The sequence below is a fragment of the Phymastichus coffea genome, unplaced genomic scaffold (genome assembly GCF_024137745.1).
Source record: "Phymastichus coffea isolate CEN01 unplaced genomic scaffold, Cenicafe_Pcof_1.1 PCOF00141, whole genome shotgun sequence".
NCBI classification, from domain to species: Eukaryota; Metazoa; Arthropoda; class Insecta; order Hymenoptera; family Eulophidae; genus Phymastichus; species Phymastichus coffea.
The window spans coordinates 434,309-539,360 of record NW_026706952.1 but is presented as its reverse complement, the minus strand read 5'-3'; the positions used below and the strand labels follow the sequence as shown (position 1 = coordinate 539,360).

Genomic DNA, 105,052 nt, shown 5'->3' with positions numbered 1-105,052 from the left:
ACACGAGCGCTCGTAAAGCGTGAATCACGGCGCGCGCGCGCGAGAGCGAGCAAGGCTGTACGTAACAATGAGGTATGCGCGCGCGTGCGTAAAGCACGCGGGCAGGCCGATTTCCGCGTTCGTCCGAGCGCTCTCGCGGCCGCGCAAACGAACGCTATAAACTTGTCCGCTCGCCCCGGCCGATCGATCGCGCGACTCTAACTCTCTCTCTCTCTCTCTCTCTCTCTCTCTCTCTCTCTCTCTCTGTCTCGGGCGAGCGAGCACCTGCGCCTCCGCGAGTCAATGCCAGCGAAAATTCACGTGCCAGCGCGCTCGGCGATCTGCCGTTCGAGGCTCTGGGCACGAGGCTGTGGGCACGAAGCTGCGAGCGAGCGACGCAAGGGGCCGCGGGCTCGAAAACGGATCGGCGGCAGGTTCGTTATCGAGTGCGGGGCTGACGCAACCGGCTGCTTTAGCCGACGAAAATACACCGCGCGCGTTGCGCGACCAATCTGTTTGGCCGTTAATCACATTAAAAAAATATGCCGTTAAGGCGCGCACGCGCCCGCCTGTGTGCATATATATAAACACGGAGAGCCAATAATATTTACGCGGCTGGAGCTTTTTTTATACGTTGGAAACGAGGTCGGTGCGGATCGGGTTCCCCCTGCACACGCGCGCTCTCGAGTCGAGGCGCGGGTCCTCGAGAAACCGAAAAACTCCCATAAAAACGAAAACAAGAGAGCGGAGCGCGGGTCGTGGACTGCACCTCGAGACGAGTCGTAAAAATGCACTTCACGACGGTCGACGCGACAATGCGCTCTATCGAGAAAACTCATTAAAATGGGGGGGGGGGGGGGCTTATCAGCGCTCGACGCATTTATAGCTGGCGCGCGAGGTTACGGCGTCCCCGGAACACCCGAGATATCATCTGGCTTTGGCAGCGCTGCGCTTAATTAGGACAGCGGGAGGGCGACGGCATTACGTCATTATCGTATAATAAGCGCGGCACGCAGGCGCGCAGCTATATCTAATTTGCCGACGACGAAGCTGCAGCTCGTTAATCAGCTCTAAGCAGTCGCGTCTTGGCCGCGCGCGCTCTAATTGCCGAGGGCCGCGACCAATCATTATCAATACGCGGACGTCGGCGGCGATTATTGCGCGCGCGCTCGGGACAAATTATTCATCGCGAGGGCCCTGGCGGCTCGCTAATGAATATGCAGGCGCGACGGATCGAGCCGAGAGTGGCGGCGGACCGCGCGGGGGTAGGCAGCGCCGAGCTGCGCATCAATCTCTCTTTCTCTCTCTCTCACTGCGCGCGGCTATCGTCGCGGCCGTATCGTTGTCAATGGAGCGACGACGAGAGCTCGCGCAGTCGTTAGCCGGAGAGGGAGGAATTCCTATAGATTATCCGGCGCGAGCGGCCGGAGCGCGGCCGCAGCGCGCCTAGATTTATACGCGCGCGCGCGCGCGCGCGCGCGAGCCTCACGGAATTCGAGAGAAAAACCAGATTTTTCCAGCGCCATCGGGGCTTTCTCTCGGACGAGATCGGCTATCTGGACATTCTTCCAGGCGCGATCGTCCGAGATCGGCGGCCCGCACGGGATTCATATGCAAAATTTTGCCGAGGCTCGCGGATTCCCCGGTCGCGTCGTCCAAACCTCGCTTCTTCTCCGGGCGGCCCTGGCCAGTCCACTTTTATTCTTTATCGCGCCTCTCGAGTTTTCGATAAACGAGCCCGCCAAGGACGCCGCGCGCCGTCGCCGCCTGACACACGGTGGGAACGTTCGCGCGACAGGTGCTTATCCAGACACACAGCGAGCAACCGACACCAGCCGATCCCCGAACTATTCTAGTGTCGTTGGCGCAGGAAGTGAGAGAGCAAGAGAGAGAGAGAGAGAGAGAGAGAGAGAGGAGAGAGAGAGAGAGAGAGAGAGAGAGAGAGAGAGAGAGAGAGAGAGGAGAGAGAGAGAGGAGAGAGAGAGAGAGAGAGGAGAGAGAGAGAGAGAGAGAGAGAGAGAGAAAGAGAGGTTGGCGTCGAGGCCCTGCGGGATTCGGAGGAAAGGGGCTGTAGCTGAAAAAAGCGCTCCTGCTGGCGTCCCTTCCCTCGCCCCTAGCCCCGGCAAGTGGAGCCGCGGCGCCGCAGATGTGCTGCCCCGCAGGCAGCGATTTCCCGCGGCTGCTCCGCCGCGTTCAGTCGCCGCCCGTCTCTCGGCAGATGCGCGCTGCTGCCGCGCGCCCGAGCCCGTTCGCGCGTGTGCCCGCGCTCGTGCGTGCCAGTTCGGCTGAATGAACGCGAGGCGCTGCGACGATGCTGTGCCTACCCGGCGAGCCGGTGAAAATGTGCATCAAGAGCGTCGTCTGCGAGGTCGTTATTCCGGCGCTCTCGCGATTCCTATACAGACGCGCGCCAACTGGCCGAGCGCTCATTTCGCCTTGTTCTTTCTGTTGCAGGTAAGCGATGCCGCGGGCACGGAGTCAAAGACACCGGGCAGAGGCGAGGCCTTATCTGCGTCGCCTTATCTATCTCGGCGGAAAGCTCGAGCCCGAGGCGAGCAGCTCCGATTCCGCAAGCGCGAGGAAAAAGCCTTTCGCATCGAACCAGTTCCACCGCTGCCAGCCAGCGAGATCGCTTTTTCAATCATCTCGCGCTGCCGCTGCTGCTGCCGCTGCTCATCTGGTCGCGGTAGTCGTTCGCTACTCGTCGTCGCGCGCGCAAATAAAAGCGCACGACCGGCGTTGCGCGCCGCGAGCGGCGTTTTGCAATAACTTCCGCGCGCCGATTGATTGAGTCGCGCGCTTTATCATCGCGCCGACCCTTTCTATCGGCGCTGCACTCTTGAACTTTCTCTCCCTCTCTCTCCCTCCGCCTAGTCGACCGATTAAGCTGTAGAGGCTGGGTAAACGAACCATTGATTCCACTTGACGACGCTCGAGCGCATCGTCACCGTGGAATCTCGAGCACGCGACGTTGTAGCGCACAAAGGACACGCATAGACAGTCGGCGAGAGAGAGAGAGAGAGGGGGAGCAACGATAAATATCTTTGGCCACGGGCAGCAGCAGGAAATGCGATTATCGATGCCAGCGTTATTCACTTTTCGGTCCGATCCCGTTACGACGCCGACGCAACTAACCGATCGCGCCCGTTCCTCGACGCGCGCCATACTTTAATATCCGCGCGCGGCTCGATCGCCGTTAAAAGTGTAACGCCGTTGTTGCCTCTCCCTCGGCACCGCTCCTAACAATGGGAAGCTCGGATAACAATGAAGAGCCGCCGCTGCCGCCTTGACACCGATCCATGGCCTGTCTATTTTTCGCCGGTCGATCTCGATCGCAGATCTCGACCGATAGCATCCATCAAGATGTAGCGTGCCCTCGACCCACATTGATAGAAGCGCCTTTCTGGCAGCAAAGGTCGGAACGGAGAAAAGCCCGCTTTCCTCGATGGAATCCACGCACGCATATAGAAGCTCGCGTGCCGCGAGAGAGAAAGAGAGAGAGAGTGAGTGAGTGAGCGAGCGAGCGAGCGAGTGAGTGAGTGAGTGAGTGAGTCTATACTTGGCTGCAGCCGTAAGCATGCGCTCGCTCGAGGCGGGGGCTATCCGGGAAAATCGGCCTGAGCGCGCCGCCGCTGCGTCGTCGCCAGTTTCTTCCTCGGTTGCTCGCGCGGTTTAAGTGCAGTGATGGACGTGGTAGCCGGCAGCGTGGTCGTCTCCTCGTTGCCGCGGGTCAAAGCCCTGCGTCGTCGCCATCAGCAGGAGCTACGCCGACACTCGCTACTCGAGGACTTCCCCAGGTTCCGCTACCACTGCTACGACGTGCGCAAGCTCCAGAATGACTCGGTGAGCCGCCGCGTCACCCCCGCCAGCGCCGCGATTCGGAGCCGCGGACGACGCGTGGTCCGTGGGCTGTGGGTCAGCGGCGCGCATCGCGCATCCGCGACTTCGCGTACATTTCCGATCGTCCCGAGAGAGCGACAGCCACGACGCCCGATCTAAATTCGTCTCGTCTTTCCGCTTCTGCTTCTTCGTCTTCTTGTTTTGGTCCCTTTGCTCTGGTCGTCGTCGCCGCCACAGCCACCGCCACCGCCGTTCTGCAGCTTATCTTGTTTGTGCCTCGAGAATCCGAGCCAAGATAGCATTGTCGCGCGTCGTGTCACGGGGCACGTATAAAAGTGCACGCGGGGAGGAGCGCACGACGGCGATGAATCGGGTGGGGTTAAGGATTTTGTTTCTCGAATAAATCAAAATCACGTCATCATCCCGCGCGCTCGTGATTTACGGCGTCGCGCGCGATTTATGGCAGGGCAGTGCGCGCGCACAAAAAGCATCGATGATTCATGGGCGCAAGGAATAAAATATGAGCGGAGACGCGCCCTCGAGATTTCTCTTTCTTCGCGGCGGTGAATCGAGCGCGGAGCAACCCTTCTGTCGAGAGAGCGTCGAGAACGTGACTGCTGGCCGGCGTCCTGGCTCGCTCGGTACAGCCACGATTGAGACGCGCGATATTCGCGCGTGGCGACACTTCCACGCTTTACTCAGCGGCTTAAAGCGCCTCCGAGCTGTGCTCGTCGTCTCGATAAGCTTGACTCATCGAAACAATGACTGATGCTTTCGAAACGCATCGGCCGAGTGCTCAAGGCGAGAGACAACAACGCAACGCTTTTCCAGAAAGAGAAGAAGAAGAGGAAGAGGGGGAGGGAAAAAATGGCCGTTTAACGAGGTTTTAAGCGCGCTCGTGTCTGAGCGCTTCTTCTCTCTCTCTCTCTCTCATATCACAAATCGAAGGTCGGGTTTTTGAACGGTTTGGAAGCCCGCGTTGCAGCAAAGGGACGTTCACCTCCAATTATGTCATCTGGCGCGAGATCTAGGTGTATCCCGTAGCCGGCTAATCCCACGCTCTTGCCGCTTTCGTGGGCGTCGGTCGACACGGGTCTCTACTCGAAAACCGAGCGCCTGCTGGCTGTCGGCTCGCGAACCCGACCCGATTCGAGAGCCTAACCCGGTCAGATACAAGAGTTGGCGCTGGGCTGCACAAGCAAGCAAGCGCAGCGCCGACTGGTAGCCGAGGAATGAAGAGAGCTCATTAATTCGGAGGAGCGAAGGAATCGCTTTGGCCTTATCGAGAAGCACGGGAGAAAAAGCGCAGGGGCAAAGAGTGCCGCGCAGCGAGCGAAGCGCGAGGGTCGGCTGCGAGCCGTGGCTATCGCGATAAAAAGGTCAGTCGAGAAGTGGAGCCCGAGGTTTATCCGCACCGATAAGATGCCCAATCGGCCAGTCGCGAGCGAGGCCTTGCTCGCATCGAAAGCTTCGGGCGCGATGCCGCGGCCGCACTGGCGCAACAGTCTCGGCACGTTCCTCGCCACGCTGACCAAGAACAAGGCCGTCGGCAACAAGGCTGGCTCGCTCCAGAGAGGCCGCAGCTCGAGGAGGTCCGCGCGAAAGGTAGTAGCAGTGCGTCGAGTCGTCGTCGTCGTCGCCGTCGTCGTAGTTGCCGCGCTCGTCGCAGGTAGCGCGAAAATACATCCGAGACAGGCCGACGTGGACGCGTCTATTTCGAAAACTGGGCTGCGGTGCATTGACCGCTCGCGCGTGAATTTCGCAAGCTCGCACGCTGCACTGATGTAACGTCGACGCGCGTGTCCTTGGACTGTTCGCTGCCGCTGCACGCGCACGGGACAATTTGTCGTCGGAGAACCAGTCCGACCACTCGCGCGCAGGTGCAGCATAGAAGAACGCGTGTAATCTAATTTGCGATTTCGTCATTATCGAGAGCTGCTGTTGCTGCTGCTGCTGCTGCTGCTGCTGCTGCTGCGGCCGCGGCCGCGGCTGCGGCTGCCACTGCTCGACGCTTTCGACGCTGCTTTATTTTTCTCTGCACCCGTGCAACATTCCTGCGCCGCCGCTGTTACGTGGCTTCTTCTTCTTCTTCTTCTTCTTCTTGGCCGCTCTCGCTTCTAAAACGCGAGCTCGTTTCTTTGTCGAGCCCGCGGCGGCCAACCTGTTTTTTCGGCCACGCGCGCTACGTGTGTATCGTAATTGCCCCCGCCCCCTCCCCTCCCCGAATCTCGTGCGCAGCCCCTTTGAACCGCCATCCTCCTCCTCCTCCTCCCCCTCCTCCTCCTGTCCTTCCTTCCCGCTACCGGCTCGTCCTATTGTTGCCACAACGCGCCCGATTATTTCCGAGCCTCTCTCGCCCGACAGCGAAGAAAAAATGTACCGTCCGAGAGAGAGAAAGAGGAATTCTTCTTTCGGCCGAAGTGCATTTCGACGTAAAAACAACGCGGGCCTGCCTCCTGCCTGAAACGCTTATTATTCGTAGACATCGACGTCGCGCGAAGCGACGACAGCGCATCGTTGGCACCGGATCACTTGTTGCGCAACGCGCGCGATAACGAGCGGCGCGACAACGGCCGAACAACGAGGCCTGCGATGACTTTACGAAAAGTGGAATTTCGTCGGCGGAGAAAGAGGAACGAGAACGATGATTCGCGGCCCCAAAAGGAAGAAAGAAAGAGAGAAAAGAGAGCAAAAAGGAAAAGCTCGACTACAAAGGAACGTCGAGGCAGCGCGTGGTAGAGAGGAAGAGATTGCATGATAGGGTCGAATTTGTCTGCCGGGGAATTAACACGGCCGAATAACAAATGCAAATGCCGTCTCCCACTGCCTTGGGCGTTGCATTATGCATTTAGATTTTCGCGATTAGTTGGCAGCGCGCTGAGTGCCCCTCGAATGGATACGTCCGTCGAAGGCGAATTAAACGAAGCAGCAGCTTAAAAGCCTCGCTTGATGTATAATTCGGTGGCGAGCCGAGGGCCACCGGCCGCTACCTCGTCCCTCTCGCCGGAGCGAGGCTAACGAGTGTCGTGTGCGTGTGTTTTGGCGCCGTGTAAACAAGTCCGCAATCAAAGGCGCATCAGCGGCCGCCGTGCGCGATTATGATATAAAACGCATTCCGCGCGGCCTCCAACAATGCGAGCCGCGAAGGCGTGCGCGTACTGCTTCGCTCGCTCGCAGAGAGAGAGAGAGAGAGAGAGAGAGAGAGAGAGAGAGAGAGAGAGAGAGAGAGAGAGAGAGAGAGAGAGAGAGATAATCGTCGCTCCGTTAGCTCGCGGCTTGGCATTAAGTCCGTGATTTGCGAGCAGTCGTAAACGCGCGTTGCCGTTAAGAACGAGGCTCCTTGGTCGCGCGGGCTCGGTCCCTTGGTTCCTTCCGCGGTCCTGCTCGATTGCGCTTTCGGCCCGGCATCTCGCAGTCGCGACGTCGAATCGTCGGCTGGCCGCGGGTAAGCGCGTCGAAAGTCGCATCCCCTGGCGCTCCCGAGTGCCCTCTGGCGCGTCGTTCAACGGCGTCCCTAATGACGATCGAGCCGCTGCGAGATCGATGCTAATGCGGCGCGCAAGGCAATCACGTTCTAATGGCGGCGCTGCTCGCCGAGCAAAACGACCGCGGCGATGTCACTCGGCCAGGCATCGATTGTACATCAGCCCGGGCTATTACAGCTCGTATACAAGATAAGCCGTAAAAATCGCGCGCTGACGCTCTTCCTTTTGCTTGCGCTCGCTAGGCCTTTCATCCATATTCACACCAGCGGCAACCTGTCCCTCGCTCTCTCGCTCTCTCTCCCGCTCTCTCTCGCGCGCGCACTCGCGCGCGCACTCGCGCGCGCTCATGCATATGCTAAGGAGCCCTCAAGCCGCGGCAGCGCGCGCGCGCGCGCTCCGACGAATGTAAATAGCGTTGCTTCAATCATGCCTTCTCGGCGCGCGCGCAGGATCTGAGTCAAGGCGAGCGCGCATTGTCGTATCGAGCAAGCTGTCTCCGGCGAGCCGCTAAATCAGCGCCCGTTGCTTTATTAAAACTGACACACTCCTTCCCCTGTTTCTCTGCCGTCGGACGAGCGACGGCTTCGGCGGTCCAGTTCGCGCCTTCGTTGTCGTCGTCGTCGTCGTCGTTGTCGTCGTCGTCGTCGTCGTTTCGCCTCGACCATTGTGCCACTGATCAAAGAGCAGCGCGGCACCGTTAGCGCTTTCGATATCGCGGAATTCGACGATCCGTTACCGCATAGCGAGGGAGCGCGCGCGGGCACGTAACTCTCCGCGGCACTGCGAGCGTATCTCGATAGCGCGTGCAGCGGCGACGGCGGCGGCAGTAAGAGAGAGAGAGAGAGAGAGAGACAAATTGCAGTGACGCAAGAGTAGAAGCGAGAGGCACCTGTCGACTACTTACTACTCGTTACAAAACGCACGCGTATATCCAGGCGAGAGCGCGTACGTACGCGAGAAAGTTGTCCTTTCGGGGACGTATTATGCTAATGCCGCGCACCACGTCTGCGAGCAGCGCGCACACACACACACACACACACGACAGCGGGGTTTTGTTTGATCGCGAGGAATTGGAATTGCGAGCGACGTTGAGCAAGCACCGCGATCGCGCGCATTGTGTCGAAAACGCTCTATTAGCCGTTACGTGCCGCGAGAGATTCCCGAGCAGCAAGTGGAAAACGTACACGCGCACGCGCGAACGTGTGTGTGTGTGTGTGTGGAAAATGCCGGCGATGCTAGGAGCCGATAGTGCAGCTCCCTTTCACTGACGTAGATATTTTCCTTCGCCGAAGGTCTCGCGCTTCGCGCACAATCGCCGGTTAAGCACAGGATGCTCACCTTCGGTTTCATCTCGCGTGCGCTCCTCGGCTCGCGCGGATTCCGGCCTTTCATTAATATTTATCCAGCCGCCGAGCGAGCGAGCGATATAAATCGTACGTAGGCGCGCGTCGTCGCGGCCGCTTCTTGATCAATTACGTCGGCGCGGCACCTACGTTCGATCGGCTCCCTGCCCGCGGAGACGGATACCCATCTCCTGCGCAGCGGCTCCCTTCGTCCGTTAGTCGACGATTAATGCTGTTTACGCTCCGACGTTGCGGCTGGTGCTTCCCGAACATCGCCACTTCGATTCTCCTCCCTGGGCGCGCGCCTCGACTCGAACAGCCGGCCGCTCGCACGCGAAATAAGCCCCGGACGACACGGAGATCGGGCACTCTTGGCAGAGGTCCAGCGCTTCTTATATTCCTGTCGACGGACTGTTGGCGTGCGCTCGCGTCATCGATCGCATCACGCCGCGAGCGCCAGCCTCATCGGCGAGATTCTATCGAGTGAGTCAGAGCCGAAGAATGCATAAATTAAGCCGCCGCGAGTCGACAGTCGAGGCAGGAAGAAGCAACAGAGAAGTCAAAAAAGCGAACGCGCCGGTCGCGCGTCGCGGCTTTTCGACGGCGATAAGCGCCGAGATTGCGGCGAGCACGCAGGTGAAAGTGCGTGCGCGCGCGCGATAACCGGTAGCTGGCAGAAGACACGAGGTGATCGGCGGCAGTGGCGGCGGCGGCGCGGTAACGATAATGAGCGTGCCGAGAGCGGAGCCAATTACACGCGGCTCGCTCGCCGCTTCTTATCTATCGCAGGGAAAATCAGTCGTGGCGAGAGTCGCAGCGGCTCAGCCCTCGGCCAGCGGCCGATACGCGGGCAAATTAGCCGGCGGCTGACGCGCGCGACAGGTGCGGTTCACGGGAGCCGCCCGCTATTAGTCAGTCGCGACGCGCGAACCTCGACTCTCGAGCAAGGCGCGAGCTGGACTAACGGCGTTGCGTTGGCGTGCCCGCAGGTCCAGAGGCTCGCCGAGTACGAGAGGTACCTGGGCCAGGAGGCGCGCAGCCTCGCCCAGGAGAGCAGCGCGTCGAGTAGCGGCCAGGTCCTGCAGCGCGCGCAGCTCGAGGGCGACCTGCACCGCATCCAGGAGCTGTTCCCCAACGATAACCTCCGTCTGCACGAGCAGGACGTCCTTACCACGGTACGTACTTGGCAGCGCGAGCAGCCGCGCGATCCGGTTCACGAGCGGACGGTGCTCTTAATCGAGTCGTTGGTCCAGAAGCCAAAGAATGTGGCCCGCAAGAGGAACGGCGCGAACAACGCGGCCCGACTGCCCCGTGCCGCGTCGGCCAAGTCGCTCAACTGCGGCCCGTCGCAGCCGGCCGGCAAGCCGTCGCCCGCCAGGACCTTCCTGCTGGAGACCCCGGTGCAGTTCACGACGGTGAGTGAGGCTGGGGTTGTTGGGTTGGGGCGCGCGCCCCGTCTCCGAGACAGAGCCAGGCTGAGCGCGCCGTCTCGTGATTCGCAGGGAATGCAGTCCCAGGAGCGGCACCTCTTCCTCTTCTCCGACCTGCTGCTGATCGCCAAGGCGCGCAGCGGCGGCACCTTCAAGCTCAAGCAGTCCATCCGGATGAGCGAGCTCTGGCTGACGGCCAACCACATCGAGGACGTTGCCGAAAGCAACAAATCCCAGGAAACCAGCTTCGTCCTCGGTTGGCCCACCACCAACGTCGTGGCTACCTTCATGTAAGCCTTGCCACGTTCACTGCCCACTTGGCGAATTCTCCGGACTTTCCGTACGAGCCTCGGAGCCGTTTCTCTCTCTCTCTCTCTCTCGGCTGTAAATCAGAAGAGCCTGGATGCTCTCTCGTTAGGCGAAGCACTCGGCGGCGCGGCGGGCATAAATCGCGCTCAATTAACAAAAGCGCCACGGAAGAAACGGCGCTGACGATTGATTGGTTTGCAGGACTGCGGCGGCGCGAGATCTGTGGTGGGGCCGCCTGAGCGAGCTCGTACGCGAGGAGAGCCTGAAGGAGCCACCAGAGACCAACATCCAGGTCGTGTATCACGACAGCGAGACCAACACGGAATACGTAAGTGTTCTCCGCGCCTCCCTCCGTCTGCTCCTCGTCCCGCTTGCCCATTTCCCGGCACCGGCTGCCCGACCGGCTCTCGATGAGTCAATCTACCGCAAGAATCTCTGATCCTTCGCGTCCACCTCGAGTCCACCCGCCGGGACACTAACGGGCCGACCTGCGCCTCGGCAGTGCAAGAAGATCTTGGTGAGCTCGGAGATGACGGCGGCCGGCTGCGTCAACCTGGCCACTCGGCTGCTGGACCTGCAGGGGCCCTTTCAGCTGTGGGCACGAACCTGCTCCGAGGAGGCGCCCTACCCGCTCATCGGCCACGAGCGCCCCTTCGCCGTCAAGCTGTCCAATCTGCGGCACAAGCTCTCGCTGGAGGAGGGCTTCGACCTGGAGCACTGCAACAAGAGCGGCCACGACACCTGCCACTTCATCCTGCGGCCGATCCTCAAGTCGCCCGCCAAGAAGAACAAATCCAAGATCACGGGCCTGCTGCGCAGGTCGCTCTCGCTCAACCCCAGCGTCTTCGGCGTCAACCTGTCGCGGCTGGACGAGAACGGCCTACCCAAGCCGGTGCTCGTCATGCTGCAGCAGCTCTTCGCCAAAGGGCCCTTCACCCAGGGCATCTTCCGCAAGTCGGCCAACGTGCGCATCGTGCGCGAGCTCCGCGACCAAATCGAGTCGAGCGGCGAGTCCGGATGCCTCGAGGACGCCCCGATCATCGCCGTAGCCGCCCTGCTCAAGGACTTCCTGCGCTCGCTGCCGGACCCGCTGCTCACCTCCCACCTCTTCCCGCTGTGGATGGCTAGTCTCGAGTCGGCCGATCCGATCAAGACCATCAAAAGGTGCGAAAAGCGTTCGCGCGTCACGAACGGCCCGCTGCCGTGTCACCGTCGCGAACCAATCCAACGCCACCGTCTGATTGCAGCATCCTGGACCGGCTGCCGAAGGCCAACTACACGCTGCTGTCTCACCTGGTCTGCGTGCTGCACCACATAGCCCGGCGCTCCAAGCACAACCTCATGTGCGCCAGTAACCTCGGCGTGTGCTGCGGCCCGAGCCTGCTCTGGTCGCCCAGCCCCACCGTCAATCAGAGCCGCGCGATCCCGGCCCTCACCGAGATGCTCATTCGCCACTGCGAAGCGCTGTTCGGCGAGGCGGTCACCCAGTTGTTCGGCGAGGAGCGCAGCGACAGCGGCGCCGAGGAGAGCACCGACAGCCTGCACTGTGAGTAGCCAAGCGTCGCCGACGGTCGTCTGGCGCCCCCGCCCACCCAAGCGCTCATCGGTCGTTTTTCTCTCGTCGCTGTTGCAGCAGGTGGGCTTTCGCTGGACAGCCTCGACTTGACGGAGCCGCCGCGCAAGGACCACATGTCGCTGTCCCGCGACTCCGGGTTGACCTTATCCGACTGCCAGCTCTTCGTGCCGGAGTCGCCGGTGGGCTCGGAGGACTCGGCGGTCAACGCTTCGACCTCCAGCTTCGACAAGCCCATCGTCAAAGACGACAAGACGAGCAATGGCAAGTCGTACGTTCGCGCCTACAGCAATCAGCAGTGGGAGGTTAGATACAACTCGGCGACTCACCTGCAAAGCGGCCACGAGAACGGCTATCCGAATCCCAACTTCCAGAGGCAGGACTGGCTGCGGGCGCAACTGAAACGAACCCCGCGGACGAAGCTGGACGAGCACGACCAGCAGCAGCAGCAGCAGCAGCAGCAGCAGCAGCAGCTGCCACAGCAGTCACAGCAGCAGCGCAAGGAGCGCTTCGACGACAAGGACATTTACGCGCGCGAGTGCAGTCGTCAGCACACAATCAAGAAGAACGTCGTCGAGAATCGCAAGGATATCTACAGATCGCCGCAGATCACGCTGGCAACTTGCAACTTGCGCAACGATTACGCGCGCTCGTCGCAGCAGGACGTGAGGCTACACGAGGCCGAGCAGAAGTGCACCAGCGACTCGTCGCTGTCCAACGGCGACCACTACGAGTTCAAGAAGGAACGTTTCGGCGAGTTCAAAAAGGTCAAGTCGGAGCTGTACGTGAACCGCGAATCGCCGATCTCGCAGAACGGCAGCTACCACTCGACCGGCTCCGACTGCCACGAGTTCAAGAAGGTCCGAAGCGAGCTGTACATCAGCAAGGAGAATCGAGGCGAGCGTTACGACTTTGACAAATCCGAGGGCAACATCTACGGCAATCGCGACAGTCTGAACGACATCTACGGCTCGCGAGAGCGCAACGAAATCTATCAGTTCAAGCAGGCGCAAGCCGTCGACGAGTACGACGAGGAGGACGACGAATCGAGCGAGCGCACCTGGCCGGACACACCGCCGCCTCTACCGCCGCGGCTGCGACACTTGCCGCCCGTGCACATGAGCTCCGAGGAGAGACACAAGATCGCGTCTAGATCGAGATCGCTGCCGCCTCCACCGCCTTACAGACCGCCGCCGCAGCCTCGCGTACCTGCTGTTGCCAGCAGGCACTTGGGCTACGCGAGGTCGGTCGTCGACGACGAGAGCTACGTGTGAAGCTGCGCTCTCGTCGGCGCGGACCTCCCCGACACCGACAGTCTTTTGGTTTATCATCGTGAAGAATGCTCTTGAGCCGAGATAAACAAGAGACACGAGACTTGAAACACGATGCCGAGTATATCTGTGGAGTCTGCCGCTTATTTTTTAGATGACCCGTACCTAGTCGAAAATGAACGCTTGGACCGCTGCACCGCGAAAGAGAGAGAGAGTAAGAGAGAGATAGAGAAGGAAGGCATTGCACATAGATGATGCAAGAGATTGTGGTTGTATTTACATGTATTCTCTTCTCAGCACTGTAATCTCGTCGCTGGGAGTATTCAATCGAATGTGTTTTATTAAAAATCGAGAAACTGTCAAACGGCTTCTATTCAGCAACAGTCAACGTTTATTGTTGTATTCACACGCGTTTCGTAAACGAACAAAACAATTTAAGTATTCTTTACCTGTATAAATGAGACATAAATCAAACTGGAATTGAGATACATGATATTATTAATTTGTTGTAAACAGTGATTCATGGTGCTTCCATATCGTTGACACTGCGAACGATTTTACTTTTATATATTATTTAATATGTTGAAGAGCACCGGAAGAAAAATATAATGATCATGAGACAGACTGACAAAACTTGAAAAAAATGAAAAAGATACGATGCATATCGTAGTTATTTTATTACAATTTACAATTATCTTACGTAACGTTAGAGATATGTCTATGTAAAAAGTGTATATCTTTTTTTTTATCTGATAAGATTGAGAATTTCAAAGTATACAGGAAGAAAGTTTTTTTAACACTTTCAGATAGCATCAGCTTCCAGTAGCCAAATCAAATGTCACATAACAAATAATGCATCGACTTGTGCATTTCTATTCGTTTTGTTTTTGTAAAGTAAACATATGTGATCAGTTCTCTCGATCTTATATAGTTGATATATTTGTCTTTCTTTTCTAAGTTGATTAAAGCGCATATTACATTTATAAAATCCTATGAATGCGAGCAAAGCCAGATCAATTATCTTGTAGCGACTAAGATATGAAAAAAAAATATTATGTTTAATTAAAGAAAAAATTTGTATATATTATCTTTTATATCGTTGAAGTTTGTAAACTAAAATACACATCGTTATACAGCGCAAATAAATATCTATTACTTACTTAAATTATATGACATTGCTATCAAAAATATAAATATAAATATATTTCGTATTTTATATATGACTACTTCCGGCATTATTATTTGAACCTGTTTATTGATCATTAACATTTAATAGGCTCTTCATACGACCGTAAAACAAGATTCTGTTTGATATAGCCATTATCATAACCTAAGGACTTAACTGTTTATTCGGTATGAATATAGCAAAAACTGATGCGTTTGCGTGGACACGGAAATAATGAATTTGAGTAATAAACGTAAAAAGGTTATAAAATTTCAAATATTGTTAGGAAAATGATGTTTTATAAACAAGAGTTTGCTATTTTACAATTAGACAGGCCGTCCTATCGTCAACTGAAGGTAAATATTTGGACTGCGTTAAAGTAGTAATAAGAATAGACAAAGTTCGAATGAATGAAGATTGAGACATACAAAAGTTTTATTTAGACAGATGAAGAATTGAAAAGGCACACAATAGACCAGCACTTGGAGGGAAAGCCTATTGAAAGAGAGCTGCATATATTAGCGTAAGTGGAACCAAAACCTTTTTCACGCATGTTTGTGGGTGTGTGTGCATGTGTGCGGGCGTGTGCATGCGTGTGCAAAAAATCCAGAGTAAATAGATTCCACGAGCCAGCGTATAACTAAGAAAACAATAATTGACAAAATGAGTAGTTGCTTACGTGGCGTATAATGCCTTAGTCACGCAGGGCATTGAGTGCGGAACAATACCATAATTCGGATTGTCGATTCTCAAAAGTCATCTAAACATCGCTATAGCATCTGAAAAATGACGTAAGCCACTCGAGAGATAGAACACTCCGAGCGTCGTTGTTCGCCGTTCAACTCGCGCTACTGAAGCGCAACCAAGCGCGCCTCGAGCAGGCAAAGCCGCTAATTCAATGGGGAGAAGTTAATTATCGGCGCAGTCGATTAAAAATCCATTTCGTCGAAGAGCGCATGGTATATGGGAAGCTCGCGCGGGCTGTTGACACGCGCGCTCGTAAGCGGGGCTTAATCTCGTGGCGCTCTCGCTCGAGGCTTCTCTCGTTTACATAACAGAAAATTACCAGGCTATTGCCGCGGCAAGCTTGTTATCGGCCCATTGTCGCCGGCGCTTTTTTCTCCTTAGTCTATAGCCAATTCAAACGCGCCGACGGATACGAGAGCTTGCGCGACGTCGACAATGCTCGGCACTACTCGTTATGCCTCTTCTAATATGCGATTCACGGTGTGTGTGTGGGGGGGGGGGGGGCGCCGCAGCGATGTTGCCGGATCGCGATCGCACGTGCGTGGGCGTTAAGGCGCGCGAATCCGCTTGGTTCGAATTCGTTCGAAGATTTCATTTGTTCACGGTGGATCCTCCGCGCTACGATCGCAGATTCCATTTTCAAATCGGCCGTTGTCCGCGGTTCATTTCAAAGCTGCTTTCCTTTCGTTTCGAAACGAGGGGCAAAAATTGTCCATTAGTTTAACCGCGCTTACATTTGAAATTTCGCTCGACTCCTATCCTCGTAATCTCGCATCACACATCGTCAGCCCGTTAGTTCAGATCCTTTGAGAAATTCCAACGGTCCGTGCCCAAGGCCTCTCGAGAGTGCATTCTAAGATTCCGTATGAAGCGTCGCATAAGAAGCTCGGCTAACTAAGCAGCGAGACTCAAAGCATAACCCAAGCACGCCTGACCGATTCCGCCAAAAAGTAAGATGAAAAGAAAGCCGTGCGAGAGGGGGAGGGGGTGCGGGAGCGATCCGACAACCGGCTTATCTTTCGACGAAGACCAGGAGAGTACGTCGTTGAATTGAAAATATGGCTGGCAAAAATGCCGAAGCGAGTGGCCACGGGTGAGCGGGACAAGAGCGCCTGCGCACTGGCAACGTCGCTTGGAGCGCTGCTGCGCGGGCTGGCGGCGCTCGCGGGAGTCGACGCGGTGGCTCTGCCCGTGTGGCGGAGCGACATGCACACGCGACAAAGTAGCTCAGTCGTACGTGGTCGCGCATTAGGCAGGTACTGTGCGCCGCGCGCGTTTCCCGAAGGAGAGGGCCGCGCGGATCGATGAGCGATTGACTTAAGAGATGATGCAGCAGCAGCAGCAGCAGCAGCAAAGATGTGGCAGGCCCCGTCGACACTCGCCGAGCAGCAGCCCTTCGAGTCCGAGCTCAAGGCGTGAGTATGCCCGTGTGCCGTGCGCGCACGCTCTCGCGATCGATTCGTCACTCGACTCGCCACTCGCTCTCGCTATAAATAACGCAAGCGCGCATCTCCTTAGCTAATTCTGCGGCAGTGCAGAGTTCGGCTTCGACGGCTCGACCACCAGCCCGTCGCTTTGATCCTTCGGTGGCCAAGCGCGCCCAACCGACCTTCCTGCTTGCGATGCGCTACTGAACGAGGCCTGCTGATTCGTCGATAGGCACCGAGCTTTGCGTACGCGCATTCGTAGTATTCGCTAAGTGCTGCTGTAGCTGACTCACTTCTGGAAAAACGTCTCTCTCTCTCTCTCTCTCTCTCTCTCTCTCTCTCGCTCGCTCGCTCGCTCGCTCGTCGTGTTGTTTTGCTCTCGTGCGTCGGAGTAATAACGTAATGTACTGAAAGTGCGCGCGCGTTTAATCGAAATAATGAAACACTGAGCTTCCGTTCACTCAGCTTAATGGGATAGTAGAAGCAGCCTTCGGAAGAAGCGACGCGAATGTGGGAGAGAAAAAGTACAACCGCGCCTCCTGCCGACGCTTGCAAATTTAACGAGACAGCGCGCGTACCATCTCGCTACTAGGACAATGACATGCTGCCTCGGCTCGATGTTATCATCGAGCGATATTCGCTCCGAGAATAAAATCTGACCCCGATGAGTCAGAGTGGCTGCTGCTGCTGCTGCTGCTGCTGCTGGCCCGCTCGACGAAGCTCGCCTGGGTCGCGCGTCGGACGACTGCCTCCCGCCGTTCCGCGAGTCCCGACGAGGCGCGAGGCTCTCAATTAGTGACTTACATAAGCGCGAGCGGCGGCGGCGGCGGCGGCGGCGGCGACGCTAGTACAGCCCTTCGCGCGCCACAGCTCGGTCGGGCGGTGACGTAAGCGCGAGCTCGCGCGCGAAGCCGCGCTCAAGGTCAAGCGGCTCAATTAGCCAAAGCCCGCGTCTGCTCGTGGCGCCCGCATATGTAGCGCGCGTGTCTGCTCGCAGCAAGGGGGACGAGCTGCAGAAGTTGAACGTGATCGAGACGCTGCCGCAACTGCTGGCCGAGGATGCGCACGGCTGCATCACGCGGGTGCTGCCCAAGATCCAGCAGAGCCTGCCGACGGCCTCCACCGAGTTCCACATGGCCGCCGCCGTCATCTTCAAGCAGATCCTCGAGCAGCGGCTCGTCAGCGCCTTCACCTTCGCCGAGGTCTTTCTGCAGAGCATCCTCGGCTCGCTGGACAGCCGCGAGCCCGGTACCCTTCGAGTTCCGAAGCGCCGGCCGGCCGCCGTCGGCCCGACTCCGGTCCTGTCAACCAGGGCAGTAACGCGTCTTTCTTTGTTCTCGCAGTTGTCGCTCACGCGTGGCTGGAGACCGTGCTCGACGTAATCGAGTTACTGCCCGTGGACATCGTGAAGCGCGAGGTAGGCTATCGAGTTCGAGCTCCCCGCCTTCGCCCCGAGCACTCCGCGATCGATCTTGTCCGCTTGCAGATCTTGCCGATCGCCACGAGCGCGCGCCAACTGTCGCAGAGCGTCAACTCGAGGATCACTTGTTGCCGACTGCTGGGCAAGGTCGCCACTCGCCTCGACGCCGCTACGTAAGTCGCTTCTTTCCTTTTGCCGGGCGTCCGGCCGATAGCGATGTGCTCACGATCAAAGCTGTGCTTGCAAAAGCGCGAGCAAGGACGTCCTGCCGACGGCGCAGTCGCTCTGCCAGGACGTCAGCGATGACGTGCGCGCCTGCATTTGCCTGCAGCTGCGCTTCATCGGCGACAGCATGGCCGAGGACGTGGTCAAGCTGCTGCCTCTGCTCGTCCAGTTGGCCGGCGACGAGGAGAGCAACGTCAGGCAGGCGGCTATTCAGACGATAGGTCATCTATTGCCTCGGCTCAAATCAGGTAATTCGACTCTCCCGCGAGTCCACGGATACGAATCGATGCCAATTTCACCGTTCGCGCATATGCAGATTCGGTCAAAGACATCGTAGTGCCCCTCATCAAGGTAGCCGCGGAAAACGCGGTCAAAGCGGAAGAGGACGTCATATGCGTCATCTCACAGGAATTTGGCAAGATTGCACAAATTTCTAAAAGTCGGTAATCCACTGCGAATGATCGTCGTTCCGTTGATTAATCGACTGCCGTCGTGACAATTTCAGGTTACTTAACGGCGGCGGATAAGTCATGGTTTGTAGAGTATTTTATACAACTTGCGCAGATAGGCACTCCTTCCGCGGCAAACGCGGAGGAGAAGAAGCCAGACTTTACTTTCATCGTGAGTTTTTCTACCATTGGCGAATAACCCAAATTAATCGACTAATTGCATTTTTTCCCTTTTCCAGGGTAACAGCGTTCAAGTCAACGACAGATTTGTCGAATGCCGGCGAAGTTGCGCTTTCAACGCACCCGCCATGTTTCAATTTGCCTCGACTCTTCCTGAAAATGTGGACTCGTTAATTCCTACGTTTCGAAATCTAGCCAGCGATTCGTATTTCATGGTACGAAGAACAATAGCGTGTGGCTTGCACGAGGTACAATTGGTCGTTCTTTTTTTGTTGGATGACAATTGAATTACGCTTCCAACAACGATGATCGTGCTTTTTTTTCTGGCAGGTCGTCAAGGTGTTGGGATCAAAAAGCATACTGATAAAAGCTGAATTGATAAGACTTTTGAAGGATAGTAACGAGGAAGTATTACAAGGCTTAATTCCACACGTGTCGGAGATATTGGACGTGTTGCAGCAAAATCAAGTCATCGGAGCGGACCAAACGGACGCGTCGACAATAGATCTAGGTAGGGCATTAATAAAATGCGAATCAGAAGTCTCGTCGACGAACAATTGGCGATTATCGGCGCTCATGCTCAATCAACTGGAAATATTGCCAAAGTGTTTTAGTAGCGACTTTATCTATACATATGTGGTGCCTATCATTAGGAAAAGAGTTTTGTACTCGGTAAGTATTTTCGAGTTTTGACAACCTCCGATGCCGACTGCTCATTTTCACTTGCATTTTCAGAGACCATTACCAGTACGTTTAGCCGCTGGCAAAACTCTACTTATATTTCTGCGGTATAATTTGAAGTCACAGCAGAGAGTCGACATAAGGAACCAAATTTGCACAGACTTTGCTCACGCGAGCAGCTGCTACATGCGCATGATATTCATTAGGATGATGATCGATGCTACTATGATATTCTCGTCGATGTACTTTAAAGAGCACTTTTGCTCGACTTTGTTAAGTTTAATGGAAGATCCGGTTGCCAATGTGAGATTGAAAGTCGTTACGCTTGTTCCTACGATTAAGGCTTGTCTCCGGTTACCGGCCGATAAAAAGTTGTTGTCTACTCTAGAAACCAACGTGCGAAACTTAATGAGTAATGAGAAAGACAGAGATGTGTCAGCTGCTCTTACGGAGGCGGCGTGTCAAATGGATAGTATTGAAGTTCGAGTCGACAGTCAACCGGTATGCCCCTCGATTACTTTTCTATATTTCAATCGAATCACAGTCGGTCTTTCGCTGTTTCAGTCACCTACGAAACTTGGCAGGTACGATTCCGAAGATATGAAGAAGTACGAGGAAGAGAAAAAGATCGAATCAATGTTAGGAGGAGCGAACACGACAAACGTCAGTAATCTCATTAAAAAGCCAAATGCTTTGAAATTACGTGAGTAATATAGTTTAGTGGAGCGACAGATGCGAAGGGATTGTTTAATTGATTAATAACCATTCGCATTCATCAGCGCCAACAAGCCGTGCGCCAGCTCTCACTTCTGGCTCTGAGTCACCGGTAAGGCCGACGGTCAAACCCAAGGGTGGTGAATCTCCGAAATCATCTACTCCGCCTAGCAGGCCGTCGCTAGTCAGACGTGAGTCATCATCATCATCATCATCATCATCATCATCATCATCATCATCATCATCATCATCATCATCATCATCATCCTCATCGTCATTATTATTATCCGAGATTATTCGTGACGATTACATAAAATAACGCTCGAACGCATTTGCAGAAATGTCCACGACCACTCGACAAGTGCCAGATCTTCCTAAAGCTAGGTAAATGTTTGCTGATTTTTACGAATTTAAAAAAATTTTGAGTTGCGTTGGACTACATGAAACTGTATTAAAATGATTTTAGTTAAGGTCTCGTGCATGCTTTGAAAATAGTTTTCTAACCTTTTAATAAACGCCCTGTATAAAAGGCGAGATTAACGGTGATAACAACGTGTGCCGTGTGTGTTTATAGTACGTCTAGCGACATCTTGACCACCTCGAGTTGGTCAAGATTCACGTGTAACAGCTCTCAACTAGGTCAACAACAACAGCCATGGGAAAGGGCTATATCGTCCTGTCATAACATCACACTAACATTGACTAACCCAACATACATGATGGCTAGCGATTATTCGACGGGCCAGCAGCAGCAGCAGCACCATCACCACCACGGCGCGCACTGCAGCTGTTACGAACTGGCCGATCGAATCTTCCGAACGCAAGCTTTCTCACCCGAGCATCACAATAATTACTCGCGGTCCGACTCGATTCATTGCTCCTGCCTGAACGGCTCGAATTACCTTAAAACTACTAATCTTTTTCACACCAAGCACGACTACAAGTTTTCCGATTTCACCAAGAGCTCGCTAACCAGCATGAGGGACGACAAGAACGACATGATGCAAGACTCGATGTTCTCGCGCTCGAGTCTCGCTAACAAATACCGATCGCCGGATATCGGCGCCTTCCAATCCCAATATAATCCATACTGGACTTTTAGCTCGATGCCGGAGATACCGGTGACGCTGGTCGACGACGAGTTCATGGTCGACGCCGGCATCAGAATTCCGTCGCAGCTCGGTTCCAACCAGAGCACCTCCAAAATACCCAATCTGGAAGATATCATTTACAGAAATAAAAAGCTCACCAACACCGACAGGCTGAGAAGAAGCAACACCGCCTTCGACAAGAGCAAGCAGTTCAACTTCGCTCTGCGAAAGGGCTTCTCCCTCGACTACGAAGACCCGGTCAGTCAGCCAGCGTCGATGGCGAACAATCGCGACTCCTCCTCGTCGTACTCGTCTCAAACGAGCCCGGAGGACAGGCCGAAAAGCAGCGGCATCGGCTCGCAGAACAGAGCGCGCTTCGGCTTCGAGATGCAGGCCCAGAGGAAAGCCATGCAAGAGGACAAGGCCAAGCAGCGCAACTCGATCCTCGTCGAGAAGGACCGCATGAAGCCGCTGCAGCCGAGGAACAACATCGGCGAGAAGAGCAAGAGGCACTCGGCTGGTTACGCTGGCGTGAAGCTCCCGGAGAGCAAGGAGACGACCAACAAGCTCGTCAAGTTCAAGCGGCACAGCATCGAGGTGCCGGACTACCACCCCGACAGAAACACCAGCGCCTCGCGCAACATCCGCAGACTCAACACCCTCGACGTCAACCACAATCAAGGTCTCAGCAAAATTCCCGTGCGAAGCATTCACGTTTCTGGCAGTCGAACTGCGCCGGTCACCAGAACTTCCAGCCCCATACGGGTCGATCCCGAGCTCTTTCAGAGCGTCGCTTACAAGAGCTCCGAGGGCTTCTCGCAGGAAAGGCGCCTGAGGAGATTCAGATCCAGCGACGAGGAAGTGGACAAGCTATGCCAGAAATTCTGACAGAGTGGTCGACCTGACAGTCCGCTATGAGCTACAGACATATCCGAGTAGGCTTTTTCAAGCCGCATGTTTCGTATGTTACGTGAAGTCGGCGCGCGTTTTTTGCTAATCGTTATACTTGCCAATTGTTTCGTAAAAGGAAGAGGAAGAAGTCGACGAGCAATTTGTTGCGACGCAACAGCTACGAAAATCTTTCGTTTTCCAAGTAGTCATTTTTCCCGTGACAACTGCGTACGGTACTTGTACGTGCACTCGCGGCGAGCGCGCTTTTTTGTTCATTTCACGGCAACACACACGAACACATCAACGAACACGTGTCTGTATCTCAACAATAACATTCGATTTAACGAGCGATACGCGTGCGCGTGCGTAAACTCGACTGTGCCTAAATTAGCAATTGTTTATTCCAAGAATATTTTCCAAGTAAATATCGTTACGCGATTAAGCATTTTTCTATGTATAACTTCGTCTTGTCGAATTTTAGCCTTCCTCTATGTATTAGTCGTAGTTACCAGTTATGAACGTTATAACTGAAACTTATAGTACCTGGCAAAAAATGAGAGTTAATGCAGATTCTATCGTAGATTAACATAATCATTCTGTACTTATTATTAGTTATTTCAGGGCCACTCGACAGTGCTTAAACAATTTTTCGTTTTTAACGGATCGCATGCACTGACTTGTGATATATAATATTTATATATATTGAATTTTCAAATTCAAATTTCCAAAAATGTATACGAATCTCATACCTGAAGCGCATACAGGGTATTTCAAACATCAAAAGAAAAAAAAGAAAAATGTGTCAAGTCATTATTTTACACAAACAAGTATCGAGTTTCATCGAAGTTCACACACACAAACACACACACGACTGCGAAGAATTTGTGATTTGTTTGTAAACAACATTGCGAGATTCAAGATAACAAATTATGATAAATATCAACGATACGTAACGCAATTTTTTCGATAATCTTCTACATATCAAAATGATACTTTTCCATACACCAGTAATCTCACAATAGCCTCAATGTGTCTGACTTGTTTAAAATATTACGAACGGATCTACCTTCGAATGATGCTCGATATAAACGAACAACTTTGGATATATTTTGAAAAAAAATTATTTTCAATCTTGCCTAACTTTGAGAGAAAAATATGTGTCTGCGACATAAAAAAAGACTTTCTAGTGTTTTCAGAAGTAAAAAGTCCGGACGTAGAATTATTACAGTATAGTTTATACAATTTTTACATAACAGTAGTATTAATCCTTAGAGCATTTTAACGCATGTGTTTAACGTATGTGTACTTTTAGAGGAGCGCAAAGTACTTATTTTAAGAGTCTTTATTTTTAGCGTCTTAACTCGCTCCTACTTATATATACGTTGATTTTGCGTTTAAAGTTACAGCTAGATAAACAAAGGGCATTTCCTCGTGTTTTTTTAACGTTAGATCAAAAGGATTATTCGCATTAATGCTTTTTATGACGTCCACGAGGTACTTGAGCATATTTGACAAATATTAAAAAAAATATAAGTAACGTTATTCATTATGAATGATTCAAGTGAAAGACTGTCAAAACAAGATTAATATTTACATTTTATTAAACAAAATGAATATTTAGTGCATTCATCGTGCATTACAAACCTTCCTTCCAGTTACTCACACCAATTATTATAATGTATTGGCCAGTTTATATCTCAGTTCTTTTGTGAAAGTGAGAGCCGCGTGAAAGTTAAAAAACTAAATCAATAATCCTCTACTCGTACGTGCAGGTTACAACTTTTTGACATTTTCATTGATGAACAAGTTGTAGTTTTCATTTTTTCACGGTTTTTCAAATTCCTGTAAAAAAGAACTTTCCAACTTCGTAACCAAAATCCGAAGAATTACTTTTGATTTCAATAGGTAGATGGGCGACTCTGCGTAGAGCATAGATTTTTATAAAATTTAAAAAAAATGCATTTCGTGAATTCTATTTACAGTATGCGAAGTGGAATGTCTAATATTTTGAAGAAATTTTTATACATTGTTGTAACAATGTCTGTTGAGAGAAAAAACGAACCATATATATACACATAACATACCGTCAGAAATAGCCAGTCTGATGCGTTTATTAAAATTAGTTAGATGAATGTTTAAAAGAGAGATTTTTAAATCTGTTTAGAGACAAAACATGATATGATGTACACCAAAAGAAAAACACTACTTAGAATGACTAGTATGTACGAAGTTTTGCTGATCCGCTGAGATTTATATATATTTTAGCTAATAAGTCTCTTCAAATAATACAAGTAAAACAAAGAAATAATCTAACCGACGGTTATTCATTGTACGTTTTATGTAGACAAAGCTCGGAGGTACGTCGGCCAAGAAACCGCGACAGTCACAGACCCACGTGACAAAGACACAAAACTCGACCAAAACTGGAAAATCGGAGAAGCCGATGAGCGCGCGCAAGATCTGAAAAGTCCCTCCGATTAGCGCTAGATAAGTATATATAGATACGTAGCAACTTACTTACCGTGCGCATTGTACGATATATATATATACACATACATACATAGGGGGTAACTAGAGATTCTCTCTTTCTCTCCGACGCCTCGTCTCAGACTTTCCGTAGCTTTAGACCGCAATTATAGAAATATTCGGATCTAAGCGCGTACGCACATTTAACAACATATTTAACGTAGCAGTTTCCGCAGCCTTCCGATTCTCTCCGTAATTTATTGTTGTAAGCTCGCGCTGACTGTGAGATGAGAAATGTTAAAGGTTGATTTTATTTATCGCTTGTTCAACTATATGAAATTTATATTTTGTAGACTGTAAAGATTATGTATAGTACAGTTTGTTGTAATGAAAGAGCATACATCATTTTTACTCGAGAAGGAAATAATATTGCTATTTTCTCTGCTCAAGTATATTAAAAATGTTATTGTCCGTTTCGCTTGTAGATTTTAACGCCGTTTCATTGGCTACCTGAAATTGTCGAAAAAAAAAACGCGAGAAATGTATGCCTTTCGAAAAAGCAATGTTTTTGCTGGAGCAAAATGATTTCAACGTTGAGTTATTTAATTAATATTTGTTATTTTTATACGCTGCGTGCGTTAAATTGCATCGCAGAGATGTACCTTCGATGGTAATACAATCATCACGCTTCGTTATGCGAATCTATGCTTCCTTTTGAAAGTCTTAGCCAACTTATCGCATTAGAGTAAAGTACTAACTTATTGTTGGCTACGCTTTGTATAAAAGAACACAAGAAAGATCTATAAAAGAAATAATACACAAAATATGCATGCAATTTCATCATGAGTTATGCTTGATCTGCGGTTTATTTTTATATAGACATCTACAATGTACTTATCGCAAAATTTTGTGCCAGAAAACAAACAAATTAATGAACGCGACTAATGTACCAAGAAATATTCTAACGTATTAAAGAGATAATATATTTAAAAAGTTGTTTCCCTATAGAATTGGAGCTAAGTAAGCGACTCTATATCTCGAGGCGAAGATAAACATTTTAAAAGTTCAGTTAATCACTGAAAGGCCTGTTATCGATAATCGTAAGATTGCGTGTGAATGAGAAGATGCGTGCGATTATTTTATTCTTTGTTCTGAAAAATGATATTGAAATAAATTATTTTCACTCACTTACATTGAGTATTTCTTCTGACCATTCCATTGATTAACATTAATTTTGTTTCATATTGTAGGTAGAAAAAAAACGAGGGAGAAAGAATGAGAAATAACGAACTAAGCATTTATGTTTGTATAATTTTCAAAACTTTTATTTTCTCTACCTCTCTAGTGAGACTTCGACACTACAATTTGCGTATGATTCTTTAAATTACTTAGAATATATGTTACATGATATATATTATAATTTAATCACCCGCTCGCTCTTATTTCTTATAGAAAAACTTACAATAGTAAATCAGTTTTATTTGCATTAAAGCTTATCGCTTTTCTTTTAATCTTTTATTCACTTCAACTAAATAATACGTTATAATAAAATTACCAGCTCGTGTCTCTTTTCTATAAAATCTTGATTGATAGTAAGTACATCGTTTGGCTTCGGTTTCATTTTTTTTCGAATATTCTCATATGCTGCTTGTTTCTTGATAAGTCGCGCTGTGCCTCTCGGCCCGTTACAAGTAAGCTCCATTTTTCAAACAGACTTGTCAGGACTATCGATTTGTAAGAGATCGATAACGTTAGTTGTTTTTTTTTTTTGAGTTCTATGATTATCCAAAAGACATCGGTACGACATTTACGATGAAAAAGTTTAAAAAATTTAGAGTTACGCTACGTAAAACGAGAACGTAACGCGAAATACGAAACATTGGTGCAATTTTTTTCTCTTACAGTAATATTCTATTACCTACGTAATACTCTTTTCAAGTCCGTACGCTTTCTGGCTTACTTATTAATGACGAATACAGCCAATTCTAATAGTTTTTAGTGAGAAAAAAATACGATTTTCTCGATACAAAATACATACACAAAGTATCTACTATCGTTTAAATCAATGCCTCATTTCTAACCAAATAGACGACGCACGCACGTAACATACTCCATTTACATACAAGATTGTATAAGTTTTAAAATGATGGTAAGCGCAAATAAATGACACAACCCTAATCACATTTACACAATATCCCATCTCAGCATCCCTAAATATACTACTTTTTATTAAATGCCTACTTACGATTGATCAGTTGTTTGTCTTACAATTAAGAATCTTAATTTTAAGAACGCATTAATGTAGAATACTGCATTATGATTCTGATATTTGATTTGGACATGTTTTTGATTCGTTTAGTCTGATTCTAGCAACGCGCATCAATGAACGAGCTGCAAAATTATTAAACAAAAAAAGATATAATTTATTCGATTATATGAACAGAAATTAGCAGTGCTTTGTCTTATACGTCGGAATCAAATTGACGAAACCAATATGTCAGTTTTCTCACATTGAAAATAATTGATATAATAACGTTTGGTATGTATAGATCATTTACCACGCAAGGAAATAATCGATCGGTGCTATAACGACGTGATTGCTTTATAATTAGGCCTTCCACTTTCCAAGCATAACCTGGAATGTCTCTCTATCTTTACCGTAATCTCTCTTTTTGAAAAACTATAATTGACCCTGCTGCTGCTGCGTGCAACGAATGCTAAATATTCATCGACCTGCTTTGAGAAAATGATACGTATGTACAATGCATTTTTACGAATAGAAAAATTCAACGCAAAATTAAATCTATTGTCACGATTAGTCCGCATTTTGAACATATCTATTTCGATGCAAATACGACGAGGAAAGCGTATGTATAAAGTAAACCGTAGTCTAGATAAACGAAAAATCTGTATTTCGTAATTACAAGCAAAGAGTAATATAAAACAATGACGTCTCGCTGTAGTCGAACTACAAAAATGCCAAGCGCTAATCACAAAGAAAGTTTTATTCAAAGTGAGATGAATTCGTGGAATCTAGAGACTTTCTCAACTTACGAAGAGAGGTTCTTTGGCACCTTGCTCAGTTCTATCACGCTGCCTCTCTCGTTTCTCTCGTTTTTCTCTCTTTTTACTTGCTCTCTTCGCGCCAGAGAAGCACGAAAGTAAGGAGACTGTGCTGCTTTCAATAATAGAAGAAATGGTTCGTTAATTTTTCAAGAGATCAGCTACGAAAGCTCTCGTAATGAATTGCTACTGAAAAGGACCCGCTAAACGGAACGAACGAAAGGTCAATTAGAATTTTTTAGAAAACCATTCAGAAAAATAATTCATAAGCGTACCATTGCAAAAGTAAATGGTTTGCACTTTCTCTTTTACTTCGCTCTATGGAACTACGCAGTGAATAAAGCCTGTGTTACATTTGCAAATAATTGTACGTTGCAATATATTCATGCAGTTCAGGTACACTCATCTAACTTGTTGCATTGCAAAGACAACCTATTAAACTGAAACTGTAGATAGAAGAATAACTGTAGCCATTAGAATCTTCATTCTAACTGGGGTCACCCACAGGAATAAAGTATGTCAAATATATTGAAGAGATAATTGAAGTGAAATAAAGTACTAGTATATAGCCTTAGGCGTGAAATGATGCGCTAATATGATTAGCATAGTTTTACTTTCTCAAGAAAGTATTTGTATACATAAATAACGCGATAAAGGGGCTTTAGATCCGCTGTAATCGAAATCTAAATCTAAATAAACAAAAAGGGCAAAACAAAAAATTAAAGAAAACAACACTTGGCGATCTTGCTAACTAAATAAAGAAAATTAAGTACAAACATGCGCGGGTACGCTGTGTGAAAGAATAATGCCTGTCGTATTCACGTACAGGTACGTGGATTGTATAAAGTTTGCTCATTTGTAAGCTTGGCACAGCCGATGAATGTGATGTGTGATCAATGTAAAAATCATGAGTGATGCACGGTCGATAAACAAGAATGTAAAACGAGAAATCATTGGCAGTCGAAGCCTTCGGAGAATTGCATAGGAAGTACTATATAACTTGCGCTTTAAGTAACAAAGCCCCCAGAGGTCTTAAAATATTGCTGATGAGCTCGATCATTTTCGGACTATCCAAATGGTGATTGCTCCGAAACAACTGTGCACACGTAAGAAGCAAAATCAAAAGAAATCGATTACTCATTTCGACGAATTCAAACAGCCCAAAAATCACCGGACGTGACTCGAATGCGAAGCTCGAGCACGCGCAAGCTCGACATGTACGACTCTCCCGGGTTGAGCAAGTTGCGGATAACCGATCGAGTAGTCGCAACCCACTCGTGAACACTTTCTAGTTTCAATTACAAGGTACAGCTCACCGTCGTCCCTCTCAGTCTAGTTTCTTTTTGCCAGCGGCTGGCTGCGCGTAGATCGATGGCTTACGCGGGGCTACATTGGCAGGATGCTACAAACACAACACTCTTGCGCACGCATCATCAAGATTCGATACGCGAGTGTATCGGAAGTCACCCGCATACTCGTGGCAATAACAGACTGAAAGTGAGTCAGTCAGAAATCGTGACAGATGATAGAGGAGGGGAAAGTCTTGCGTGGGTTCGCATCGATATATGTTAGGCCCATGTTATTCAACGGAAAAACGGAAGGTAAACAGCCAGGCATTCTTTTTTTCTTTACACGCAAACAGAACAATGTGTTTGCGCTCGTCGCTATAACCTTTCATCTGTCGCTCAAGAAACTTTATTACTCCCTGTACTTATATAGCTTTATTATCTTATACTTTGTGCTACTGTGTACGTGTACGCTAATTAAATTTGAATGCATCCTGTGTCTTTCAAGGTGCCCATTTACACTAGACCGTCGATGCACCGTAAGAAAATTCTTTATGCGTTTTAATAGATTGTTTCTTATGTTTCTTTTCAGTCAAAAAAATACAATTATTAAAAGATTTTTTGCTTCATTTATACTATTGATTGAATTCATTCAAGTCTTTTCTTTTCACTGGAAATGTAAGATAGTTTGTGCATTTGATAGCCAACGTAAGTTCAGCCTTTATAAAAAACTATGAATAGAGCTGTTACAGTAGTAGTTTGAATTTTGTACAAGTCTTTTTAAAACGTGCTTCGACATCACGCATGTAAGCGTTAATCGAGTAAAGTCTTATTGGCTCGTTTGATTTTCAAAGAAAGGCGTACGCGCGATTGAAGACGAAAATAGGAATTCATCAATTACTTTGTTTTGATTCGATGGCCTATGCGAAAGTCTTTTATTTCTCGGCACGTAAAAAAATCGTGCCTGGACATTGTATTGTATGCTTGAGAAATCGAAAATTTAAAACCCTCTTTCACAAAGATACGTAAATTCTTATGTTGTCTAAGCACTACAATCGTACGTAAACATAATTCTAAAATAGTCAATATCTCGAACTTGTACAACGACGTTGTTTGCAAGCTTTTAGGTAGAAACTTCGATGTCTTTAATCTATCAGATAAATCTCTTGGCCCTACCGCGTTGGCAGAGCTATGCAGCTAGCCAAAAATTCGGAGTCTCGAAGATCAAGTCGGGCTTGGGAAAACTCGTTAAATTTTTGTGCTTCAAGATAATAGAGCCTTTGAATTTAGTAGGAAATAGCAGAAGTGTATTCATACAGAGCGTTTAAAGGTGATTTAGTTGGAGAGAAAGAGATGGGGAGAGGGAAGGGGAGGGGCTGACTTTTCAGACAACCCTAATTAGCATTAGAATTGTCCGAAAATACTTGGAGTACTCGAAAAGTTTCGAGTAGCCCGAGTATTTCGTTCTGCCAAGCCCGACGATTCGAGTCGAACTTGCGATTTTGAGTACCTGCACAGCCTTGCCTCTCATGTCACTGGATGACGATGATTCTCTTTTCTTGTAAATGGAGTTACGTTGGCATAATTCGACGAGGTACTTACGCTTCTACCCTGTTCTACCAGAATACTTCGATCAATTTTGTAATACTCTTTACCGCTACGCGGTCGCAGAGTTGTCGCTACAGCTCTACCGCCGATTCTGCAAACATAAATATCACCGTATTATTCATAAGTTCAAGCACGATAGCGTAATTTGAATTGCTCATTGTTACCGAAGATTATCAGGAGCGTCCGAAGATGAGTGAGAAGAGAGAGACAGAGTTTCTATGTAGTCAGACATATCTGACGTTCCACTACTTGTACTTCGAGAATCGATACAGGGTACGCTTGGTACATCACTGGGACTGCTGAATTCCTTGGATCCCTTGTGAGGCAAACACGTGGGTATATCAGCCTCAGCGGACGACGACTTTGATGGCAGTTTGGCTTTGTGAAACTGGAAGGTTATTTCTTTCAGTGGATCACTGGACTTTGATTTTCTCGGTAGACTACTGTGAAAACACGCCGGTGGTTGACTCTTCTGGTACATCAGCGGTACGCTCTGCTTCTTCAGCAGCGTATTGGCAGGAGTCGTCGGGAACTCGAACTCGACGAACTCGGCAGTTTGGTGACTGAGCGATCCCGTTGAGACACCGGAGTCGTTACTGCTTGAGGAATCGCGATTGTGGCCAGTCTTGGATGGCACCGAAGAAGACCGTCGTATTTTGATAGCAGCCAGTGGCTGCGGCGATAGCGACACCGCGTCGGGACTGTAGTTCTCCGAGTCTACGGCGTCGTTGCTCGTCGAGGGCTTGTCCGTCTCGCTGGGACACTTATGTATCGCCGCACTGGTAGTGAAACTGTTGGCACTTTTCTCGTCGTCCAGGCAATGCGCTGACTCGGCCGAGTACGACCTCTTCTTAAGTAGCATGCCCAAACTGCCGCTGGCCTCAGAGTTGGACATCTCGAGAAGACGACGTCGAAAGTAGGGACTAGAGAGCATCGCCGAACCGGGAACGCGATACTCGGACTCCGACCTCTTTTTGTTGACCTCGAGCGGCGCCGAGAGCGCGGGATTGCTCGAGCTCTTGACTCCGCTGCAGAGCCTCGATAGCACCTCCTTAGAGCAGGTGTTGTGCAGCGGCTGCATGGGTATGTAGCCTGGCACGCTATTTTTCGGGGAGCCCGGCTTCTCATCGACGACCAGATAATCTTGGCAGTTAAGTCCCTTGAGGTGGCCACACTTGCGGCAGAGCTGTTCCTCGTTGATGGCGTCGGCGTCATCGACGCAGCTAGCGCGCGTTACCGCGGGATCGGGCACTTGATCCTTGGCGAATCGATCGGTCTCCTCTTGCGAGTTGAGTGCAACCTTGGCGAGCAGTTCCTTGCTGTTCTCGTAATTGCCCAGGGACTCGGTGAACTCGATGTTGGCGTAATTGGCAAGCTGTTGCTGCGCCTCCGGCTGAGTATCGATGATCGCAGGCTCGACGTTCTCGTAGTTGGCTTTGGCGTCGGTCTCGAGATTGCTCGCGTGCACGGGGCAGTCGTGACTAGTGGTGGCGGTGGTGGTGGCGGTGGCGGTGGTGGCAACGCCGGTGGTCGGCGAACCGTTGTAAATGGCCAGCTGCCCACTGGCATTGACCACCGGCATCTTGCCCTCGCCGCTCAGCCGCACGGGTTGAACGGCCAGGCCCGTGGGTTCGATGCCGGCACCCCTCCGACAGTAGGGTAACACGAAACCAGCCCAGCTCATGACGTTGCGACAGGGGCAGGCAATGCTCTTGGGAGCGTTGTTGGCTGCCTGGAGCGTCAGTTTAGCGGGGCAGCCGCACTGCTGCAGTACGACCGCTTGAGGGGCCTGCGGCATGTCGTAGTTGGGGTAGGCCTTGGGCTGCGTCGCCAGGCACTCCTTCAACTTGCGCGGGGTGTCGTAGTACTGATCGGCTTGGGGACTTGGCTGATCCGGCGCCGCCGCTAGCGTCGACGCAGCCGCCACCGGGATCGTCTTTGGCACGTCGTAGTTCTCGTACGGGCCTGCCGCTGCCGGCGCTGCTGCTACTGCTGCTGCTGCAGCTGCTGCCGCCGCCGCTGCTGCTGTGACTGCACCTGTTGACACGATCGATATGTACTGCTATAGGTTTGCTCAGCCATTGTGCAAACAGTATGAATTATTTGCCGGCTTGTTGACATATTAGGCGTATACATTATCTGCCGGCCGAGCGCCAAGCGCTCTCGGGCCCTGCGCGATCGATTTCCTCCGCCACGAGATGCCTATTTCGCTTGCCAGATGCCAAGTTAAGTATGATGGAGCGATGAAATTTATAGCGCGATGAGAAGTTAGCAAAAAAGAAACTTAGATTGAAGCTTGCCTCCCTTCCCGTCCAACAACTTTCTTTCCTTCCTTCCGACTCCTTTTTTTCCAATTTTACTTCTCGAGTAATCAAGTCACTGCGCTAGATTCCAAATTAAATCTCGCCTGATGCTTGAATAGCTTTACTCGATGGCGCAAACCACGCTGCTTCTCATTACTTCATTTTTTCAATTTGAACTTGGCGCCGAATCAGCGTAAAATGAACAACAAGCGACCGACAATCGTCGTTCCGGAGAGTGCAGCTCTCTGCATTTTCAATGCAAATACGAACGAGCGAGCGTGTTTTGCGCCCGCGAGAGCATCTATTTTTTTAATTTGAAAACGAAAATAGAAACGCGCAGCGAGAGACGAAACGCCAAGAATACGGAAAGAGCAAGTTTTTCACGGCGTTCCCAGATGAGAATTAATTTTTAATCTCGCAATTACTCATGCAAAACGCGTAAAATACTTTCTTTGCCAGACTGGTTTCTTTTTCTTTGCTGCAGCGCCTTCTGCCTCGTCTCGTGTCGTACATAGTTTCGCGGCGCTTCTTAAGGGGAAAAAAAAAATGCGTTTTGAAATATTACTGCAACGTTGCGCGAATGCACGCAGTGGCGAGCAGCGAGCAGCGAGCAGCGAGCAGCGACTCGCGAGGAACGGCGTAATCGGAAGAGAAAAGAAAGGTAGCCGGGTCGAAAGACGGGAGAAGAGGACGACGAGTCTCACCATGGCGAGCGGGAGCGGCGTGCTTCCAGGCGCACGAGCAGGCCTGCTCGGGCGGCAGGGGCATGGGCGGCTTCTTGGCCTTCTTGGGAGCGACGGACGGTTTGGGCGGTCTGAGCGGCAGCGCCAGCGGGCTCGGCGAGTGCCTGTGCACGCCCGGCGCCGTCTGCGGCTGGGGCGAGCAGCGGCACTCGCTCTGCTGGTAGTCGCTGTCGTGGCTGCTGCTGCTGTAGGACGAGAGCGACAGCCGGTCGAAGGCCCGGGGCTGCAGGTGGGCCAGGCCGGCGACGGCCGGCGCGGGGCTGGCCACGTTCGTGGCGCAGGTCGACGACTTGGAGATGGTGCCCAGCTTGCCGATGCAGCTGGCGCAGCGCTCCAGGCACGGGGCGGCCGAGTGCTGCCGGGAGCCGCGCCAGTCGGCGGCGCCGGCGGTGGCGACGCTCGCCTGGTCGGCCAGCTCGGAGGCGAGCGAGGCGCCGTAGTCGAGCTCGCACTCGGCGTCCTGGCGGCTCTCCGCCGAGGACCAGTAGGAGGAGGCGCCGTCGGTCTTGAAGCCGTCGCACTGGTCGTCGAACGACACGATGCTGCTGCTGGCGTAGGCGCTGCCGAGCGAGGCGCCCGGGAAGAAGTCGCTGGCGCGCGTCTCCGACCTGGAGAACTGCCGGCGCGGGCTGTCCTGGGCCGCCGCCTGCGCGCCCCGCTTGCGCGCGGACAGCCGGCCCTCGGCCGCCAGCTGGAGCGCGCGCGCGATCTCGTCGCCCTGGTCCGTGACGAGCACGTGCAGGCCCTCGCCGCGGCCGCACCTGGAGCCGCCCTCGAAGCAGAAGCGGCCCTCGACCACGCCGTAGCGCCGCAGCTGGCCGATCTCCCAGGTGCCCACCAGCCTGGGCGGCACGCCCACGGTCATGCAGAACCGGTGCTCCTGCACGTGCAGCTGGGCCGGTCCGCTGCTCAGCTTCGCCTTGGCGGGCGCGCTCGAGATGAGCACTAGGAACTGTTGATCTGCGGGCCCACGGACGCGCGCGCACGGCGCATTATTCCCCGGCTCGGCTGGCAGCACGTGGCGCGCATCCACGCGCTCGATCAATACTCGTCCCCCTCGATTCTCGCGCTCTCCTCCGCGCCGCAGTTGCGCCAGACACGCACGCGGAAAGCACCCCCCGGCGTCGTTCCCGAATCGCAGGCTCGCGCGACGTCGCGGCCGCGGTTACGCTCGCGGCTCGTCCGCGGATTACGCACCTTCGCCCAGGTTGTTGGATATTTTGACCTGCCACTGTATGAGCCGCTCGCGCGTGTCGAACGCCAGCACGACGGTCACGTCCTGGCAGACAATGGCGATGGTGTTGGACTCCTTGTCGAGGGTGAAGCCGCTCTGCACGCCGAGGAAGTGCTGCAGGCTCAGCGACGCCTTGGTCTGGCCCTGCTTGTAGCGCTCCTTGCTGTCCCCGTACAGCTGCAGATGCAGGCAATCTGGAACGAGCCGAACAAAGGGGCCTACAGTGCGGCCGCGTGCATTGCGCGTCCCGTCTCTCTATATCTGTTATTGATCTGTTGCTGCTTGCCCGCGTTGCGTTTCCTTGCTTTATTTCTCCGGGGCACGCAACGCGTGGCGGATTGACCGGCGCGCCGGAGAGAAACCAGTCGCCCGGGAGAGCGATCTATGGATTTGCCCGAGAGCACGATCGGCGTGGTCGTGGCAGTCGTGTCCTCGGCGCGCGCCTACATTTCCATAATTTATGGGCCGTCTTTCTTGCCCCGGCTCCCTCCCACTTTTCTCTTTTTCCCGTCCCGTGAGCGATGGGCGCGTAACGAAAATTTAAGGAGTCGGAACGCGAGGAAATCACTGCAGCCGGCGGGCAGACGGGGAAAACGAATTGCCGGCGAGCGTCCGCGTCGTGGCCGTTGGAGAGCGGCTATTTCGGGGCCGCGCGCGACGCGCGACACAGGAAGCCGCTGCTTAGCGGCGCGGCGGCTGCCTCCGCGCGCTATTAAATTGACGTAAGAGGCTGCCGCCGCGCCACTAGGCGTCACTCGATCCCGCCAATCCGTAACACATGTTCCGAGCGCGCACCCTTCGGCCCCGAGCCGGCAGCCCCGCGAGCGCTACTCGAGCGGCGTGGGCTCGGGGCTCAACGGGAAAGGCAAGAGCCGGGCCTGCGAGAGGAGCTCTCGAGAGCTTAACACCTACGCGCGTGCCGCCGCATGTTTTTCCTCGGGCCGTGACCGACGCTACGCGCGACTAATTGACGCAGCTGCCGTAATGTTTATCCTCCTCGTCGCGGCCGATAAGCGCGCGGATCATCGTAACGTAATAAGCAGGAGATAAGCGATGCGGCGGAGGGCGGGAGGAGAGGAGGTTCGGCCCGGGCGGGCCTATCGCTGGGATTTCAGCTGCTTGCAGCCGCTCGCGCGTCTTCCTCGCTGATCCTCGTGGGCGCGCGCTCGACGGAGACCCGTCGTCGGGAATTCTATTTTCGCGAAAAGCTCCATATCGAGGAGCGGCGCGATCGTCCACGGCTTTGCATACCATTAGCGGGGCGCTTTTGGCGTCTTTTCTTTCTCGCCGAAGCGAGCGCCAGCGTTGTATGCACTCCCGACCGCGGGCAGACCTTTGGAAGTCCGATCACAGCTGCGCCTGCTCTCCCGGGCACGGCCGTTTATGTTTTTCGAATGATCCGAGGATAATCGCCTCGAGGGCTCGAATCCATTTCTGTAATGACGCCATTAACGTGCAAATAAACTCCGACGCGAGAGCGCGGGCTGCTTTATTTTTTTATATTTAAATCTCCAGCTGGGCGACCGGCTGTCGGAAAATTACTTTTTCCACGATCGCGCGCCGCGACAGCGCGGCGGTATTTCAAGCTCGGCTGATTATTCAACGTCGCGCGCGCGTACAAAAGTGAAAAAGCCAAATAAATAATAAAACAGCAGCAGCGCTCTCGAGTGTAGCGGCCGTGCGCGCCTTCGCTCGAGAGACGCGGGAGAAAAAAAAAGGCGAACGCACGCGTGTCGCGATACGCTCCCAATTAAAGCTGACACTGACATAGACAAACAGACCGCGCGAACCGTTTCTCAGCTGGCGCGATAGAAATAATTTTCAATATCCAGGACAGCGCGCGTGCGCGCGAGGTCGTTATTCAGGATGAGCTGATATTTATCCGGCGAGATGCAGCGAGTGCCTCGGCAAAGAGGCAAGAGATGAAGGGGAGACCCGAGAGAAATGTCGGAGCACAATGCTTATCATTTCCAGCGAGTCGCGAAGAAAAATGAGAGATAGACGGCGCGGCCGAGGGCAGCTCGTTACTTATTATGCGCATGATGAGAACGGAAGCTCTTTATCTGGCGATTCAATATACTCTCTTTCTCTCTCCGCCTTTGCTGCGCGCAGCGAGGCTCAGGGGGATACAGAAGGAGCGATCGCCGGCACCTGATGCATCGCGCGCTCATTGTCGTCGTCGTCGTCGTCGTCGTCGTCGTCGTCGCCGCGCGCGATGACTAAGTCTTGGGGAGAGCGCGACGGATTATTATGCGAGCGCATCTATCTCCCGGCCCTGGCAGACTCTATCGAAAGAGACACACGCGTTGCCGGAAGTCCATCAAAGACGCCGGCGTTTCCTGCGCGCGTGTGCGTCGTTGCGCAATCCGCGGCGCTTTTTCTCTCGCACACGCGTATCGCCAGTCTAGTTTTCTTCTGCCCTTTGTCCATCGCCCGTCCGCGTCCTGCCGCCGCGGCCCGCGTGCCTATCGATCGCCGTCGACTGACTGCGCTTTTTCACGTCCTCCTGGGCAAATCGCGTCATCGCGAGTGAATGCTTACCTGCGACCGGGGACAGCTTCCGCATGACGCACCATCGCGACTTCCACTGAAACAGAAACAAAAGTGCATTCAACCTTTGGCCGCTTGATTGATACTCGCTGCCTCCACGCGTATCTATCAAACGTTTTCGGCCGTCTGGCAGAGGCGAGAAAAAAAAAACGAGTAAACAAAAAAGAGAGAAAAAAAAAAACACGAGTGCTCTAATGGCACGCCACTTCATCACACACAGGCGCGCAGTGCAGTGCCATTCGCATTGTCTCGCGCGTACGCGTCTTTCGGTAAAAGCGCTCGCGCAAAAGCCATTTGCTCTCGTCGTTGGTCGCGCGCGGGGCGCGGAGAGCGAGCCGAGTCGATGTTTGAACGCGCGCGCGCGCGGGGCACAAAGCTGCAACGCGAGGCAATAATAACAAAAAGCCCCGGCGAGCAGCTGCTAATTAGCAATTAGCGGGCCGAGGGCGAGACGGCGCGCGAGTGTGTTTTCATCGGGCGACAATTATGCGGAGAGCGCGTACGTGACGGCAGCCTATGTCGGCCAATCCGGCGCTGCTCCAGATCGTCGAGTCTCGGCCGAGTGTTTGATCGATCGACGTCGTTACGAGATTGCGTGCGCGAGGCGGATCATTAGTCGGCTGCTCTCCCTTGAACAATCAAGGCCGCGCGCTCGCGTAATCGGAGCCGGCGAGCGAACGGCGGGAGAGTGCCGTCGGGGAGTCGGCAGGGCGCGAGTTTCACGAGGAAAAATTGGCGCGCGCGGCGCTGCGCGTTGATCGGCTCCCGCTGCCGCCACCGCTGCCGCCTTGATCAACAAATCGTCGCCTCCGCGATTGACACGTTACAGAGGCGGCAGAGGGGAAAAAAAAAAAAAAAACACGCGCGCGCGGATTAGTAACAGCTTCGTGCTCAGTCCACAGTGGCTCGCGTGAAAAGGCGAGAATCGGCCAATTCATTGCACCCCTGTGCGTACGCGACACGTCCCCCCGCTCTGTACGCGCGCGCTCCGAAGAGAGAGACATTAATCGTTAATCGCGCGCCGTTTGATCGGCTACGCAGGCGGCAGCTTCACGGACGGTCCATACCACGGCAACAGCGGCGCCTTGCTCGCGATGTAGCTACGTGTTTGCGTGTTACGTTCCATCTCTATCTCTCTCTCTCTCTCTCTCCCGTTGTTAGGCTCTTTTATAGTCAGCAGCTGGCTCAAAGGCGCGACAAAGAGGCTCGCTCCGTCTCCTCTGCTGCACCTTGTCGAAATCGGAGATGCGAAAAGCGCCGGGACGCGCTCTGCCTCTCGACGCTGGCTGCTCTAGCCCCCCGCGCCAGTCAGCGAACTTGCGCGTGTGTTGGTGTGCGTGCGAGATTCCCCAGAGGAAGAAAGACGGATAGAGCGCGTGCCAGATAAAGGAGACGAGCCTGCGAGAGAGAGAGAGAGAGAGAGAGAGAGAGAGAGAGAGAGAGACGGAGAGTGTGTGCGCGCTGGCGCTATATCTCTCTCTCGCGCACTCGCTCGGTGTTTGCTTTGACACTTTGGCGCGTGCGAGCTTTTTTGTTGTTGTATATCGCACGCGCTGCTCGTTCTCAGTGCCCTCCTCATGCGGCTAATTCGGAGCACGACAGGCTGGTATTACGAAGCTGAGCACTCACCTTCTTGCCATCGCGAAACTTGACGTTCCCCTCGATAATGCAATTGTTATCGACCATCCTGGAGGCAGCCGGTGCGCTGGTGTTGCTCCTCGCGCATATCACCGACGATCAGCAGCTCTACACCTCGTCGACATGCCAGCGCGAGCAGCTCGCACTTAACGGCCGACTCGTCACACTCGTACGACTCCAGTGATTCTTTCGTTGTCTCGTACTCTATCGCCGGCCCATCGCACTCGTACACCTACGCGTAACGTGCACTAGACGCGAGAGAGCGCAAGCAAGCATCCATCTTGGCTTGGCCGCCACCGCGCCGCGAGTGTGTGCGGGACTCTAGCAGCAGAGCAGCTCTCGCGTTTCGCGCACACGCTTACCGTCTCCCCTCCCTTCGCTCTCTCTCTCTCCCTCTCCTCTCTCCCTCTCTTTCTCTCTCGCTCTCGCTCACCGTTCGCCTGGGGTTCGATGCCCCCCTCTGCCGCCTGCCTGCCCGTGCCTGTTTTTCCAGCACACGCCGTCGCGTGCTGCTGCCGTAGCCGCGAGCGCAGGGCTAGCTTGGCTATCCTAAAGTACCAGCCAGCTTTTCCTACACACGCAACGCGCTCGCAGGGGATGCGAGTGTGTCTGTGGGCAGTGCCGACTGCCGGCGTCCCGCTGCGATTATTCGGCAATCTACGTGCTCGCGCGCGCGCTAACTTAAGATACGATCTGGGAAAGTCCAACGCAACCTCTGTGTCTCTGTGTGCGTAGCGATGCCACCCTCCAGTCTCATCGCTTATGTAGCTTTTTTTGTTTGTTCTCCGACGTACACAGCCGTGCGCCAGAGATGGAAAAAGATTTTTATTTTTTATTCCCCCGTTTTTTTCTTTCCGTCTTTTTCCAAGCGGTTGGCTTTATCGGCGATTTCAGCAGTGGCTCTATCTATACGCCTTTTTTATCTTCTCTTTGCTATCGGGCTATAGGAGAATTGTTCCGGACTGATTGTTGGGTCGAATCGCGGTTTAAACGAGATTGAGAAGAATTTTACCCTCTTGTTGTTTTTTCTTCTGCTTTTTCAGTCAAATGATAATTGGGCCAATTAAGCCCGCATCGTGATTAACGTTATATAGGGGACAGAAGCATTATTGTTTCCTGAATTATGAAGCATGCATTATTCATTCGAATTATGCATACGCGCAATAGTATATCCAGAGTGATGACGACGATCATTTTCATTGATTAATCATTGTCTATTATACGCTTTTTCTTCCAATTGATGGTCCGCGTTCATCTGTATCTGTATAACGTTTGTCTCCTCGTATTGTTGCGCGAATATTTATGGAGTGCGAAGCCGTTTGCACGGCGATAATGACCTCATTTCTGCTTGCCATTCGTTTATAAATTCATAATACAGAATAATATACTGCGCGTACTTCGCTCAATTTCGTTATAACTGAGATCACTGGTGTGTAGCGCTTATTTTCTATTTGAAAATAAATTCGATGGTGGAAGTGATGTTATTTCTTGTGAAAATTAACTCATTAGATGATTTAAATTAAACACAAAAGGATAACACTAACATAAAAGAATCGCGGAACGTTTTAAAAATTTCATGATTTTTTAGTACTTTCGTAACTATTGGATGGTTTTTGCTTCTAAATATTTTGAATGACTCGTGAAATTTTTAAGATTTTTTCAAAGATTGCAAATAATTACATTTGTGAAAATGAGTTCTGGTCTCGTCACTTCTTACTGAAGACACATGCTATCTTGAGCAAAAGTATCGTATATTACAAATGTTATTAATGTTATTAAATTATTTAACACGGAAAGACAGTCTGCAACTTTGATATTCAATTATTGATTAATTGTAAGCATCAACGATCAATTAAATCATATTTTCCGATAGTAGCATCAGCTTGAAAGCGAATTATTTGTATAACGTCGTATAGTAATATTCTACATAAATTGTGCAAAGAAAGAGGCTCGACAATTTTAATATAATGATAGGGTAAGTATCTCTGCCCTCAGCAGTGTAAGGGTTATCTAACTTCTTTAGCTGAAATAAACTCAATAAATGCTTATTTCTGCTTAATTTTAATTTAATTGCTTCGCAGGTTGAATGATACAATAGTATAATTGCTTTTCAAGTGATTATATTTATTGAATAACATTTCAAAAATTAACAGAGAAATTCAATTTGCTATTTACCGGTCAGTTAAAGTATTACTTGGCTACTAACGTTTCAGTACTAAACCGTAATAATTTATGTACGATAATTTTTTACTACATTTTATTTTTTTTTTCTTATTAAGGGACGGTCGATATTGATTAAAACATTTAAAATTACTTATAATAAAAAAATATATTCCAATTTTAAAATAACGAAATCAATTTAAATAACGCAAGGGAATTTTTGTCGATCTGGCACATCGTTCTATCTGATATTCTATTTTTAATTTCTACCTAGGTTCGTAAGAGATTCTACGTATTTGACTATATCTTTTGATTTATTTTGTTCATTTCTTTCACAACCATCCGTCTGTTCTCCTTTAATTTTCTTTGATAAAGGTTCTTTTAGTTAGGCTTTCCTCTATTCGTTATACACTTACTTTTTTATCAATCGTTTCCATTTTCTTTTCACTCATCTTGATTCTTTCACATTTATTTAATAATAATACTAAGCACACGATTGTTGCTAAAAGCTATTGGAACCATCAATTTCATCATAGTGCCTGACTACGGAACATTTAAATTTATTTGATGGCTCTATTCCCCGGCCCTCCCGTCGGTAACTGGTTTTGATCATTGCGGTGTACCACTTACCGGCTTTGAAAATTACTCATTTTCATCTAAAAATGTAAAAATATCATTATTGTAAAATTACATAGAGTACATTTTTATATTTTAAATGAAACCATTTGCAGCTCATACAAATAAAAATAAATTAGTCTGCACTGTATTTTTTGCGCGAGATTCTTAAAAAAAAATTAAGAAAGTCGACAAATGTCATTGTGCGCGCAGAAAATAGAAAATTAGAATATTTAAATTAAACCGATAGATTATTTTTTATGGTATGAAATAATGTTTAGCCTACTAATATAATATAAAATAATTGTTTTTGTTACAATTACACAAAGCATAACTTATTTAATCAACGTAAAAATAAAAGTGACCGAGGATAGGGTGGTGGCCACGAGCATAGGGACACTCACCCTATACTTTTAAGATACATTACAGACTGTATTAAATAACTTAATCTAACTTCCTGTGACATAGTAATTAATGCACGTGATAATGAACAATTGCTAAAAGTAGTTATGTAAGTCAAATATTTTTGTGGCTGTTTCTTCAATAAAATTATAATTTATGTTTATTTGAATTTATAAGCGGAGCTTATTCTTGAAGTAAGTTTTATTGATTCAAACGTATAACATATATACTGGAAAAATATGGATCGAAATTGACTTAAAAAAATTTAAATTCTATAGAACAGTTTAAAGAATTTAAGGATATATAATATACTATAGTAATGACTACCGAGCTTTGCACGATCATCTTTTTTCGCATTAATTTTCATGCACGAATATAGATCTAAACTTTTATTGGCGAAATTGAAAATTTAATATACATTCAATATTCTCATTATTTCATTTGAAATGAAATCTCGCGCCACAGCTCACCCTATAGTGGTGAACGCGTCTCCCCGACTTATTTAACAGAGCACCAGACTGTTCCTTTTTATTTGATTCAATTCGATTTGATTCGCAATGTTTTCCCATGTTCCGGTCATTGAATCCGGTGAGATTTTATTCTATTGCAGAGTCAACTGTACCCGCATCTATAAGGTTTAACTCGCTTCTCGAAATATCGGCTTCATGCGCATTCAATCGCCTCCTTTTATTTCTTGTCGCTCTCTTACAATTAGTTTGTCTTGCTCGTTGTCGCATAGATGATATAAGCGACTCAAGATGGCCGCCACTACTCTAACGCGTGCACGTTGGGTCCTGCGGTACCGGTGTTCGTCGCGTTTCCTAGAGCACTCATCATCGCTGGTCGCGTGAGTGTAAAAGTGTGCACCCGTACAGTCCCGTATATTTAACAGATAGTGTTTGTATAGCGCTCATGGCGCCGTCAGTAGTGTGCAACAGCCTAGCACAGCTGATTGCCAGAATAGACTCCGCGTCACAACGCCAAGCCGTTACGAAGCACCATCTAACAACTTAATGCTGTACTACGAAACGTGTGGTGTGAGCTGCGCTACGTAATATTATTGTTGTTTCGTGAATTAAACGCTTATTTAATTTGTGTGGTAAATTTCTTAAAATCACTCTCTTATTTAACAATTGTTTCAGTGTGATAGCAGTGATTTAGTTATTTATTTACAGGAGAAACGGTAAAATTTACAAAACTTTTTTATAACCTTTTAACTAACCCTTTTGTTTGAAGTTAAACTTTGTACAATTGTTTTCGTTTACTTAATAGCAACAGAACAATAACATATGGACTTGGTTTTTCAAATTGTGGCAATGAAAATTAATTATGAATAATAAAGTTGCTAAAATGACACGAGCTGTGAAACGAAAAAGAATCATTGTTGAAAGTGACAGCGATAACGAAGATTCTAATAATCGTTTGGTGCGTAGAAGTTCACTGAAAGTCAATTTGAGTTTCACATCCAATGTGTCAGATTCAGGAGAATCAAATTCTGATCATGAATTATTAAAAAAAAAAAGTGAAGAAACTACTGATGAGGAAAATGAAGGCTTAACAAGAACTGTTAAATACAATACTAACAATGTAGTAAGTAATGACCCTGCAATACCAGTCAGTATTGCAGATGATACCATTATAAATGCAGTTTATCATAAAATTTGCAAGAAATGGTCATCGAGGAATCCTAGACTCTTAATGTCTGATATGGAAAAGAAAGAACAGCAGCTTAATAAAAGCTGTATAGAATTGCAAAATGCTATTATTAATAAAACAAAATCTTTATTAGATAATGAACTATCTAAAAGAACATCAGAAATTTTAACTGGTTGTTCTAATATGAGACAAATATATAATGATAACCATGAAAATAGATCACCAAGTGTTAGAGTTGATGTTGGAAAAAATGATCAAATTGTTATGGCTGGGTGTGGGGAAAAGCAGAATCCAGTTCGAGTAAACATTATGTCAAGTAATACTCATTCAGAAAAGAATGATAAGGTTTCTCAAAACAGTGATCCGAATGATTTAGATTGTAATCAAAGTATAATAAGCACACCAAAAAAATTCAATACAGAAATATTACATGATAAATCATTAGGTAAAACATCTATGAAAATGATAAAAATGCCAGTTATTAGGTTATTTGCAGATAATAATCCTGACAACTCAATGTCTGAGATAAATTATGTTTTAACTCCTAAGAATTCAAGATTAAATATCTCAAAAGACAATGAAGCAAATAATAGAACAAAACCTGTAGTATCTAATGAATTAAATATTACAGTTAGTCCTATACTAAGTCAAGGAACCAGAAGAACTAGAATCTCTCGTCATTCTTTAAGAAGAAAATTAATAACCAGTAATGACGCTGAAACTTCAAGATTTTCAATTAATATTACAAACGAGAATTCTATCAATAGATTACCACTTACATGCTCATCTTTTATTGAAAGGTCAGAAAAACCTTGCAACAAAAGTAATTCAAATCAATTGACTAAAACAATTATTCTTGAAGAACAAAGTGAATTAAACGAAAATCAAAAAACTATAAATTTAGATGAAAATGATACTAATACTATAAATATTGATCATTCTTCTAATCGATTGTCCATGGAAATCACAGCAATTTCAGCTCGTACACCAATTGTAAGAAAAACGTTTCAAGAGATTATTCAGAAATCATTAAAATTGAATGCAACTAATCTTCCATATCAGAAGAATAAAAAGTTATGTAAATTAAATCAAAGATCTATGAATGGAATTGATAGTTCAATAAATAAAACCAATGAATCATGTTCAGCAAATACTGGAAATGAAAATGGTGATCAAGATAATTGCAGTGTGAATACATTAAGGACCTCCTTAAGTGTTAATACATCATTAGATGATGTCAGTTTAGCAGAACGTATAACACAAAAAGAAATTAGAAGACTAGACAAAACAAATGAGTTGATAGAACAAACATCCAAAAATAATATTGCAAGAGAAAATCAACCATTAATTACTATGCGTAGCTCATTACATGTAAATACTTCTTTAGATTCAATTCGTAAGTCATCCGACAGTAGCAAAACAGATTGTGAGCAAGAAAAAATAAAAAATAAACAACTACCATTAACAAGCTCTAATAATAATAAGGAAATTAAAAAAAATACAGAAAAAATTATTCGGCTAAGTAATGGGACAGCCAGATCTTCAATGCAAATGAATACATCATTAGATTCAGTTCAAAAATCACCAAATACACAAGAACCTTTGAATTACAATAAAATTCTGTCAATGGTAGAGGAAATATCATGCCAATCATCTAATGATGACAGTGAAACAGAAAATATACCTTTGTTAGAAAGAATACAGATTAATGGCATTTCAAAACATAAGATAACGGCTAATAAACAAGATAATTTAAAAGAAACTACATCAAATACCAACAAAGGTATTCTTATACTTGATTCAGAAAGGAAATCAAATACATCTGAATCAGCTGACCCACTGGAAACACCTACAACTACTCAAAAGAATGAATCGAAGAGAATAAGAAAGTCATGTGTAATTCGAAAAAGTAATTTATTAGAAAATGACTCTAAAAACTCTGAGTTAAGTGTAAGAAGAAAATATTCTCGAAAATCAAAGAATAATTCTGTAAATAGAAGTTCAACTACAAGTGAATCCAGTGTAGTTGAAGCCACACCATTTCCCGCGAGTCGTTCTCTTTTGTTTAAAACAATCATAAAAAATAATATTGTAATGAACACTTTGAACCCTAAAAAACTAGTAGATAACTCAGACAATGACGACAATGATGGGCTACATCTTACTGTTTCGAAAACCAATTCTTCTCTAAAAAAGTAAGTTTATAATTTTAACGTTTTGACGTAAGAGTGCATTATTTAATAAGTTAATACGCATGTTTTAGACGCAATAACGTTCAAAACAATAAAACCATACTCCACAGTGACGATTCATTAGATACAGTTATTGTAAATTCATCGGATGAATCATCAAACGAATCAAATATGGAGAAAGAGAGGATCGTTATATGTGAATCAATGAATGATACAGGAAATCAAAATAAATCTAAAATTAACAAAAGCAAATCAAAAAAACAAATAATATCAAGAAATAGTGATAGTTCTGATGAGGACGAGAAAAATCGGAAAGTAGCGATTAAACGAAAATTGTATCCATTAAGAGAAAATTCGCAAATCTCATTCAGTCCAGTAGAAATATCAGAATCACCTCGGGAATCAGCGCCTAAAAAATCTAAAACAAAAAAAAGAAGAAAAATGACGCAAAAAACGCAAGATGTAAAAGCACTAAGCCCAGAAGTGACTGAAACAAGTGATCATACGGAAAATGAAATTTCACTTCAAAATCTAGAAAAGAAGAAAATGAAACGGAGGAAAATAAAGAGTAAGAAAATAATTGTAAAAAAAGTAAACAATATGACTCTGTTGGATAACATCTTGGAAAACAATGGAGAAATAAGCTTAACAACTGAGAGGAATTCTTTAAGAGAGTTTAATTTAAGAAAAGCTAGAGTCAATGCACACACAAAAAATCATAAAATAGTTATTGTCGTGACTGGTCTAGATGAGGAGTATGCACATTAATATATTGCCAACTTTTAATTTGACAAATCTATACTTATACTTTTCATTGTTATTTTAGGAGTAAAGATTTAGTGAAAAGCGTTGTCAAAAGTTTAGGGTCTGCAACATTGCAAGCCAATGTTACTCCGCGTACTACTCACGTGATAAGCTCAGGTGTTCGCACAATAAACCTTTTAAAGGGTATTATCAGAGGGTGCTGGCTTCTACAACTGGAATGGGTACTGAAGTCTCTTGAAAGTGGAAAATGGTTAGATCCTTTACCTTATGAGATGTCACATTTTGCTAAAGCTGTACAAGTATGTATGACTTAGTTCATCTATTTTCTACAATCATTAATTTAATGTATTTCTTATTTAACATACAATAATTCATCAATTCTAGATAAATCGTCGAGACCGAAAACTATGTGGTATAGCATATATACCAGAATTATTTGTTACGTGTGGACTCATATACATAGAAAATGGTACAACACCTCCCGCTGCAACTCTTAAAGAATTGGTAAAAACCGCAGGAGGAAGTATAACAGAGGATCCAAATAAAGCAAAAATTATTGTTGGTATGGAAGGTTTAAAGGAAAACTGGATATTAGATTCAATTACAACAGGTGAAATTCAACGTTTTGATCAATACAGGCAAAATTGAAGGAAGTATTATTAAAATAAAATGAAACAAGAATAAAAATTTAGGTTATTTAATAAGCCATTGTCTTTCCAATTTATAAGACACGTTTAAGAAATATTTAAGTTTATTTTTAATTGATTCGAAAAGAAAGATGTAAATACCGATTTTGTATAAAAAGATTATATGTTGTGAAGATTCAGACACTTTTAATGATTGCATTAAATATTCGTAATTTAAAATTACGAAAATTTTAGAGTATTGTTCAAGGATATAATTTAATGATAAATCTTTGCTATAAATAAAAACATTTACTTTTCATTAATCAATATTAATTGAATTACCATATTTCACCATTGACAATAAAATATAAGTTTAACAACTTTACAAAAAAAACTATAGTATTTTGAATTTTATGTATTTTGTAGAAGAATAATGCAAATAATACATTATAGATTGATCTGTTTATAAACACTGATTGTTGATACTTTATAGTTTATAAATTAAAAGATATTTATTTTCAACTTGTCACAAAGGAAAAGCCTGCAGTTAACTTACACATGTAAACTAAACTTCTGTGGAATGCTTACGTCCGAAGATATTATTTATTGACTATTGTTTTTATATATTTATGTAAAATATATATGTGGGTATATGTTATTTCAAAATAAAATATTTGTTGAAAAACACAAATCAAGTTTCTTTCTATGCATTTTTCTTAGCTATATATCAATTGGTTAAAAATCAATTAGATAACTTTCAAAAGAGTGAGATTTTTGATCAAACTATCTATCCACGTAATTAAATAAAGAAATATTCTTCGGTTGAATTGACATAAAAAGATAATTAGTAAAGCAGCCAAGCAACCATAAGTAAAAAGAGAATCTTGTATGAAAAAGTGAAAGCGTCCGCTTCGATGCGCTGTGAATATCGTCAAAGATCTTCATTCTTGAAATTACAACTCGTTTTATCGTTGCACAGAGTCGTTAAATGACGTTACGGTACTCACCATCAGTAAAGACGACATATATACGTAATGGTGTCACTTTCGAGTTTGACAATCGCATGTCGTTTAATGATATTTGTTTTTCACACGTTATCGAAATGTTCCATCGACACAATTAGGGATCGTCAATGACATCAAAAGTGGCAAGCTACGTTACTGCCATTTTAGGCAAGTGAATCTTTTGTGTATACCTAGAAATAGATTAGTTGAAAGGAGGCATTATAGCCAGTTTGAAACTTTGAAGCTTGCGTATATAAGTACAAGTTTTTCTGCGCACTGATATACTCTTCATTTATTATGCAGTTGTTAATCGGTCATTTATTATGCAGTTTGTTAATCGATAGTCGTACAGCAATGACAATTGCTTGTATATACCGTAAAATCTATGATTCATGCGATTTATACATTTTGAATTGTTATATTTGGCAACGATTTTCACGAATGAAAGCTCGCTATTACCCACGGATATGCATTTCCTCTGAACGCGACGTTGACGAATACAAAAAGTTACATTTTTTTTAAACAGACAAAGACGGTGCTCAGAGCTAATTGAGATTGATGCTATAGTTGTCAAGTGGAAAAATTGCATCTCATTTGATTACATACAGGACATCTGAATGCATGCATTCGTGAATGTGTGCGTACGTATTCGATGAGAACAAATTATAATTTCTCACGTGTATTATCTCTCATGAGCCAGATCGAAGAAAACATTCGTTTTAATTTTTACTTTACGCATCACGGGTCAGATAATTATAATATATTATTAGTGGTACACGATATTTTCTACATTTATAAAAAAAATTAACATAAAGAATGGCTTTGATACAGAAGTCAAATCAAATGAAATATGTAGATAAGAGCTGAAAATTTCCTGCTAGCTCTAAAACCTATTTTGGAGTGAAGTATTCGTTCGATGGTGCGTATGCACATATTGCACAATTCATCTAAATAATTCACACTATATTAGCTCTAGTAAATGAAATGACAATTAGATTACAATTGAAACTGAAATATTACGATTAAATTTTAATTTCGCGCCGAATTTTCCACACATCGAATCAGTTTCCATATTTATAAAATGCTTCTTCGTCATTCAACCAATTATAACAGCAATGACCTCTCCCCGCGAGAACCTACTTCCCCTTCATGTTACTCAATGTTAGTTAATTTAAAGACCCATTACAAGCTGCATGGAAAACGAGCGAGCGATCTGGCTCATTTAGTGAGTAGCCGCTACGCGAGCGAGGCAAGCACGAAGAAAGCGCAAGTAGCATTGTCATTGTCGGTGGGGTGGGGGAATGTAAGATAGCTTGTGGTAGTCGGTTCGTCTACGTTTACATACATAATATACGTCACACAAACACTACTGACAGTGCGCCACCATCGCACGACGATTGCCGACGACGGAGAAAAAGTAATAAGCGGGGGGTGGGCGAAAGGAGAGCAGAACGGAACGTCGAGTAACACACATCAGCACTAACAAGCTGATCAGTTGTTGTTTGGCAATGTACTATCGTTGTCTGGATATATGTTTGCTAACATGCCGTTTTGTCAAGATCGTTTAACCGCAGCCTCCTAACGTACAACTCAACAATGGAAGACGAGTTTTATCGCAAGTGAGTGCCGCCTGTAGGAATAAATATCAGCTGTTTTGACTCGCTGTCGGTTCGTCTTTCACACTAATGTGTTCTCTCTCTGCGTCTCCTATCGATGAGCTCACCTACTGTGACGTGTGTTTGTGCTCCAAAACGCTTGTATTTTATATACTTCGCAAAGGTTCATTGTTAAATTTGTGCTACTGTGCGTTTTCCCTATGGTAGTGTATTATGTCTCTGCTTTGTGCATGAATGGCAAGTAACATGTCTGTGCAAACGTCGTCTGTTACGACATAATCACATCGACGTTTGTTGCCGTCTCCCAACTACGGCGGCCCCGACCCTTCATGAAAATCCTGTTGTACTATATACAATACGAGTGTTTTCATATTTTTACGAACGTGCGCCAATTAGTCAGCTACAACTATATCTATCTTGTAAAGCGAACAAAGACCATAAGACTTTCAAAATCAAACGCCTCCAACTTTCACAGATTTGCTTTATTCTTGTTGACAACTGTTGCTGGACAAAAAAAATTATGACGTGATACTGATCTCACGTCACTTTGTTCGATTCGATTTTTCCCTGTAATTTTAGAATTGATAATGACCGTCTAATATTTGGTTTTGATATTCTTCTTATATTATGAACTAACAGCTGGGAATTATTAGTCACGAGTCGTTTTCACTAATCTCATTCAAATGCTAATATGATAAAGAAATAAAAAACTAGGAATTCAATCCTGCTGTAATCTAATTACGTTTAGAGTGAACGCTGATGTATGTTTAGTTTTTCGCTACTAATGAGATTTGTATTTTAACTTTAAATGATTGTTTTTTCAAGATTTATATAATCATTATTTGTTTTATTGATATTATAGCTCAAGTCACTTCTACATTGGACCAAAGGTTAGTGATTGTGTGATATTTAGAAGAAATACAACGTTAATATTACACCAGTACAATGGAATACCTGATAATCTTATAGTAAATAGCATTGCTTTTGTTGTGAGTAATAATTTTTGAAATTTCAAACTGAAATTTGTTTTCTTTTATAAATTGATGTTTTTCTTTTTTGTAGCTGTTGGTGATATTGTTCGGTTTACTCAGAAAAAAAGCATGGAATTATGGTCGATTAGCTTTATTACACAAAACTGAGAATCGATGGATGGAATTATTTTATGGTGAACATGACACAAGAGATGCTGAAGTTCATTGCATTGAAGCCTCCGTGAACTCTCATTTATCCAATACGGATAGAGGCTTTTTATCATGGATAGTTACAGCTTTCAAGTTACCGTAAGTTTTTTAAAGAAAGTGATTAATAATTGTAGTGGATGGTATGTGGGAGCTATTGCTTGAGGCTATGATTTACATTTGTTACAGAGATGACGAACTTCTCAAAAGAGCTGGGCCAGATGGATTGCTTTATGTCTCATTTCAACGACATTTAATGGCATTAATGGCAATCATGATGTTAGTTTCAATTTGTGTAATATTACCAATAAATTTTCATGGAGACAAAGATGGGGAGCCTAGTGCTTTTGGTCACACCACTATTTCAAATTTAGACTCAAATTCATCTTGGCTGTGGGTACATACATTGATACTTATATCTTATTTACCTATTGGAGCCTGTGTGATGCGTCGGTTTGTTAAAAAAGTAATTATCAGTCATAAATTGTTAATAATTTCAGAGATAACTTATAAATTCAGTCACTTTTAGATCAGAGACATGAAGCCTGCTGGAGAATTAGCTGCTAGAACTTTGTTAATTACTGAAATACCAAAACATCAGTGCAAGGTGGACCAACTGACAACATATTTCAAGTGTGGATTTGTAGATTTTACATCATTTTTACTTTATTTAGTTATGATTAATGAAAATATTTTTTCAGAGAGGCTTTTCCAACATTGACCGTTGAAGATGTTACGTTAGCATATGATATAAAACGTCTCACGATATTAGACGCAGAAAGAGATTGTGCTGAACAAGCAAGACTTTATTGTGAAAATTATAACAGACGAAAAGGCCCTTTAAAGTTGTATCCCCGTCCTTGTGGTCAAGTCATAGGATGCTGCTTCAAACAAGTAAAGCTTATATTGATATATCTTTTAAAATAAAAAATTATTATCCATCTTATATATTTAACCTAAATATTTATACATAACATCTTCAGAAACAAGTGGATGCACTGGAATTCTATATAGCAGAGGAAGCGCGGCTGACGGCACTTGTTGAGGAGGAGCGAAAGGTTGCCTTGAGTAAACCCATAGGCGTGGCATTTGTGACACTAGGTGCGATTTATTTTGATACGACTCTGCACGATTAGCATATGCTCGGTCTTTAATTTATTCACAAATCTTTGTGATGAATCATCATGTTCTATATATGCGTTTCATTATTTGATAGGTACACCAGGACATGCAAGAACCATGCGCCGAGAGTTGCGACAATCACTGTCAATAAAATGGATTGTGGATTACGCACCAGCACCTTCAGACATTTATTGGGAAAATCTTAGTATCGCTAGACCATGCTGGTACTTCAACGCGATCCTAATCAATTCAGCCTTATGCCTCGTTCTATTTTTTCTCACGACACCAGCTGTAAGTTCACTGTGCCAACTTTTATCTCTCGTATGGAAAAAAGAAATAATTTAAAAAGTTAATGTAAAACTCACAAGCGGTTTGTGATGACATTTAGTGATGGTATTGTGACACTGAGTTAACAATGCGCAATATATGCTACACAAAGTTCTATTGAATAAATGCATGTGATCTGTTCCAGGTCGTGGTGACTGCAGTAAAAAGTCTGTCGACAACCAATGAAATAACAAAATGGAGTCCTTTATTGTCAGCTTTTCTGCCAACCGTGCTACTGGTAACGGTAGCAGCGCTGATGCCGGCGCTAGTCGGCCGTAGTGAATTGCTGGTCAGGCATTGGACCAGAAGTGGTCTCAACGGATTAATTTTGAGGAAGACTTTGCTCCTGCTGCTGCTCATGGTTCTTATTTTGCCCAGTTTAGGTCTCACCAGTGCCTCAGCCTTTTTTGATTGGACCATCATGGCTAACGATACTACTAAGTGGGAGTGTGTCTTTTTACCCGATCAGGTATATTTTTATCGACATTTTCAAGCTACAGCGAACCGAACGAATTTGACGAGATAAATAATTATTTATGATTACTTCGTAGGGTGCGTTGTTCGTAAATTATGTGATAACAGCAGCCTTATTAGGAAGTGGTCTTGAACTTGTCAGATTCCCGGAATTGGCAGTCTATACTTTTAGACTATGCGTAGCGAGAAGTCGCGCTGAACGCATCTACGTTAGAAAAGCTGTACTGTGGGAATTCCCCTTAGGCGCACATTACGCCTGGTTACTTCTAGTATTTACTATGACCACGGTCTATAGTATAGCGTCTCCACTCATCACGCCCTTCGGGCTTCTTTATCTGTCAATTAAACACTTGGTGAGATTTTTTTTTAAAGCTCAAATAAAACATTCAAATGAGATATTTAAGTCTTTATCTTTGGAATATAGGTGGACCGGCACAATCTGTGCTTTGTGTACGGACCGGCTGCCGGCGGGGGTCAATTGGCCGGGACGGCGGCAAGTGCCGCGGGTGCGGCGCCCATTCTCGCCCAGATAGCATTTTTGGCGTTGGGCCTCGTCAGACAAGGACTGTCGCCTATGGCAGCGGTTCAACTTAGTGGCCTTGCCATTAACGTTCTTGGTTTTGTGACTGGAGTAACCTTGCCGGCATCAAAACCCAAGGTACGAATTATCGTACTTCTTTATTCAGTGAATCATTGAATCAGATAAGGCAGATAAATAACGTTTGATGAAAAATTTCAGTTTTTTTGAACAATCTTATCTGATCACGGCTTCTTTTTCTTATCTTATAATATCACAGCTGTTTTGTAATATTTGATGAGTCATTAATTAATTAATCTACACTGTCGAATAGATAGTTTATGAAATTAATTAAAATTTCTTCTCGTTGAAAAGTCTAATTATTCATAATTGCATAATGGCTTTGTAGCATCAAGCATCGAAACGAGATTTTTCGGCGGGTCAACACTTTGTTGCGCCTGTACTACGGAAAAAGTTGCCAGTAGGCAGTCCAGAAGAAACAATATCCGTATCAACTTCGGTTCCAAGCTCACCAAGTACGAGAGTATATTCAACTAATTCTTCCGCACAAGGAAGCCCAAAATTATATCAGGATTACGGTCGAACACCGACTAACGTGTAGTTAGTTTACGTTGACAGGCTGTTTTTTTTTGCTTTTTTTTCATCAATTATGATAGGAAAAGTGATGAATCGGTTGTATCAATCAGTGATTCAGTAAGAAAGTATAAGAATGGAGATAAATATCTCAGTTATTTAATGTTACGAATTGGTAAAAATTAAGTTCTTGGAGGTAGATATTTTTTACTAAAAAAGGTGCAGTATCGAGGTAAGTCATCCAATTTCTGATAAATTGTTTCAGTATTTGAATTATCGTGTTTTAATAATGGATATCTTACCTCGCGTAAAAAGAATACGTGATTTGAAAAGATATTTTAGAAATAGAATTTTAATTATGCTCATAGTCATCGAATGGAAAAAAGCAAGATGCTCCTAAATGACTACAATTATATTAGGAAATTAATTTTTTAATGAGATTCATTTTAGTTTAAAGATTTTTGTCAGTCTTTCAATCCGAAATGTACAAACTCGATTACTGTATTTATTAATTGTACAACTAATTTCTTTCTGCTTTGTGGAAATGTTAACGTATATAATTTGTACTTTTTACATCACATTTGTTGAAAGATTTGAGATACATAGGTTCAGGCAAATTTCGTGGCTTTTTTATATATTTTTATTGAGTTTACGCTATCACGCACATGTATTTTCTGAATATTTTGGTTAGGTTTCATAATTCATATGACTGTCAACAAAATTAATGCGTGAACTGTATTCAATTTATTCTGGCATAGTATTGTGTAAGTACTTAACTCAAAGTACAGAAATGAATCGATGTATTACATAAAAGGTTTCGTGAATCTCATTTTTTGTGATTTTACAATATTCAATGTCCATCAGTAAATGAATGTATATCGTTATTACAATTGCAAATAGCCATGTCTGGATTTGTAATATCTGTAAACAGCAAGGATAAAGAGAAATTATAGTACGGAGATTTCTGTATTGTGATGATATTTCAATGTGTATTTTTCTATAATATAATGTTACATAGATAAAATTACATTTATCTTTTTGACACTTACTCGGATTAGGCCTATTGATCACGCTTGCTTGTATACTGACTTACGTAAACAATTAAATAAAAATAGCTTTGCCTGGTAAATCATTGTTATCAGTCTTACATTGAAGGAAAATATTTAGTTGAACATCAAAAAAAATTGGTCTTCATGCAACTATATTTGATTCGCATTCATTAAAAAGCGACAAATATAATTTGAAGAATCTTTTTATAAATATAACTTAATTCAAAATATTTTCTACTTATCTACAGGGTCAAATGTGTATATTACATTTTCGACACTCCGTGCGCAAAGTGCGTCTTTCCCGCACGCTCGGCAGAAAACGTGCGTTGAAAATCGCACTTTCCACACGTCGTATCAAAAAATACGGTACGGCACATGTTCGGGAAAGAGTTTTTCGTCTCGTGTACCTTTCCACTCTCGCTTCGCTCGGGCGTAAACGCCACATGAGACCAGAATCTACTTTCCCGCACTTGTATCGTAATGTACTATTTCCCGCATTTGTATCGTAATGTACTAGAAAGCTTGTTTGTGCAAGATTGTTCTGTGTCGGAAAAATTCATATGCTCTTTACATCATAGAAAGATTTAATTCACTTAAAAAATCAACATTAGTTCATTTCACAAATCAACATTAAACATCTACATTGGGTAAAAATTCGCTCCTATTGATTCAGTAACATTAAGACCGCTCCCTTTGTGGTTAGCATATATCTGTCGATTCGATTGACTACTAAACAGTAATTAAATGATATAACGGCAACGAACAGAGCGTTAAGACTTGAACATATTTTCGAAAAATGTGTTAAAATTATTTTAAAAAATGGTCGTTTATCAAATATTCTGAAAAAATCAATAAGATTTACAGTAAAATTTGATCAATCTTTTGAAAGGCATCGTTAATAAAAAAGGTATCAAATGTAAACATTATTCTAATCAAAAATTGTTTTTAATACTTTCGTTTGTTAATATTCTACCGAAACATGGTATAATACTAATAACAACAATCTTTTAGAAATCTATATTTTAGTAAAATCGATGAGTTAATTCATGTGTCACAATAATCGTTTCGAATATAATTACAACTATGAAAGACAAACTAAAAAAACAAATATTTAAAAAATCCCAATCCTAGCAATATACGATCGATAAAAGAAAAACACAGAGTGAATATCGAAAAGGCCTAAAATTATGCGAGTCATTTGTCAGGAACATGATTCATCAACGCTACCGCTTCTTGCGCTTGTCACCGTAATCAGAAAGCAGGGAGTCGGTCAGTTGCCGGGCTCATTTAACGATACCGATGATCGCGGCAATCTGATCAATGGTGAAGTCGGTTTGCTGTTTCACAGGAACAGTAGTGTTCAGCTTGCGCTTCCTGCCCCGTCTCTTCTTGTCGATGATGATGGAGCTACTGTCGCTGATCTCTGCTGACTCGTCGCCTTCTTCACTGCTGGCCTGCACCTAATTGGGGAACACAGAAGATCCGTCGCTCAAGGATTATTGCTTTTTTACATAAACTATGGTTTCGCTTGTTGGGAGTTACGTGCTGCTGTTAGTCTCGTTTGTCGTGAAATGAGTCGTTATAAATTTTATTCAAGTTATCTTTCATCAAAATACCCTAGTTTTTCATTAGGAAAATAATCAGTTTAATCTGCCTGAGATTATGTTAGTTGAATATACAGTTGATTTAACAGAAATGACTTTCTGTGAGTTGTCTTTGACCTATGTTCTTTATTTTATGCTATACATATGCTAAACTGTTTTGCAAAATTTCTGTACATTGTTTCAAGCTTTTTTTATTTGTTTTATATTTCAATATTAAATAACTATTACCATTTGTATTCGTCAAAATTGAGGTATTTTTGTTTAAAAAAATTATTTATTTAACATTTTTGACGTAGAATGAAGTATAGTTCTTAAACGATACGCCTCGATGGCAGTTGATAAATCAACAAGTAATAGTAAAGAAACGTCCCACATTATACACAGGTTTCAATAAAAATAAACGATTTCTTTTTTCGAAAGATGATACCTAGCATTCTAAATAATAATAACCATCAACGAAAAAAAGCAAAATAAAATGATTGCTAAATAATACTTACTGCTGATAGGTGATTTTCAAACGAAAGTGCAGATAGATATAGATGTTACTTTTACACCACAACACAATTTTCATGCTTCACATAGAATTTTAATTAAATTTGAGCATAACAAATGAGTTAAACTTAATATTCAAATATGTACTTTGATTCACGTAACATATTAATAGCATATTATTTATATTTTTTACAGATTCTAGTACTAGTCTTCGGGATTGCAAGATACGCATGAATGAAAATAGAACCAAACAAAAACCAATTTATTTCAATCAATTTGATTTGGATAATGCTCAAGACTAGCAGAATTTCGTTTTTACATCGTATTATTAAGATTGGTATTTGATGTTCTTCCAACTTTCTAATCTATCAGCCATGAGGATACGTAACTTATACAGAAATTTGTACAGATAAAAATAAGTAGAGCGGTAAATTAAATTAGAAAAAAACTTTGAAAGCTCAAATATCGTAAGCACATTTGGAAGTAACAATTTTCCGTGAATGTTCTATAAGTGATCGCTACTTTTTTACTGAAATTTAAACGTGCAGAAGTTTTACAACATATAAGATTGCCCATTAAATAATGTATTGAAACAGAACCTGAATTTCAATAGATACATCTAATTAATGAAACAATGCTTTACGAGATAGTGCCATGAATATGCATTTTAATGGACAGTCGTTATGTTGGATGAAAGTTAAAGGACTATATAAAATAACTGAAAATAAAATATACAGTACTGCTTACGTTTGCTTCTTGAAACACATTATTTATAAAATAAAATACTTTTGAATTATTACATGATGCCTTATTACGCGGACATTTATTAGTGCAAACTATGCAATTTCTCATTATGTTACAATACCAACAATTCATCATAAGTAATTGACCTAAATATGTATATTATATATACATTCAACTGAATTGTATGTGAAAGATTAAGTGTAAATTTTCATTCATTATAATATAAAACAGCATTTGCTAGTTTTCTTGTACAATTATTCGTAGTGAAGCGTAAAATTAATTCAATAACAAGTGCACAAAAAAAATTAAACATAAAATTGTTTAGCAGTAAGCATATACGTAAAAAACACGCATATTATTCAAATTGTACATATCTAGTTTAAATAAAATTACTTTATATTTTAAAAAAGGATCTTCATTCTTAACCTTCGCAAACAGATTATTTAATATAACAAAAAAGAAAAGTACACGTAGGCGAACGGCTACGTTTAAGCAAAGAAAAACAATTGAACAGCGTGGCGCTGAGCAATTTGTGGCATTGCACGATTACTGACAATGATTCACTATTTGTCATTTTATAATTATTAATCACCACGAAAATGGGAATGGCAAAACAGATTCTGTGGAAAGACGACGACAATAGACAAAGAAAGTAATTTTTCTAAAACATTTAACTACATTAGATAACCCTTGCTACCCTGCGCCGTCTCATGCTTTGCCACCACCGTTGTACTATTCTCATAGCTTTTGATAAACCTATGAAAAATTCAAAGATGAATTGGATACGTAATGCGTTAAGCTTAATTTCTTTTTTGTAATATTTTAACAATATTGTGGGAATATAATATTTATCAAAAGCCAATAAATTAATTATATAATTCAACAAAAGTACTTGACTAATTTCGTCAATGAAATATAATTTTTCCGGAACTTTATTCATAGAATAAATTGAAATTTTTTAAATGAACTCATATTGTGCATCTTTTGTAGAAATTAGTATCAAATTTTCATGATTAGACATTTTTAAAAATACTATTGGAATAAGGATCCAGAAGGTAAATCAATAATAATAAGAATTAAAAACAAAAGAATGTTTAGGACACATTTGCTAACTATAAATTTCTTGATGAAATCAGTTGTTGATATTTGAGCGCCTAAGTCGATGCCTTACCTCGACGATGGTGCCTCTGGGTGAGGTTTCGTCGGGTTGCAAGGTTGATTTTGGTGACGACGCTCCGATTGGTTCGCCCACTTCCGTATGGCCATTAACAAGAATATGATTATCAGAACACGCGACATCTTCATCCATACCGTCCATTAGTCCCTCGCCCGCTTCATTGGGTTCATCCATCAGTGCTTCACCACCCATATCCATTTCTACGTAGTTGGGGCACTCAAGAGGATGTTTATAGCATATAAACCCACCATTTTCCGGATGCTCGTATACATTGCCTTGAGTGTGCACTAATATGATTGGAAATTATACATTGATGCAAACGATTTTTGTTTGCGGTACAAATAATAAATAAAAAAACGTACGCTGGCAAAATGCATTACAACAATACATGCAACGTAGCGAAGTCCGTTTGAAACACTCTGCACAAAAATGCCAAGGACAATGGAAAACTTGATCTTCTGATCCATCTTCAACAGCTATACATTTAGTGTGATAGACTTTTCCACAAGTTTTTTGGTCACATCGCATCACATCTTCATTATTATTAATTTTGCCATTACAACTCCAACAAAATAGAGTCTTTTTATTTCTGCAAAAATATTTTATTATTTAGCAAGCTCTCAAATTTGTTGATAAAAATACAAATTTACCTCTTGTACTTTCGAACTTTTTCTGCTTTTTCCATTTTCTTTTGTTGTACTAAACTCATTTGTTGTTTTGAAGCTTTCAAACCAATGAAACCACTACAATTCGGAGCTTTGCAAAGGCAGGGTTTTCTTGTTTCTCCGTCGCAGGATAGATTATAATTAAACGTTAATTCTTCACCGGCCTGTATATCTCTCAAAGCAAACAATCCTATTCGCGTATCACCATTTACAGTCCACTTCTGAGTTTCGGAGTTAGGAAGACAGGAATGGTCTGGTAAAAAATTATATAAGCATTTTAAGAAGTTAAAAAAAAGTGTCAAATCATGTTTACATACTCATAAAGCGACTCAAGTTTCCTTTTGGTTCGGCATCTATCATTCTATTATTATCTATCGTTAAAAAGTAGTAGTTATCGTTTTTTCTCTCTTGTTTCTGCTGCAGTCGCAGTCTATACTCTGCTTCGTCGATAATTTCACCTACATATTCTATAATGAATTGACCTTCTGATATGAATTCTAAAGTTTTGAGACCCCAGCCTCGGCCATCTGTGTGAACCGGTTCCATAGCTGGATATTTTCTTTGCACAAAAAATTGATTTTGACATTTAGAGCCTGCGGGACAAGCGTCTGGACTGCATTCTGTCATTAATATACGATTCAGACAATCAGAATCAGGTGCACATGGATTTGGCTTGCTTGGATCGCAATTACACGCAACCATACTGTCAGCTTCAGGTATTTTTACATTTCCAACCGGCTTATTGACCTGTAATAGTAAAAAAGTAGAATAAAATTTTTATTAGAAAGGAAATTATTTGATTTGAATACTAAATAGGGGAGTGACATATTTTACCTTTAGTTTAACATAGGGAGGAGGTTTGAGATTTCGGATATTACTGTCACGACTTTTTGCCAATTTTTTCTCCTCATTTAGCTGTTCATGAACGATCTTTGCTTCTTGCATAGCTTTTCTGTAAGATTCCTCCACTTGTTTAGAACCTTTGACTTTTCCAGTCGCATCTCCATCTTGAAAGAGGAAAGCTTTACCCCTGTAAAAAGTTATTTAGTTTTTAAATAAACATTCAAGTATTTTTTAGAATTATTATAATTTTGGAAAGAATCTTACCTATGTACCCAATAGTAATCTCTCGTACCAAAAAACATAACACAAAATTCACCGGTTTTATGCGGCCTTTGTGCAATATTCATCGGAATTTCTTGTGGATAACAAATTACAGAAGGCCACCATCGGTAAGTGCCAAGTTTCACCCAAACAACTTCGCCATATAGCGGCAATCTACCAGTTTCACAATCTTCACAAATGAAACCACCTTCAGGTGCATCGATACCTGAAAAAAAGTATTTCTATGATGAAGCAACAAAAATATAGTTAAATACCGATAATTGACTAAGGTGAATCAACGTACCTAAACATTCTAAATGAAAAGACGTGGGGCAAGTGTCGCAGCAGATAAGACTTCCACCTTCAGTGCACAAAAAACACCATGTGGCATTTACTGGTGGATGAGGTGACTTGTAGTGTTTAGGACAGACAATTTGACTGGCAGTTATTATATTCGAGCCAGCTGGTAAGCAAGAGAAGGAGGCGTGATACGTCGATGGACACCTAACGCAACGAATAAATCTCTCGTTGGCTGCTCTCGGATGGCCATTCTGAGGATCGTCAGACGAACACGTGTGGCATATGTGATACGGACAGTTTAGACGTTCACCTTGCCATTGGACTTGTGGCCAGTGTTTTAAACAGTCCGCGTGGTAGTGCTTACCGCAGGCTATTACTGAGCATTTTATACGCTCGGCGTCGCGTTCGTGACAAACAAAGCATGGAGGTGCTATACCGGAAAGACAATCGATGCACCTAAAATTCTCGTCGTCAAAGGCGTCCTCCTCTTTGTGATAATTTTTTTTCGTTTTGACTTTCGCCTCATTTAAATCGTCCAGATTCACTAGATGCTCTTCCGCATCTTCAGCCTCGCTGGGCTCAGGGCTTGAATCACCTGGTTTAACGCACTCCAGATGAAAGTAGGAGTAACATGGTCCTTTGCAACGTATGAGTTTGCCTGGTTGCTCGCAAATTTGACACACTCGCTCATTTTTCATCCCTTTGAACAATTTGTAAGCACGCCTCTTTGCTAAGTCCATTATCAGTAAGCTACTATCTTCTTTACCATTGGCATCATCTTTAGTGATCTTCGATTTTCTAATTTTGATAGATTTATCATCGGAATCGATAGATACGACTTCGTCTCTATCAGAAGATTCTCTCCTTGGTTTCGTGCGCCGTCTTCTGACACTTTTATCGAGATTTTCTGATTCGATGGAAGTGGTTTCCTCTTGATCAGAAGGCTCATCCTTCGACCTATTGAAGTCAGCTTTTGAACGTTGTTTGTGCGCTAACTTTTCCTCCGAGTCTGAATAGTTGTACTCATCATAGTCTTCTCCATCAAGCGCATACATCCTCATATCATCCTCATGAAGATAGTCAGCGCGATATTTGCTACGATCTTCTGGTTTCATATTATTCCACATATCATACAGATACTCTTTTATGTCCGCTTCTGTAGCTTCGGGATCTAATTCCTGAGCAAGATGTTTAGTGCGTTCACAAAATATTTCAAATACACCATCCTTGCCATCTCTATTAATTCCTCTTTTACTTTTAAATTTCGTAGGTGCTTCATCGCTGGAGTCTTTATGGCTTGAAGGAGGAGTTGGAGGAGCTTCAATATTTAAATTTGGAACTATTGGTTTACTCTCAAGTCTCTCTGCATCATCAATCTCACCATTCTGTAACAATCATCAAAAGTTATATTATTTCATATGTACAATCATGTAAGAGAACCTTTAAGAACATACATAGATAATTGAATTAACAATTGTAGGAAAAGTGATTATGGTTCAGTCTAAATTGTTAAATAAAGATGCTTGAAAAGGCAAATAGACAACACAAAAGTTTATCTATTTTTATACATGAAATGAAAAAATTTGCCTTTACAAAGTATTATTTGGAATTAAATTTGTTATATTTATTGTTAAATTTATAATAAAATTAATAAAATGAAGATATTAAGTTGAAGTAAAGGAGATTTGCAACTAATGCTGCATATTACATATAATACTTACTTGCAGTTTTGATTTCTTTGAGACAGCTTCTTCAGTAGATAAACTAAGTTTTCTTTTTTTTACATTTTCTTCTGTTTTTATGCTATTATTCGATGATTTATCTAGTGAATTTTTCTCTTTATTTTCAGGGTTGAAGAGTACAATTCTTTTTTCAATGCTTTTAGTCATCAGTCTAGTTGCTTCAGCAACAGCATCATCCCATTGTAGTTTTGTACTTGGCTTTATTACAAATGCAGCAGCATATTTAGGCTCTTTTTTCCTGATATCTGGCGTTACTTCTTTACTTCTCTTTTCAAAATCATCTAGTCCTAGGAATGGTATTACACTTGCAAAAGGCACCCAGCTATGTCTATCTTTATCTGCACAATATCTAACATGTAACATATAACTTCTACCTAAAAAAAGATTTAATATTGATGTCATAGTTGCACTATTTATATAAGAATCATTTTCTAAAATTGAATGAGTAACCTTTACGTTTAACTTTTTCTATCAATAATTATAAGAACTTGTGTTGTATTTGATATGTTAAATTGATATTTTGTTACTTTCGAAAACTAGCCCAAGTTATATAAATAACAATCTTATAAAACAGCTTAACTTTATGAACGTGATAAAGTGGTTCTATCACAAAAAAATCAATTATTCTAACTCAGATGGTAATTTACATTTCCAAACTCTCTTGGTATTAGAGATTTATCATGTGTAAATTTACTTTGCTCAAAAATAAACATTTGTTAAAAAATGAAGAACAATAAAAATAAATTAATTTAATCTGACATAATGAATGAATTGGCATATAATGTATAATGCAATAAAGAATTTTCTTTAGAATATCTATAAAGATATTCTCGTAATTATAACCAATTTTTTGCTCAATCTGTTGGAACAATATAAATTTTAAATACATAAATAAAAAATAAAAATACTGAAAAATAAACTATAAATGGAACTTAAAAAAAATCTATCTTATTATAATCAAAGAGTAGTTCAAATAAAATATGTTAGGTCATGTATTCTACTAACCTTTTACTGATACAAATGTCATTGTGTTTGGATCTAATGTTACAATACCAGGCCAGAATGGAAAATTACCAATTCTCGCCCACACTAACTGTCCTAATTTCCATGGACTTTTTGCCTGAAGATCTTCATAGTTGACTTTTTCATCTTCATTTTTTGTAGAACTATCAAATGTACTATTGGTTTCATCCATTATAAGTGATGTGTCTTCTTTGATGCTGTTATCTTCCATTGGAGTTTCTTGATTGTTCTTTGGCATTTTTGTGATCTGTAAATATTAAATTAGAAGTTGATAATAGAGAACATTTAGTTACAATATTTTATAATAGATTAAAGAATCAAATATTTTAATTGAAATTTTAAATTAATAACGATAAAAAAGAACATATATATTTCAAAAACCACGCTAATAATTGATATTAATTGCACGTTAATAGATGTAGATAGAAGTTGCTTACAAAATTGATTTCAAATGCTGATGAAATCAATTATACCTCGTTTAACTTCACAGAGTATCGTTATAAGTTCATTAATTAAACACTTTAAAAAATCGCTGACAGGACTTGATTGTTACAATGAATGGCTCCTAACCGATGAGGAATAGTTCTCAAACAATACATGCCTTTGGGAATTCACTCGGTATAATACTCGGAGATTTAGGTTTAATGGTTCTGCCATAACGGCTAAAGATGGGGAAGTACTTGATTGGCTGTAAAACAATCTTATCCTTTTCTTTGGCATCATTTTGTGCATCTTCCGTGGGTGTATGAGCCTGCTTTAAAGAATCTTCTTCACAGAATTCCATTGTTAACACAGAGCTTGTGATACTTTCTCATAATTCATCACTCCATAGTGTCTCTCAAATGTTTGTATTATCTCATTGGAGTTCCTTACAGATCAACAAAATAATCCCAAGGCAAAGACAAGCTCTAGAAGTATTTTAGAACAGTACTATGAGACAAAATACTCTTTAGAAGTAATTGACGCTTGTTGCGTGCTAACCTCGTTTTGCTTCCGAGCAAATAAAGTAGTTGCTTGCCACAAAATGTCTTGGCTCTTAACTTATCTTCTTTGTGGCACAGCGTGGATTTACTAGATCCAGGTGATGAGGTTTATTAGTTTATCGACGTGCACTAGTGGAAAATCAGCGAAACGCGTTTCCCGCGATTTCTTAGATACCATTCGTGTCACCGCGACTGATGCTGCAGACCTTATACCGTCAGCAACTCTACTACTCCAAATTTTCATTGTTTTCCTTTTCTTTTGCTCATCCGCTTAGCTTTCCGAGGTTCTTGGCTTGGAATGATCAATCGATTTGTGGTTAAATACTGTTTGGATTTTGAATACCCGATTTTTCGCGGTATTCCATTGAAATTTAAACTTGCCAGTTTTGCTAAAGATGTAAATCAAATGATAGGATCGTCTACTTTTTTCGAGATAAAGTATTTATAATTATAAGTGTCGTGTCAGCGGGGAATTCAGTTCTCCTATTGGCGGTTGACTGTAATGGACGAATAGTTCTACTGACATTTAACCAATCGAATCGCAGCGTTTGTTCTAAAGGTATATTTTTATTGGAATTTATTAATTTTTTTGTATTACATCATATATATAATTAACTTTGGTTCTGATTGTTATTTGATTTTAAAAACGGTTATTAGTGTTGTGGAATTATTGTTTAGAAGCAAGAATCATTGACTTGCTTACTCAAGCATTCAATCAATAACCATACAAGTGCACTATTCACATGAATTTTTGCGTCATTGAATATACATACTTTTATGCCAAGCTTATGCGTTGGTATATACAATCGTATATAATCTTCGAAATGATTTATATATGTATTTTACACTTTTCACGTTATCTCTTCTCGTTTCGTTACATGTTGTAAACTTCAACAACACAATGATTATTATTTAATACATATCTTTTAACATTTAAATATAATATAATCTACGATAGTGTCTTTTAAGCAAAATCTAGTCAATGCTTTAAATTGACACTATAAATTCTTGATTTTTTCATTAATTTTTCTTTTCATAAATTTAGAAGCATGATTATTCTTATTAAATGTAAAAGTTTTCTATGCTTTTAATAATTTAAAATGGATTTGAGACGAAGGTGTTTTATGACAAGAAAAAACGTCTGCGTTGAAAAGTCGTTGTCTCCATAAGGAATTTCGCCAACGTAGGCAAAACTGTAAGTGTGTCCCACTTTAGAAAATTAACACAAGAAAAAATATATATAGCATAAGCTCAGTGAGTCGGTTTGCGCATGCAATACTTGAATAGTCGCGCCCCACGCGGGAACAGCGCGCGCCAACCGGTTGTTTTGCTGCGTTACGAGCGAGCGTCATCACCACATCGCAATGCACTAGAAAAGGATGGCGCTCGTGTGTGAGTGAAAATATGTGTTGCGTGGTGGCTACGAGTTCCTTCATCCCATCGATCAGGCTACAGCTGCTCTGCTTACGCGGAGGTTTGCACACACTATTGCAGCACAACGCCAAACTATAGTACTGCTGCTGTTGCCGTTGTCTTCCTTGGAATTGACGTAATCTCTCGTGGAATTGACGACAGTTTGAAAACAGTTGTTTGCATGGGATTCAAGTGATTCTTTTATGTGAAATTATGGTGGTCGACGAGGACCATGAGCTCAACAAAGAGAGCTTGGCCAGAGTTAAGCTGATATCACACAAGAAGAGGCAGTTGGAGGAAACGGCTGATCATGTGAGGAGTAGATACATTATCTTCTATTGTAGTGCTGCATTGTTTCAAAACATTTTGAAAAAAGGAGAATGTTGCTCATTAACCGAGTAGCGTGCTTTTAAATATACATTTATTTTATACATTTATAAGTGATTTTGGTGCTCAGAGAAAATTGGATGAATTTTGTTTGAATTTTTCTTGTTCTTTTTCTACTCGTTTATTTATTTTTGTTAAAACCATTTGTAAAACAGCTTCTATTACTTTACAAGACTTTTCATATACTACTAAAACTTAAAATTAAAAATACAGCTCTAAAAATATATATTGAAAACTCGTTTTCTGTCTTGCATATTTGTAATCGATAATGCTTTAAGAGCGCGTTCATCTAGGTGATAATATCCTTGAGTTAAATTTAACCCTTTTACATATATTTTTTCTAAAGTATATTTGGAAATAATCAATGTTTCATCACAGTTCTCTGATTTCTTCAGAATATCATATGATTTCTTCTTCATATATATATATATATATATATATATATATATATATATATATAGCTGACGTTCTGCCGTTATTTATGCGAAACAATTTGTTTCCTTGTGTTGATCGAGATGTAAATAATTCGACGATAATTAAAATGGAACAATGGTTATCTTTAAATAGTATAGAAACCTTATGAGATAATATGAGACAATACATTGTAACCGTCATTTTCCATCAAGGATATGTGAATTAAAAATTCTACTTCACAGGTGCGAAATAACATAAAGGGTTGCTTTGAACGACTTGCTCAAGCCCTAAAAGGTCGCGAGAAGCAGCTGCTACGTCAAGTCGAGGCCATCCACAGACAGCAGCTGTCGTTAGTCCAATCAAATTTGGAACTACTTCCAGCCCTTAGCTCAGATCTCGAGGCGAAGCTCGATAATGAGCAAGAGTTGATCGAGCGTTTGTTAAATTTCGGCAAAATCGAGTTGGCGAACAGCATAGCCGTGAACGACTCGGAGCCGTACAAAGCCGAGGAGTATCTGGAGACTAGCGAGGATGTAGTTAGTTTTGACAAATCGCTCAAGACCGAGAAGTACAACGAAATTGACGTGACCAGCGTAATTCGTCGGAAACGCGATAGTTCCGGCAATCACACCAAAAATATCACTATTAATCTCAATTGCACATCCTGCGAGACCTGCAAATTAGAGACTGACGCTGTTCCTCCAGGTAGAGTTGATTTCAAACGGCATATCGCACACTCGACATGCTTCGTAAATATGTTCAACTTCCTTTAACATTTTTAGCGGTAGCAGGTCCGTCAAGATTAATCGTGGACAGGCCAGCGACACCGACGAGCGCCAGCAGTGGCACGAGCACCAGTAACTCCGTACAGCAGTCACCTTTGAAAGGAAACATGGTTTTCGTGGAAATCAAATCCCCAACATGCAGTGAGAATTCCGTTAATCCTCAGACTCCAAGTACAAGCGAGAAATACAGCGAAAACATATTTTTTGAGTTCGAGACTAAGAACGCTAACATCGAGCCATCGGTGCAACAAAATGGAAATACCGAAAGTAATGTTTCCAAGTCGAGCGAAGTTAAGAGCAACGATAATAATCTCGACAAAGCATTTGATAATAATAAAATTGAACACTCAATACAAATCCAGCAATGGCTGCAGAAAATTCTGACCGAGACCGAGACTGAGCCAATCATTCACGAGATCGGACAGTTCTCCAGCATACCAAATAGTCGGCTGTACCGCGAATTTCCCGTAGAAACGTAAAAGTCTGATGTACTTGTAGGAATTATTGCACGCAGAATTACACGTAATACAAAAGTGACAAAACAAACAAAAAAAGGCTAAGGACGTCGATAATTATTTATTAGAAAAAAAGAGAACGAAGCAGAGAGAGGAATTGCTCCTATACGCTTACTTATTATATATTAGCGAGGGAATTAAAATTTCTTTGGTTTACAATTTAATACCAAGTCCTTTCAGGGGCCAATAATATTCCATCGAAGAAATATGTATGGAATGTGAATCAAGAAGTCTGATTTACCATTTCTGCTACCTTGCTCTCTCACTATCTATATATTCCTCTTCTTCTTCTTTCACGGATGTTATTTATTTCTAATGTTTTAGGTTAACAAATTCATTTCGACAACGCATGTGCATTCATGATTTATACTTACAATATGATATATAGATACTGTATCGCCATTCGCACGCGTGCTTTTATAATAGTTGCCTTAATATAATCCATAAATGTGTACCTTTTATCGTGCTGCATCGATTGTAAAACGCATTTTTAAGCATGTAAAAGTTGTTGTGAATCATATAAATAAAGAGATACACGAATCTTCTCATCGATTGAAATATATCTTTTAATATTCTCTTTATCGATAATACATTGTATAGTTAAGCTCTCTAAAACTGCCCCCTTTACTGTTTATTTATGGTTAAATTTTTCAACGTACACACTTTGCACGTTTAGTACAAATATAATAAGTGTACGATAAGTTCTTTTTTTTTGTTATTCAAGGAAAAATAGGTATACGAATATTTTGTACTATAGAAAATAGCGTTTTATAAAAATAACAGCCTATTGGAGCAGTCTGAAATGGACAATTCACCGGTGTACGAAAATAATTGAAATATGGCACTGAACTATTTTAAATGTTTGATAGAAACATATTCGACAATAATGTGACGAAATCTCTTTGAGAAATAAGAAATATTGACTTATTTTCTTTTTGTTTTTTCCTATGAAAATATTATATAAAATTCATTGCAATTGGTAACCGTTCATTAAATACACATTTCTCTAACTTATAAGAGCAAAAGAAGAATTTAGAAGTTTTTAAAAGCTTTTTGAGGTGTATGCTGAATAATCTAGATGGTACATCGTAGTTTTAGCAGATCTAACTAAAACTGTTTTGTGGCACATCAATACTATTTCAATGCAGAGTACTATAATAATAAATGATACTAACAAGAGTAGACATCGTTTAACAGAATACATTTGTTATTTTAACTGATTGCATTGTTGCCAGCTTGACAAGCTACCTCTATTAAGCATTCTCAAGCGATTCAATGTTTGACAAAATTATCGCATATTTTGCAATCGCATCAGAGAATCAGGCTCTTCGTAACAAATCATTCATACCTGACATTATTCAATTAACAATCATACCTAACTTAGTTATTCAATTCCATTTTAGAATCGCTATATTTCGTTTTAACTATGTCTATCGACAATTGTATAAGACGAAAAAAGTATTTAGGCGAGTAAAATAGCAAGATCAATAATCCAATTTTAACGACACGTTCAATTATCTTGTACTTATACGCAAAGTTTTAATAATGACGTTAACGATGTAGCTTCAACAATAACAATGCTCTTTGGCATTAAGACGTCTATTTTATGGAACATAAGGGCTGATAAGTATAACTTTTCGGTCTAAGCTATTTAAGAAAATGATTTAATCATTTTATGAATATACTGATTTTCGCAATTAAGAATTACCAAGCAGTAAAGCTCCCCCTAGTCATGGTTATGTTTTTTCTATGATCGCAAGATATTTACAATCAGTTTTTGTAAATAAGCTTTAGAAACTAATCTGCCCTGAATGAAAATGCTATCTAATATCAGAAAAGGAACCAGAATATAGGTTTGATATTACATTGAACCGAAAGATTAGCTTGGGTCATAAGAAGGTTGGTGTAATGTGATTTCGGTCTGCCATAATTCTCATTGCGTCTAGCTTCTTTCTACTCCATCATTTAAGCGAGACTTGATAGAAAATCCAGTCTTCAAAGAAGGATGGAATGAACGCGCTGTCTTTGGTGAACTTTACCGGCATCGACAGATCTGATAGTACATCCTCATACATCTTTAGTGACTCAGGACAGGAAGCTCCGTTACCCTAGTTTTAAAAGCAGAAGATGAATTAATTTTTCAATCGATCGTCAGACTCAGCTGACGAGTCAATTGAAACATCATGAACTTACGTGAGTCATGTATTTGCCAGTAGGCTTCAAAACCTTCATGGATGAGTTCAAAATAAGCCTTATAAAATCCCAAGCATCTCCTTGGGGTGTTGTACTAATTGGAATGTCCGTAAGATCTCCGAAAACGTAATCGAACTGACGTCCTTCTTCGATCATGTGACTCAAGGCTTTGACGCAGTCTCCAACAATGATCTGAAAAAATTTAGAGTACATCTTTTTTTCTAGGAAACAGTGTTCACATGCCATTTACCTCATATTTGGGAGTTTTTCTCTTATCCAGGCAATCTCCACAAACGCTTCTCATGTACTGGCTGCAAGCTTTCATCACTACATCGTCGATCTGCAATGTGAAATATCCTTTAGAATAAAAGTCTAGTATGCAAATATTCAAAGAAAAAGAAAGAGAAAAGGCGTATCGACCTCCAACATGGTGACGTGTTTAGGATTCTCCTTGAGCAATTCCCAGAGAAGGCCGCCATCGCCACCGCCCAAAATCACGATTTCCTTACCCTCGTAGTTCTCTTTGCCCCTCTGCATAAGCGTCTCCGTATAGATAAGATCCGCTTCCGACATGTCTATGGTCGGGCGTGCCGTGCAAACACACGCGTGAAAGAAGGCCGATGAGTTGCGAAACCGCTCCCAAGCGGTTTTATTATTAAAGCAACACTTTATTTATACTCACTTTGCAGCTCGTCGAGAATAAGCATGTTGCCGAGCGACTTGGAGTGGACGATCTGCACTTTCTGATAAGGCGAGCGCGTCTCGAACACCAGCTTGTCGATGTCGTACTCGAGCAATCTTTCATCTTTTAAAACAATTCCATTTTTTCAATTGCATTCATTGCCGCTCTGCCGTTGCAGTTGCTCTTTGGATATTATATTGCCAAATTTTTCGCACGAAGTAAGCAGGTCATGCTCGTATGATTGGTATGCGCACGATCGACATTACGCCATATATTGCTTTTATATGTACAATGTACGTTAAACCAAAAATTTTACTCATCTTAGAGAACATGAGCACGACAGATAGTTTTTGGTAACAATTACGAACGATAAGTCATTCTGCGAGAGAAAAAGTATATCTTAGAGTGCAAAAATTTGAGAAATGTACGTGTATCATTAGAGACACGAATCTCATTAATACTTTATAAATAGCAGATATATTTCTTCTCAAAGCGCGTCAGAACGTACGAGCATGCGTCAAAATGTCTCAACAGTCTACAACATTTTCACCAAAGCGAGCTTCAAGAAGCACATGTGGAGATGTTAGGATGTGAAACAGAAGCGTCGAGTCCTACTGTTGGCCAAGCAATCGAGCATGCACAGAAAAAAGGATGCGGCTGTGTGAGTCTGCGTGTGTACGCGCGCGCAATAGGTAAAGCACAGGCACAAACACGTAGCATGCAAAGCGAGCGGCTGATGTAAAGGAAAGTGCCGCGGCTGGTAAAATAAACCACGCGAAGTCAACCGAAACGACCTCAACCGTTAAATGCACAAGGCAGCGACACAGTGCACCTTGTAATGTCCCAATCACGCATCATTCCGCATCATTCTCCGAGCTATACGATCAAGAGATAAGCAGCCATTGAAATCAATAATGCAAGTTTATGAGATAGGATCTTTCGCTGGCAATTAATCGCGAAGCGATACATTGTATTGTTAGGCCAAAGAAACCAAATGGACATTGGTAAGAAAGGAAAGGACAAAGTTACGGACGGAAAACCCAGTTGTGTAGGTATACAAGTGTTTTATAATCTGTTTTACAATCAAAGTATACAGTTAAATTGTTATATAATTAGTTGTCATGTATTTGAGTGTGTTATATACGTTATATATCATGTAATATATAATCTACGTGCTTGAGCTTGAGCTTAATTGTAAGTTACATAGTTGTGATGAGCACAGTCAATAAGTAATAGTATAATCGACAGATCGATAGACGTTTCCGTGTTCGACCGGCAACATAATATGAAACAAAAAAAACTCACCAGCGGTAGGAAAGTATCTGTCGTATGAGCCACCGCGTTTTATGGGAATAATCGAGTGCGATCGACTGGCAGATGTGGTTGCCTGTAATGCCGTCTCCAAGTCTCTGGCCGACTATATACCAGCAACAGCCAACCAATTTGAACAAAACAATCAAAATAAAAATGTATAACGGCTCACTGCTGTGAGGCGTTCTTCCCTCACTGTATCTCATTTCTTTTTTTTTCTTTTCTTCACTCTGTTTTACACACGTAAAGTTCGTCAAAAAATCACATTCCCCCGATCGCATGCTTGTTCTTTTTCATAATTAATTGTACATTGTTTGGGTGAGTGTGGTGGTGGCATTCAATTTAAAAAAATATTATTGATCAGACAAAATACCACTCAGAACGACAAATCAAGTTGTAAAAATCAACACCAATGTTTAATGTTCCACAGTAAAAAACGTCATTACTAGTAAGTTACTTTGATATGCATCGTCATTTAGATTAAACGTAAAAACATGGACAATGCTAGGTAAATAATATCACTCTGGAATTCCCGATGAGTTAATAGCATTATCTCAATGATAAGAGAAAGAATTGATGTACAGTGCACCTAATCGAATTCATTAAAAATTTTCACTGTAGATATACGTTTCGTTTAACGATATGACGGATAATAACTATACTTTCCTTTTTTTGTCTTATCGTTTATCAATAAATCATTTTTCTGGATGCGATAAACTGTATTCAAATTGGAAACCAAAAAAGCGCAAAATTAAACGAAAGATATTATTATAGGTTCGAACTGAATTTAATTATATAAAAATAAATCTATAAGTAAACAGAAAAGTATAATCGCAAAGTTTAGGATAAGTGCGGCGTGCACTATTATACCTTCTTTTATAATGCGTACAATATAGGGAAAAATCTAGTGCTAGAAATATTAAACGGTAAAATTTAAACTGTAAAACGTAAAAATGAAGTGCTATAATAAAAGAACTAACTTTGCATTCTTAAACAAGCGATTTACTTTAATGTAAATTAACATTAACCCTCAAAGGCTATATAGAACAATAGGAAATACCTCTAAACATCCTAATCCATTCAAGTTAGGGCTGGAGGATCATTTAAAAATGAAAGAATGAAGATTTGCTTATTTGTACTATTCATTTTGTACCAATCAAGTGCTTATTTAGTTGTACACTCATCATTCAAATTTTGATAGCATTGAATTAATATACATTCAATTGGCAGATATTCTTATAAGAATCTAAGCGAACCTTCTCATGCATATAAACAAAAATGCACACATTGAAAAAATAATGCATCTATAGAGGCATCTTTACCTTTCTAAAATTTGTAATTAACAGTATGCAAAATTCACAAGAGGATACTTTTGAGGGTTAATAATACATGAAAATGATAAAGATTAATGATGACAGTATTTCATGAAAATGATAAAGATTAATGATGACAGTATTTCATGAAAATGATCCTAGTATGTCTCAAGAAGCATTTCAATATTTATGATTGATCAAACGAGAATGAACATTCATTCGAGGCAAAACATTTTCTACCTGAGAGGGTCAGATAGAGATCATATATGGTTCCTCGCCTTACTGGTGGTAAACGTTTACTGCGTTGGCTGTTCAAAGCCTCGGCAACATCGACTTCCAAGTCACGCCATTGCTACAATATTCTTTTGATTATATTGGGCTCTTTCAAATTGTTTTTATATTACTTAATTAGATTTCATTGTAGAAAATAATGACATTATTATTCAGCAATTGGCTGATTTATACATTGAAAAATGAACTAAAAGTATAAAGAAACCACTACTTAAAAGTGTCAACTAAATCTTAAAAGTGATGTCCTTTTGAATTATACATGAATTCATTATTGAAGCTTCAGTAATTTGAACCACTTTTTCTTTGGAACAAAGTCTCAGTTGGTACTTCTTTTTCTTAAATTGTGTAAGTTAAGTGAAAATATCCTACACTAATGATATTTTGTGAAAAAGAGCCTTAAAAATTGATTGACGATTATTGAAACCATTTGTGCAATATATGAAAATAATACCTCAAAATTCAATAGAGCTTCCTCCTCATCCTGCTTGTAGTATTCAATATTGACAGTAACCAAGCCCTCTGGATAGCCACGCACAGTGATAATGCTGCTTTTTGGTCCCGTAAATAAAATCAATAGGCTACCATCAACATTTGACTCTGTCAAGTGCTTCAAACCAACAAAGTGCTCTTTGAGCACATTTGTAATGTTTGCCTTGAGATTGGCCCTTTTCTCCATGTCAATAACCTGACTGGATGGAACAGTAAAGTCCAGAAGTACAGTGTGCGCAACCATGTTTATTCTGTAAGTAAATAAAATACAAGGTCATTGACAGAAGAAAGATAGGCGCGCTATAGACAACTGGATACACTAATTATCAAATTAGTCAAGTAGCAAATTGGATTTAGTGATAGACGACTCATTCGCATCTATGAGAAAAGGATGCCCATTCTACATTATAAAATTCTCACGTGAGACTTGCCCGCATGAGAAGCAGAACAAATTTAATTTTTCACGAAAAATTGAATTCTCATTTTCGCGCGCAAGAAATTGAAATTAGCGAAAAGTGCATTATATAATTGAATTAATAAACCGGGTCGTGCGAGTGTATATGTGTCAAGGGTAAGTAGATACAATGTTTCACCTGTCGCGTGAATACAATTCGTGCCTAGTAGTTAAAGATAGATCGTCTCGTGTATGTATTTACACGGATATACTATACAGACATGTACATTTATGCCTTGACTAAGGGTCGGACAACGGTGGGTGCTGCCGCCGCAATTATTCAATACAATAGGAGTATTGAATCGTAGGACGATCTTATACTATTAGATATACTTGTTAATAAAATGACATTCGATTGTAAAGATACTAACCTCGAGTGGTGTCAACGCTGAACTCAAGGAAAAAATATAGTTCAAAGGCAATGCTGTTTGTATATTATAAGCACAGACAAGCGCACGAAATCTAAGCGACGACCGTCGACGCTACCGCAGCAGTCGCAGACTAACGCGAGTCTTAAAATTTTATGTACTGGCTGTCTCTGCTATATATAAACACGTGCGAGGTCCTGGGGAAATTTGCGCGATACAAGGGTCGCGTAACTCCCTAGATTGTCTGGAGAATTTTCGTATTAACCAGTTACGGTTATGATTACCCGTTATGAATTTCGTAACAATGTATATCATAAATAAAGGCGTTTACCATGTAGACATTAGAGATTTATTACATTTTTTAATCATTTTATTTATTTTTTATTATTAAAACCTACGCATGTCTGGTGTAGGACTAGAGTGATTACAAATCTGCAGAAGACTAAGAATACAATTTTTTACTGCATAGAATTGGTACACATATTAATAATAATTGGTGTACTAATTCTAATACACTATATTTAAATAACGTACTGAACCTAAAACTAAATATCAATAGTTGCATACCAAATTATATGTTCTTTTACAATAATTTCTTATTTTCTCTTCATACTACTTTTGATTATTTTCTTACATTACTGAGTTTCATCATAATGAATTGGAACGCTTTATTACTATTATATGACGAATTCCACGAAAAATGAATTGATTCGGCAATGTTTTTTTTTAATGTTTATTTAAACTACAAGCTTATTTTCAATTTATAATTTTAATATCGTACGATGTATTAGAGACCTTCTTAACCAAGGATTTATTAAAATTACATGAACACTCTCCGTCATTACAAAAAGGCAAAACGTGATGTCTTATGATTTCTGTAGTTGTTTGTAATTTTTAATAAAATTGAATAATTATTAAAAATAATTTAAATTAAGACTGAAACGACCGAATGCAAGATTATATGTTAATTACGGAGAATATAAATATTGGAAAACTTGTATCTTGTTAATAGAAAATTAATAAGATCTCTCGGAGACTATATATAACCTAAGACTATACTTTTTGTCATACGAAATTTTCCTATACTGATAGCACATATAGGTACGTAAGCATATTGTTTGCGTAGTCATAAATTTAGCAAATTTCATCACGTGAGCCTAATATTGCCTTATCTTTACATCGTTAGTTTATCTTCATTTTTCTTAACAAAAGCAAATGACGACATTAATTACTTTTTCTAAGATTGCGTATTGCATTATCTAATGTAAATAAAATTCAATGTTATTGAACGCTTGAGCCAACATCATGTACTGGAAACTTTATCTACCTCTGTATCAGTCATTATATTAAGTGTGCTAATGACTTTATCTCGCGCTTTTGACAGGTATAAGAACAAAACGAAAAGATATGTAAAAAGTTTCACACCTCAAACAAAAATATAAATTTATATTTTTCACAAAGAAATTTAAGGAAATGGTAAACGAAACCATTCGGCAAAATGAAAGTAACATTGAAAGATCTACTAAATCAATCGCGGATGTAGTCATCAAAGAAGACATTCAGATGATCGTAGATCGTGCCTTGGGGTCATCGTACACAATTATTAGCTATGCACTTCAACAATTCCCAGGCAAAAATCTTGGATTTATGGCAGCCCATCGAAATCTTATTGTCACTGTTTACAATGAAACTGTCGGTCAAGAAGAAGAGCACAGTTTCTTTGTAAAATCTATGCCTTATGGTGTTGATTCTCAAGTATCGTTAATTGAAGATGCCGGAGCATTTCGCAAAGAAACGACATATTACAATAAAATGGTTCCCGAGTTGGTGGCAAGTGTCGAAGACAGCGTCTGGGGCGCAGAGTGCTTCTTAGTGAAAAATGATGTGATGGTGTTTGAAAATTTGAAATCTAAAAACTTTAACATCAAAGAAAAATTTTTAGATATCCGTTTTGTGAAGGCTGCTTTACTAGCTTTAGCGAAATTGCACTCGGCTTCGATTTTAACTGAAGAACGCCTTGGAAAAAATCTACTTGAGCTTTATCCGGAAATACTAACTGACAGACTTTATTTGCGCGAAGGTAAAACTTACGATTGGTGTTTGGCAGGCGTTGAAGTGGCCATTGCAGTAGCTAAGCACCTGAAACTAGATTTTACTCTCATTCGGCAAGTATGTGACCGGGTTTACGAAGCAATACTTCCCTCGAAATCCATGAGGAATGGAATTTGTCACGGTGATATGTGGTCATATAATTTACTTTTTGATGATTCAAAACCTCTACCTAAATGTCTCATGGTGGATTATCAGATAATACGATATGCACCTATCATGACCGATGTGTCTTTGCTTTTTTATTTGACTACTAGAAGAATATTTCGAAAACAATATGAGACGGAATTATTGACTTATTATCACGAAGCACTATGCAAAAAGCTAAAGGAAAACCACTATCAAGCAGAACTTCCAACTTTAAACAGTATTTTTTATGAATTCGAGCAAATTAGAATCGTAGGTATTGTTACCGCTTTGCTATATTTTCCAATAATTCTATTAGAAGGTGAAGAAAGTAGTGATTCAACCAAAAGTTCTGATAATTATGTGAAACTTCAATTCAGAGATCGTGTGGGTGTGGTGTTAGATGTTATCCAGAAAGATATGATTTATAGGGAAAAAATTAAAGAAATTGTTGAAGAGATAGTTGAAAGAGCTGAAAATTTATTAGCTGCTTGATAAATAATTGATAATGTATGTTACTGTTAAAATAATTATAATAAAGTATATAATAATTTTGTTACATTCGTGTTTTTCACGTCTCTATATTCATATTTGAACCTCAAGTTTTTTGAAATTCATTGTAAGAATCAATATAAAATTATTGCCAATCAATAGTAAATTTTCTATACTCATCACGTCATATACTATATTTAAACTATCTTATTATATCTCGTCATGAAATTGACAAATCATTCTTAGTTATTAAGTTCAAGGCAAAGTAGGTTTTGACAAAGACATGCAGCAAAGTCAGCTTTATTTATGATCTTATATTTCTGATCCAGATTTACAGCTCTTACCGTCGTAATAGATAAAGAATTTTTTACAGATTTCATTGAGATCAAAATATATTTTTATAGCAGTTATAAAACAAAGAAGCTCGTAAGAATTTTGTATTTGGTTGTTTCAGTAATATCTCAGAGTTTGAGTATCAAGAAATTGTGTATTCCAAAATGTTGTGAAATACAATTGGTGTCAATAAAAAACCTGATAATAATAACGCTCACAAAGAAAGTCCAATAAATTCCGAAGATTATATTATAGAAAAAAATGTAAAAATTGTAGCAGAGAGATTCCTTGAATTGCACTTTCAAGTAATCGATTACTGTAAAAAAAAAAAAATTCGAACGAAAAAGTGGGGTTCTTTAGGAAGGATTCAGAAAGACGCGACTATTCAGAAAATAAATGTTATTTATACTTTTTAAAGGTTGTACCTTATCTCATTGAGTCATAGGTGTCTTACATAAACAAAGAAAAAGGATTTTACAAAAAAAACAAGTTTATTAATGTATATTATAATTTCTAAATGCATAAATGACTAATTAATACGTAATATATTACCAGAATTATAAAAAAATGTCGAAGATAAATTGACCATACCTCGCTGTTGTTACGTGAAGTAAAATACATTACTGGCAAATTAGAAATTTGTGCATTAAAGGTATATATTTTGATGCTATTTATTTGAAATCTTTAGTTCGGCAAAATTACACGTAGCATCAATATTAGTAGAAAATCGGCTAGGCAAAACTTTTATTGAGCTCTATCTAGGTATTTTTGAAAAACGAATATTTGTTCCAATGGGTAAATTATTTGATTAGTATGTAGCTACTATAAATGCTCAATAATCGTAGCTAAGTTTCTTGTTTTATTTTAAATGATAAATTTGAATGTACCGAAAGTGTGTGGTCGTACCTTCAATGACATAGCGATAGTTATTTGTTATGGAGACGTCAAGACTGCCAATTTGATATTCGATGACTTACAATCTCTTCCTATATATACTTTAATGAATTTTTACTGTATGCTTTCAATGGCTCATGTTGCTTAACTTCTCTACAACAGCTGCACACGGGAAACAATATACATTGTAGTAAGGTAATCTTTATGAGAATATACTATGGTAAAAGATTTTTTGCAGAAATACCAAGAATTAAAATTTATTGGTTTAGTGACGATACTTTAATGGCACCATTGAGACGTATGGAAAGGCAAAAATGTGTAAAATGGACTAATGACTCGAACAGCTATGGTCAATTTCTTTTCATAGACAGAAATTAATTGATTTGGAAAATGATGAAAGAAAATGTAAATTATAAAGGTGTCTTAAATGAAATTATATCACAAATTAACAAACGAACTGCTGAATTTCTAAATGCACAGATGACTAATTGATACTCAATATAGTTTCAGTTTTATTTTAATACTATGCTTCTGCAAACGGCTTGGGAGTTAAACTTTTTGAGTTGATTTTTTTAATAAAAAACCAAAAACTTAAAAATTCCATAATGATCGAAGATGAGAACATAAAATATTAATATTTGAACAATTAAGAAGGTAAAGCTCAATGCAATAGGCTGGTCATTGCAGATAGATGCGAAGCTTGAAAGATCCGATCTGACCTGATCGCAAACAAAAAAGCTAAATGGCTCGAGCTAACATAGAGTTTTATTCGAGCTTTTGATTTCGAGCCCGGGCCGAATAAATTTCAGCTTTTACAAAAGTTAATTATATGATATACGATATATATAATTGTTAATATAGTAAAAGCGTAAATCAAAGTAGCGTACAATCTTTAAAATGCAAAATGATTTAGAAAATTAATTAAAAAATAGCCCTCGGTATTTCTCTAATCAAGCGTATAAAAATAAAAATATAGGAATAAACAAAACTACATTAAATTACGACACTTTCAAATGTTAATATTAAAAGCTCACTTTTCTATGAGTCTATAATATTGGGGTTGGACTTCAACTTAATAAAAAAGTCATCAGGTGTTTACAGAATAATTTTGATACACAAAATATGACAGCAATTCTAATATATAGCAAATGTGAGAGTTGTTAAATATGAGCTTAAAAACGTTAGGAATGTTTATGTAATTTAGAGATTGCGACTGCATTTTAGCACATGGTATTTGTGTCATGTCTTAAATGTTAAATTCATTCTGTAAAGACTCCTTACCTCTTTATATATATATATATATACACACACATACACACACATATGATTAATAATTAATTTAAATAATAATTAATATACATATGATTAATAATAATTGATTTCTTTATTTGAAAATACGCGCCCTTTTAAAGTTCCTAGATAATTGGTGCACAGATGACTCCACAGTTCACAGTATATAGTTTCTCTACCAATACACGTGTCATGGATCTGAAGTGTTTATACAGAACGATTCTGACACATTCAAAGTGACATCAATTATGACTCGAGACAAGTCTAATGTACGCTGTGGAGCCATCTATGAATCAATTATCCAGAAACTTTGAAAAGGCACGCATTTTCAAATTAAGAAACTAAAATTACTATTAATCAAAAATATAAAAAGCTTTCTACATAAGGATCAAACATAGGACGTTGGACAATGGACATTGGACGAGTGTCGAGATTATTAAGGTGAAAAACTAATTGTTTGTTTTCTGGGTATATCTGTGATTATGTAAGATTCGAGCAGCAATAAAAATATAAATTTACTATATTAAAATTATTTGTACAATAATAGATAGACTGTCTTTTTTTTACTATGATACACTTCCGATTGCCGATGTCCGATTTCCGATGTGTCCTTACGTAAAAAGTCCCTAATACAGTTATTATTAAATTATTTAATTATGTATATGTGAATATATTTTAGACTACTAACTAATTTTTTAAAACAATTAATAATAGTGATATTGTATTTTTGATTAATAGTAATTTATTTCTTTATTTTAAAATAAGTATCATTTTAAAGTCCCTAGATAATTGGTGCATAGATGGCTCCACAATGCACACCAGTTTTGTCTCGGGTGAAATTTAATGTCACTTTGAGGCCCTCGTCACATATGCGCATACGCGCGCGTACAAGGACGTACAAACGCGTACAAATCGCTAAAAATTTTGATAGTGCCAACAACAGAAAGTTACTACTATTCCTCGTATGCCCCAAACGAACACACTTACTCCCGGAACAAACGTATCATAACGCTATATTATTGGTTATGATACGTTTGTTCCGGGAGTAAGTGTGTTCGTTTGGGGCATGCAGTAGTAACTTTCTGTTGTTGGTACTATCAAAATTTTTAGCGATTTTTACGCGTTTGTACGTCCTCGTACGCACGCGTATGCGCATATGTGGCGAGGGCCTGAATGTGTCAGAATCGTTCTATAAACATTTCATTGTGTTAAAATTATTCTGTAAACGCTCTAAGAATCTCATCAAAAACATGGTTACGTTTAATGTCGATGATGTGAAAAAAATTATTATTAATTCTATTGGTCCTTCTTATACAATTATAAATTATTCCGTAGAGCTTTTTTCTACAAAAAAAGTTGGCATGTTTGGATCTTATCGCTTATTAAAAGTGAGTGTTAAAAATATGCACAACGTTGAAGATTATGAGGTAAAACATTTGACCTTTTTCGTTAAGTCACTACCAGAATCAGATGTGATACAAGATATTGTGAGCGGTATAACTTTTGAAGAAGAACTGAATTTTTATAAAAATATTAAGCCATTAATGGCTTTAAACTCCGAGAGTGATCGATGGTCACCTAAGTGTTATTTAGCAGAAAACAATGTTTTAGTTTTTGAAGATTTACGTGCCCAAGGTTTTTCAATGAATTCTGAAAAAATAATGGACGAGAGATTATTAAAATCGGCTCTCGTAGCATTAGCCCGATTTCATGCATCAACACTTGTGGCAGAATCAAAACTAGGCAAGCCACTCAACGAAGCTTTCCCTGAATTTTTAAAAGAAAAAATTTTTGATAAAAGTACAATATTTGGTCGATCAACCTTATTAGGTTTCAAAACTTTAGTTTCAATCGCAGACAAATTCAATCTTGATGCAAGCTTCGTGTTACCTCATATGTACGACTACATTCACAAAAATATAAGATCTCAAGAAGGAGAACTAAATGTATTGTGTCATAGTGATCTGTGGAATAATAATATATTATTTAATGAAAACGTTGTTCCTGAGTGTATTATCGTGGATTATCAAATGTTAAGATATACTACACCAGTTGTAGATTTAAGTGCACTTCTGTATTTTAATACAACATCGGAATTCAGAAAAAAGTTTGAATTTGAAATGATCCGTTATTACTATTCCATATTTCAAGAAACTTTAGGTCGAAGGAATATAAAAATAAAAGTTCCATCCTACGAAATAATCTTAAATACTTATACAAAATACAGACTTATTGGAATGATGTTGGCAGCAATATGTGCTCCTCTTAATTATATTGAAGTTGAACACGTAAGAAAATTGATTTATGATCCAGAAGCTGTAAAAAGGTACATGCTGTATGAGAGAATGGAATTTATTGGCCCTTTTCTCGATACTAATATTATTTACGCGAAAAAAATTAAAGACTTACTATGTGAAATTTTGAATGAAGGGAGACAAGTATTGAATCTTTAAAACATAAACATGTTTACTTTAAAATTCATACATGTGATGTCTACTAAAGCACCTATTTCTTATTAAGATATATATAATTATGTACCTAACATATTTTTTTTATAGAATAATGAGTATTATTTTTATCTAGATTAATGTAAAAAAATGTTGAATTTATCTATATTGATACCAATAATAATAATAATAATAATAATAATAATAATAATAATAATAATAATAACAATAATAATCTTTGCAAATTTTTACAAATAACAAGCATATAAATATTCTATGCACAAATGCCTTAGCCGTCGCAAATAACAGTTTTATTTCTGACTCTAGTAATAAAGATATTGCAAGAATTTTATAAACAAATATCGTTGTAACATTTACTTGAACACTATCTTCTCATTTGCTAAGGAAGATATTGAAAAAGTTGTTCATCGTGCTATCAGTCTTGAAACTATTATTTTTAATTACAAAATCGAACCTTTTACATAAATAAATAATGGTGTACTCAGATTTTATATTCTATTATGTGTTAACATTGAAAAGTCATCCAGTAAAAACGTCGATGCCAATGTAAGTACCAACATATTTTTTGTGGAAACATTTTCAGAGTCTAGTGTAGTAAAATAAATATTGATGGACACAGAGATGTTCGAAGAAGAAATTAATCTTGACACCGTTCTTCAGGCCTGGTGATTGCAGATTATGATAGCAAGAAATAATTCGCTACATGATATTAAGCTAAACATGATCTACTTGTAAACGAGGATCTATGAGTTCAAAAATTTAATACATCGAATTACCTCATGAAAAAATTCCTCTTAAATTGGCACTAGCAATGTTAACTCAATTTTATGCATCGCTTTATGTCACTTTGGGCTTAAGTTAAAATTGGTAAATTGTTACAATATGCATATATAAAGTATTATTGAAAAAATATATATTACTTATAGTAAATTTGACCGCGGATCGAAAATTGGCTACAAAACTATACTTCTGATATAAAAAATATTTGGTCTGGATTCTAGTTTGATGTTGCCATATTTGTTAACTTACATGCAGAATAGTGTGAAGTCAAAAGAAGGACGTAGGATAGGATACGGAATAAGATACAGTGATCTCTGGAAAAATAACATCATGTTCAACCATAGCAATGAGCGTGTCATGCTAGATTATCAAATGTTGCGATACGCTTCACCAGCTGTGGATGTTGCTACGTTGGTTCACTTCAATACGACGTCAGAATTTCAGAAGACGAGAAATTGAAATTTTCAAACGCTATTATTCACTGTTTCAAAAGATATTATGAAATACAAATGGGAAATTCTAAAACCCTTTCATGAGTACATGTTATTACTATTATTAGATTATGACTTAAAAGAATTATTATATAACGAGGATATTTGGATCATGGGATACTATATGGAATTATATACGCTGCATTATATCTGCCTGGTATTTATTCAACTCAATCATTTTTTTAAATTACTCATTATTCCAAATGCACTTTCGTTTAAGTGTCGGTATTCAAAAATATTGTAATAATTGTAGACATGAAATTGATAATCACACATTTATATTAAAAATATGTTAAGTTTGAATAGATGTATTTATGATTATATTCAATAAACCAAACTATGAATGAAGCAATTATAGGCATCAGAATTAAACTATTTTCTGATTTGCCAAAATGACGTAAGTATAAAAAATTCAACAAATGACACTTTCCAGGTATACCACGGTGGAGGTCCACCTTGAGTAATACTTTATGACTTGATAACAGTGTGTGTGCGCGTGTGTGTAAGAACTAATTGCGTATATACATAGTTCATTTACAATAGTAAAGATACGTTGAATTGCAGATGTTTTTGTCATTTAAAATATGACAACAAATTATGTTAGCTTGTACCATCTCGTACAAATAATTTAAATGATAGAACTCATTCCTCTGGTCGCTCTTACAACGTTGCCACATTGCAACTTAAAACTAGGTTTTAGACTAGTCACATGACTGCTTATAATTACTACATATACACTTAACTGATATCACCCGTACTGTTACCTTATATGTATACTTATACTTATTAAAAATATGGCAGTTACATGCATCATGTCTTTGCTAAGTACCGTCGATGTGGACCAGATCATTATTAATGCTATTAGCTCAAATATTACACTTATAAATTATTCGTCAGAGCCTTTTTCTGCAAATAAACAAGGTGATTTAGGATCTCATAATTTGCTAAAAGTCAATGTTAAAAATGAGCACGATAACAACGGTGATTATGAGGTAAAAATATTGACCTTCTTCGTTAAGTTACTGTCGCCATGAGTTGCGATATGGGAGGTATAACTTATGAAGAACTAAATTTTTATAAAAATATTAAGCCACTAATGATTTAAAACTCCGAGAGTGAAAGATGATCGTCTAAGTGTTATTTGTAGAGAACAACGTTTTAGTTGTTGAAGATTTACGTGCTCAAGGTTTTTCAATGAATTATGAAAAGATAATAGCCGAGAGATTGTTAAAATCGGCTCTTGTAGCATTAGCCCAATTTCATGCATCAACACTTGTAGCAGAGTCGAAACTAGGCAAGCTACTCAACGAAGCTTTCCCCGAAGTTTTAATAGAAAAAATTTAATAGAAATACAAAATTTGATCGAGCTTTGTGTTACCTCATATATACGACTACATTCATAAATGTAAGACGTCAATAAGGAGAACTAAATGTATTGTTTTATAGTAACCTGTGGAATAATAATATATTGTTTAATAAAAACATTTTTCCTGAGTGTGCTGCGTATATTTAAAATGGTCTATTATTACTATTCGATATTTAAAAAAACTTTAGTTCGAAGAAATATAAAAATAAAAGTTCCATCGAGCGAAATAATTTTAAATATACTTATACAAAATACAGATTTATTGGAATGGTGACGGCAGCAATCTATTTTCCTGCTCTTTATGTCCGGAACACTTGAAAAAACTGGTCAACGATTCAAAGGCTCTAGAAAAATATATGCTTTATGATGGAAATCATTGAAGCTTGTCTTGATAGAAGTCCTATTTACGTGAAAAAAATTAAATATTTACCGAGTGAGGTTTTGAATGAAGCGCAATTAGTATTAAATATAAAAAATTTTTACGTGATGTTCATATTTTGAAAGACGAATATACGATATTTTCTCTTTGATTGCTGTTTTACAGAAATTTTTGTTAAATTGCTTATTGAAATTAATTTTAGCACCTCCTTTATATCGCAATAGATACAAGTCTGAGTACTTATCAAGTGCCCAGATTAAGATGTTTAATTTAGTATGATTTTTCATTTCTGTCAACGATTATGATTAACAATAATAGGCGGAGGATCTGCGTTTCCTGTTATTGACCATATCATAAAATTAACAACCATATTCACTAATGAAATTAATTTTCAAAGAATCCTGTCTCTTTTTTATTCCTCAATCAACAATAATTGGTAGACGACCACCTTAATCGATTCAGGAGTTTGTCAACTAATTAACAATGTTGAAATCAGCTATTAAGTAGAAATGAACGTTAATTTTATAACGTTTTTTTTAGAGTCATACAAAAAATAAAATCATCAATCTTCATTGATATCAGTAAATAATTCTATCTAAATCTAGACTGATAACAAGTGATAATTATACTATTGGCTTTTGTGCACAGTTGAAATTGAAAAGCATCGTCGAGAAGAGGGTTTCCTTTGTGGCAAAAAGACGTTAGAGTAAGTTTCCTAACAAGTATTGTGAAAATATTACTATGTCTACAATCACTAAAGAAGATGTTGAAACGGTTATTTATCGCGCTGTCAGTCCCGACGCAAAAGTTTTGAATTACAAATTAGAACCTTTCACGCAAATGAAAAATGGTATTCTCGGTTCCCATACCCTATTAAGCGTCAGAGTCTGCACTTCATCCAGCAGAAATGACGATGTCAACGTGAGTACACGTACATTTTTCTTGAAAACTCCACCAGACAGCGCAATTCAAGATTTAATAATGGATGAAGGGATATTCGAGGAAGAAGTTAACTTTCACAATGACATACAACCGCTGATGCTTGCAGATTATAACGGTGAAAAGTGGTGTCCTAAATGTTATTTAGCTAAAGGTAATGCGCTTGTTTACGAGGATCTACGAGTGCAAGGATTCACTACGCCAACTGAATTGCTAATAAATAAAACTTTTCTCAAATCAGCACTAGCAACGCTAGCTCGATTTCACGCAGCGTCACTTTTAGCTGAAGCTAAACTTGGTAGATCCTTAAAACAAGCATATCCAAAGTATTTTGCTGAAAAATTATATTGCGATCATAATAAACATGGACGTCTAACAAAGGACGGCTTCGAAGCCATAGTTCTGATGGCAGAAAAGTTTGGTCTTGATTCGAGCTTGGTGCTGCCACATTTGTACAATTGCGTGAGCAATAAAGTGAAGCCTAAGAAAGGACACGTCAATGTAGTATGTCACAGCGATCTATGGAAAAATAATATAATGTTCAACCGTAGCAATGAGTGTGTCATGGTAGATTATCAAATTTTGCGATATGCTTCACCAGCTGTGGATGTTGCAATGTTGGTTTACTTGAATACGATGCCAGAGTTTCGAAAGACTGGGGAAATTGAGATTTTCAAGCACTATTATTCAGTGTTTCAAGAGACATTACGGAAAAGCAAGCGGGATATTCAGATACCCTCTTATGATTACATGTTAAAAGAGTATTTGAATCATAGGATAGTAGGAATGACGTACGCTGCATTATATTTGCCTGGAATATACTTAAAACCAGATGATATTATGAAGCTAATGAATGACCCTAAGGCACTGACGTATTTCTTTTCCAATCGATTTAAATTCATAAATCTTGAAATAGATTCGAATCCTGTATACGCGATACGGCTAAAGGCAATCCTGACGGAACTTTTAGATGAAACACGACAAACATTGAATCCGTAGGACATGTCACTGTTCAATATTGTTGTAACGAATGTGGAGGTAACATTGATAATTATGTACTTGTGTTGGATTTAATGTTAAATATCTATGTATGTGATCGAAAGATGGTAATTGGATAAACCAAACTGTTAAGTAATTATCGTTGTCCTTATTAAATCTTATCAGATGGCATTAATTAATTTATTTCCATTTATTAATTTTCATGAAAATATCTACGAATCAGTGAGTAATTATTTTCTCCGAATATTTACCTAGCGTCGCAGTATCATGTGATGTTTACTTCGCACAAAGTCTCGCTTGGTTTTAATAGCACGAAGCAATTAGACAGCTCGAAAAAATGACGCGGACTCGAAATCCGGTTGCCGAGAAAGAAGATTTGTTGACAAGCAAGCCTTGCGTTGCGCCAGAGCCGCGCCAATGTCCGAAAAAGTCTTGAATCGCGGTGGAAAATGTGGAAAAGCCGATCGAGCCCGACCCAAGCCGACACTTTGTTTTTGCCAAGTGCACCGAGAGCGTGCGTAAAGCTATGTTTAGCAGGCGAGCACGGAGGATGGCACCTCGAGATTACTCAGCGCGCTCGCCGGCGCGTCAGCGCGTTTCCATTGTCGCGCGAGGCTCGGTCGCGCGTTCGATCCGCCTGATTGACAGTCGACGATCGATGGCACGAGCGATCGCGGCGACGACGACGCCGCGCGCAAAAATAACCGGCCGCTCGGCGGGCTTTCGTTTTCGCAAAACTGTAAAGCGGATATCGAGTTACGGCGCGGCGGCTCGCATTTGGCCGGCAATCGGCGGCGTTTACGTAAGCCGAGAGCCAACGGGCGCCGCGGCGAGCGCGCGCGGGGGCCCTGCGCGGAGCCAGGCGAAGGGCCGACGCGCTCGACAGTTATCGCCCCGCGTCGCCGCGGTTGGGCCTCGGTCTAAATAGATCGATCAGTAAATAGATCGGAGCCTCGACTGCGCTCACTCGGGTATTTGCAGCGAGGGCATGCTCGGCTCGGCGGAGACAAAGATACACGGCCCGAGCGAGCGCGAGTGCGCGAGCTCTCGCTTGGCAGGGCTTATCGTGACACAGATTTTCCCTTCTCGAGAGCTTGCGCCGCGGCGTCGGCTAGTGCGCTGCCGGCGCTGCTCACTGCCGAATCGCCGTCGCGTTTGACTCGCGGGAGCACTATAGTGACCGGTCAGTGCAAGCCGACTGTGCGCGACAGAGCAGCACCGAGCCACGCAGCCGCCTCATTTTTAATCCAACCACCCAGTTGCAGTGAGCGATAAATCCCTTTACTTTTTTCTGGTGCTGACCACCCTTTATGTTTTATATTTTTTTTTCTTTCTTTTTTTTTCTTTTTCATTCTAAAATCTTGTTTTCTCTGCTTCATCTTTTCTTTGACATGTTTTCGTACAGCGCCTCGATGCACTCGCTCGCTTTCGCCTATCTTTACACGCATTTCTCTCGCCACGCTATCTCACCCACCTCGCTCATACGCTATCGCATGCTCGTCTGCATATTCAGCGACCTCGTCAGGATACGCCTGTCGCTCACGTTTCGCTGCACTCGGACCCAAGCGAAATGCTTCATACTTGCTCGGCGATGACTCGACCGCCGAAGTAACGAATAACCAGCTGCACTCTGCCGCTTTGTGTGCACCCGATCTCTCTGTGTTGTTTACGTTTCGAGCAGGGGCTTGCGCTTTTCTTTCTCTGCTGTGCCGAGCTTACGTGACCACTCGGGCGTCTGTGATTCTCGTGAGCACTTTGCGCTCGAGTGCTCGGTCGGAATTTCATCCTGGCGTTCGCTCGTATCGTCGCGAAGCGAAGGTGAAAAGTAACGGCCGAGCGAGGATAAGAAAGAAAAATTGCATCCACCTCGGTCGAGCGGCGATCGGCTCGGGCGCGGCGTTCGACTTGCGATTTGGCACGAGAAAAAGCCGAGGAAAGTTCAAAGCACCGGCAGCATTGCGAGCAGGATTGCGTTTACAGCAGCTTGGCGACTTTTGCCTCTTCTATTATTACACCGAGAGCGCTCTAGTTTCTCGATATTCCGTTTTTTTTTCCCTTAGCGCGCTCTCGCGCCACCGAGCTCTTTTATAATCCGGTTGCGCGCGCGGGATTTTCGCGACTGGAGAACGTCCTCGTAGGCGGCCTCGCTCTCGACTTCCGGGTCTCGACTCCGCGCGCGGGCCAGCGAGTTATTATAGCGGTCTCGCCCCCTTGTCCGCGGGCGTGTCGCGCGCGAGTCGGCGCTCTCAGTTATGTAACGCTTTCGCGGGGCGCCATCGACGTGGCCGCCGTACGACGCACGGGCGGCGTTATCGTGGCCGCGAGAGCTTTATTTTGGGACGCGCGAGCCTCTCGCAGTTTGCGCGAAAATCGAGAGGAATTTTGATCGCGCGGCCGAGAGAGAAGGCTGGATTATTTATACACGTGCGAGCGCTTCGCCGCGAAATTTCGCCCAGCTGGGCACTCGCCGGTCGTGCACGAATTGTCTCGTGCAAACTGCCCGAGTGGCTTTCGTAAATTGTGAGCAAGGCGTGACGACAGAATGCCGCAGGCCAGAATCGAAGAGAGTGCAATCGTACATGCCGTTGGAAAGCAGCGGAGTTTGTTGAGAGGAGGAGCAATGTGGTTGCGCACGTGTTATAGATGTAGAGCGCCATGGCAACCCTTGACATTAAGTTTTCGAAATTCGACAACCGTCCATGGGGCTTTCGTCTGGCGGGAGGAAGTGACTTCCCCGAACCCCTTACAGTGATTAGGGTAAATACCGCTTTCATCACTTTTTGCATGCAACGACTTGGCTTCGTGAGCATAGACGCGGAGAAAATGTCGAGTCGGAACGGCCGACCCCGTCGCGAAGACGCGGCCAATGATCGAGGGCGCGAACAAAGTGTGCGGCCAGGTAAAAGGACAATTTTCAGGTATCGGAGGGAAGTCTTGCAGAATGCATGGGCTTGAAAGTGGGCGACGTGGTCGTGAAATTGAACGATCAGCCGATAAGCGACATGACCCACGGTCAGGCCCACGAGGCCCTCACGCTTGCCGGCAACAACTTCGTTTTAGCAGTTCGAAGGTAAGCTTTTTACAAACTCACGCGTTCCTACTCTCGCTCAACTCCGCGTTCGATGTCTTACAGCGGATCTATTTTACTTGTCCGTCGCTACACTTGAACGTTGTTGACATCCCTATTGCCAGAATTATGTTTATTTCTCACGCGCGTAGTGTTCAAATTGGGCGTGAATGAAAAGTCGAAAATAAACGGCATCGAGGATAAATATAACTCTACGCGAATTGAACCGGAAAAATGCAGATAAACAGCGATTCTACTTTTCACTTGACATTTCGTTTGGATGTCAAGTTTGACGAATCTGGCACTCCTTTTTTACGAAAGCTTACGTAATTCGATGTTTCCTTCCGATTGAAAGAAAAACTAGACATTATATGCTTCTGACCACAAAGTGTAACATGCAGTCACACGCTCGAGCTTTCGAGTTGGAAATAGTTCGAATAAATCAATGACGATGAATGATAGCTGGCGAAAAGAGGGCAAATCAATAGCGGAGCTCGTTAAACTCTCCTCGTTAGAACTGAAATGAAAGCTCGGGGAAACCGGAGTTAATTAACGCTTGTAAGTATACAATGTCACCTGGCAGAGTTATCGCGCGCGAGCAAGCGGGAAAAATGGTCGACGGACTTGGCCAGCGAAAAAATTCGCCAGTCTCACCGCACGAGAGCGCGCAACAGTTATCAGCGATTTCACGGAACAAAGGAAGAATATGCATATTTGCATATGAGAATTCGCACGTCGCCTTGAGAAAGCAACATGTGGCAATGTCGGCGTCGCTCGCGACAGAGAAGCTCTCTCTCTCTCTCTCTCTCTCTCTCTCTCACTCACTCAACCACCAACATAAATAGCTAACCCAGAATCAAAGCGTGCAAATGCTGGGATCCTCACTCGCGTATATATCTTGCGAAACGCCCCAGTCACGAGGATTCTACCGTCACGCTTCTTCTTCTTCTTTGCGGCCGCTAATTTCATACAAAAGCTTCGATAGCTTCGTAAACCGCGAGAGTTCGTTACTGCCGATTGCGAGACTTGATAATACCGGATTCAACTTTGTTACACATTTTCATAGCCGCATGAATCGAAGGATATTATTGAATCGGTCCACAAGTTTTTCAAATGAAAGCGGTAAAAGCTATCCGAAAAATTTGGCCGCGCAACAGTTCGTTACACTAGTTTCAACTTTGTGAACTGAAAAAATGTGCAAAGTACAGGCGAATAAACCAAAAATGAGCCTTGACTATAAATAGAAACCGTTGACCTGAGATAAAGGTATTAAATCTGTCAGGTTGTTATTAAAAAATGTACCAGGAGAGAAGTAGCGTTGGACGCAATCCCAATAACCATGCCCGCATCAATGGTTCAAATGGACGACTGGTGTAAGACGAAGAGCGACTGATCGGCGAGCGATCTTCATCCAGGATAAATATGATCGGAGTGGAGCAGCGCAAACGAGCGCCGAAATGTTTATTGTTCTAGCGGCGACGCGGTCCGTAATGGCGAGCAAGGTGAATCGCGTGGTAAGAGCACGTCTGGCTTCGGCGCGATGGATCTGCGAGAAACGGAGCGCGCGCAGCGCAGGTTACTTGGCAAGCTAATGATTTGACCCAGTTAGCGAAGATCCGCTCCCTGATCGCGCCTCGCCACAGCCGTCTGCTCCGTCCCTTCAGGCGATCCGTGTGCGGCCGTCGCCGAGCCGTGGTCGTCGCCGTCCGCGTTGGCAGCGATTTATTTTCGCGCGAGAGAATGTGAATGACGACGGGCCGCTCGTCGACTGACGGCCTAAATTTACAATTCGCGCCCAGCGGCGCGTGTCGCAAGTGCAGAAACAAAGAGAAAAAAAAAAGAGAAGAAGCGCCGCTCGCTCTCGCCGCGCGCGCATCTCGCGAGAGCGCGGGGGCCTCCGCAATATGGCACCGAGTCAGCGCGCGCACGTGCGTCTGGCTCGATATGCCGTTAGCAGCGGTTTATTCCGAGTTGTTTTTGGCTTTGCTTTTGGATGCGTCGACGATCGATGATCTCGACGGCTTATTAGCGCGATACGCTTTGCCCTTGCTCGGCCGACAGCTTGACCATGATCGATGGCTTGATATTGAAGTTGGCGCTAATCGCTTCTCTGGCAACGGCACGCTTATCTTGGACGATTGTTGCTTGGCGATAGATTCCGTGCTTCGACTCTCAATGACAAGAGATAAATGCGAACTGCGGCACACAGCTTTGCAAGCGAAAACTCACGCTGGATTCTCGTCTCTTAGAACAGAAGATCCAAGCAAGGCGATCGAAGGCATCGAGAAGAAGATCGAGCCGTATATGCTCCCCGTAAGTATCGAGTGATCGAGAGCGGACCTTTGCCGACGAGAGAAATATTTAGTAAAACGACCGGCTGCAGATCGAAGAGATACTACTCTGTCCAGTTGACGAAAAGAGAGAAGTGACGCCGGACGAGGTGTCGCGAGTCGAGGAACCGCCGGAAGCGAGCGAAGACGAGGGCCAGGTCGAGGAGTACCCGGAGAAACCGCGCGACATCAACAGCGACCCGCTGCCCAAGACTGACCTTACCGAGGAGGAAATCGCTCAGCTGATTCTCGACGAAGAGGAGGTGCTCAACGACAAAGGCGTTTTGGGGTTCGTATGCTCGCGGCCAAGCCCACAGCTGCGCGTCGACCGTCCAGACGTCCAGCGATTTATTTGACTTTCAGCGTGAACTTCAAGAAGATCAGGCCGCGCGCGCCTCTCCTCAAGCAATCCGAGGTCTTCCGCGAGCTGCAGAACGAGATCGCCGCCGAGCCGGAGGAAGTGCAGGAGCGCAAGCGCCAGTCGACTTTCCTGAAGAAGCCCGACCGGCCGGCGCCCAAGCCCAAGCTCGCGCAGGAGGAAAGCGAGGCCGAGGTCGAGCCCTACCGCGTGGTGATCAAGAAGCAGCCGAAGCGACCGATAACCGAGCGCCTGCTGCAGAAGGGACTGCTCGATCCGTCGCGCGCGACCACACCCGACACCGTGAGCAGCTTCGCCATCGCGGACACCATCTCCGAGGTAAACGGGCACACCTGCACGGCCACCTGGTCCTTCACCTCCCACTCGACCGAACCGAGCGCGAGCGAGCCCGACATGCTGCCCATCAGCGAAGGCGTCGAGGACGTGTCCCCGCCGGCGTCGCCCCTCTTCGACCACGAGCTCCCGCTGGCTGAGCCGAATCCCGAACCCGAACCCCGACCACCCAAGTCGCCTGCGTCCGTCAGGGAGGAGCCCGTTGTCGCGGAGAACGCTATTACTCCCGAGAAGCCGACGGAGGAGCCATTCGGCCCGACTGTCGCGCCGCGGCGCAGCGCCAAGAAACAGAGGCTCTGTCGCAGGGGCAGATACGCCAAGCGCTGCCTCGGCCGCGCCCTGGACTCGCTCAAGTCCAGCCCCGAGAGCAAGACCAAGCCAAGGCTACTGCGCAGGGCCCGCTACTTCGAGAGACTCGTCGGCGACATCAAGAGCTCCTTCGGCGGCGCAGCCCAGCGCAGGACCAGCTGCAGCGAAGAGCAGAGCTTGCTCAACGTGCTCATGTTCGCCTCCCTGGCGTGCAGCTTGCGTGACACCTACGACACCGAGATTCTCCATCGCGGCTCCAGCCGCCGAAACTCGCGCAGAATGTCCAGCTGCAGGCGCGACTCGAGCACCCTGCCGCTCTACGAGCCCGGCTCGGGCTCCTTCTTCTCTTTCTCGCGCAAGAGTAGCCTGCAAGGCGAGAGTCTCAAGAGCTTTCAGATCAGGTACGCCGAGGGTAGGCGCAGGCTGTCGGTCATGTCGATGATGGTCGCCGACAAAGTCAGCAACGCCATGAGGACCGACCTGGCTCGCGGACTCGCTTACGCGATGGTCCCGTGCGCCTCCGCCCTCGCGTTCTTCATGTTCAATTACGCCAAGCGCTACAACAACGTCGAGCATCACGAGTGAACGGCGATTGCTCTCTCTCTCTCTCTCTCTCTCTCTCTCTCTCTTTCACCCCCCGACCCCCGCTCTTCGTCCAGTTTTTCCAGGCTTCGATCGTACAAGTTTTCAGACGATGTTCTCTTCTTATTGTGATAGTTCGGTTTTTTCCCTCCTTTCTTTCTTTTTCGAGAATGAGAGAGACCTTCTTTCAGCACTGCTTCTTTACTTGTCTTTTCAAAAAGTTTGTCCTTCAGAGTATATTTGTGAATGGCATATAGTACCGCAGTTCGTTTACAATACGCGTAAGCACTTTCTTACTCACAGTTACATTTCAACGAAATTCATACGAAGGCATAGTCGCAGTTTTACGTTTTTGCAAAAAAATATATAATACAACCGAATCATTATTTATTATTCATTACTCGCTGTCGGTACTTATTTATTTATAGGTAATCATTCGACTTGATTGCGTAACAATCACTTTCATGAGAAGTGGAAATCTCTACATGTATATATTTTTAATGTGAAATAAAAAGGAAAATCCAGTTAAGAAATCTTAAAGTTATTTAAAACCGAAAATTGCTTTGTAAAATTGTTGCAGTTGCTTCGTCAGCTCTTGCAATAATATTAATAAAAAAAACATTAAACGCATTATTTCATGAAAACCATTAATCGCAACGCAAACGTGTAAAAGCATTCTTGAACGAAACGGCAGTGAAGCGCCGATTGAAACAGGTCTCTTTCATTACATTTTTCTTCCATAGACAAGCGAAATAGTCGCTTTAATTTCTTCGTAAGTATATGCACTGTCATGGGTTGTGAAGTAGCTGTGCCGTTATAGTCATTAGCGAATAATAAAAATTCATTGTCTGTCGTCGAATCTTTTTCCACACGAACGAATCGCTTTCGAACGTTTGCACAACAATAAATTGTCGCAGTGCAAATTTGTATTTCATGTTTATAAAACACTTCACTTCACATTTGAAAATTCGTATACCATCGTCTAATTTCATACTCAATGTAAATCTGTTGGTCGAACAAACAAGTGTACTAAAAAAAAATTGATCACGATTGACAAAAGTAGACATTCGTTGTGATGGTTATTTATAAATCAAATGTAATAAAACAGTTAGTGTTTGAATAATCGTTCGATTGTACAATCATTATGTATAACATGCACATTCCTTTGTAGTTAGAGACACAGTGCGCAGACGTTCACTGACCAGTGATAGTTATTTGGTAGCCCATTGTAGACTTCACGTCCAGCATGATCAGTGGCGATCGATTTTGCGAAAGCTTAAGCGCGTTGCAATCAACTTTCAAGGCTTCTACTCACGCCTCGCTTACTAAACTCGATCGCCACACCTAATCAAATGTTCGCAGCTGCCCAAGCTTTCTAACCACTTTAACGCAAGCTTCGCTTTGTTTTCTCTCTCTCTCTCTTGCAATATAGAAAACAACGCCCGCTGCAACACCAGAGCCGACAATCCAAAGTTCCGACGGAGGGTCGCGTCCCCAGTCAGTGGCATCGGTCATCGAAGTCGTCGACCAATCCAATAATCCGGAGGAGGCTAGGCGAGAGTCTCGCGAAGATCAAGCGGTAAGAAAGCAAACGGACAATCTTTGATTTGCGAGCGAGTTGTTGAAACATACATACGAAAGTGGCGATGGCAATGTGTGTTGCCCCTGCACAGGCGCAACCAGAGCCGCGCGTCGAGGAGCCGGCGAACAACGACGAGAAGGAGGAGGACAAGCCGGTGCAAGTGGTCATAAGGCGACCTTCGAAGGCCGAAGTGGACGTGGAAGTGGAGGTAACGATGGACCGCGACAAGATCAAAGAGCTCGTCACCACGGAGATCAGCCTGGAGCGTCAACTGGCCAGTGTGCAGAGCCAACTGATGGCTCTGAAGCAGCTGCCGAGCGAGATCGAGAAGCACTTGAGAATCGTGTCCGAGCAGCTGCACAAGATCATGGAGCTGAGCGGCGTCGATCAGCCGCAGCTCCTCGACAAGCCCCAGGGTGAGCGCAAAGTCAGGATCAACTGCCCCGCGCAGCGCAGGCTGTTCAGGCAGTCCTCGCGAAGCTCCACCGCCACCAGAAACCCCTGAGCTTGCTCGCCCTTCCACTTCTCGCTGAACAGCTTGCGTTTAAGACGTCATCTCTTGCATGTCGCAGACCGCATTTACACGTTTTCTGTTGCATTTCTGTTCTTTTCCGCAAGCTGTTTCGCGAGAGCGTACGGAAGTAGACTCGGCAACAGTCGTTCTTTCTCTTCGATCACTTTTATTGCTTCGGTATTCTCTAATAGATCGTTCATTGTAACTTATTGCTAGTCCATGAGTATTACCTGCAAAAGAGAATGTACACATTTTTATTGTTAACCAAACGTTTTTAATTGCAAGATCATCAGAAAACAGTCACTCATTTATCTATTTCTACATTATTTGATTTCACTCGTTCTTATCTTATCAAGTGACATCATTTTTCATTAGAAAATGTCGATAACGCAGACACGAAATTGAACCTATTTAACCGTCATATGATTAATAAGGCATTTGTGACTTTTCTCGTATCGTACTAAAGTAATATACATCAGGCAATACGCAAAGAAAAAAAAAACTTTCAAATTAATGTTATATTATTAATTGTTATGTTTGTAAATTAATATCTTGTCATTAATAAACCCAAATTTGCAATGAAAATGTGTATTTTATTCTATTGGCCTTGACCTTCAAGTATCTGTATTACTGCAACCTTTATCGCCCAATAAGCCGTTCAGTTGTCCACTTCCATTAGGCGAACATAGCTACGACTCGATGAAAAGTAAGAAGCGTTGTCACTGCCTGCGAGTAAGTTCGAGGCAAAGAAGCCAAAGGAAAAAACAGAAGAAGAATTGCAGCGCAAAAGTTAGCGTTCGTGCGGAAAACTAACGATTGATTGTAACGTTCCAGCGGACGAGACGTCGCAAGCGGAAGAGTCGAGCCGGCAAGAGGAAGCGCAAGCGTGCAGTCGGCGAGATGAGCGAGAGCAGAGGAGCGAGGCGGAGCAAAGAAAAACTGCGGAAGAGGAAGAGGACAAAGCGATGTCCGAGGACGACGTAGAGGAGACGTCCTCCAGTTACCCGCCTCACCTGGCCGACACCGAGTACTCGTCGAGCTACTATGCCAATTTGGCCGAGGACAACACGGAGGACGACGCCACGTGGAGATCCGACAAGGTCGAGATATCCGTGAAGAGCAACGAGGACGACGGCCAGCACCGGGTGAAAAAGTACATCGTCACCTACGAGTCCAAAGTGGTCGAGGAGACGAGGAGAGCGCAGAGGCCCGCATCCAGGGATCACAGTCCCGTGGACGTCGAGTCGATAAGTACGCGCGTCGCGTCGCCACTCGCGTTCACCACTTTTAAAGCAGTCGCTCGTCATTTCAGAGAGCTTCGAGGCAGATCCCAATTTGAGCTTACAGCAACAGTTGGTCGAGGAGTTCAAGGTATGCACAAACGAATCTGGGCGCAACGAGAGACCGACAAAAGCCTCGAGGGCCGATCGTAAGTTCCAACTTGAGCCTGTTCGTCGGCTGCGCGCAGCCGCGAGTCCGTGGTGCGCGAGGTGCTCGACGAGAATTGCTGCTTATTAGTCGGCCCTCGGAGCGCGCGAGATCGCGAGATGGTCGGGAGAGATCGGAGCGTTAATATTTGGTCGGGCTGCTTGATGTGGTGTGTTGTATAGCACAGGCAAGGGAGAAAGCGCGAGTCGCGCGACCATCTGTGGCAGCCGCAGGCTAAGCAGCTCGAGCTCACCTACGGACGGCGCTGGAGGTGCCCCAACGATTTCTTCAACGACGAGATGATCGCCGACGTGCTCTCCTCACAGGCCGAGGTCATCCGTGGCAGGGCTCTCGGGTATGCGCAACACACCTACAGCACTGCTCTCCTCCCATTATGATCCCGCGCCAGACCTCCTTTCGCCTGTCGCTCGGGCGCTCACAGCTAATCTCCTTGAGCGTCCGTTTCGTGCACACGACGACCGTTACACGCCGCGCGCTTTCTAGACCGCCGAGCATTTCATTTTCTCCCAAGCGCACTCCCGCTGGCCTTTCCTTCTGACTCGGGCTCCGGAGCCGGGGCAAGTGCTTTTCAAACGCCCGATTCACCTTGCAGGGTCAACTTCAAGAAATTCGAGAAGGCGAACGCCTTGCCCAACTACGACCACCTCGTGAATTCCAGCGTCTACAAGATGATACATAAGATGGACGCCGAGCCAAAGAAAGGAATTCCAGCCCGGCCGCCGAAGGTGATGGCAGCCGAGGACATAATCGAGAGGGTGGTCAGTGCATCTCTGCAAATCCTCCGCGCGGAAAGCACCTTCCAAGTCCAATTAGCCATAACGCTTTCCCCTCTGCTTTTCAGAACACACCGGTGTGCGGCATGTCCAGCAGCGAGTGCCTCGGATCATAACCGTTTTTACGCAGATTGGCTACCATTCGACGACCGCGACGACGACGACGACGACGACGACGACGACGACGACGACCACGACCACGACCACGACGAACAACGAAGCCAACGGAAGATCAATTATTCAAGTTTTCCAGGGGCCTCGCTAAGGTCTCCATGCCACTCTTGGAATTTCACTTTTTTCTTTGCCAAGGATCATGGCTTTATTTTCGCTGCGCAATGCCAAATCAAAGCGACGCGATCTGAGACGTCCTTCGTCGCGATCCACTGAACAAGCTCTTCGCTTCATTCTTTCGAGCAGTCATTTATTTTATATAAAAATATACACTTCGAAAGAAATTGACAGAGGAATATATGGACAATTTTTAAAAATAAAAACGATCAAAATATACACGACAATTGCCATTTGTTTTATTCTCAATTGATTGCCAAGTTAGCCGTAAGAGCAAACTTTCCGAAAGCGCAGCTGTAGCGAAGCGAATGTACGGTCTTGACAGGCAGCAATCTATCGGTATAAGCCGCAGCAGCAACGAATACTCGTAGACTTCTAGACAGCAAGTGGACAGAGATAAAGTACGAAAGCGCGGTCGGAGGTCTGAGTCGGAAGGCTACCGCTCTGTATTCGTACAACGTACAATAATAGTTTTATCTCGAGCAGGTAGCTCGCCCTTATCTTTGAGTCGCCTTCCAGATTGCGCCGAACAAGCATTTTCACGTGGAAGGTTGTCAAGTCGAGAGCCATTTTTCTTCTGGATCCGTTACTTTCTCGCGAAGAATAACATCAGCGTAGCAAAGTTAAAACTGCAAGCAAAGAGAGGCGAGCCGTTTGCCAATTGAAAATTTCGAGTTGCGAGCCAGAATGCTCGCCGTTTGGCTAAAGCGGCTATTCGGAGCTCGAAAACCAGCGACTAAGCGGTCACCTCGAATCAGTCGGACTTGTCGTTATAGGAACGCTTCTTCGCGCGGCTCGCAGGTGTCGTGCGCAGCCACGAAAAATAAACAAGGCTCGAGAGCAGTTGTAAACAAGATATCGCGTATGATCGTAAACGAGCAATTTCTAAGTAAAACAAATTGCGGAGGCGCGGCGTTAACGAGGCGCGCGCGTGGAAAAACTCGGGAGATGGGCAGCTGGCGATAATGTAGGCGGGCATTTAAAATTAAGGGAGCTGCTGCTCGCCTTGTCCACCGCGCGCATACCCACACGGACTTCTTTAGCGCGGCGCACTCTCGCGTGCTTATCTCCACGCAGCCACGAGCTGCTCCGAGTAAGAAAGAGAGAGAGAGAGAGAGAGAGAGAGAGAGAGTCGTTAAACGCCGGCTTGCTTTATTTCGACGTCCAGGTGTTGGGTAAAGAAGAAATTGTACCTGCGGCTATTCTCGGCACAATGCACGCTCTCAAGAAGAAAGCTTAACCGCTCGTTACTAGACCATCCTTGACGATCTTTATACCTTCCTTATAAATTCGTCCTTGGCTTCTTACATTGCACACTCGCTCCCTTGCTCCTCTGTACTTCAATTTTTTTATATACACTTAAAATGTCATTGCACTATATTTCCAATATGTGACATTTTTTAACGATTCACTGGCTAAAACTTATCTTCATAAACACATGAAAAGCGTTATCGATCGATTTACACTTGAATCAGGTTCGATCGATAGACAGGTTCATGGGATATTTCAAAGCTTACAAACAATGACACTATCAATGAACGTTGACACGTCTTCATTTCCACGTCATATTGTAGGCATACTATCAGAACTCATAAGTTTGCCTGTGTTTTTTGTTATTCAATTCGAAAATTAATTTATAAGTTATTCATATTTTAAGATATTGTTACTTTTTCCGAGCTCATATTTATCATAACGAGAAACTTCCACTATAAATGATATCTAAAACACGTGAAAAAATGTCATATTCTCGCTTAAATATAATTTTTAATCATTCTTTGACGTATGCTGAATGTTGAAAATTTTCGAAAGATTAAGCGTTAAAAAATAATGATTTCGCCTTGTAATCGACATATTAATTGGATTATTTATTTGGTGAATAGAATCTTAACTTCTTTATTGGGCATAAATTTAATAGCAATACAAATTGAAACACGACACCTGCATTTAAGTTGCTAACTATTAAGATAAAAAGCAATACTTTACGAAAGTTAACGCTTGGTTGATCGTCAATGTTTCAAGAATCAGTAAAATACATAGAATGCAAATTTGGTGATGATTTAAAAAAGTTGTTTGTATCTTTTCCTTGTATGAAAAATTTCTTTCAGCTACGAAGACAAACATTCCGCAACTAAAATTTCGGAAACGCTCAAATTTTTCGGCAATTGGCTACATTTATTTTCTTAATATTTATTGTTTAATAGCGTAATTTACCAAGTAAACTTCTTTAAGAACCTTTGGATAAAGTTACTTGGTGTATGGAGTACTTTCACTTGAAATTACCAATTGATGTACATTGCTGTATTCTAGTTTTTCGACTAGTATATTTAACTTCGGTTCATGCAAGTATAATGAAGTATTTCTTAAAACGTTCGTGAACACAGAATATTTCAACGGATTATTCATTGTAGCTCGTAAAACTTTTTGTTCTGCCATGTACGTTGTAACAAAAAATTGGTTTAACCTGTTCGAGATCATCGCCCGTCTAAGATTATTGTTAATCAAACGAGAAGCAATGTTTTATTTTATTGAAAAAATTACTCTTTAGATGCGATAAATCAGTAAGTTCAACTAGGGAAGTAGTAAAATGACATTTTTTAATATAATTATATAATAATTTAAAATTTGATTCTAAGCGTTTTCGAATAAGTAAGGGATAAGCTCGAGTGAATGATCAAAATACTGCGATATTTTTTTCGACGTCTACGTAACTAAGGAACAGTTAAACATGCGAGTATAGCATATAATCCCCATAGTAATTGAAGGGCTGTGTGAACTGGAAAATTAATTAAATATTGTCCAACGGAATTAAGATAAATGTTCGACCTGCTAGGTAGATTGTGTTTAAACAATGAAAATCAGAACAATGAAGACGTACTATAATTTCATATATCTATGCTATTGATGAATACTCGTATAATACTTTTAAATCATAAATTCTGCCCTAGATTTTGCTTATGAACAATCGATTAAACATATCTTATCGTTACTTTATTTTTGTCTCTCTTTTACCAAGAATTGATTGAAACAAACAAAGGAGCGACATAAATAATGATCGAAAACCAAATTATTCGTCAAATACTAATCGCTTTGTCGAAATATAACTAATAGTTCCTTGATAAAATTGATATTAGGAGCAAAGCGATTGACCCAAAAGCTCAACGATGACCAATAAGAAAATAATCGACCTCGTCTTTGAGAAGCAATTTCCGTCTTGAGGTAAAGGTTAAATTCCAGTAATTTAGCTATAGGTGGATATCAACAATGAACTCTTGGCGTTCGCGAAACGCGCGGACAGCGCATGGTGCTTCTAAATTTTGAACGCCAGTAGTATACAGCGGCGAGCGGCAACTGCGGCACGGGAACCGAGAAGTAGAGCGCAGTTGTCGCACGGCAAGATCTGTCGCAGACGCACAACTGAAGAAGCACGCCCCGTATGAAAAGGCGGCAAAGGTGAAACGCACGCGTCGCAGGGTGGTCAGTGCGACATTACCAGGCAGCTCAGGCGGGTTTAAGCAGAAGAGAAGGCCAGTCCAGCCGTGACGCTCCCAGTCGGAGGCACCAGTTTACGGTAGAGGAGATGCCGCCGCACACGGGTTGCCACACCGGCCGGCAGCGAGCAGTGAGTCACGTTTTGGTGTGACGTCGCTCTACGGACGCAGCGTGGCTTTGCTATTATTTCGAGAGTGGCGGCGGCGGCGGCGGCGGCGCGAGAGACCGATGATTCACCAACTAGTTTGCGCCCCCGGCGCAGGAATGCCAAAGCGCCAACTGTAGCCAGGCGCTCCTGCGGCTCGAGCTCGTGCTTGCCTTTCGGGTGGTCCGCGCACTTTGCCTGAATTTCGCGGCCGATGACGCGATCGCCGTAATTGAATATCGGTCTTTCCATTCTCGAGCGTTTCGCAACGCGCGCGGCCGCTCGCGGACAGCACAATACACCCAATAAAATCCCATGCAAAAAGCGGCTCGCGCGAGTAAATCAGGCGCGCGACAAGCCGCACGAATTTACGCGCATTCTTCGCGACCACTTAATTAGCCGAAAATAGCCGGTAATCGCCAACCGCCGATGCACGCTGCCTCGTTAAACGCCTTCCAGCCGAGAATAATGGCCAATTGGGCTCTCTCTCGCTCTCTTTTGCGAAATATTCAGCACCGGAAACGACGAGCCGGGCCGGCACGTTCCCGCCACGCCGACCGAGGGCAAAAAGTAGCTTCCTACAGAGCCCAGTCCGACAGGTGGGTAGCCGTGAGAATCGGATGCACGCACTGTCCTTTGCCGTTCGTCAAATACCAATCGGCTCCGAGTCGACCGAGCGTCGTACGTGAATTTCCCCGGCTTTCCGTTTCAAGGTACATCGTTCTCGTGCCGTGCCGCCAGCGACGCGCGGCAACTTTACGAGCCGCAGTTTTTCACGCTCGATTACAGCCGTGCCGCGGCCGATTGTAACGCCGGGCTTTTTCCTCTTTCTTTTCGTTAACCGCGCGGACTCGCGCGCCAAACGTGACGGGCGCGCGAGCACGCGAAATTTCCGCTTTAATTGCGGGCCGTAAATTATTGCACGTACACGCGGGCGACAATCCGCGAGCTTAGGAATGCCGGGCAGGTTTTGGCGATTTTTCACCCAGCTCGAAGGCGTATTTTTACGAAGTGTCACGTCGATGCGCGCGCAAACCTTGTGCCACTTCCGAAAAATAGTCTTAATTTCCGAAACGCGCTGTGCGCACGTCCTCCCGCGACTGCGCGCGCTCGAAGATATTTGATAGCCTGCCAAAAATGCTCTAACGCCGCGAGCTATAACGGCGGTTATTCAATTTAGCCGTCGCGCTCCGATGGTGTATACTCGAATAATTCGCATTTTTTATTTTCTACTCGCTGCTCCGCTCGTTGCGCGAGGATACCACTTTCCTCTTTTTTCCTCCGCGTTG

General features: G+C 42.9%; 11 protein-coding genes and 1 long non-coding RNA gene across 21 annotated transcripts; 9 read left to right on the top strand and 3 right to left on the bottom strand.

The window, feature by feature from the left end:
• The first annotated feature begins 2,263 nt into the window (after positions 1-2,263).
• LOC131672055 (uncharacterized) lies at positions 2,264-24,773 on the top strand. Its single transcript, XM_058948988.1, has 21 exons — positions 2,264-2,347; positions 9,637-9,822; positions 9,901-10,062; positions 10,150-10,367; positions 10,588-10,714; positions 10,889-11,550; positions 11,634-11,932; positions 12,020-12,119; positions 17,730-17,842; positions 17,913-17,986; positions 18,056-18,162; positions 18,239-18,462; positions 18,531-18,653; positions 18,720-18,835; positions 18,903-19,091; positions 19,174-19,515; positions 19,579-20,025; positions 20,089-20,227; positions 20,304-20,429; positions 20,577-20,622; positions 20,813-24,773. The coding sequence occupies exons 1-21, from the start codon at positions 2,291-2,293 to the stop codon at positions 22,215-22,217; spliced, it is 5,262 nt and encodes a 1,753-aa protein (XP_058804971.1). The 5' UTR covers positions 2,264-2,290; the 3' UTR covers positions 22,218-24,773.
• Positions 24,774-25,994: 1,221 nt separating this feature from the next.
• On the bottom strand, positions 25,995-39,406 carry LOC131672037 (uncharacterized). 3 transcript variants are annotated; one of them, XM_058948959.1, is made up of 6 exons: positions 39,103-39,406; positions 37,465-37,510; positions 34,887-35,117; positions 33,651-34,649; positions 30,808-32,680; positions 25,995-30,734 (listed from the first exon to the last, which is right to left on the bottom strand). In XM_058948959.1, the coding sequence occupies exons 1-6, from the start codon at positions 39,157-39,159 to the stop codon at positions 30,563-30,565; spliced, it is 3,378 nt and encodes a 1,125-aa protein (XP_058804942.1). In that variant the 5' UTR covers positions 39,160-39,406; the 3' UTR covers positions 25,995-30,562. The 3 variants fall into 3 exon arrangements, with proteins under 3 accessions (XP_058804942.1, XP_058804943.1, XP_058804944.1); XM_058948960.1 differs by lacking the exon at positions 39,103-39,406 and adding an exon at positions 38,541-38,748; XM_058948961.1 differs by lacking the exon at positions 34,887-35,117.
• Positions 39,407-42,643: 3,237 nt separating this feature from the next.
• On the top strand, positions 42,644-48,170 carry LOC131672017 (repetitive organellar protein). Of its 3 annotated transcripts, none has more exons than XM_058948923.1 (6): positions 42,644-43,325; positions 43,431-43,471; positions 43,561-46,139; positions 46,208-46,891; positions 46,963-47,200; positions 47,286-48,170. In XM_058948923.1, the coding sequence occupies exons 3-6, from the start codon at positions 43,618-43,620 to the stop codon at positions 47,547-47,549; spliced, it is 3,708 nt and encodes a 1,235-aa protein (XP_058804906.1). In that variant the 5' UTR covers positions 42,644-43,325; positions 43,431-43,471; positions 43,561-43,617; the 3' UTR covers positions 47,550-48,170. The 3 variants fall into 3 exon arrangements, with proteins under 3 accessions (XP_058804906.1, XP_058804905.1, XP_058804904.1); XM_058948922.1 differs by having other exon boundaries at positions 42,644-43,339; XM_058948921.1 differs by having other exon boundaries at positions 43,102-43,135; positions 43,196-46,139.
• A 1,777-nt stretch (positions 48,171-49,947) lies between these two features.
• On the top strand, positions 49,948-56,128 carry LOC131672020 (calcium permeable stress-gated cation channel 1). Its single transcript, XM_058948929.1, has 12 exons — positions 49,948-50,150; positions 51,010-51,136; positions 51,210-51,427; positions 51,515-51,791; positions 51,855-51,958; positions 52,027-52,219; positions 52,309-52,426; positions 52,542-52,738; positions 52,920-53,243; positions 53,326-53,601; positions 53,673-53,906; positions 54,175-56,128. The coding sequence occupies exons 1-12, from the start codon at positions 50,128-50,130 to the stop codon at positions 54,385-54,387; spliced, it is 2,304 nt and encodes a 767-aa protein (XP_058804912.1). The 5' UTR covers positions 49,948-50,127; the 3' UTR covers positions 54,388-56,128.
• Positions 55,864-65,518, bottom strand: LOC131672019 (histone-lysine N-methyltransferase NSD2-like). Of its 4 annotated transcripts, none has more exons than XM_058948924.1 (12): positions 65,241-65,518; positions 64,861-65,167; positions 64,242-64,506; positions 63,216-63,610; positions 61,499-62,879; positions 61,198-61,420; positions 60,925-61,120; positions 60,408-60,837; positions 60,076-60,343; positions 59,788-60,014; positions 59,420-59,712; positions 55,864-56,868 (listed from the first exon to the last, which is right to left on the bottom strand). In XM_058948924.1, exons 2-12 carry the CDS (start codon positions 65,041-65,043, stop codon positions 56,692-56,694), a joined length of 4,038 nt encoding a protein of 1,345 aa, XP_058804907.1. In that variant the 5' UTR covers positions 65,044-65,167; positions 65,241-65,518; the 3' UTR covers positions 55,864-56,691. The 4 variants fall into 4 exon arrangements, with proteins under 4 accessions (XP_058804907.1, XP_058804909.1, XP_058804910.1 ...); XM_058948925.1 differs by lacking the exon at positions 55,864-56,868 and adding an exon at positions 57,703-59,004; XM_058948926.1 differs by lacking the exon at positions 65,241-65,518 and having other exon boundaries at positions 64,697-64,990.
• Positions 65,519-66,534: 1,016 nt separating this feature from the next.
• Positions 66,535-69,151, top strand: LOC131672044 (uncharacterized). The gene is made up of 3 exons (XM_058948974.1): positions 66,535-66,967; positions 67,699-68,161; positions 68,239-69,151. The coding sequence occupies exons 1-3, from the start codon at positions 66,869-66,871 to the stop codon at positions 68,718-68,720; spliced, it is 1,044 nt and encodes a 347-aa protein (XP_058804957.1). The 5' UTR covers positions 66,535-66,868; the 3' UTR covers positions 68,721-69,151.
• A 191-nt stretch (positions 69,152-69,342) lies between these two features.
• LOC131672042 (spermine synthase) lies at positions 69,343-76,015 on the bottom strand. 2 transcript variants are annotated; one of them, XM_058948973.1, is made up of 8 exons: positions 75,861-76,015; positions 74,998-75,286; positions 74,496-74,607; positions 71,632-71,754; positions 71,370-71,524; positions 71,200-71,289; positions 70,950-71,141; positions 69,343-70,864 (listed from the first exon to the last, which is right to left on the bottom strand). In XM_058948973.1, the coding sequence occupies exons 2-8, from the start codon at positions 75,277-75,279 to the stop codon at positions 70,718-70,720; spliced, it is 1,101 nt and encodes a 366-aa protein (XP_058804956.1). In that variant the 5' UTR covers positions 75,280-75,286; positions 75,861-76,015; the 3' UTR covers positions 69,343-70,717. The 2 variants fall into 2 exon arrangements, with proteins under 2 accessions (XP_058804956.1, XP_058804954.1); XM_058948971.1 differs by lacking the exon at positions 74,496-74,607 and adding an exon at positions 72,937-73,048 and having other exon boundaries at positions 69,352-70,864.
• Positions 76,016-77,254: 1,239 nt separating this feature from the next.
• On the top strand, positions 77,255-78,587 carry LOC131672054 (uncharacterized). The gene has a single exon (XM_058948986.1). It carries the CDS (start codon positions 77,331-77,333, stop codon positions 78,585-78,587), a length of 1,257 nt encoding a protein of 418 aa, XP_058804969.1. The 5' UTR covers positions 77,255-77,330.
• A 3,917-nt stretch (positions 78,588-82,504) lies between these two features.
• Positions 82,505-83,344, top strand: LOC131672053 (uncharacterized; the record flags this gene model as incomplete). Its single annotated transcript, XM_058948985.1, has 1 exon — positions 82,505-83,344. A coding segment is annotated over exon 1 (840 nt), but the record flags the coding sequence as incomplete, so codon positions are not given.
• A 15-nt stretch (positions 83,345-83,359) lies between these two features.
• On the top strand, positions 83,360-85,144 carry LOC131672049 (uncharacterized). Of its 2 annotated transcripts, none has more exons than XR_009302589.1 (3): positions 83,360-83,427; positions 84,089-84,115; positions 84,189-85,144. It is a non-coding gene; the product is annotated as an uncharacterized LOC131672049 (long non-coding RNA). The 2 variants fall into 2 exon arrangements; XR_009302590.1 differs by lacking the exon at positions 83,360-83,427 and having other exon boundaries at positions 83,961-84,115; positions 84,189-84,436; positions 84,605-85,144.
• Positions 85,145-87,262: 2,118 nt separating this feature from the next.
• Positions 87,263-88,643, top strand: LOC131672047 (uncharacterized). The gene has a single exon (XM_058948979.1). It carries the CDS (start codon positions 87,327-87,329, stop codon positions 88,521-88,523), a length of 1,197 nt encoding a protein of 398 aa, XP_058804962.1. The 5' UTR covers positions 87,263-87,326; the 3' UTR covers positions 88,524-88,643.
• Positions 88,644-89,826: 1,183 nt separating this feature from the next.
• Positions 89,827-100,302, top strand: LOC131672052 (uncharacterized). The gene is made up of 13 exons (XM_058948984.1): positions 89,827-91,280; positions 91,442-91,593; positions 93,840-93,903; positions 93,974-94,209; positions 94,284-95,522; positions 96,441-96,522; positions 96,956-97,102; positions 97,197-97,521; positions 98,454-98,870; positions 98,932-98,990; positions 99,230-99,402; positions 99,661-99,826; positions 99,910-100,302. The coding sequence occupies exons 1-13, from the start codon at positions 91,179-91,181 to the stop codon at positions 99,955-99,957; spliced, it is 3,210 nt and encodes a 1,069-aa protein (XP_058804967.1). The 5' UTR covers positions 89,827-91,178; the 3' UTR covers positions 99,958-100,302.
• Positions 100,303-105,052: the final 4,750 nt, after the last annotated feature.

Excerpts from the sequence above, each read along its gene's own strand:
- LOC131672055 (XM_058948988.1), top strand. The coding sequence starts at position 2,291 with ATGCTGTGCCTACCCGGCGAGCCGGTGAAAATGTGCATCAAGAGCGTC. Across the intron at positions 9,823-9,900 it reads AGCAGGACGTCCTTACCACG|AAGCCAAAGAATGTGGCCCG; the intron begins GTACGTACTTGG and ends TCGTTGGTCCAG. Across the intron at positions 10,063-10,149 it reads CCCCGGTGCAGTTCACGACG|GGAATGCAGTCCCAGGAGCG; the intron begins GTGAGTGAGGCT and ends CGTGATTCGCAG.
- LOC131672037 (XM_058948959.1), bottom strand. The coding sequence starts at position 39,159 with ATGGTCGATAACAATTGCATTATCGAGGGGAACGTCAAGTTTCGCGAT. Across the intron at positions 35,118-37,464 it reads GAAGCTGTCCCCGGTCGCAG|ATTGCCTGCATCTGCAGCTG; the intron begins GTAAGCATTCAC and ends GGCTCGTTCCAG. Across the intron at positions 30,735-30,807 it reads GACGCTCCTGATAATCTTCG|AATCGGCGGTAGAGCTGTAG; the intron begins GTAACAATGAGC and ends TTATGTTTGCAG.
- LOC131672017 (XM_058948923.1), top strand. The coding sequence starts at position 43,618 with ATGAATAATAAAGTTGCTAAAATGACACGAGCTGTGAAACGAAAAAGA. Across the intron at positions 46,140-46,207 it reads ACCAATTCTTCTCTAAAAAA|ACGCAATAACGTTCAAAACA; the intron begins GTAAGTTTATAA and ends CGCATGTTTTAG. Across the intron at positions 47,201-47,285 it reads ATTTTGCTAAAGCTGTACAA|ATAAATCGTCGAGACCGAAA; the intron begins GTATGTATGACT and ends CATCAATTCTAG.
- LOC131672020 (XM_058948929.1), top strand. The coding sequence starts at position 50,128 with ATGGAAGACGAGTTTTATCGCAA. Across the intron at positions 50,151-51,009 it reads GAAGACGAGTTTTATCGCAA|CTCAAGTCACTTCTACATTG; the intron begins GTGAGTGCCGCC and ends TTGATATTATAG. Across the intron at positions 52,739-52,919 it reads TTTTTCTCACGACACCAGCT|GTCGTGGTGACTGCAGTAAA; the intron begins GTAAGTTCACTG and ends GATCTGTTCCAG.
- LOC131672019 (XM_058948924.1), bottom strand. The coding sequence starts at position 65,043 with ATGGAATTCTGTGAAGAAGATTCTTTAAAGCAGGCTCATACACCCACG. Across the intron at positions 61,121-61,197 it reads GATTACTATTGGGTACATAG|GGGTAAAGCTTTCCTCTTTC; the intron begins GTAAGATTCTTT and ends AACTTTTTACAG. Across the intron at positions 59,713-59,787 it reads TTGTAATGCATTTTGCCAGC|TGCACACTCAAGGCAATGTA; the intron begins GTACGTTTTTTT and ends CAATCATATTAG.
- LOC131672044 (XM_058948974.1), top strand. The coding sequence starts at position 66,869 with ATGGTGGTCGACGAGGACCATGAGCTCAACAAAGAGAGCTTGGCCAGA. Across the intron at positions 66,968-67,698 it reads TGGAGGAAACGGCTGATCAT|GTGCGAAATAACATAAAGGG; the intron begins GTGAGGAGTAGA and ends TCTACTTCACAG. Across the intron at positions 68,162-68,238 it reads GACTGACGCTGTTCCTCCAG|CGGTAGCAGGTCCGTCAAGA; the intron begins GTAGAGTTGATT and ends TAACATTTTTAG.
- LOC131672042 (XM_058948973.1), bottom strand. The coding sequence starts at position 75,279 with ATGGTTGCGCACACTGTACTTCTGGACTTTACTGTTCCATCCAGTCAG. Across the intron at positions 74,608-74,997 it reads AAGCTCTATTGAATTTTGAG|CAATGGCGTGACTTGGAAGT; the intron begins GTATTATTTTCA and ends AGAATATTGTAG. Across the intron at positions 71,142-71,199 it reads GAAAAACTCCCAAATATGAG|ATCATTGTTGGAGACTGCGT; the intron begins GTAAATGGCATG and ends AAATTTTTTCAG.
- LOC131672054 (XM_058948986.1), top strand. The coding sequence starts at position 77,331 with ATGGTAAACGAAACCATTCGGCAAAATGAAAGTAACATTGAAAGATCT.
- LOC131672047 (XM_058948979.1), top strand. The coding sequence starts at position 87,327 with ATGTCTACAATCACTAAAGAAGATGTTGAAACGGTTATTTATCGCGCT.
- LOC131672052 (XM_058948984.1), top strand. The coding sequence starts at position 91,179 with ATGGCAACCCTTGACATTAAGTTTTCGAAATTCGACAACCGTCCATGG. Across the intron at positions 91,281-91,441 it reads AACCCCTTACAGTGATTAGG|GTATCGGAGGGAAGTCTTGC; the intron begins GTAAATACCGCT and ends GACAATTTTCAG. Across the intron at positions 98,991-99,229 it reads AGTTGGTCGAGGAGTTCAAG|CACAGGCAAGGGAGAAAGCG; the intron begins GTATGCACAAAC and ends TGTGTTGTATAG.